Consider the following 136,241-nt stretch of genomic DNA (forward strand, 5'->3'; position numbering starts at 1 on the left):
TGCACGTTTAGTATGGTTGGATCGATGGATGGGTGCATGGATACTAGCAGCGTGGGCTTTCAAAGGAGGGGGGGTCGTAAATGGCGCCACCGACTTCAGTTTCTGATTTTTGCGTCTCATATACTTTACTTTTTTTCATGCGAAACTTTTTCTAAGCCAACCTTGCCAGGTTTCGTGACCGCGGCTGAAGCCTGGCTGTTCCCTTTCCCAATAGCCGGACCAATCACGACCCGTCGAAATAGTGCTAACATCTGCACATCCGCCCTGTGCACTGCAAAATTATGCGCAACTATCTGTGCTCCAAAATGCGTGGAGACAATAGAAAAAGAGGTTGAGAAAGTTGGCAACTTAGTAACGGGTAATCTAATGTCTAAACAGACAAGCGGTACTCATGACAAAGAAAGAGAAGCATTTGAAAAAATAATGCAGTCTTACGTGCCATAAGCACTAAATGATTACGAGGCATGCCGTAATGAGAAACTCTGAAAATTGACACCACCCGCGTTTCCTTAACGTGCACCTAAATCTAAATACATAGGTTTTGTCGCATTTCGCCTCCATCAAAATACAGCCGCCGTGGCCGAGATTAGATCCCGCTACCTGACGCCTAGCAGCTGAACACCGTAGCCACTCAAGAGAGAAAGACACCGAATTAGGTGTAAAGAATGAAAAAAAAAAGACCAGGGACATTTACAGGAACGGGAAGAAATAAAGTTGGAAGAAAAATCTGTTGGATAACACAAGTGGGAGTAGCTTGCTATATTTGAGGCTCGAGCTGGTTGCCTAGGAACAAAAACACACCGGAGCAAATATTCGCAACAAGATGAGGCATGTGAATGCTGAAGCATAATTTCAGAGACCACATGGCACCACCTAATGGCATCCGAAAGGATTTATCCCGTGAGACCCGGAGGTAACGTAAACCTTCCAAAAGCGCTTCTATTTAACATGGCAGGAAGCATCAACCGCTCAGCAACCACGATAACCAAGAGACGTTAAGAGTATAGGTGTAAGAAAAGCAGGAAAGAAATTAATACGACCTGATTCGTTGCAAGCCTACGTAGCGATAGAAGGCAGATAGAGAAGCTTTGACAGAAAAAAAAGATTATCGAGATTTATACAAAAACCCTGCAATGAAAGCATGTACAGTACACCTGATCAAACCAAGCATGCTAGGTGACTGTCTCCACACCGTTATGTAGGGCACGCCAGAATCACCATTTAAGTCCATTAATTAGCCGCAGCAATGTTTTATTTTAACATTAGTTACATGCATAAGCTAAGCCGACTAGAGTAGCAGTTCTTCCGCTATGAGAATCACGTTGTTCTGGGCACAGTCTTGAGCTTCCTCAAATGAACGAATGGGTATCATATTGACACGTGTACTTATCTTTATCGGGCGACCACGTTTGGCCGCCTAACAAATGTTATCGTGCAGCGCAGGACGCGCCTGCATGTAAAAGAAGTTTCTGGAAAGTTTTCGATGCTTCTATCCGCTGTCTGTTGTCGCCGAACTTTGTGTTATCTGATTTTATCGCGTGACGCGAATAGTGTAGAACTTTGTGGAAGACACGCGGGTCCCATCGGTTAATCTGGCACATTCGACGGCTGATCTATAAAAGCCGACGCGCTTTACCCGCTGAGCAGATTTTACGACGATCGCCGACTGTGTTCGCCGCTCTCGTTGTGCTTTAAGTGTAGCCTGTTTTGTGGGCACAGGTTCGCCCAATAAAAGCTAGTTTTTGCCTTTCACAGTTTTGCTACTGTGTTCTTTGACGTCACGACCACGTGACATCTGGTGGAGGTGCTTTGCGTTCATGTACCGGACGCCCCCACAAAGCCGTGACCCAAGCCCTCACTCGGAAGACACCAACGTCGCCAAGAACCAGCGAGGTAGCCGCAGGCTGCAAGGACTGCCCCCGGAGCACGGACTTTTGCCTGAGACGACTAGGAAGATGGCCACCACGTCCACCCCAATGGCAGCCCCAGCGTCACCCGTCGTGCTGCAGCAGCCCAGGGAGCCTCCGACGTTCCGCGGTTCAACTTTCGAGGACCCGGAAAGCTGGCTTGAGACGTACGAGAGAGTCGCTACCTTTAACAACTGGAACAGCGACGACAAACTGCGATATGTCTTCTTCGCTTTGGAAGACGCGGCCAGGACGTGGTTCGAGAACCGAGAAGCCACCTTAACGACCTGGGAACTTTTCCGAAGCGGCTTCCTGCAGACGTTCGCAAGCGTCGTACGCCGAGAACGAGCCCAAGCGCTATTAGAAACCCGGGTGCAGCAACCTAATGAGACGACCGCGATCTACACGGAAGAAATGAGCCGTCTCATCCGCCACGCCAACCCTGAAATGCCCGAGGAGAAGAAAGTCCGCCTGCTGATGCGTGGCGTGAAGGAGGAACTTTTTGCCGGAATGGTACGAAGCCCACCGAAGACCGTCGACGAGTTTCTTCGCGAGGCCACCAGCATCGAGAAGACACTCGAGATCCGAAACCGGCAATTCGACCGCCGCACAAACTCGACGAACTACGCTGGAGTTCAATCACTGGCCACCGACGACCTGCGCGAGGCTATCCGAGCGGTCGTGCGGGAGGAGCTACAAAAGCTGTTCCCACCATCACAGCCTCAAGTGGCTTCGATTGCCGACGCCGTGCGAGAGGAGCTCCAACAACAACTTGGAGTAGCCCCTGTATCGCCCCAGCCCGAGCCGCAAGCGATGACCCACGCCGCCGTCGCACGCCGTCAAGGTCCCCCTCCGCGACCGCGCCAGGGCCCTGTCACGCCGCAGTTCCGTCGTCCGCCGCCGCCAGCGCCAGCACGACCACCCGTCGCCCAGCGCACCTACGCGAGGAAGACGGACATTTGGCGCGCTCCTGACCACCGCCCGCTCTGCTACCACTGCGGAGAAGCGGGTCACGTCTACCGACGATGTCCATACCGGGAGATGGGACTGCGAGGTTTCGCCGTGAACGCTCCGCGCCCGCAGCAAGGTGAACGCCCCCGCGATATCGCCGATTACCTCGCCGCTACTCAGTGGAGCTCTCGACGACCGTCGCGTTCGCCATCACCAGGCCGCTACCTGTCGCCGCGGCGCCGACCATACACTGGCCCAGCCCGGGGCCGCTCTGCGAGCCCATACCCGGAAAACTAAAAGCAGCAACCGATGGAGGTGCGGTTGCTGTTCGTCGAACTGACGAAGATCCTCCGCCGCCGACGAAGACGACGAAGAGACCATCTCGACGACATAATAACGACACGCCGCCGTCCCGACGAAGTCGGGAAGCCAAGACTGCACCGACGAAAGACGACTTGACGACCCACCGTTCCAGCTTTAGTTCAACACGACGCAGCCGTGACCCGACGCCAAGACGTAACTGCAACGCCAGACAAAGAACCACCGACCTCGACGTGCTTCTCGACGGCCACGCAGTTACCGCCTTAGTGGACACAGGGGCCGATTACTCCGTAATGAGTGGACACATCGCCGCCCATTTGAAGAAAGTTAAAACTGCATGGGAAGGCCCTCAAATTCGAACCGCTGGAGGACACCTCATTACGCCGACTGGAGTCTGCACGGCAAGAATTACCGTTCATGACCGGACTTACCCTGCCACCTTCGTTATCCTCCAACAGTGTTCACGAGACGTCATTCTCGGCATGGACTTCCTGAACCAACACGGCGCAATCATCGACCTGAAGTCGAAGTCAATAACGCTGTCGGAAGATCAAGCGATACCGCCGGAGAGCCCTCGTAGTCACCACGCCTTGAGGGTGCTCGAAGATCAAGTGAGCATCCCGCCTCGCTCCAGCATTGTCATTTCAGTCGGCACCGAAACACCCGCTGACGTAGAAGGCGTCATCGAAGGCGACCAACGTCTACTGCTCGACCGTGATATTTGCGTCGCAAGAGGGATCGCTCGACTGCACGGAGGAAACACGAAGGTGTTGCTGACAAACTTCAGCCAGGAGTTCAAGCACATCAACAAGGGCACGACGATCGCATACATCGAGGAAATTCAGGAAACCAGCGATGCTTTTGTCCTCTCCGATTCTGTCGCATCTACCCCGACGACCGTAGTTCCCGAGCCAGACTTCGACATAAATCCAAGTCTCCCCGTGATTAAGAAGCAACAGCTCAGAAGTCTGCTTCGACGATACAAAGACTGCTTTTCGACGTCATCGAGGATTCGACAAACCCCAGTCGCAAAGCATCGCATAATAACCGAAGAGTGCGCTCGACCACTCCGCCAGAGCCCTTACAGAGTTTCGACGCGAGAACGCGAAGCTATAAGACACCAAGTCGACGAAATGCTGCGCGACGACATCATCCAGCCGTCGAAAAGCCCGTGGGCCTCTCCAGTAGTTTTAGTTAAGAAAAAGGACGGAACCCTACGTTTCTGCGTCGATTATCGTCGATTGAACAAAATCACGAAGAAAGACGTATACCCCCTCCCACGGATAGACGACGCATTGGATCGGCTCTGCAATGCTAAATACTTCTCATCGATGGACCTCAAGTCTGGCTACTGGCAAATAGAAGTCGACGAAAGAGATCGTGAAAAGACCGCCTTCATCACGCCAGACGGCCTCTACGAGTTCAAGGTTATGCCATTCGGACTGTGCTCGGCGCCTGCAACGTTCCAGCGCGTCATGGACACGGTATTAGCAGGATTAAAGTGGCAGACCTGTCTCGTTTACTTGGATGACGTCGTCGTCTTCGCCGGAAATTTCGACGATCACCTCAAGCGGCTTGCGACAGTACTAGAAGCCATCAAGTCGTCAGGGCTTACTCTGAAGCCGGAAAAATGCCGCTTCGCTTACGATGAGCTTCTGTTCCTAGGCCACGTAATCAGCGAATCTGGCGTCCGTCCAGACCCGCAAAAGACAGCTGCAATCGCACAGTTCCCGCAACCCATCGACAAGAAAGCAGTGCGTAGATTCCTTGGCATGTGTGCCTACTACAGGCGCTTTGTCAAGGACTTTTCACGCATCGCCGAGCCGTTGACACGTCTAACTAAATGTGATGTTGAGTTCAAGTGGGAAACGCCGCAGGCCGACGCATTTGAAGAACTCAAACGACGCATGCAGTCGCCGCCGGTACTTGCGCACTTCGACGAGTACGCCGATACAGAAATCCATACTGACGCCAGTAGCCTAGGCCTCGGTGCCGTTCTAGTCCAGAGGAGAAACGGAGTCGAACAGGTGATAGCTTACGCTAGCCGGTCGCTGTCAAAAGCGGAAGGCAACTATTCTACGACCGAAAAGGAATGCCTCGCCATCGTTTGGGCTACAGCTAAATTTCGCCCTTATCTTTATGGCAGGCCATTCAAAGTCGTCAGTGACCATCATGCGTTGTGTTGGCTAGCGAATATAAAGGATCCTTCAGGACGACTGGCGCGGTGGAGCCTCAGACTACAAGAATACGACATCACTGTAACCTACAAGTCCGGACGAAAACACTCCGATGCCGACTGCCTATCACGCGCCCCCATTGACACGCCGCCGCAAGACGACGAGAATGACGACGCCTTCCTTGGCATAACAAGCGCGGAAGACTTCGCTGCACAGCAACAGGCAGACGTGGAGCTAAAAGGCCTCGTCGAATATTTGGAAGGGCACACCGACGTTGTCCCCAGGGCATTTAAGCGCGGATTATCTTCCTTCACGCTTCAAAACAATCTACTCGTGAAGAAGAACTTTTCACCAGTCCGCGCCAACTACCTTCTTGTTGTCCCGTCAGGACTTCGTCCAGAAGTATTGCACGCCCTACATGACGATCCGACCTCTGGACATCTAGGATTTTCCCGGACACTATCGAGGATACAAGAAAAGTATTATTGGCCGCACCTGACCGCCGACGTCGCCCGTTATGTCAGAACATGCCGAGACTGTCAGCGACGCAAGACACCGCCCACAAGGCCAGCCGGATTACTACAGCCAATCGAGCCTCCTTGCCGACCATTCCAGCAGATCGGGATGGACTTGCTGGGACCCTTTCCGACGTCAACAACCGGAAATAAGTGGATCGTCGTGGCAACGGACTACCTCACCCGCTTCGCTGAAACTAAAGCACTGCCGAAAGGTAGCGCAGCCGAAGTGGCGAAATTCTTTGTCGAAAACATCCTGCTGCGACATGGCGCCCCAGAAGTCCTCATTACCGACAGAGGAAGGGCCTTTACAGCGGAGCTCACTCAAGCCATTCTGAACTACAGTCAGACAAGGCACAGGAGGACAACGGCCTACCATCCGCAGACGAATGGTCTTACGGAGCGGCTGAATAAGACCCTCGCCGACATGCTAGCGATGTACGTCGACGTCGAACACAAGACGTGGGATGCCGTCCTGCCGTACGTAACATTCGCTTACAACTCGGCGGTGCAAGAAACAACACAGATCACGCCGTTCAAGTTGGTTTACGGCAGGAACCCGACGACGACGCTCGACGCCATGTTGCCGCACGTCACTGACGAAGAGAATCTTGACGTCGCTACCTATCTCCAGCGCGCCGAAGAAGCCCGACAACTCGCCCGCCTACGGATCAAAAACCAGCAGCGTACCGACAGCCGACACTACAACCTCCGACGACGCTTCGTCGAGTACCAGCCCGGCGACCGTGTTTGGGTATGGACCCCGATACGCCGACGAGGACTGAGTGAGAAACTACTGCGACGCTATTTCGGACCCTACAAGGTCATCCGACGTATTGGCGCACTGGACTATGAGGTCGTGCCAGACGGCATTTCGCATTCACAGCGGCGCCGCGCACGACCTGAAGTGGTCACGTGGTGCGTCTTAAACCGTTTTACGGACGCTAACGAACTTCCCTTATTTTGTTGTTTTCTTTGCTACGAGTGCTTATTTATTACTTTCGTTTGTTTGCAGCATCGGGTCGATGCTTTTTAAGAGGGGGGTAATGACACGTGTACTTATCTTTATCGGGCGACCACGTTTGGCCGCCTAACAAATGTTATCGTGCAGCGCAGGACGCGCCTGCATGTAAAAGAAGTTTCTGGAAAGTTTTCGATGCTTCTATCCGCTGTCTGTTGTCGCCGAACTTTGTGTTATCTGATTTTATCGCGTGACGCGAATAGTGTAGAACTTTGTGGAAGACACGCGGGTCCCATCGGTTAATCTGGCACATTCGACGGCTGATCTATAAAAGCCGACGCGCTTTACCCGCTGAGCAGATTTTACGACGATCGCCGACTGTGTTCGCCGCTCTCGTTGTGCTTTAAGTGTAGCCTGTTTTGTGGGCACAGGTTCGCCCAATAAAAGCTAGTTTTTGCCTTTCACAGTTTTGCTACTGTGTTCTTTGACGTCACGACCACGTGACAATATTTAACAGTTTTGTTTGTGCAATGCAGGGTGCTAAATCTACTGATAACGTTACCAGCAAGGCTCGAGAATATGAGGCCTCAACTTCACTATTAAGTACTATACCTAGCAGCGCTCGTCCTATCCACTCCTTCATCGCGTGCAGTCTGAAGTCGTGGTTCCTTTACACTTTAAACCTCTACTATAAATCTCCTCACTACTATATCTCGCTATTTTGTTCAATCCGCGAGGCATAGAAATTTATATTAACCATGGCTGGTGGATTGCGAAAAACGGGTGCGTTCTTCGAAGAAAACCACAGAGCTGGGGCACAGTATTCCTCGAGATAACCACTGTAAGAAATTTATTCGCAGGCATTCTTCAGCCGTAGTCAGAAGGGATAAGATTAGCCCACTTCTGTTTGTCAAGAAGTTAGCGCAGAGCTGGAACAGTTGAGGCTCAGACCCACGACACATCTGGGTGTCGCGGTGACAACCAGACAAGTCAGTCCTCCCGGGAAAATATTCGGCTTCACCGAAGCCGATGCCAGCGTCAGGTGCAACGGTGCTTCACGACGTGCTCGACCAATTTCGTGGTGTGTGCTGCCGTCTTAAGGAGGCCCTTCGACGGCTTCTCAGTCCTCTACGCCTACGTGGCATGAAAGCATATGGTACTTGCGCGCATCTACGCTATAAAATTTTTGGCCGCACACGCTGCACTCAAAGGATGGTTCGCCGTGCGTACGTAAATGCCTCTTGACGTCCCAAGGCTTCATGAACAGTTTGCCGCACTCGTAGCAGTAGTTTTTCCCAAGCAAGTGGTCAGCGGCATGCTTTTGGAAGGCTTTCGTGTCGGTGAAAACGAACCGGCAAACGCTGCACTCTTGGATTCTGTTGGCCGCCTGGTTCTCTCGCTGCTGCCACGCTGCTTCTCTGGTTTCTTCGGGAAATCTGCGAGAGAAGAGAATGGGAGGGCACTTCGTTAAACTTTGCCGTAAAGAGCGCAAATTTGGGATCGTGCATTTGGTTGCAGAAAAAACTGCTGCTCTCGAGTGCTACCGCCTTTGCTACGCACACATTTATTTGATAGTGCCCGCTCTATCCGATGATGGATTCGTCGCCAAGGAGCAATCGCCTTGTTCACCGAAACTTGAGAATCGAGAAAGTTTGAAAACCGCGTTCTCGCTTGGAGCCATCGAGCCGTGTTGAACGATTCTAAAGAGCAACGAGGCGAAAGAAAGCCAGTGGTGTGTGCTGCACGAAAACAGAAATTGCAAAGCCCCGTTATTTACCTTATCGTCGTTTTGCCTTGACGGTCATGAAAGAGGCCCGTGCGCACATCGACCAGCCACAAATCTGACACTTGACGACGTGACCCTCTACCCACAATAATAGGTTTAGGTACGTGAACACACATAGATCGTTGAAATCTGGTGACATGCTCAAGCGCCTCGGCTATTTAAGCAGGTGCATGACTAATGAAAGGCTCCACCGAAATCGTTGGTGCTCGCGTGAGTTCCAGAATTCGCGTCATGCATGCAAGCAGAAGACACACACACCATACCTACCTACCTACCTACATACATACATACATGCATACCAGCATACATACATGCATACCAGCATACATACATGCATACCAGCATACATACATGCATACCAGCACACACACACACCCACACGCACACACACGCACACACACACACACACACACACACACACATGGAGTATATGTTGAGCAAGTTCATCAACCTTCCTTTTAAATCAGTATTTCAGCCTTGTACTCTCACCGAAAAGAGCGGCCACTAAAGCCAACAGGGAGAAAATGCAGACGCAGTGTTCTTTTTAACCCTGGCGAAAATTTCTGGGCATATAGCGTGTTCAAGATCATTCCATTTCTTTGGAAACAGATGAAGCAGCAATGCAGATGTCAGGAAACAGGTTATATGTTACTTTTGTTTCGCTAATTCCGTAAAAAAACATAATTGGTGTAATCAGTGCAGATATGGTGCTACTGACAGTTGAATTTGTAGCTATGGGCGGCGTGGTCTCTCCTCGGCTTAAAATCGCAACAAAAATCCTTCTCCTAGATCATGCCGCACGAGATACTGCCAGGTTTCTGCTCGGAAACAAACTTTGCTCCTGATGATCAAGAAAGGAAATGAGCATGAAACGTCAGCTCTTTCCTTGTTCTCGCATCTGGATGTAATAAATTCTGTGGTATTTACGTGCTGCGACGCCGATATGATTATAGGCCACGCCGTAGTGGGGTCTCCAGATTAATTTTAACAACCTAGAGTTATTGACCCTCTACACAGCGGACAAGCGTGTTTCCTTTACGGCTCCGGTTAAATGTGGCCGCCGCCGCCGATATTCGAACCCGAGTCCTCAGACTTAGCGCCGCTACGCTAGAGCCAACAATAGGAGACATCTGCATTTCCGATATTTCTGCACCCCTATACATAGGAGGTTCAAGAAAAAGTTGTTTTGAAGCGAAGCGTCAAGAACACCAGAGCTGTATCGTTTATACCTTTAAGGAAGTAGTGACAATATCTTTTCGACAATTCATTTTCTTGCTTTGAAGATGCTAGAGCTTGAAACCTTGGAAAACAGTTTTGTCAGAGCCCTAAAAAATAGCCTTCTCACATTTTTATTAGGATTTAGAGGTGCAGCATTTTCCTTCACCGCAACAAATACACACTCAAAAATGTGCTGTCAGTACCCCTCACAGGTAAGTATCATCGACGGGCATCATAAATTTAGCCTTTGTTTCTTTCATGAATGTAGCCAAACGAAAAACGTCAGTAATGCAGCAGATGTGCGGATGCTGCCCTTATAAGCATTCTGCAGCAATCGAACAAGCCACAGCCTATGACTTTACCTTTGACTTTGATGCTCAATAAAACTTTACGGACATTCTGCTAGCGAAGCTTAAAGAGACAAACATGCTTTGTACATATATGCAGGCGGAAATCCGTCGCCCGCAGCGTAGCCACTGACAGGCCAAGCTATTCTAGAAATTATCCGGAACACTTTTGCCGCACGCTCACAGGAAGACAGGCAAAAATTGTAACAATCAGAAACTGCTGTTCTAAAGATTCCTAAACCTGTGATGTACTGCCTGTCTTTTTGTTTGTTTATTTCTTTATTGACAAACCAGTGCTCAAGAGCGGTTTGTCTTGGTGCCAAGGCAAAAGACGGCACTAAAAGCAACCTGACTAGGCCTTTGACACCAGACAGCACGCGCAGTAGACAACAGGAGTTCAACATGCTTCAAAACACATTGCAAAATATGAAAAACACAGAAATTAAAATGCACGTACAGAGTATGAAATAGGAAGAAACACAAATAAGGAAGAATGACAGAATTAGTCGTCAACACATTCATCATCAACATGACACATAACTATTACCATCAATGGGCTACAATTGAACTGAAGAGAACTAAACAAATGTACATCAAAATTACAACTGTTGGAGGAAATACATTTTAGATAGTTTTCTGAAAACAAGCGAAGAGAGAACTCGCCATTGTATATAAAAAACCATGATTAAGATTTCATAATGTTCGGAATTGGCCATTTCAATAATTACATACGGTATCTAGTTCTGGCTTCGATTATCTAGTTTTGGGCTTGCTGGCTTGGAGTGGTGCCTGACGCCGGAGAAAGATGCCGAGAGCTAGTGGCGTTATACTAATCCAGGTACAACCAAATTAGGAAGGCCCACTAAGCTTGAAAAAAGACTCTTCCTCACCAGAACAGGAATGGGCCACCCTGGTGCAGTATTCGGCCGCAACCTCCCTAATGATCTCAATAAACCAGTGGCTCTCAGTCCCCAGCGGCTGCGGAGCACCTGACCAAGGCAGCGCGGTCAGACTTGAAACGCAGCGGAGGGTGCTACGAATGCCTGTGTCCGGACAGGCTGCCAATGGAAACTGACCATTGCAACGTTTACCACCCCCCTCTCGGGTGAGGCTAGCTTAGCAGGACTCTTCGAAGCACTATTAGACATTGTTTGGGATATTATTGGCCTTAGTGAGATTAGAACTGGTGAGGCTTACACATTGCTGAATAGCGGCCCTGTCCTCTGCTATAGAGGTCTCCTTGATAAGAAGCAGTACGGGGTATGATTCTAAATCCTTCAGGACATAGCGGGCAACATCCAGGAATTCTACAGCAATAACGGGAGGGCAGCAGTAGTCGTATTCAAACTCAATGAGAGGTATAGATTAAAGGTATTACAAACTTAGGCTCCAATGTCCAGTCACGACGATGAGGAAGTAGACAAGTTTTATGAAGATGTTGAATTAGCGATGAGAAAAGTGCAAACGCAGTATACAGTAGTATTGGGGACTTCAATCCAAAAGTGAAGAAAAAGCAAGCGCGTGGACAGGCAATTGGTAACTACGGTGTCGATTCTAGAAACACTAGAAGGGAGAGACTGGTAGAATACGCAGAAAGGAATAAGCTGAAAATAACGAACACCTTTTTCAGGAAATGTAGCATCACAAAATGCACCTGAAAAAGCCCTCATTGTGCAACAAGAAATGATATTGATTTCATTACTTCTGCCGATCCAAGCATAGTGCATGATGTAGAAGTAATAGGTAGGGTAAAGTGCAATGATCACAGGTTAGTGAGGGCCAGGATTCGCCTCAATTTGAACATAGAAAGAGTAAAATTGGTCAAGAAAAACAGGTCAACTTAGAGGCAGTAAAGGTAAAAGCATACAAACTTAGGCTAGTGCTTGCAAACAAATATGCAGCCTTATAACAGAGAGATGATGATGACATAGAGGTAATGAATGAAACCGGAATGAGGCTGGCTTCAGAAACCGCAGTTGAAGTGGGAGGCAAGGCACCAAGGCAACCAGTAGGCAAGCTCTTCCAAGTAACAAAGGACCTAATAAAGAGACGAGACGGAATGAAAGTGTTCAACTCAAGAGATAAGATAGAATTCGCGGAGCTGTCAAAACTGGTCAACAAAGCGAAAATAAGTGATATTAGAAATTATAACGTGAAAAAGACTGAAGAAGTCTTTAAAAATGGACACAGGTGGAAATCAGTGAGAAGGAAACTTGGCATAGGACAAACCAAGATATATGCACTGTAATATAGGCAGGGTAATATCAGTAATCTCGAAGGTATAATAAAAGCAGCGGAAGAATTCTATACTGACCTTTACAGTACCCAGAGGATTCAGGAGCACTCTATTCGAAACAATAATGAACAGTGTACAGCAACACTTCCTAGAATAGAGATGAGGTCAGAAAGGCCTTGCAAGTCATGAAACGGGGAAAAGCGGCAGGAGAGGATGGAATAACTGTCGATTTAATCAAAGGTGGAGGATACCTAATGCTAGGAAAACGGGCGGCTCTGTATACGTAATATGCGTACCAATGTACGCATATTAGTGCGTACATTGGTATTGGTATACATTAGTATTAGTGTATGTATATGTGTATGTATGCACATATGCTTATGTCGTCTATTGATATCGAGTTTGATACATCTGATGTATTCAATTTTTTTTCATTTTTTAGCTGTATTCACAGCTCATTTTCTGAAATTATTTCGTATGTAATTCTATTTTCTTCAATTTCTTTTGTTGTTGTTCTGCAAAAAAATGTTACTGCCTGTACGTCCATGTTACCATTTTTTTTCTCTTCACATTGCCTGTTAAGTGCCTTGACTTATGTTATGTACCTATACTACTACTGCACACTGTCAAATTGCACCATAGGGAGCCGGGCTTAGTCAAGCTGCAGTAATGCAGCTTTATCCCGCCACCCCCTTTCTCTCTTTGTTGAGAGATGAAATAAAACTTTGATTTGAAGTGTCTATCGACTGCAAGGCGAGAAAACTGGAAGAATGCAAAGATTATGTTAATCCACAAAAAGGGCGACGTTAAAGAACTAAAAAACTATAGGCCCATTAGCTTACTCCCAGTATTATATAAAATATTTGCCAAAATAATCTTCAATATAATAATGGCAGCACTGGACTTTAGTCAACCATGGGAGCAGGCTAGCTTCAGGAAAGGTTACTCTTCAATGGATCACATCCAAGTCATTACCCAGGTTATCGAGAAATCCACAGAGTACAACAAGCCTTTCTATATGGCCTTCATAGATTACGAAAAAGCATTTCATTCAGTAGAGATACTAGCAGTCATAGAGGCATTGCGCAATCAAGGAGTACAGACCACTTACGTAAATACCGTGGAAAATAGCTGCAGAGATTACACAACCACCTGATTTCTCCACAAGTAGGAAGATACGTATAAAGTAAGGGGTCACGTAAGGGGACAATCTCTCGAATGTTGTTCACTGCGTACTTAGAAGTATTCAAGCTATTAAACTGGCAAGGCTTAGGAGTAAAGATCGACGGCGAATATCTCAACAACCTTCGGTTTAGCGATGAAATTGTTCTATTCAGCAACAATGCCGACGAGTTACAACAAATGATTGAGGACCTTATCAGAGAGAGTGAAAGAGTGGGGCTGATGATTAATATGCAGAAGACAAAATGATAAATAACCTGGCAAGGGAACACGAGTTCAAGATCGCAAGTCAGCCTCTAAAGTCTGTGGAGGGGTACGTTTACCTAGGTCAACTAATCACAGGGAACCCTGACCATGAGAAGGAAATTCACAGACGAATAAAAATGGGTTGGATCGTATACGGCAGACATCGTGAGCTCCTGACGGGGAGCTTATCGTTATCACTGAAAGGGAAAGTATACAATAAGTGCATTTTTCCGGCGCTGACATACGGCGCAGAGGCTTGTAGGCTGACAATGAAGCTTGAGAACAAGTTAACGACCGCGCAAGGAGCGATTGAACGAAGAATGCTAGGCATAACTGTAAGATACAGAAACAAAGCAGTTTAGATCAGAGAGCAAACGAGTATAGACGATATTTTATTAGACATTAAGAAAAAGACATGGCGCTGGGCAGGACATGTAATGCGCAGATTACATAACTGTTGGACGATTAAGGTGACAGAATGGGTACCAAGCGAAGGGTAGTGCAGTAGTTGACGGCAGAAGACTAAGTGGTGCGGCGAAATTAGCAAATTTGCGGGTGCTAGTTGGAATCGGTTGGCGCACGACAGGGGTAATTGCAGATCATAGGGAGAGGCCTTAGCCCTGCAGTGGACAAGAATATGATGATGATAATGATGATGATGATCATCTTGTTTTAATCTTTAGGAAGTTTTTGTTTCTGAAATATTATGGTGTCTCCGTATTTGTATACGTATGAAAGAACAGCTGAAGGTTTGATTCTATTTCGAGAAAAATCAATTTCAACAAACGCTGATTATACAACATTATTATATGAAGTATGCATATTATGGGGAGGTAGGATCACGACCTGATATATGTTGAATGAATCGTATACAGTTCTTCTGCATTATGTATACTCGTTCCAAATTATACATTGATGTAACCCCCCAAACTATGCGACAATATTGTATACGGGAATGTAATCTAAAATAAAGCTGCCGTCTTAATCTTATTGGCTACAACGTCCGAAATTTATTTAGCATTCCAGTTGATTTTGCAGTGATACCTTTTATAAAATCCACGTTACTTGTCCATCGAAGATTTTCATGAAATTTTACCCCTAAAAACTGGTATTCTGAAGCCTGCTCTAATAGACATCATTTACACGTTGTAGAGCTATCAAGGTGAACTGCTTTATTAACGGATGAGAAGACGATGTATTTGGCTTTCCGAACGATCAATAAGAGTTTATTTTCATCTAACCAGTAAGGCACATTTTAAAGCCATAAATTAACAGCACGAGTGAGAGAGGAAAGGTTATTAGATGTGAAAAACCATCTGTATCACCAGCGTAGAAAACAATGTCTGTGGTCAGGGGGAAGTTCAATAACGTTTACATACAGCAAGAATATTGTTTGTCCGAAAACAGATGCTTGCGGAACTCCATTGTTTAGGTTTGAAGGTTTTGAAGGTTTGAAGGTTTATTTCCGCAACTGGTGTTGCGAGGACAGCCAGGGAAAAAGCTGTATAGACAGCTTGAGAGGTCCTGGCTTCCTCTTACAGTGCAGCATTGACGGCGGCGGAGTACAACAGACAAAACGTGAGGAGAAAAACAAAAAAAGCAAAAAAAACACGTACGTTCGGTACAGAGAATGAGACATACACTTTCAGTACGCAGTACATTGTACTTGTACAGTACAAAACTACACGAACATTTGGGGCAATTCTTTTAGAGAAATATTAGATAAATCAATATTCTCGTAGCAGTACAAATGGTTCAGAAGTGTCGGTAAGGTATGCTGCAACATTTGTTTGCCATAGTTTGTGCGGCATTTCTTAACATTCCAAGGTTCTGTTGTGTGGGTATCATACACAGTTCTGCTCTGCTCTAACCCAGCAAGTCTAAGCAAGGAGTCATCATTTTTCATCATGGCGAGTTTATATTTATAGCACAGTCTGTAGTTATACATGGACTTCATCTGTATAATGTTGTGTTGATGGAAAAGGCCAGCAGTGTGGAAGAAATACGGCACTTTACATGCAATGCGTATAATACGTTTTTGTAAGACAGTGAGTTTGTTAATGTTTCCAGCTGTTGTTGTTGCCCAGACCATACATCCGTAGTTGGCTATGGAAGAGAACAAAGAGTGGTAAAGTAACAAGTTAACTGATGTAGGAAAATTAAAGCAATTGCGGCGCATGATACCAACTGTTCTGGAAAGTTTCTGAACTACGTAATTAATATGATCATTCCACGACATATCTGCTGCAAAGTAAACGCCCAGAGTTTTCACAGACTGCACAAATTCTATTCTGGTATTGTTTAATTCAATTAGAGGAGGTTCAAAGTGTTTGTGACGTGGGTGAAACATGACTGCTGCAGTTTTGCTAACGTTAATTCTTAAGTGATTATCAGCCGCCCAAGTATTTATTTCCTTTAAGGTTTTATTAGCTCGATTTGCGAGATCAGCAGTTGAAGTACCCGAAAAAAACAAGCTGGTGTCATCTGCGTAAATTATGTACTTAGCAGTGCTGTCGATGTAGACAATATCATTGACATAAAGAACAAAAAGAAACGGACCCAAAATGCTCCCTTGCGGAACGCCGGAAGCTACCGCTTTCAACTGGGAGCATTCACCGGCAATACTAACAAACTGAGACCTATGTCGCAAGTATGAGGCAATCAGCATATGGGCTATGCCTCTAATACCGTAATGATCCAATTTTTTAAGCAGCAAAGAGTGATTAACAAGGTCGAACACCTTTGAAAAATCTAGAAATAATCCTAGTACCATGTTTTTTGATTCAAAATTTTTTAGTATGAATTCTTTTTGAGCAAGGAGAGCTAACTCAGTAGATCTGTTTTTACGAAAGCCATATTGAGCTGTAGTGATAATGTTGTATCTTTCACTAAAACAAGATAGCCGTTTAAGAACAACTTTTTCGAGGCCTTTAGAAAACACAGGTAAGATGGATATCGGGCGATAGTTTCCCACTACATTTTTGTTCCCTTTTTTATATATTATGTACTGAAGGCACTGGGCAGTGGGCATGGTGCTGGTGTGCTGGTGCAAGAGAAGACGACGAGAAGTGCTTGCTTCCCCGTTACGATATAGCGCCGACCTGTTTACGCCTAGCGCTACAACCTATATCTAGTTACCCTTCTGCTAGGCGAACACCCCCATTGCATTTGGTGGAGCTGCTAGGTTTCTCTTCGACATCCTGGAACTCCGCAGCCGAACGCTACCACCAGCTGTTGCAATGGATGAACCGGGACCGTCCCAGGCTGCTGCTCCCGTGCCCCCCGCCATCGTCTGTTCTGGTGTCATCCGGCAGCGCGATCCGGCTATATTTAGCGGCACCGACGACCACGACGTGGAAGACTGGCTCGCCGAATATGACCGTGTCAGCGCCTATAATAAGTGGGACGACCGCGCCAAGCTCACAAATGTCATCTTTTACTTGACTGACGTGGCAAACCTATGGTTCCGCAATCATGAAGCCGATTTTACCACCTGGTCGGCTTTCACGGCAACTTTGGCAGAGGTCTTCGGCCGTCCCGCCGTTCGCCGCCTTCGCGCTGAGCAGCGCTTGCGTGGTCGAGTTCAACGCCAGGAGGAGACCTTCACTAGTTATATTGAAGACGTGCTCTCGCTATGCAAGCGCGTCAACTCATCTATGGACGAAGCTGACAAGATTAAGCACGTCATGAAAGGCATTGATGACCAAGCCTTCCAGATGCTCGTCGCGAAGAGTCCGCGGACGATTGCCGAGGTCGTACAGCTCTGTCAGCACTACGACGAGCTGCGCAAGCAGCGTGCATCAACGCGCGCTGCTCAGCAGGACACCACGGATCTATCTCCGTTGGATTTCGGCCGCGACGCTGCCGATATCTCTGCTTTAATGCCGGAGATAAAGCAGTTCATCCGTCAGGAAGTGGCACGCCAACTCTCTCTGGCGAACAGCACACCAGAGCCGTCGACAACCTTGGCTCCCTCGCTTCGCCACGTCATTCAGACCCAAGTTGCCGCGGCGCTGCCATCTGCCCCTCCTCCGCAGCCTGCAGCTGGACCGCTCACTTACGCTGACGTTGTTGCCCGGCCTTACGCTCCTCCGGCTCCTGATGCCTACCGGGCCACTGGCACCTTCCATGTGCCTCCGCCACCTTCACGCCCGATGGTCGTCCCTTACTCGGCCGCTGGAGCCCCTGTCGTCAACCCGTGGCGTACATCAGACAACCGGCCAATATGCTATTTCTGCCATTTTCCGGGCCACGTAGCACGATTCTGCCGCCGTCGCAGCCCCCGTTTACCTGCCAGTGGGGCCGCCTCAAGCTACAGGCCTGCTCGACTTCCGCGTCAGGACCCATCTAGCCTTCCTCCGGACTCATCTTACAGTCGCCTCCCTTTCGATGCACGCCGGTCACCTTCCCCACGTCGCCGATCCATTTCCCCGATGGTTCGCCGACCCAGCCCAGCCCGTGAGGAAAACTAACAGTCGCAGTTCCAGAGGCAAGAACTGCGTTTACGTCGAACATTTCAAGGCCTCATTCTAACCCGGCGAACGAAATTGAACTGTCCGTAGACGGCGTCACCGTACACGCACTTATCGACACCGGAGCCGCCGTTTCTATTATTAGCGAGAAGCTTTGCCGCAATTTGAACAAAGTGACCATTCCCCTTACCTCTCTTTCTCTGCGTACGGCAACCTCGCATCGCATTCAGCCTTCAGCGTCGTGCACAGCCCGGGTTGTCATTCAAAGCGTTATGTATGTTATAGAATTTGTCGTCCTACCTCGTTCCTCACACGACGTTATTCTTGGATGGAATTTCTTATCTGTCAATCAAGCTCTTATCGACTGCGCTCGTGCCGAACTTACGTTATCAGTGCCGTGCTGCGACCATGACGACCATTCTTCTCCTAAAGTTGTTGCCGCCTCTGACATCGATATCGCACCTTTCTCCGCCGCTCTGGTTCCTGTGTCATGTAACTCTGCTGCGAACTCATCTGTTCTGTTTACACCGTCGGCCACTTGTGCGCGCCGCCGGAACTTTCTACTTCCGTTTGCTGTCGTCACTTTTTGCGACGGTTCTGCTGCGCTTTACGTGTGCAATCCGTCCGCCTGCCCATCATCCCTACTCCGCGGCGAGTGCCTGGGTACCGCTGAAGCTTTCGATAGCGTTCTCCCGGCCACCATGTTTGGCGACACGGCATCACTTCCGATTTGTTCCGTCACTAATCGTGCCGCGACTGATGCCCCTGTAGACGTCTTCGCTCGCGCCGTCGACGCAGAACTCACACCTGCGCAGCAAACAGAAACCATCAAACTCCTCCAACGTTTTCGTTCCTCATTTGACTTGACCAACCATCCTTGGGTCGAGCGTCCGCAGTCGTTCACCGTATCGACACCGGTCAGCAAACACCATTGCGCCAGCGTCCCTATCGTGTGTCGGCTGCTGAACGCCGTATCATCGACCAGCACGTTGACGACATGCTGGAGCGTGGCATCATCCAGCCCTCTAACAGTCCCTGGGCATCTCCGGTTGTCCTCGTTAAAAAAAAAGATGGCTCCATTCGGTTCTGCGTCGACTATCGCCGCCTTAACCGAATAACGCGCAAAGATGTCTATCCTCTGCCGCGCATCGACGATGCCTTGGACTGTCTGCAGGGAGCGGAATTCTTTTCGTCGCTCGATTTGCGCTCCGGGTACTGGCAAGTGCCAATGGCAGAGGCCGATCGTCAAAAGACAGCCTTCGTAACGCCTGATGGGCTATATGAGTTCACTGTCATGCCGTTCGGCCTCTGCAACGCGCCTGCCACTTTCGAGCGAATGATGGACACCATTCTTCGAGGGCTGAAGTGGAAAACGTGCCTCTGTTATTTAGATGATATTGTTGTTTTTTCCACCGACTTTGCGTCGCACCTCAACCGCCTCGAGCAGGTACTTGCGTGCCTCTCCACTGCAGGACTGCAACTAAATTTGAAGAAATGCCACTTCGGCGCTCGTACACTTACTATTCTCGGTCATGTAGTTTCAAAAGACGGTATCCTTCCGGACCCCACAAAACTTAGCGCCGTATCCGAGTTCCCTAAACCAACCACCATGAAAGAGCTTCGCAGCTTCATCGGCCTGTGCTCCTATTTCCGACGCTTTGTCCGTAACTTTGCCTCTGTCATTGCCCCCTTGACGCAGCTTCTCACCGGCCGTTCTGACCTATCAGCCTGGTCCTCGGCGTGCGACGACGCATTCCAAGAACTACGACGCGTTCTCACCTCGCCTCCAGTACTGCGACACTTCGATCCCTCTGCTCCAACTGAGATCCATACGGACGCTAGTGGTGTCGGGCTCGGCGCTGTTCTTGCACAACGCAAGGATGGCTTCGAAGAGTACGTCGTCGCGTATGCCAGCCGCACCCTTACCAAAGCCGAGGCGAACTACTCAGTTACTGAGAAGGAATGTCTGGCCATCATTTGGGCTATCGGCAAATTTCGTCCTTATGTGTACGGGCGTCCATTTGACATCGTGACCGATCATCATGCCCTATGCTGGTTATCTTCACTAAAAGATCCAACTGGTCGGCTTGCCTGTTGGGCATTGCGCCTACAAGAGTACGACATCCGCGTTGTTTATCGCTCAGGCCGAAAGCATTCAGACGCAGACGCTCTATCCCGGTCACCCCTGCCCTCTGGCCCTGTCCACTCGTCTATTTCTACCTGCGGTGCCTTCGCCCTCAACATTTCCGACATGCCATCAGAGCAGCGCAAAGACCCATGGATCTCTTCGCTTATTGACTTCCTGTCCAGCCAGTCGCCAGCACCGATCTCTCGGACGCTTCGTCGCCAAGCCACGCACTTCATCATTCGGGATAACCTGCTGTACCGCCGCAACTACAATTCCAGCGGCCGTAAATGGTTGCTTGTTATACCCCGACACCTCCGCTCCGACATCTGCGCCACGTTCCACGACGACCCACAATGCGGCCACGCTGGTGTATTAAAGACATACTCTCGCCTGCAGCTTCGGTACTACTGGCGCGGTATGTACCGTTTCGTTCGCCAGTATGTCCGGTCATGCCACATATGCCAACGACGCAAGACGCCACCTCAACATGCCACCGGCCCCTTGCAACCTTTACCATGCCCCGCGCGCGCGTTCGACCGCGTCGGCATTGACTTATACGGTCCGCTTCCCAACACTCCAAGCGGCAACCGCTGGGTTATTGTTGCTATCGACCACCTCACGCGGTACGCTGAAACATCAGCCCTAGCATCTGCCACAGCAAAAGACGTCGCCAGTTTTATCCTTCAAAACCTGATTTTACGCCATGGAGCACCTCGAGAATTACTGAGCGACCGCGGTCGCGTTTTCCTCTCTGACGTCCTTTCAGCATTGCTAAAGGAGTGTCGCATCATTCACCGCACTACCACAGCATATCATCCTCAAACTAATGGGATGACAGAACGTTTCAACCGCACCCTTGGTGACATGATGGCCATGTATGCTTCATCTGACCACTCGAATTGGGATCGCATTCTGCCTTTCGTCACCTACGCTTACAACACCGCCACGCAAAGCACCACTGGGTTCTCCCCTTTCTTTCTCCTTTACGGACACGAACCTTCATGCACTATGGACACGATTCTACCTTACCGGCCAGATGCTTCGGAGTGTACGACTGTTTCTAGAGCGGCTGCTTACGCCGAAGAATGTCGCCAGCTCGCTCGTTCGTTCACATCCCAGGACCAGTGGCGCCAAAAGCTTCGCCACGATTCATCCACTACGGCTCCGTGCTTTGCGCCTGGCTCGCTGGTCTGGTTGTGGGTGCCCTCTACTCCTCCAGGCCTTTCCTCCAAGCTGCTCTCCAAGTACCACGGTCCTTATCGGGTACTGAAACAAACATCCGCGGTCAACTACCTCATCGAGCCACTCGAAACGCCTTCCGACCAGCGTCGTCGGGGCCAGGAAATTGTCCACGTCTCCCGGCTCAAGCAGTGCCATGACCCCCCTGTGTTCTCCTGTCCTTAAGTCGCCAGGATGGCTACTCTTTCGGTGGGGAGTGATTGTACTGAAGGCACTGGGCAGTGGGCATGGTGCTGGTGTGCTGGTGCAAGAGAAGACGACGAGAAGTGCTTGCTTCCCCGTTACGATATAGCGCCGACCTGTTTACGCCTAGCGCTACAACCTATATCTAGTTACCCTTCTGCTAGGCGAACACCCCCATTGCAATTACTATAACTTTTGCCCTTTGCATAAGACGCGGGAAAACGCCGGAAACTAAAGATAAGTTGAAGATATGGGCAAGGCAAGGTGCAAGAATGTCGATAGTAAATTTTATGGGCTGTATCTGGAAACCTGACGCATCTGTAGCTTTACTATTATTGAGTGATAAAAATTCTGTAATTACTTCATTTACAGTAACCGGCATTAGAAATATTGTTTCGCTATTTCGGGCACTCATATTAGATTATGGATTATGGATTGAGTACCCGATTGTACATTATTAACAACGAACTGAGTACGGTTAGTCAGGTAACTACACAGTAACTTACGCGGATGTCCTCTTATTCCATAATACGGTAACTTTCCGAACACTGTAATATTGTAATTGAATCGAAGGCCTTGTGAAAATCTAAGAAAATACCTATTGTGTGCAGTTGATTTCAACATTTAGTTAGAATTCTTTCTGCGGTGTTTAATAATGCTGACTCAGTCAATTTGCCTAGCTGAAATCCGTGCTGATATTCGGATATTAGGTTGTGCTTACAGAAATGCTGAGAAATTCTAGAATTCATAAATTTCTCCGTTATTTGTGAAGTAGCGGAAGCACAGATATTGGTCTGTAGTTGGAAATACAGTCAATAGGCCCACCCTTATGCAGAACCGTAGCAACTTTCATTTTATCCGGAAATATTCCAGTCAACAAAATAGTATTCATTAAGTGGCAAACTACATCGGATAGCAAATGTGAGACCGCTTTAATTGGTGCTGCGTTAATGCCATCGAAACCGCACGAAACATTACTTTGAAGGCTGTTAATTATAACAGCAAATTCAACCTTGCTAACTGGTTAAAGAAATAATGTTTGGGGCGAATTGTTTTCTATACAAGAGTTTAAATCAAATATTTTTTTAAAGATTACTGATGTCGCATAGCACAGCTTTATTCATAAAACTTGGTTACTCCTAGAGGAAAATATCACTTCAACGAGATATCAACATGTATATATTACTTATTGAAAGAAAGTTCTAAATAATATTTATTTATTACTTGACGGCACACACTGCAATGCACGAATTCTATCCTGTGAATGGTCAAGGCGTATACACTTCGACCGAACTATTACAATGTCACCAGATCCAAGATAGTTATTTGCGAAATCGGCAATCAAATACACTTTCTTCCCCGTTACGTTTGTGCTTCATTGACTAACAATAATTTTCTTTGAAAAAGTAAACGGACCAAGAGAGCGCTTTTACCGCAAGTTTGACGCAGCATACTTCAAATGCAGTGCTATGTGTGATGGGGGATCACATATTTTAACAGCTATCTTGCCGCTTGATATAATCAAATAAGCTGGATCTAACAGCCATTTTACCAATACAGATAAATTTCTATCTGACGTCGCACTCAGAAAAGCGTAAGCAAATTTACGCTTGTGAGCGCGAACATTTTGTCGGCCCGCGTGGACGCGCATGTGTTAGGTGGACAAAAGAACTGTGCCTTTTTATATTTAAGGAAAAGTGCATAGAGCACCAGCTAGCTTTCTCAAGCCTATATGCAAGGCCTATATGAAGGTAAGCTTTCACGGCGGCGCTATAGGACATCTTCTGCAAGATTTTAGCAGCACAACAATTATGCATCTTGAGAAAATCAGCAGGACACGGACATCCCAACTACACAACACATGAATTACATTGTAACCGAAACTAACCAACTTTACAGCACGCATTTTCCACGATCCAACAAAATTAATATTGCTCGCCATGGCGCCTTCGTAAATTTGGTGCTCCGCTGCCCAGCCAGAGGTAGCGTGATCAAATGCCGGCAGCTGCGGCCGCATTTCGATGGGGGCCTGATAAACTTGTCTTCCATAGGGTGCACCTTAAGAAACCGTGTTGGTCAAAAGGGATCTTCGGGTCTCGCAGTGTGAGGTGTCTTATAATCACTTCATGGTTTTGGCACGTAAACCCCCAGAGTTTACCTTAAGTACAGGTTTAGTATTGCCCTACCTGCAGGACTGGCCCACAATACTTTGCAATAAATTGATTGGGAAAGCAGATGAGACTGGAAGGCGTAGAAAGCTTCGTTTTATTAAAGGAATAACTATGTAGAGTCTGCGTTTTATCCGTATTACGTAGTGCGTGTTGTTGACTGAGTACTTTCGTAGGCGCTAGCTGCGGTATATCGGCCCATGTGCTTTGTCTACGTGCAATGCAATTACCCATTGCAAATGTCTCGTGCGAGCCGTATTCGCCAAAACAGCAGCAGCAGCCACGGTGAGCAAAGCACATGGGAGCTCGCCCTGAATTGTTCAACAGAAAAGAGCCTGAATGTTTGACAATCTGCACGTAACGGCGTGTCTTGGTTTGACATTGTTCAAAGTAAATGTTGAATGGAAGCTCACCTGCTTTTGTCCAGATCAGAGGGTGCACTGCTTGTACCATGGGCCAAGTTGCAGTGGCCGCTCGAAATCGTAAAGTAGGGTCGAGCTGTTTCTTCCCCGGCCACAGTCGCCTCGTCCCGCACGGACCGCGGAGGCGGTGACTTCCTAGAGCAGGATAGTGCCAGGCGCGGTCAAATGTCACGCAATCTGGGAGGGGGTGCCATGACGCGTTCCTGCACCCTCTGCCCAAACTAGCTCTTAATATAGAGACATGGCACTGCGCATGCGTGTTCTTTCTAGCTCGTGTGCCTAACTACACAAGTCACTTACTTCATCAGAAGGCGATATAACGGAGGTTGGCATATGTTCGCTGATCCCGCGAAATTTTCATCACGACCTGTATACCCATATTTCATAGTGCTCCAGCGTAGCATACAGTGGAGGCTTGTCAGTTTCAGGAGAACCACAAACTACTGATGAAAGGCTAAAATATCTCATGTGCAAGGTATACCTTTTATCACGTAACAAATATACAAATCCAACGCGCATGTTCAAATAAAGTGAAACGAAGCATTATGAAAGCGGTTAATAAATGCTCCATAACTAACCGCGATCCGAACACGTTTGTTTCTTTCGTCCTCTGGAACGTGTTATTTATGCAATATTTATGCGTGTCCGCCAGAAAGGTTACCGGATTATTCTTTAGCAATTTCTTTGTGCACCGCACCGATCACAAGCTATGCCGAAATACAAACTCCGAATGGGGCCGATGCCGAGCGGGAGACGTAGCAGTGATGTCACGATGACGAAGGTAATGTAAAATACTTGTTGAGAGGAGAACGGTTATGACACGTGTATGCACCAAAAAATACCACGCGTATCATTCAACGTTTAAGTAATCTGCACCTCTTGTGTACCGTAGCAAATGGCCATTCTGCAAGATTTGCCATGAACAGGCTCACACCGAGTGGCTAAACCTACGGAAATAATGTATATCATAGCATCCGTTCACTCTTATCCACTTCTATATTAAGAGATCTGCGTCCAATGTAGATGCTTGTGAGCCGAAATATGCGCTAGTTTGAGTGGATATACAGAGGGAGGCGCCTTAAGTCACGCTACTTCTGCTACTTACGTTTGCACTGTTCAAATGTACTACACGGAAGCTCGGACAACAATGGTTAACGATCAAACACAAGCTCGCGAAAGAGAATTTCCCGGGTGTATTGTACACGATTCCTTGCGCTGGTTGTGAACACGTGCACATAGGTGAGACGGGCAAATCTTGAAAACAATTAAAACACCACAACTATGATGTCAGCATCAAGCATATGGCAATAAACATGTTACCTGAACACGCCATCTCCAGGCGTGTCCAGCGCAAAAATAATTTGAAAAGAAAAGAACAAGACGGCAAGTGTTTACCTCGAATCCCATCATTTCGAGGCGACGGCACAGACGCTCAATCGCAACTCAGGCAATATGCCCCCGATATACACTGTCTACTAACGTCACATTATCAGGTGTAAAACACCAACCTTCTCTTCATTTCCTTCATTGTGAAAGGGGCTCCTGAAGTGAGGCCGAAACGTCTTTTATGGCGATAGCAATTAAATGGACACAAGCGCATTTCTGCCCTCGGTGTCGCCGTCGCCGTAAGGTCCCGTATAATGTCCAAGGGAGATAACACCGTAGCCGCGCGTCCTGCGCCTTATCTGCGAAATAACGCGTGTGTGGGGAATCGACGATCGTGGCTGAACCTGGCTCGCGCGAAATAGACGGAAGAGGGCAGGAAGCTCGCCGTCTCCCGCCGTACACGAGGTACTGGGCAGCGTCGGCTTTGTAATTGCTAGTAAGTACTATCAGCGTCAAATGAAAGTTGAACAGTGGAGCGCGTGGCCCAAGCATAAGTGAAGATATGGTGCGCGCCGTCCAGTCATCACCATTGACAGGTGCGCACATCCGGTTTGGCCGCACTGCCCGATCCCCCTCTAGTGAGATAATTTCGCTTCTGTTCTGGTTCTTACATTTGAAAGGGAGAAAATAAAGATGAAGCTAAAATATTGCAGTTGACGGCGAATCTTGTCGCACAGATCGCCGAAACCACAAGTGCTGTCGGCGCGAACAGCGGTGCGCGTGGTGCACTTTGCACCAACATCGCCCGCGCCGCGCGGGCAAAGAATCTACCTTGCGATGATGGTGCAAACTGCACCACGCGCACCGCTGTTCGCGCCGACAGCACTTGTGGTTTCGGCGATCTGTGCGACAAAATTCGCCGTAAACTGCAATATTTTAGCTTCATCTTTATTTTCTCCCTTTCAAATGTAAGAACCAGAACAGAAGCGAAATTATCTCACTAGAGGGGGATCGGGCAGTGCGGCCAAACCGGATGTGCGCGCCTGTCAATGGTGATGACTGGACGGCGCGCACCATATCTTCACTTATGCTTGGGCCACGCGCTCCGCTGTTCAACTTTCATTTGACGCTGATAGTACAGCGGGGCGTCGCACTTGCGGAGGCGCCACACGTTTGCGTACATGCGAGAGAAAGAGCCAGTTGGAGCCCATGTGCTGCTCAAGGAGCGCTGCTTCTAAATGTACAGACAAAACAACATGTGAATTCCCTTCTCAGCTGCAAGTCAATCTCAGGGACTGCAATCTCAGCACGAGTGCCCAATTCGTTCCTGCAAAACATGTGCATTATTAGAGGAGTACCGAAGTGGTACACTGACGAGGAACTGTTGGTATACCAAAAGCCACAAGGTGTCTACCATGCAAGCAGAGTCACGCGACGCGTTCAAATTTCCGAATCCGATTGGGAGTCCAGGCGAACCAGCTCCGTGGTTCTTACGTTCGCTCCAAATCCAGACCGCCCAGAGAAGCTCAACTTGAGCTTCACAAGACGCGAGACCATTGACTACATTGAGACACCACCTCGGTGCTTCAAATGTCAGCGCTATGCACATGTGGCCAAGTACTGCCGTGGTGAGCAGCGGTGTAAGAGGTGTGGAGGACCACGTGATTTCAAGATATGCGCGTGCGGCGAGAACTTTCTATGTGCAAACTGTAGTAGTGGCCATCCAGCTAGTTATAACAAGTGTCTTACGCGGGAAGCGGCAATAAAGCAAAAGAAAACGTTTATCATGGGGCCAACAGGAAAGGATGAGAAAAATACAACGAAGAAAAAAAACGGAGAGTCGCAGAGAGTCAGACGAACACAAATGGAGCTCAAAGAGTGAAACTGATTTTCCAAGCCTGAAGCCTTCTCAAGGAATCCAAGACACAGTGGTGCCATCGCACAGCGGGCCGGCTAAAGCAGCCAAATCAATCAACAGAGGCCCTGTAGACGAGAAGACTGCTGAACAACCGGAACAGCAAATTTATGTGTCTGCACTGCAGCGACTCCAATCGCGTTGCGATGAAAAAACACCACAGGAGGACTGTCAGCAGGTGCTACGTGCTCTCTTCAAGGCCTTGCGATCAGACAGAGAAGATGCCGGCGAGCTCGATGAAGGACATGCTCGAATTAGTCCTGGCTCTCGAGTCAGTGATCCTAAGCTCTGCCTCTTCATAGAGCACCTAGCAATATGGATGCGGTCAGGACACCTGAACTGTCGCTTTTCTTACGCAACATGCCTGTGCCAATATTGGACCTGTCCGAGGCTGGTCTTCCAAGATGCAGATCAATTGCTGGTTATGTCGCACATGGAAACCAAGGTATTCCCACATTTCCGAATGGAAGCGCCATGCTATATGTCAGACGTGAAATACCACATTACGTTCTACCAGTTCAAGACCTTTGCAACAGTGCATTGGAAGTCACTGCTGTAGATGTGTGGCTGGGAAACCGAAGCCTCAGCGTGGCCTCTGTATACGTGAGCTCTCGCCTGAAGGTCTCGATGGGAGAAATTATCAGAGACCTCTGCAGCCGCTGCCCAGCTCCGAGGATTAGATGTGGGGACTTTAACGCGCACCATACTTTCCAGAGCGACAAGGCGATTGATGCACGTGGGAAACAAATTGTTAGTGCTTTAATCACCGAGGGACTCTACGTGGCAAATGAGAAACAGCCAATGTTTTTTCGAACACCGGCCTCTTACAGTGTCATTGACTTGACGTTACACTCAGTGGACATCCTCGTATCGTCACCGACGAGTAAAGATAGAATGGGCAGCGACCATTTTCCTGTCTTCGTTAACATTGCTGGATATAGAACCAACGGCCGAAGATCCTGTCCTGTGAGGCATTGCGATACGTACAGGGACAGCCTAAGCGAGTCATCTGGAGACCTGTTCACGGACATGCTACGTAGCAAGAGATTAGCTACCGCTGAGCTGAAGCTACCCGACCCCTTTCCCGCGCTGGATCTAAAGCTCAAAAATCTATGCGCTGCCCATAGAAGAGCGGAACGGAGGCTGATGAGGACGAAGGGCGACCCATCAATAAATAATATATTAACAGGATTAACGTAATGATTCGACATTACACAAGGAAACTAAGAAGAGATCAATGGGCAACATTTTTTGCAAGCCTATCGATCTTCACACCAGTTTCAAGCATATGGTGGTTCGTTAATAACTTTGCTGGAAACTTTCGATCAAGAAAGCCATTTCAAGCCCCAGCATTGCAGTTAGGCAAGACGCTCGTTTGTCTTGTGAATGCCTTTGCTGAAATATACTCTTACCGCAGGCCATCCGGCACAACCAACTCGCCTCCGCCGCTATCGTCGTCTCGAATGGATGCTCATTTCACACTGAGTGAGTGGGGATATACCACATTTATGTAAAGTAGCATGGGTGGTACCGGTTCTGAAGCATGGAAAGAATCCAGCAGCTCTGGAATCATACTGACCGATATCGCTGACCTCCTGTGCAGCGAAGCTAATGGAGAAGATGGCGTGCACGAGGCTCACTTGGTATGTCGAGCTGGGTCGAAAACTACCATCGTGCATGACTGGGTTTCGGCAGCGTCTAAGTGCTCAAGACAATGTACTGGACCTGCTAAGCCACATAGAACATTACAGTGCGGATGGCCTGTCGACACTTGTTTTCATGGATGTTTCCAAGGCTCACGACTATGTGTCTCAAAGAGCCATCATCAGCCAGTTACAAGTTATAGGCGTCACGGGTCATCTCTTGCACTTCATACATACGTTTCTCAATGATCGTCGCATCAGAGTTCGTCTTGGCAACACTTTGAGCGATGAAATACATTTATTTCGCGGCGTGCCACAGGGGAGTGTTTTATCTCCCGTATTATTTAACATTGCCGTGAGTAGCCTCCCAAGAGTACTAAACCATCGAACACCAGTGAAAATCTCGATATATGCCGATGATATCTGCATATTGGTCATACCACCAGCACCGCCGCCTCGCACGAATAGACCAGGGAGCAGTAAAAGCCATTCAGGGCCACTTGGCAACGATTGGCTTATCACTATCAGCAAAGAAACCATCATTCGTACTATTTCCTGGAGTGAAGAGAAAACCTACATGCTTGACGCTGAATTTGGACTGATACCAGATTCGACAAGACACCAACGTTCGATTTCTTGGCGTTACCTTAGACCACACGCTACTCTGGCGCCGCGGTGTTGACCACGTTGTGGCGTCATCGTCACCCAGGCTACGTGGGCTCAAGCGAGTCGCTGGCATACGCTGGGGCAACCGCCCGACGTCGACGCTACGGCTACATACAGCGTTGGTTACCAGTCGGATCCTGTATCACCTACCTCTGATATCACCCTCAGACAGTCAATACGAGCGCTTAGAAGCCACCCAACGAAAAGGTATCCGACTTTGCCTTGGAGTCCCTCAGCCAACGTGAAACAAGAAAGCGCTCGACGAAGCTGAGTCACGCCCTCTGCGACTTCAAGCTTCCCAGGCTCTCATGATCCATCTATTACGATTGAGTGAGTCTACGCCCTGCAAAGCCCTGTTACGATGTATAGGTAACAGGCCGAGCTCACATTTTTATGCAGCACTCAACACGCTTCGTGTATTAGGATTGCGCTGCTCAAGACAGTGGGAAAGAATAGAACCACCCTGGGCATTCGAGGACATCACATGCAACTTAAGTGTACCACGATTGCAGTCAAAGAGCTGTATTCCATCTGCAGAAGCCAAGTCATTAGTCCTGGAACATCTGAACACGACTTACCCGAATCACCTACACGTGTACATAGATGGCTCTGTCAAGGCAGACGAAAACCGCTGTGCAGCTGTATTCTATATTCCCTCTCTAAGATGTACGTGGTCTGGTCATCTGGACCTTATAGCCTCGTCGACAGTTGTCGAAGGCGTAGCAATAGCTTCTGATCGGCGCAAACTAAAGACTTTTGCCTCCGCAGAATGTGGTTGTCCTTACGGACTCAAAGGCCGCGTTACAACAAGTATACCGTGGTCTGCCATCCCTCAAGTTGCCACGCAAATCACTAGCCATCGTGAAAGAACTCAACAAAGGCTTCACAGCAAAGTTTCAGTGGATTCCCTCCCAGATTGGCATCTCTGGAAACGAAAAAGCTACGCAGCTTGCATACGCAGCGCTCTGTCATCCTCCCAAAGTCAAGGCTCCAAAAAGTATTCAAGTGCAAAAATCTGACATTCGAAATCACTTTGCGTCGCTCTGCGTTCCACCGCATATGTCCAGCGCAACGAAGACATTGCACAGAGAGGAAGCATCACTTCTATATAGAATAAGGACAGGATCTCCTAATACACCTGCCTGGTTATTTAAGACGGGGCGAATCAATTCTCCGAACTGTAGGGCATACAACAAGACAGGAGACATTGAGCACTTTTTGTGGTCCTGCCAGAAATTCCAAGATGAAAGGGACGCTCTCCGCATGCGTGCCTGCAACACCTTATATTTCCCGAGGGATCAGTTTTAGCCCGCAAAGAAACTTCACGTTTCCTTCCTTATCGAATTCCTATGAGAGATTGGTTTGATGGACATATGGTGAAACCCTTCAGCAGTATTGCGCGAGACGCTCGGGCGGAGCAATTGCCGGCCTTCATCGCCAGGCTCAACCCACCTGTTGCTAAAATTCACCACCACCACCACGCGCGAGAAAGAGCGGTTGTGAGAGACGTAATGTGAGGCCTACGCACTACGGAGGAGATTCTTAGCGCGTGTTCTATACGTTTGGCTTTAGACACGCCGGCCTTGCGAAGCAGGGTCGAGGTTGCCTACGCTCCTACGGTGGCTGCCGGATGTTACTGTGCGAACTCAAACAACGCATGCAGTCGCCAGCGGCACTTGCGCACTTGGACGCGTACGCCGATACAGAAATGCATACTGACGCCAGTAGCCTAGGCTTCGGTGCCTTTCTAGTGCAGAGGAAAGACGGACTTGAACCGTCGATAGATTACGGTAGCTGGTTGCTGTGAAAAGCGGAAGGCAATTATTATAATACACAAAAGGATTGCCTCACCATCGTTTGGGCTACAGCAAAATTTCGCCCTTCTCTATATGGCAGTCCACACAAAGTCGTCAGCGACCATCACACATTACGGTGGCTGGCGAACTTAAAGGATCCTTCAGGACGGCTGGCGTGGTGGAGCCTCAGATTACAAGAATATGACATCACTGTAACCTACACGTCCAGACAAAAACACTGATACCGATTGTCTATCACGCACCCCAATTGACGCGCCATCGCAAGATGAGGATGATGTCGCCTCCCCCGTGCGCAAAAAACGTCAGCTGTTTCTGTCTTTCCGTGTCTGCGTTTATTAAATGTCTGTGGTTTTCACGTGCCAAACGACGATATGATTGTGGTATCACGCCGTAGTGGGGGACTCCTGATTAATTTTGACAACCCGGAGTTCTTGACCTTGTACCCTGTGCACGAGCGTATTTTTTTTTTTCAAATCAAATCAAATCAAATCAAAATCGCTTTATTTCAGGGTATTTCCTGCGGAGACAGAGTCTAAAGGCTGAGATAGCCTGACTGGGCCCCTGCCCCCGTTCAGTTCATACAGCATTTACGCGTACAATAACATATACAGTAACGTGCACATTATATTAAAATTACAGTTGCACTCAATGTATTACGCCTCTGTCGAAGTGTGGCCAACGGCGCCGGTATTCGATCCCGCGTCCTCAGTTTTAGCGTTGCAACGCCAAAGCCAACTGTAGCACACATCTGTGTTTCCGATATTTGGAGACCCTTAGATATAAGGCCCAATAACAAGTGTTTTGAAGCAAAGTGTCTATAACACAAGCGCCGTACACGTTTTTGCCTTTAACGAAGTACTGACAAGATCCTTTTGACAATTCATTTTCTTGCTTTGATCGTCCTAGAGCTAGAAACGTTACCCTAAAAACCCTAGAAATTGGCTTGTCATCATTTTGATTAGGATTTCGAGGTCTAGCATCTTGATTTACAGCAAGAAATAAACGCTGAAAAATATCGTGTCAGTACCCCTTGCAAGCAAATATCATCAATGGGCATCTTACATTCGTCATCAATTTTTCGTCATCAAATTCATCATCAAATCAAGCCTTTGTTTGTTTCATGAATACAGCCAAACCAGAAACGTCACGTGGGGCAGCAGGTGTCCGGATGCTGCGCTTTTAAGCAGACTGTAGCAGTCGAACAAGCCACAACCTATGGCTTTACCTCTGATTTCGGTGCTCAATAAAACTGCACAAGCATTCTGCTTGCAAACCTTAAAGAGACAAAATTGATTTGCATTTATATACAGGCGGACAGGCCATACAGCCATAGACAGGCCAAGCTATGCTAGACATTATCGGGAACACTTTTGCCGCACGTATTGAGGAAGACCGCTAAAGAGTGGAATGATTCTAAAGATTTCTAAGCCTGCCATGTACCGAGTGCCGTTTGTTGCAATAGCAATTATATGATCACTCCAGGCACGCTTATGCTGTCGGCATCGCCGTCGCCATGAGGTCCCGTATGAGTGAAAACGTGTGAAGGGGAGCCGGCAAACGCGGTTCCATCTCGCGTGCTGCGAGCGAGGAACGCAGCCCGGATGCGTGCCTTCTCCTCCGGTGCGTGAGGAAGGCGTTGAGGCGAGGGAGGAGGGGCGTTCTTATCCGGCGGCTGCTACGGTGCCTCGATGTCCTCCCGCCCCTCCTACAGAGCGGAGACAACCTCGCAGTCTACTACGGCGTTGACCATACGCATCGCGGACGCCGTAGTAGACGCCCTTGACGGATGCCGTAAGGACGCGTTTCCTGCGCTCATGTGTCTTGAAAGCGGTCTGCTATGTGGCTGAAGTACGTGCCCGCGTGGGCCTCATTTTCAAAGCAATCTGCGAAGTTTGGAGGGGGCGCATTGTGCCGGTAGCTTCGTATGCGCTGTGCTTTCGATGTCTCATTCGCGCTGAAGCGAGACATGCATGAAAGTCAATTCACTTGCGGCTGCTGGGATTCCTCACTCCAGAATTTTCGCAGCAAATTTCTGCGCTCATCGAGGGAGTTGTGTTCATGTATACCTGGCGTGCGTGACACTGTGCTGGTTGATTTGGTAAAAATACATTGATGGGCTAGTTGGTTTGAATCCATGATGGAATGTGAGAGCGCGACTGAACAAAGACATACAAAGAAGCAGACACACAAAGACAGCGCTGTCTCTGTGTGTGTTTCTACGTCCTCGTTGAGTCACGCTTACGTATTCTGTGTTTGGTAATTCAGTTTGCAGGTCGGCGTTTAAAAGTTTATACGCCTGATAAAACTACTATCCTTACTTCGTAAAGAGATCTACTAATTTGCTATCGCAATCGCCTCTATGCCTTTCGGACGGAACAGTGAATTTTATTTTTAAATCACATAAGTCTTTTTAAAAAATCACATACGTCACACTGCATAGCTTTAGTAAATGAGCTGGGTTATCCCAGACGGAAACGTCAGTTGCACGAACAATCAAAAATATATATATGCCTCATTAACAAAAAGTTCAGAATATTTTTAAAAATAAAACTTGACGCCACACATTGCAAGGCATGAATTGTGTTCATTGAGTTATCAAGGCGTATCCTCTACAAACGAATTTTCAGGGTGGCACCAGATCCGACATATTGATTTGCGAAATTAAAAAAAAAAATTAAATTATGGGGTTGTACGTGCCAAAACCACTTTCTCATTATGAGGCACGCCGTAGTGGAGGACTCGGGAAATTTCGACCACCTGGGGTTCTTTAACGTGCACGGGTGTTTTCGCATTTCACCCCCACCGAAATGCGGCCGCCATGGCCGGGATTCGATCCCGCGACCTTGTGCTCAGCGATTTGCGAAATTGGCAATGAAATAAATTTTCGTCCTAGTGACGCTTGTGCTTCATTGACCAGCAACAATCTTCCTTAGAAAAGTAACCGGAACAACGGTGCGTTCTTACCGCAAGTTTCCGGGTGCATACCTAGAATGCAGTGCTATGTGTGGTGTGTAGTCACATTTTATAATGGCCATCTTGCTGCTTCATATAATCAAATAGCCTGGAACTGACAGCCATTTTGCCAATCCAGAAAGTATTTTATCTAACGTCGCAACCAGAAAAGCATAAGCAAATGGATTTATTAATGCGAACGCTTTGTCGGCCACCGTGGGCGGGCACTTATTGGGTGGCTAATAACTAGTGTGCCTTTCTCTAATTAAACAAAAATGCACACATCACCAGCGAGTTTTTTCAAGCACATATCAAGCTAAGCTTTCACGACGCGGCAATAAAACTTCATCTACAGCAATGCTTCTTGCAGCATAGCGTTTGTGCACCCGCTTGACAAAACCAGCAGGACACGGACTCCCCAACCACAAGACACCTAGATTACTTTGTAACCGAGATTGGCCAAATTTCTAGCACGCCTTTTCCGCTATCAGGCGAAGTTAATATCGCTCGCCATAGTGGCCTAGTGAATTTGGTGCTGCGTTGCAAAGCCAGAGTTAGGGTGATCAAGTACCGGCTGCTGCGGCCGTATTTCGATGCCGACCTGATAAAACCCGTCTTCCGTGGGGCACACGTTAACAACTTCCTGGAGGTCGAAATTCAACTGGAGTCCCCCACTATACGACCAGTCTGATAATCACATCGTGGTTTTGGCACTTGAACCTCCAGAATTTCAGTTAGCTTTCGTATTGCTGTACCTGCAGGACTCGACCCCGATACTGTGCGATAAGCTGACCGGGTAAGCGCATGAAGCCCTAAGGCGTAGAAAGGATAAGACAATGTGGAGCCTGCGTTTAAACCTGTGGGAGATATGGGGTTCTCCTCCGTACTCTTGGGACAAAGGAACGACAACACAGTAGTGCAAACAGTCACAAGGGCATTTATTGCACCTTTCATAGATCAATGCCTGCTAGCCGAGTTGCTATCCCCAAAACATGCCGATGGGCGCGCGACAAATCTAGAAGTCCGACTTACCGCGACCGCATTGCGAGCGAATATGTTCGCCCCATGCTGGATCCCAACGCCTGGTCGTTCGCGTGTACTGTCACGCGAATGGTGGCACGTTCAAAGGCGGCCACGCGAGATGGTCTCGCAGAAGCATGGTCGGCGCACGCGCGGGCGGCACGTCCGCTCCCGCTCGCTTCCCGAACCCCAAAGAGCAAGCGCCTTCCTTTCGGCGCCCAAGTAACCTCGCCTGTCGGCGGCGTTAGCAGCGCAACACTAGCGCCATCTCTCGCACTGCGCTTCAACCACTCCGAGCGCCAGGCCACGCGGCGGGCGAAGCCGCCCTGCAGGAGACGCGCTATGCGGGAAAAACATCAGGGGACGCGCGAGAGTCACGCATCCCCACAAACCACAGAGGATATTAGGTAGAGCGTGTTTGTTCACTGAATAATTTTTTTAGATGCTAGTGCTGGTATACCGGCGCATGTGCTGGGGCTACGTGCAAGCCAATTTAATATTGTAAATGCCTCTTGTGTGTCCCCTCTTCACAAAGACAGCAGCGGCAGCCACGGTGAGCAAAGCCCATCAGAGCTCGCCTATAAATGTTCATCGTAAAAGAGCCTAAATATTTGGCAATCAGCATGTGACGGCATGTCTAGGTTTGACATTATTCAAAGCAAATGTTCAACGGAAACTCACCTGCTTTCGTCCAGATCAGAGGCTGCACTGCTTGCACCCTGGCCGACGTTGCAGTTGCCGCCCGACATCGTAAAGTAGGGTCGAGCTGTTTCTTTCCCGGCCATAGTCACCCTTCCCGTACGTACAGTACAGCCGGTTATTTCCCAGGGCTCGGAAGTGCAGCAGCGGTCAAATTTCACGCAATCTTGGAGGGCGTGCTAAGGTGGATTCCTGCACCTTCTGCCCGAACTAGCACCTGGTGTCGCGACATGGCACTACACATGCGCGTCCCTTTCTGGCTTGCGCACCTAATAATGCAAGTCTCTCACTTTATCAGAAGTTGGTAAAACGCAGTTCGGCACGTGATAGCAGATCCCGTCATATCTATATCACGACCTGTATACCCACGTGTCATAGTGCTCGAGAGTAGCGCGCCGTGGAGGCTTGTCACGTTTACCAAAACCGCACGCAACTGATGAAAAATTAAGAGTCCTGCGGGGCCAGCTATACTTTTTGCGAAACAATAAATATACAAATTCAACACACATGTTCGAATTAAAGTGAAATGAAGCAATACGAAAACGGTTAATAAAGCTCTAACTAACCGCGATCAGTACATTTTTGCTTTCATTTGTCTTATGCAATATGTCGTTTATGCAATACTTATACACAAAAAATATGGGGTATTACGCGCCAAAGCACGTTCTTATTATGAGGCCTGCCGTGTTGAAAGACTCCGGAAATTTAGACCACCTGGGGTTCTTTTTACAGTCCACCTAAATCTAAGTACACGGGTGTTTTAGCACTTCGCCCCCAACGAAAAGCGGCCGCCGTCGCTGGGATTCGATACCGCGACCTCATGCTCAGTAGCCAAATACCATAGCCACTCAGCAACCACGGCGGGCAATATTTGTGCTTGCCCGCCATAAAGGTTACCGCTGTATTCTCTAGCAATTTCTTTGTTTATGCGCCACACCGCTCACAAGCTATGCCGAAATACAAACTCCGAATCAGGCCGATGCCGAGTGCGAGACGTCTCCGCAGTGATGTCGCGGTGACGAAGGTGTTGTATAATGCTCGTCCAGAGTAGAATGGTTATTACTCGTGTATGCACAGTAGGGTACCACGCGTATCATTCAATGTTTATTTAATCTGCACCTCTTGTGTCCCGAGAACAGGAGGTCACTCTGGATGATTTGCCAAGAACACGCACACACGGAGTGGCTAAAACTACGAAAATAATGTATATCATAGCATCGGTTAACTCTAATCAACTTCTACATTAACAGATTGGCACCCTTTATATTTGCTTTTGAGCCGCAATATATTGTGCGCAGACGTAGTGCGGAGGAGGAGGAGGAGGAGGAGGAGGAGGAAAAAACTTTATTCTTGTCCTGTACAAGGTGTTGCCACCCGCCTGGCTAGTCCCATGTTGGAACCGGGAGGTCAAGCCTCCTAGCCCTATCACGGGCGTACTGGACAGCCAGGACTTGAGGGATATGATCTGGAGATCTGATCATTCCTAAAAACCGATTCCGGGAAATGCCAGGGCCGAGCGACCCACACTCCCAGAGCATATGTTCAAGCGTGCATATCTCCTTTTTGCATGCTTTGCATATAATATTCATGTCTGCAATGTCATACCATTCCTTTATTTGTGCAGGGGAATAATAAGACTCTGTTTGTAATTGCCTAAGTGTAACTGCTTGTGCTCTGTTTAGTCTATAGTGAGGGGGTGGAAACTCCCTCCTTCCCATGTAGTAATGTTTTGTAATTTCATTGTATGTAATGAGGGTATCTCTCTGTAAGTTCTCCAATCCAGCAGAATCAAAACCATATGTAGAAGCTGCCCGGTCTGTAAGGTCGCGGGCTACGCTGTTGGCCGATTCATTTGGATTGACAGGAATACCATCAAATGAACCAAGGTGCGCCGGGAACCAATAAATGAAACGCGTAACATTTGTTTGCCTTTTGTTAATTATTTTCGCAGCCTGTGGGGCAATTTTTCCCCTATTGAAAGCTCTAATAGCTGTTTTCGAGTCGCTATAAATTTCTGTAAATCTATCGTCTGTTAGTGCCAATGCAATGGCAACTTGTTCAGCGACTTCAGGTTTGCTAGTGTAGACCGTGGCGCAGTTGGTGCAATTGCCCTGATGATCCACTACTGCCGCCGCGAACTTAGTTCGATCGTTGTAAGCAGCCGAATCAACAAAGCAGGCTCCTCTGCCCCGTTTATCCATTTTCTTGATTAACGCCCTTGCTCGCGCAACTCTCCTGTTGATGTTATGTTTTGGGTGCATATTCCTGGGTAGCGGTGCGACAATTATGTTGTCTGCGAATTCTTGATTAACTTTAGTGTACTGTGCTGGATCCGTAATCGGGTTGATCATAATCTTGTCCAGGATTGATCTTCCCGTGCTGGTTGTAGATAGTCTCGCTATTTGTGATGTTTCTTGAGCCTCCGCGATCTCCATGGTCGTGTTGTGTATTCCTAACTTGAGCAATTTTGCAGTGCTGGTTCGAATTGGGAGCCCCAATGCGCTTTTAACAACTTTCTTGATCGCTGAGTCAAGCTTCTTGAGTTGAACCTGCGTCCAGTTGTACATGGCAGCGGCGTATGAAATATGACAGAGCACGAAAGAGTTGATTAACCTGATGAGGTTATCTTCTTTCATGCCCTTGTGTCTTCCTGCCAGGCGTCTGATCATCCTGCACGCGTCGTTTTAAGGGTGATTTTCTTGACCTCCGTATGGTTTCCACCGTTTGCGTCAATGAAAAAGCCTAGTACCCTGATCACGTTGACTCTGGGTATATTGGCACCATTTTCTGTATGTAGGTGTATGTTGCTTTCCGATAGAGGTTTCCAGCCCTTAGGCCTGCCCCCTTTTTCACGTCTATAAAGTAGCAACTCCGATTTATGTGGGGAGCACCTGAGTCCAGTGGGTCTCAGGTATTCTTCCACCGTCTTGATCGCTTCAGTCAGTGCGTCCTGTATCTGCCCTTCACTGCCACCAGCACACCATACAGTCAGATCATCAGCATAAATGGTATGGTCAATGCCCTTAATGTTGCCCAGCTTTCTGGACAGACCAATCATGCACAGGTTGAAAAGGACGGGAGAGATCACCGATCCTTGGGGGGTTCCTCGATCTCCGAGCTGAACCACTTCCGAGTTTGTGTCTCCGACCTTTATCATCGCCGTGCGTGCTTCAAGAAAGGATTTGATGTATTTAAACACCCTCAACCCGAGTCCAATGTCTTCTAATGTTTTGAGGATGTACTCATGCTTGATGCTGTCAAACGCTTTTTCCAAGTCTAATCCCAGTATGGCCTTAGTATTTCTGGAATATCCGTCGAGTATGTGGTGTTTAATTTGCTTCATGGCATCCTGCGTGGAAAGTGCGGACCTAAAACCCAGCATGTTGTGGGTGTATATATTATTATCCTCTAAGTGGTCCTTTAGCCTGTTAAGGATTGCGTGTTCAGCGACCTTCCCCACGCATGATGTAAGTGATATTGGCCTTAAGTTGTCCAAGCTTGGAGGTTTACCCGGTTTCGGTATTAGTATAACTTGTGAAGTTTTCCATTCTTCTGGCACTTCGCCTGAGATCCATGCTTCATTGATGAAGTCTGTCAGCGATTCAATTGACGGCTCATCGAGATTGCAAAGTGATCTGTTTGTTACTCCATCAGGACCGGGGGCTGACTTTCGATTTAGTTCACTTAACACCCTCCGGATTTCGGATGTGCTGAAGGGTTGGTCGAGTTCAGGTTGAGCGGCTCCCCTGTATTCTGATTGAAGTGGCTGGTCCTGCTCATTTCTAACTGGTAGGTATTTGTAAATTAGTTGCTTGGTTACTGTTTCGATGGGCTGATCCTTAAGGGCTATGCGTATAGCTCGGGCAAGGCTGTGTCTCTGGTTGGATTTAGTGCCTTTTTCATCCAGCAGATGCTTGATCAAGTTCCACGCCTTGCCGTTCCTTATTTGCCCATCGATTGACTCACAAAACTCGTCCCACTGTTGCTGGCAGAGGGTGTTACAGTATTGTTCGATTTGTTTATTAAATTCTGCGATTCTTTTTCACAGTCTACGATTTAGTCTTTGGGCCCGCCACCTTCGGGTTATGGCTTCCTTGGCTTCTATTAAGTGGGCAAGTTTCGAGTCCATTGCCTCTACATTAGTGTCTGTAACAATTCTTTTGGACGCTGTTTTAATGTCCCTTCTGATGCCCTCACACCAGTCTCTGAGATTGAGTTTGGTGGTTTCTTTTCCGCTTTGGGCTCTTAACTTACGAAAAAGGTCCCAATCTACGACCTCGAATTCTCGAGTTCGGCCTTTCTCTACTTCCAGTTTGACTTCTATTACGTAATGATCGCTACCAAAATTCATGTTTGTGTTAGTCCATGAAACATGCTCTGTGTTCTTAATGAACGTAAGGTCAGGTGTGGTGTCTCTACAGGCAGAATTGCCAACCCTTGTAGGATGTGCCTTATCCGTGATTAAGACCAGGTCTAGCTCATCCGCGTGGTTCCACAGATTCCTGCCCTTGGCATTCGTCGTAACGTAGCCCCATAGCTCGTGGGCTGCATTGAAGTCTCCTAATATAATCAGAGGTCTACTTTCAGCTAGATTAGTAGCCTTTTCGAATAATCTCTTGAAGTGTTGTTTCTGGTGTTTCGGATTGCTGTAGATGTTGAGTACGAATAAGCTATTGTTCCTTTGATTTTTGTGTGAAGTTGGTACTACAACCGCAACCATGAGGTACTCTAGGTTTTTGTCTACGATGCCTAATTCATGTGGGATGTGTGTAAGCTGCTTATTTACAAGCACGTACAGGCCCCTACCGAAGGTTTGACACTCTATGGCTCTGTATCCAGTGAGTGTGACATATCCATATCCTGTCTCTTGAAGTGCGATAATATCCGGTTTAGACTGAAGTGACCTAAGGTATTGCTGGATGATGTTACGTTTGTTATTGTACCCCCCGCAATTCCACTGCCGTATTCGAAATTCCTTCTTATTATGAGCCATATTGTATATTCATCTCCCCCACCTGGGGAGTTAGTGTAGCTCTGAGGAATGACGACCCGCATTGTTCCCTTACGTCCATTGACATAGTCATCATTTCCAGGGTTTTGATTCTTTCGCCAAAAGCCTTCAGTCCCTCCTTAGGGTCATTCAGTGCCGTCTGTATTTGGCCTACATTCATTGTTAACTGTGAGACACTGTCCATAAGCATCTGCATGTTGTCTTTGAAAGACGCCAGCGCTTGTTTGACTTCCTCCATCTGTGTTTCAGTGTTCTTGAGCTTACTTTCAACAGCCCTACGCTTGGCTGACATGGGTCCCTCACCAGCAGGCGCGGGGACTGGGGCTTCCTTGCGTGTATTAGTGCTATCTTTGTTTTCTGCTTGTTTAGCCTCGCTTAAGAGTTTCCTTATTGCCGTCATCTCTCTAATCATGTTCTGATTCATTTCCTTTAGTTCTGCATTCTCTTTCTTGAGTCTTCCTATTTCACGATCCTTACTTTGCTCTGGGGTTGGGTCACAAAGCATGGCACTTACCGGATCAGTACGCGCGTCGTCGGCCCAGATAAGTCTTGTCTTATTGGTGTCTCGGTGAGGAGGCGTCTTGTCCGCTATGGCTGTTCCCTTGACTCTGTCGGCCCACGTGGATCCGTTGCTTCCTTCCCCGGGTTTCAATGCAGCCTGTTGACTCCGATCTCTTGATCCGGATGGCGCCCTGGAATGGGATCTGGATCTGGGTCGGGATCTGGACACGCTTCTTCCCCTGGAGCGCGGGCGACTGCGGGACCTGGACCTGCCACGGGACCTTGATCTTGGCTGCGGGTCGTTATTGTCCTTGTTGATGTTGGTTGCTAGTGCTCTTTCGTTTCTCCGTTTTCTGACCACGTATGGAGTTGTATAGCGCTGCTTACACATTTTGTCCGCCGTTGGGTGTGGGCCACCGCACAGTTCACACCTGGGTTGGCACTGATGTTTGTCAGACGGATTCACTGCACCACAGCCTCGGCATATTCTCTCTTGCGGAGACGGGCACACGTCAGCTCTGTGACCGAGCCGACCGCAAGCGTAGCATACGTCGACTTGTTTCCTGTATAGTGAGCACCTTACAAGGACCGGGCCGTATCTGACGAAATTCGGAACCTTGTGTCCATCAAAGGCGATGATCACCGTACCGGTATTCTTGATTCTTTTAACGGCGAGAGCCAAAGGGTTTCTTGAGTTTACTATGTTCTTCTCCAGCTCCGTCGGGCCATCTGCTAAGTCAACGTTCCTTATCACTCCCTTGCACGTGTTGTGAGGTGCAGCCTCATATGCATTGATCTCGAAGCTGCATCCATCCAGGTTAATTGACCTTATTCTCACATATTTCTCATCATTCTCTCGTTGAGGCGTACTGGCCACAATTATGTTTTGGTTGACGTTCGGGCATATGATGTCTGATGCAATGTGGTCCGAGCTTAGACCAGCTGCTTCAACGATGGTTTTACCTATCTTGGTGGAGCCAATCTTGCTTATATTGAGGCCGCCGCGTGGTCGGAGTATGCTTTTAAAGTGATCTTTCGGCAAGTATGGCATTCGGGACGCCCTGGCGACCCTATTCTTGACTCGACTGCCGTTCTCGTATGTTCTAGGCGACGTAGCCATATGAGGCCTAGCTCCAGTTGAATTGCCGCTAACAGCGGATCTGGTCGAAATTCGCCTAGAAACTGCTGCCTGCCATCCGTACTCTTCGGTGCACTCGTCGGGAGGTAGTTCCTCCCCTTCCATCATGACTTGCATGTCTGACTCGCCTCCAATTGCCACACTCAGGCAGCACCTGGCCTAGCGCGGCGGCGATGGTGCCGGCTCAAAAAGTCTCTTAAGATGCGAATAGTTGACCCACCGTAGAAATCCTGGTGTCGCCGTGATCCTCTCGATGCTAAGCGTCGATTGATGTAACCGAACCAGGGATACACTCTGATTAACGGGTCGAAATCGATGTTGAAAGCGGGAGTCGATCTTTTTCCATGTTCTTCGATGCTTCTTCTTCTTCTCCCCAGACGTAGTGCCTTAAGTTGCACTACGTATGCTACTTACATCTCCCTTGTTCAGTTGTACTACGAGCAAGCTCCGACACGCAATTGTTCACGGTCAAAGACAAGCTCGCGTAAAAGATGTTCGCGAGTGCATTGTAACGGATTCCTTGCGCTGGTTGTGAACACGTGTACATCTGCGAACCGGGCAATTTCGAAAAAGAATAAAACAGCACAACTATGATCTCAGAATCAAGCATATGGCAACAAACGTATTGGTTGAACACTCAGTGTCCCCGGGCCGTGGCACCGACTGGGATAGCGGTAAAATAATTTCAAAAGAAATGAACAAGACGGCAAGGCTTTGCCTGGAATCTCTTCATGACCAGACGAAGGCACAGACACTCAATCGCAACACAGGAAATCTGTCCCCGATATGCACTCGATGCATACGTCACATTATGAAGCGTACTTAACCGAATTTCGCATCATTCGCTTCATTGTGAACGAGGCTCCCGTAGTGGGACTGAAACGACTTTTATTGCGATAGCGACGATATGGGCACTTCAAGCCCATTTCTGCCGTCGGTGTCGCCGTCACGGAGAAGTTCCATAGAAAATCGAAACAGATAAACCCTTCGCCGCCCGCCCTATGTTGTATGTGCGAGCGAAACCATAGGAAAGGAGCAGACGATCACGGGTCAATCTCGCCCGCGAAAGAACAGACAAAGGAACAGACGCAAGCGGGCAGCTGCAGTCGTGAGCGAGGCACCCAGTGTTGCGAGGTACGGAGGGAGAGGGAGGTGGGTGACACGTGGGAGGCGTTCTACTCCGGCTGCAACTGCGCATGTGGCGGCTACACGTCGTGCGTCGGCAGCTTGTAGATTTGTGCGTGCTGTGTGTTCTTAGGAGCTCACTTTTCGTTGAAGCGATGGAAAGCAAAAATGTCACTTCGCTCACCGCTGCTGCCGGGTTTCCTCAAGGCAGCGTTTTGACAGCGAGTTTTCGCGGTCATCGAGTGAGATGCGTTCATATTTTCTCGTGGGTGCGTGACACTATGTTTGGTAATTTAGTTAGTGTGCCTATGCGTGCAAGTTTTCATGGCCGTTAAAACTAAAATGCTTACTTTCTATAGCCGTCCGCATATATGCTATCCTAAGGAATGCTTGGCCTTTTGGTCGAAACTGCTGCGTTTTTCTTTTTGGTTTCAAGGATTGGTTTCCGCTCAATATTTACAGCCATGAGTTTTCGCGACCAGAGGGTTGGCTTGCAGTCCAACCATAGATTTTATTCCACTACTTTCCTAATAGCGCACCGGGGTTCTATAAACCCGTTCACTGGTACTGCCGTTTGATGCAAATATAAACGTGGCCTTCGCGCATGCATATATATATATATATAATTTGATAGTGTAATGCCTGTTTTCCGTAAATCGTGCGAGTAAGTGGTGTAGAGATTGGGTCATTACTGAGATTCTACGGAGTTCGAGATAACAACTGTAAGAACTTTATTCGCAGGCATTCTTCGGCCGTAGTCAGAAGGGATAAGATTAGCCCAGTTTTGTTTGTCAAAAAGTTAGCGCACAGCTAGAACAGTTGTGACCCCGACAGCAAGTTCTTCTGCGAAGGCACACGACACGTCTTGGCGCCAGGGTGACATCCAGAGAAGTCACTCCTCCAGGGCGAATATCCGCTTTCACCGATGCCGATGCCACCGTGACGTGCGACGCTGCTTCCCGACGTGCTCGACCAATTTCCTGGCGCGTGCTGCCATGTTAAGGAGACCCTCCGACGGCTTCTCAGTCCTGCGCACCGACGTGCCATGCAAACATGTGGTTCTTGAGGCCACCTTTTGTATAAAATTTTTGGCCGCACAAGCCGCACTCAAAGGCTGGTTCGCCGTGCGAAAGTAAATGCCTAGTGAGGGGCCATGACGTCTTAAACAATTTACCGCACTCGGGACAGTTCTTGTTTTTCCCAAGCGAGTGGTCAGCGGCGTGCTTTCGGAAGGTCTCCGTGTTGGTGAAAACGAACCGGCAAACACGGCACTCTTGGATTCTGTTGGCAGCCTGGTTGTCTCGCTGGTGCCACGCTGCTTCCCGGAGTTCTTCGGGAACTCTGCGAGAGAACAGATCGGGAGGCACGTCAGTTGTAAAACTTTACAGTAAAGAGCCGAAGTTTCGGATCGTAGAATGGTTTGCAGGAAAAGCTACTGCTCTCGAGTGCTACCGTTTTTGCAACGGACACTTATTTGACAGTGCCGATGCATTCCGATGAGGGGTTTGGCTCCTAGGAACAATCGCCTTGTTTACCGAAATTTAAGAATAGAAAAAGTTTCAAAATCACGTTCTCGCTTAGAGCCATCGAGCCGTTCTGAAGGATGCTGAAAAGCAACGAGGCGAAAGAAAGCCAGGGATATGGCTCTAAGCCTTTCATTGCGTGTGCAAATCGACAGCAGAAATAGCAAAGCCCCGTAATTTACCTTATCGTTGTTTTGCCTTGACGGTGATGAAAGAGACCCCAGCGCACATCGACCAGCCACAAAACTGAGTCTTTACGATGTGAACCTGTGCCCACAATAACGGGTTAAAGACGTGAACACGCATAGATCGTCGAAGTCTGGTGTCGTGGTCAAGCACGTCGGCTATTTATGCAGGTGCATGAGTCACGGAAGGGTCCTTTGAAATGGTTGGTGCTCGTGTGCCTTCCAGAATTCGTGTCACGCATGAAATTAGAATACACATACACACACACACACACATATATATATATATATATATATATATATATATATATATATATATATACATACACACACACACGACTGCATCTACAGAAACCTTACACTACAGACAGAGTCAACGATAATATTCGACATAGATAGAGAGATAAACTTTATTAAAATAATAATAAAAAACAGCTAATGGTCGGGGCCCTTAGTCCAGGGCTCCGCTGGCTCTTGCCATCTTCTCAGCTCTTCATCAGCTTGAGCTGGTCGTCGAGGGCCGAGCTGGACAGCAGTGCCTCCCATTGCTCCCTCGTGGTGTTCGTGTCTGGGTGTTCTATGTTGTGTAGTGCGCACTCCCACGTAATGTGGTATAGGGTTAGTGTGGCCCCACACCATGGGCATTCGTCCCTGTAGGCTGTGGGGTGTATCCTATGTAATATGTGTAAGTTCGTGTAAGTGCCTGTCTGGAGCCTACGCCAGGCAGCGGCATCTTCTGTGTTTAGATTTCGATGGGGTGGTGGATATAGCAAACGACGCCCTCTGTGGTAGTTCACGATTGCTGAATACTCGAGGTCGACAGGGTCCAGGTCTTCTGCAGCCGGCGTGTTGAGCGCTCGGTTATGTACGACCCGCCGTGGTTGCTCAGTGGCTATGGTGTTAGGCTGCTGAGCACGAGGTCGCGGGATCGAATCCCGGCCACGGCGGCCGCATTTCGATGGGGGCGAAATGTGAAAACACTAGTGTACTTAGATTTAGGTGCACGTTAAAGAACCCCAGGTGGTCAAAATTTCCGCAGTCCCCCACTACGGCGTGCCTCATAATCAGGAAGTGGTTTTGGCACGTAAAACCCCATATATTATTATTATGTACGAATCCTCGAGCTGCTCTGTCGGCCTGCAGGTTGCCCGTAATATTCGAGAAAGTCGCCATGCATGAAGGCGCGCTTTGCGGTGAGCGATACCCTTAAGTTAATAGTGGGGCGAAAAGCGTCGCCCGAAAAAGGCATAAGCTAGCGATAAAGAGTATGATTTTGATACAGTGTCTTCCCATTTTTTGGTACCAGCGAAGGGGGAGTATACGTAAAGCCAGTTCTACAATTTTCCTTTTCCCGCAATACGTTAGCATTGTGCTCTCCCGGCAGAAGAGGAGCCATTAAGCTCAACACGGAGAAAATACATACACGGTGTTTTTCGGAAGCCTGGCAAAAATTTCTGGAAATATGGTGGGCTCAAGATCAGTGCAATTTTCAATAAGGAGATGTACCGGCAACGGTAGACGTCGGGAAACAGGTAATGTGTTTCTTTTTGCTTCGCTAATTCGGTAAAACATTAAATAATCGGTCGAATCAAAGCAGTTACGCCGCTACTGACAATGACATTTCTTGCCGCTGGCTCCCCGATCTCCTCAGCTGAAAATCGCAAGAACAATGCATCCACTGCATCAAGCCGCAAGAGATGGTCTCGAGTTATTGCTACGAAATTGGGACTTGGCTTCCGATAACCAAGAAACCACGTGCGTAAGAAACACCAGCTGTTTCAGTCTTCGCGCGTCTGCGTTTATTAAACCTCTGAGGGGTTTGCGAGCCAGAACGACGATGTGATTATGGGCCACGCCGAAGTGGGGGGCTTCGGATTAATTTTGACAACCTGGAGTTTTTTAACGTGTACTCATTGTAGGAGCGTGTTTCCATTGGGCCTCCATCGAAAAGTGGTCACCGCTGAAGGTACTCGATCCCACGTCCTCGAGCTTAGTGACCGAACGCCAAAGCCAACCGTAGTAGACATCTGTGCTTCCGATATTTTTAGTCTAATGTTTATATAAGGTTAAAAAAAAGATCGTTTTGAAGCAAAGCGTCTAAAACACAAGCGACATACACATTTATACCTTTAACAAGGTACAGAAAAGATCTTTTAGACGATTCATTTTCTTGCTTTTGAGGTACTAAAGATTGTTTTTGAACGTTTCATTCTTGAAAATATTAGAGAACAGGCTTGTAATCATTTTATTAGGATTTAGAGGAACAGAATTTTGATTTAGCGCATGAAGTAACCACTCAAAAATGTAATGTCAGTACTACTTTCAAGCAAGTATCATCGATGGGCGTCATACATTTGTCATCAAATCACACCTTTAGCTTTCGTTTCACGAGTGTAGCTAAACCATAAACATCCCGTAGCGCAACAAATGTGCGCAGGCTGCCCTTTTAAGCAAACTTTAACAATCGAACAAGCCACAGCCTGTAAACCTTTGCTTTGGTGCCCAAGAAAACTGCACAGGCATTGTTCTTGCAAAGCTTAAAGAGCTAGAATTTGATTTGTATTTATATACAAGAGGAATCTTTCACCCGCTGCGTATTCGTACACGAGCCAAGCTATGCTAGACATCAACGGGAACACGTTTCCCGCACGCTGAGAGGAAGACAGACAAAAAGTGCAACGATCACAAACTGCAGTTCTTAAGATTGCTAAGCGTGCCATTTACCGCGTCTTTCTTTTAATGACTCAGCTTTAAAACAATTACTTATGTCACATAGCACAGCTTTATTCATTGGGAGGGCCTACTGCCAGACGCAAGCGTCAATTTTACGAGCCGACATCGAGAGCCGACGCAGCGAAAAAACGTTCCACACTTGCGCGTGGATTAACATTAGCTCAATGCAATTCATTGGAAATCCCAAGGGCACGCCTTCGTACCCTGGACCCTAATTTTCGGCTCCGTATTCCGCCCGACCTTCCACGACGTAACTGCACCCTTCAAATCCGTCTATGGCCCGGAGTAGCATTTGGAAAGGCGTACTCCTTTCTTATGGCGATGACCAACAGCCCACTCTGGCTTCGGTGGGAACAATGGCACAATAGCACACCTTCTTTGGAACTGCCCCCGTTTCGACCCCCAAGATCAGTCCCCTAAGCCACCCTACACCAACTGGACAAGCGCCCACTAATGGAAGACATGCTTTGAAATTGGCCTAAGGCAAGATCATTGCGATCCGCCATAAAGGCGCTGCTAAGTTGCTTAAAATTCGCGGGAGTTTGCGACAAATTGTGACCGTACACTTTGTGACGTAGGATTGGACGGTCACACGGCGTAACATTAGGAACGCCTTCTCAAACTGCGTAACTGTGCCTAAAAAAAAACAATTCTGTGTCGTATGTATGTGTGCGTTTTTTATTGTTTTTCTCGCTCTCCCTTATGGCATCCTTATGCCGCTCCCCCGACACAGGGTAGACAACCGAATGTAATCTCTGATTAATCTCCCCGTCTTTCCTTGGTCTTTCTCTGCAGGAGCAATCAAAATGTATGTATGACAATTTAACAAAAGTTATAATTATTATTAATTAATACTTGACGGCACATATTGCAATGCAAAAATTGCATCCGGTGCGTTATCAAGGCGAATCCACTTCGAACGAACTTTTAGGATGTCACCAGATCCAATATATTGATCCGCGAGATTGTCGATGAAATACATTTTCGTCCCAGTTATGTTTGTGCTTCATCGACTAAAAATCTTCCTAAGAAAAGTAAATGGAACAGCAGTGCCTTTTTACCGCAAGTATGACGCTGCATACCTCGAATGCAGTGCAATTTGTGGTGTGTCATCGCATATTAGAACGGCCATCTTGCCGCTTTATGTAACCAAATAACCTGGAACTGAGAGCCATTTTTCCAATCCAGATGAATTTCTATCTAACGTCGCACCCAGATCAACGTAGGAAAATTGACGCTTATGGGCGCGAACATTTTGTCCGCTCGCGTGGGTGCGCATGTATGAGGTGGGAATTAACGACTGGACCTTTCTTCTACTTAAGCAAACATGCATAGAGAACGAGCGACCCTTTTAAGCTTATATGAAGGTAACCTTTCACGGTGGGGCTATAAGGCATCTGCAAAGCTTCTAGCAGCGCAACAGTTATGCACCTGCTTCACAAAATCAGAAAGACAGACACTGCAACCGCACAACACGTAGATTACTTTGTAACCGAGATTGGCCAAGTTCACTGCACGACTATTCCGCGATCAGAAAAATATGGCTCGTCGTGGCGGCTTCGTGAATTTGGCGCTGCGCTGCTAAGCCAATGGTGGCGTGATCAAAAAGCGGCTGCTGCGGCCGCATTTAGATTGGGGCCTGATAAAACCCGTGTTCCGTGGGGTTCACGTTAAGAACATCTCGTGGTCGAAACTGACCCAAAGTCTCCCACCACGATGAGCCTGATAATCATATCGTGCTTTCGGCGCGAAAACCCCCAAACTTTAACTGAAGGGCAGGTTTGGTATTGGCGGAAGTGCAGTACTGGCCCACCATACTTGTCAATAAATTAACCGGGTAAGTGCACGAAACCCTAAGGCGTAGAGAGCTTCGTTTCATCAAAAGAATAAGATAATCTAGAGCCTGCGCTTGATCCGTAGAGGATATTACGTAGGGCTTGTTTGTTGACTGAGTAATTTCTCAGGCTCTAGAGCCGGTATAACTGCCGACGTGCTGGGGCTACGTGCAAGCCAATTCCACATTGCAAATGTCTCTTTTGTGAGCCGTATTCACCAAGGCAGCTGCAGCAGCCACGTCGAGCAAAAACTCATGAGAGCCCGGCTACAAATGCTTACCGTAAAAGAAGCTAGATGTTTGGCCATCTGCATGCGTCAACTTCTTACGTTTGACATTATTCGAAGTAAATGTTCAGTGGAAGCTCACCTGCCATGGTTTAGATCAGTGGTTGCACTGCTTGTACCCAGGTCCACGCTGCAACTGCCACTCGACGTCGTAAAGTGGGGTCCAGCTGTGTCTTTCCCGGCCATTGTCACCCGTCCCGTACGGTCAGTGCAACCACTTATTTCCCAGGACAGTACAGCGCAGGGGCGGTCATACTTCACGCAATCTGCGAGGGCGTGCCATGGCGCATTACTAAACCCTCTTCCCAAACCATCACCTGCTGTCGAGACATGGCACTGCGCATGCTCGTCCTTCCTAGCTTGCGTGCCTAACAATAAAAAGTCTCTTGCTTTATCAGAACGTGATAAAGCGCAGTTTGGCACGTGTTCGCAGATCCCGACAAACTTTCATCACGACCTTTATACCCATTTTTAACAATGCTCGAGCCTAGCATGCAGCGGTGGATGATGAAAGGCCGAGATACCTCCTGTACAAGCTATACCTTTTGTCACATAATAAATATGTAAATCTAACACACATGATCGAATAAAAGTGAAAAGAAGCATTTTGAAAGTGGTTAATAATTACTCTATAACTAACCGCCATGCGTAAACCTTTGCTTTCCTTCGTCCTCTGCAACGTGTTATTTATGCAGTATTTACGCTTGTCGGCCACAGACGTTACCGCATTATTCTCTAGCAGTTTCTTTATTTATGTATCACACCGCTCCCAAGCAATGCCGAAATTCAAACAGTGAATAAGGCCTATGCAGAGAGCGAGACATCGCAATGACTTCGCGATGACGAAGGTGATGCATAATGCATGCCGAAAGGAGAATGGTTATGACGTTTAAGTAATCTGCACCTCTTGTGTCCCGATTGCACATAACCATTCTAGAGGATTCGCCATGAACACGCATACGCGCAGTGGTTAAACCTATCAAAATGATGTACATCATGGCATATGTTCACCCTAATCCGCTTCTATATTAACAGATTGGCGCGCTATAGAGATGTTTATGAGCCTGAATATTGACACGTGTACTTATCTTTTTCGGGCGACCACGTTTGGCCGCCTAACAAATGTTATCGTGCAGCGCAGGACGCGCCTGCATGTAAAAGAAGTTTCTGGAATGTTATCGATGGTTCCCTCCACTGTATTTCACCGCAACTTGTGTAATCTGATTGCATGTATGCGCGACGCGAATAGTGTAGAACTTTGTGGAAGGCACGCGGGTCCCATCGATTAATCTGGAACATTCCACGACTGATCTATAAAAGCCGACGCGCTTGACCCGCTGATCAGATTTTCGACGATCGCCGAGCGTGTCCGCCGCTATCGTTGTGCTATAAGTGTAGCCTGTTTTGTGGGCACAGGTTCGCCCAATAAAAGTTACTTTTGTCGTTCACAGTATTGCTACTGTGTTATTCAACGTCACCACCACGTGACAATATATACTAATTTGATTTGATATACAGAGGCAGGGGCGGCAAGTCTCACTACGTCTGCTACCTAAATTTGTACTGTCCAATTGAACCACACGCAAGCTCAGACACGTGTTGGAATCGTACCGCTGGCACGAGTTGTTGGGGACTCGGTGTTGACGCCCGTTATTGCCAATGGGTCGCAAGCCCCAAGGGTAGCGTTGGCCTGGCGGCCTGGGGCACTGGAAGCATCCGGAGGTCCCGGCAAAGCATGAGAAGACTGGTAACAGAACAACTTGTTTATTCTAACATAGCAAAAGAGCGGCCGGTCAGGTCGACCGGAGTGGAGAGACGGGAGAGCACGTAACTCAACAGTACAAATCGGAGCCTCTCCCCTGGCGTCCGGGGGCAGCTGCTCTTATACTCTCGGCGTCGCGGTCCAAAAGGGAAGGAGGGAAGGTCACGGGATGAAGGTCACGGGACGGCGCAGCAGGGGCCCACGACGGCGCGAGCGGTTGAGCCGAGAGACCTCCAGGCCCCTCATTCGGGGAACTCCGCTCCCCGGCTGCCGCGCTTTGACAAGCGAGGGCACACACACACACACGCACACACGAAGACACGTGGCACTGAAACACGCCTGGACACGCTTGGCGGGTAGGCGTTGCGGCGTCGTTGAACGGGCCAAAATGTCCGCCGCTTTGAACAAAGCCCCGGCGTCCGTTGCATCCGCGCCGGCATTACCGCGCGTTGTAGGCGAAACGTAACAGACCGCCCCGCCGGGGGAAGGAGATCCCGATGGTCAGGGGACTGCATCCGCTGTCCGGAGGGATGTCGCTCGATGATGCCCATAACCGAAGTTGGGCGTCCTTGGGCGTTTCTTGAGCGCAGCGCACAGAGAAGGCCTCGTTCTCACGTTCAGGTGCACACAGGACACTGCAAAGTGACTTCGGGAGAGTTGACATTTTTGTTCTCGTTTCCGGCAAGCGTTAGAACCACGCCAAAAGTCAACCGCTCAGTCAGCAAGCACGGCACAACCCTCACTAAGCCCTGCCAGGCTCTTTCCCCTTTTTTTTCTGCTGCCTAGTTCCTTACAGTAGTTTAGCAGCACTCAGAACGCGTCCACAAATCGAAAAATTGCACTAGAAAGCACATCATCACTTTGAAACACTACACAAAAGCAATAGGTTAAAAATCCTGCCTCAGGAAGAAAAACATCAGTAACAAGCAATTTTGAGGCTGATTCCCACGTTAGGGGCTTCGACTTAAGCCATCGGCGTTACCGTTGAGACTCCCCTTTTTGTAACGCACCTCAAAGGAATATTGTTGCAAAGCGAGGCTCCAGCGCAGGAGGCGGCCATTTTTGGGAGAGATGGTCTGCAGCCATTGGAGAGGCAGTGATCCGTTTCAATGATAAACCTCGAGCCAGCTAGGTAACATGACAATTTCTGAACGGCCCACACGATACACGCACACTCTTTCTCGGTGGCGCTATACGCCTGCTCACGACTCGTCAGCTTACGACTAGCATACAGGACGGGGTGTTCTACTTCTCCATTTTCCCGTTGGCACAGTACAACGCCCATGCCTCGCTCACTAGCATCACACTGAACAACGAACCCTTTTGTGTAGTCGGGCGATCGTAGCACAGGCTGGCTTGTTAGGGCGCTCTTTAGGGCGCTAAAAGCTCTTTCCTTCGTCTCATCCCAGACGACTGTTTGCGGCTCTGTCTTTCTTAGAGCATCCGTCAAGGGAGCCGCGATATCAGAGTACCTGGGGATGTACCTCTGATAGTAGCCGGCGACACCTAAGAACGACCGAATATCGGTCTTCGTGCGCGGTTGCGGGAAGTCTCGCACAGCGGCCACCTTTATTTCAGAGGGGCGGCGACGACCCCGACCAATCACGTGTCCGAGGTAGACAACCTCGGCCTGTGCTAACTGGCACTTGGGAGCCTTGACTGTCAAGCCCGCATCGCGCAGGCGGGTTAGCACTGCCCGCAAGTGCGCCATATGCTCAGGCCAGGATGCGGAGAATATCGCTACGTCGTCTAGATACGGTAAAGCGAATTCTTGCTGTCCCCGCAACACTTTATCCATGAGGCTTGAAAAGCAGTATGGCGCGTTCTTCAAACCAAAACTCAAAACTTTAGGACGGAATGTCCCCATTGGTGAAATGAACGCCGCATACCTACTAGCCTCTTCTGTAAGTGGAACCTGCCAATAACCCCTGACAAGATCTAGGGTGGAAATAAACTGAGCGCTACTCACTCTCTCAAGGCGCTCCTCGATGTTAGGGATCGGATAAATTTGATCCTTAGTGATGGAATTAAGCCTGCGGTAGTCGACGCAAGGACGAGGTTCCTTGCCCGGTACCTCAACTAAAATCAAAGGGGAGGTACAATCACTCTCACCCGCTTCAATAACACCGAGCTGTAGCATTTTCTTTACCTCAGCCTCCATAATATCGCTCTGGCGGGGTGACACCCGGTACGCCTTGGATCGTACTGGCTCTGGGGAGGTAAGTTCTATGTCATGAGTAAGGACAGAAGTCCTACCAGGCCTCTCAGAGAACAGACCTTGAAACTCTTGTACGAGCTGGTGTAGTTCGGTTTTCTGCTCAGGCGACAGCGATGCTTTACTTATTAAGTCACTAATGACTTGATCGGTGTCTTTCCTGTTCGTCACTGAGCCTAGTCCCGGAAGCTCGACCGGAAGCTCTTCTAACTTTCCCGCATCGGGAATTTCCTCTCCAGTATCTGGTGCCTTTAACGCTACAGGCTCAATTTTATCCCGTTCGGGCGTGCTCTGAATACTAGCTTGCTGCGCCTCTGACCCTTTTTCATCGTTCAACAACGTCGGCCCCGCAACTACCGCCTTTGCAGCGAGCTCCCGAACCTTCGATCTGGTTAAGGCCTGAACGCTAGCCTCACCAAACAAAAGCCCCTTCTCGCGCAGGAGGTGATCGGACCTGTTTGAAAATAAGTACGGGTACTGGGGGGGCAGCATAGATGACACTGCGGCCTCCGTCTCAAGTGCTCCGAAAGGTCCTTCAATAAGCACTTTTGCTACTGGCAGACACACGCTATGAGCTTCCACTGCTTGCTTGATCCATGCGCACTCGCCCGTGAACATATCGGGTTCTACGTAAGAGGGGTGAACTACATCCATCGTAGCTGCGGTATCGCGAAGCACTCGGCACTCTTTCCCGTTCACGAGGAGGTCTCGCATGTAAGGCTCGAGAAGCTTGATGTTCTCGTCAGTGCTGCCTAATGAAAAAAACACGACTTTTGGTTTTGTTTCTGGGCACTGCGCCGAAAAGTGACCCGGCTTCTGGCACGTATAACACAGGCGCGCTTGCCTCGCCTCGAACCGCTTTCTGCGTTCGGCTTCGGCTGCCGCCGTCTCCTTACGTTCGGTCGGACACTGCGCCGAAAAGTGGCCCGGCTTCTGGCACGTATAACAAACGCGCGCTTGCCTCGTCTCGAACCGCTTTCTGCGTTCGGCTTCGGTTGCCGCCGTCTCCTTACGTTCGGTCGGACTGCTTTCACTCGCATCCGCACTACGTGTGTCCCCCTTTGCTCTCATGGGCGTGAACTTTGGCCTCTCAAACTTGGAGCCAAATTCACCCTTTTGACCGTCCTTAGCTCCGCGAGCCCGACGCGTCACAAACTCCTCGGCTAACTCAGCGGCTCTAGCCACCGTACTAACGTCTGGCCTATCCAAGACCCAGTACCGCACGTTCTCAGGTAACCGACTATAAAACTGTTCTAGCCCGAAACACTGCAGAACTTTCTCGTGGTCACCAAACGCTTTCTCTTCTTTGAGCCACTCCTGCATGTTTGACATAAGCCTGTACGCAAACTCTGTATATGACTCACTCTTGCCTTTCTCATTTTCCCGAAACTTCCGACGGAACGCCTCCGCTGACAGCCGGTACTTTTTTAGCAGACTCGATTTCACTTTGTCGAAATCCTCTGCCTCCTCTCTCTCCAAGCGAGCGACTACGTCGGCCGCCTCGCCGGGTAGCAAAGTGAGCAAGCGCTGTGGCCACGTTTCCCGAGAGAACCCCTGCTTCTCGCACGTTCGCTCAAAGTTAACCAGGAACAAACCAATGTCCTCTCCAAGCTTAAACGGCCGCATCAGGTCAGTCATTTTGAACAATACTCGTTCTCCTGCACCGTGTGCCTGACTTCCATTACGAGCGCGTTCCATCTCTACCTCGAGACGCTTCATTTCCAAAGCGTGTTCGCGCTCTTCTTTTTCTTTCTGTTCTTTTCGTTCACGCTCATCTTTCTCTTTCTGTTCTTTAAGTTCACGCTCATCTTTCTCTTTCTGTTCTTTAAGTTCACGCTCCCTCTCCTCAATGGTCTCAAGGCATTCCGACAGCTCGTCATCCTCAGCTTCTAACTCAAGAATAGCCCTTAGCAGTTCTGGTTTTCTGAGTTTGTCTGAGACATCCAGACCCAACTCTCTTGCAAGCTCCAGCAATATCGGTTTGCGCAACGACTTCAAATCCATGGCTGCTCTGAATGCTGCTTTCTCTACTGCCTACTATTGTCTTGCCGCAAACTAACCCGGTAGCAACGACAACCACAATTACCAGCTCTGTTTCTGACACTAACAAAAGCCTGGCAAAACTCAGAAGAAGAAAGTCCCGCACTCACCAAACCTCGCAGCCAAGACTTCAGCGCAGTCGTTCCGCTGCAGGCAACCAGTCATCACACAGGGCTCGTTGCACTGCTCCCGGATGGTCGTTGAGCTGCTCAGCATACAGTCAACCGCATCTCTTTGCTGCTGGCCTCCGTTGTCGCGATCTCACCGCTGGCAACCAGATGTAGTAATCGCACCGCTGGCCCGAGTTGTTGGGGACTCGGTGTTGACGCCCGTTATTGCCAATGGGTCGCAAGCCCCAAGGGTAGCGTTGGCCTGGCGGCCTGGGGCACTGGAAGCATCCGGAGGTCCCGGCAAAGCATGAGAAGACTGGTAACAGAACAACTTGTTTATTCTAACATAGCAAAAGAGCGGCCGGTCAGGTCGACCGGAGTGGAGAGACGGGAGAGCACGTAACTCAACAGTACAAATCGGAGCCTCTCCCCTGGCGTCCGGGGGCAGCTGCTCTTATACTCTCGGCGTCGCGGTCCAAAAGGGAAGGAGGGAAAGTCACGGGATGAAGGTCACGGGACGGCGCAGCAGGGGCCCACGACGGCGCGAGCGGTTGAGCCGAGAGACCTCCAGGCCCCTCATTCGGGGAACTCCGCTCCCCGGCTGCCGCGCTTTGACAAGCGAGGGCACACACACACACACGCACACACGAAGACACGTGGCACTGAAACACGCCTGGACACGCTTGGCGGGTAGGCGTTGCGGCGTCGTTGAACGGGCCAAAATGTCCGCCGCTTTGAACAAAGCCCCGGCGTCCGTTGCATCCGCGCCGGCATTACCGCGCGTTGTAGGCGAAACGTAACACACGCAATGGTTAGCGGTCAAAGAGAAGCTCGCGAAAGAGAAGCTCCCGGGTGTGTTGTACAGGATTCCTTGCGCTGGCTGTGAACACGTGTACATAGGTGAAACGGGCACTTTCGAAAAATATTAATAATAGCACAACTATGATGTCGACATCAAGTATATGGCAACGAACGCGTTACTTGAGCACGTAGTGTCCACGCACCATGGCATCCACAGGGATAGCGGGAATTTCCAAAGAAAAGAACGAGACGGCAAGGTTTTACCTGGAATCCCTTCATTCCCAGACGACGCCAGAGACGCTGAATCGACGCTCAGGCAATCTGCCCCCGACATAGACCCGATGCTCACGTCACATAATGAAGCGTATATATTTGAACTTCATTTCTTTCTCTCCATTGTGATCGAGGCTCCCACAGTGGCGCCAAAACGTGTTTTATTGCGAAAGAAGTCATACGAACACTCAAAACGCATTTCCGCCGTCGGTGTCGCCGGGAGGTTCCGTAGCAAGACTAAGGGACATAGTACTGTCGCACCGCGCCCACCGCTGTATGTGCGAGTGAAAGCGTACGAGACAAGCAGACGATCGCGGGCGATCTCGCCCGCGAAATTACAGTCGAAAGCGGGCAGCTGCCGTCGTGCGCGAGGCGCCCAATGTTGCGAGGCTCTGGAGAAAGGGGAGAGAGAGGGAGGTGGGTGCAACGTGGGCGGTGTTCTACTCCTGCTGCAACTGCGCATGTGGTGGCTTCGCGCGGTCGCATGCCGCATCTAGAGTGGTATCTCTCTTGAGGGGAGAGTCTAGGTGCGTCGGCGCCTCGTAGCTTTGTGCGTGCTGTGTGTTCTCGGAGCTCACTTTTCGTTGACAGCGCAAATGTCTCTTCGCTCACCGCTGCTGCCGCGTTTCCTGAAGCCAGCGTTCTGACAGCGGGTTTCCGCAGTCATTCAGTAAAATGTGTTCATGTTGGCTTGTGCACCCGTGACACCATGTCTTGTATTTTAGGTAGTGTGCCTATGTTTACATATTTTTACGGCAGCTAAAACTAAAATTCCTATTTCGTAAAGCTGTCCTATAATTTGGTATCGCATTCGATGCTTGTCTTTGCGGTCTAAACTGCAACTTTCTTTTTCTGCTTGATTTCAACAAGTGGTCGGTACTCGATATCTCCAGCTATCAGTTATCCCTACCACACGGTTTTCCGTCGAACCATGGATTTCATTCCGCTATGTTAGGATTGGCGTCTGACACCACGTGGCGACAGGAATTTCGCCCGACCGTCTACCAGGGTACGTCGAAAAGAGGGTTGACTTCTCCTGCGGGGGTCAACGTCAGGTACCTTGCGCACAAAGGGCCTTCTACCAGGATTCGTCGAAAAGAGGGTGGACTTCTCCTGCGAAGGTCAACGTCAGGCACCTTGCGCACAAAGGGCCTTCCACCAGGATTTGTCGAAAAGAGGGTGGACTTCTCCTGCGAAGGTCAACGTCAGGCACCTTGCGCACAAAGGGCCTTCCACCAGGATTTGTCGAAAAGAGGGTGGACTTCTCCTGCGAGGGTCAACGTCAGGCACCTTGCGCACAAAGGGCCTTCCACCAGGATTTGTCGAAAAGAGGGTGGACTTCTCCTGCGAGGGTCAACGTCAGGCACCTTGCGCACAAAGGGCCTTCTACCAGGATTCGTCGAAAAGAGGGTTGACTTCTCCTGTGGGGGTCAACGTCAGGCACCTTGCGCACAAAGGGCCTTCTACCAGGATTCGTCGAAAAGAGGGTGGACTTCTCCTGCGAAGGTCAACGTCAGGCACCTTGCGCACAAAGGGCCTTCCACCAGGATTTGTCGAAAAGAGGGTGGACTTCTCCTGCGAAGGTCAACGTCAGGCACCTTGCGCACAAAGGGCCTTCCACCAGGATTTGTCGAAAAGAGGGTGGACTTCTCCTGCGAGGGTCAACGTCAGGCACCTTGCGCACAAAGGGCCTTCTACCAGGATTTGTCGAAAAGAGGGTGCACTTCTCCTGCGAGGGTCAACGTCAGGCACCTTGCGCACAAAGGGCCTTCTACCAGGATTTGTCGAAAAGAGGGTGGACTTCTCCTGCGAGGGTCAACGTCAGGCACCTTGCGCACAAAGGGCCTTCCACCAGGATTTGTCGAAGGGAGGGTGGACTTCTCCTGCGAAGGTCAACGTCAGGCACCTTGCGCATAAAGGGCCTTCCACCAGGATTTGTCGAAAAGAGGGTGGACTTCTCCTGCGAAGGTCAACGTCAGGCACCTTGCGCACAAAGGGCCTTCCACCAGGATTTGTCGAAAAGAGGGTGGACTTCTCCTGCGAAGGTCAACGTCAGGCACCTTGCGCACAAAGGGCCTTCCACCAGGATTTGTCGAAAAGAGGGTGGACTTCTCCTGCGAAGGTCAACGTCAGGCACCTTGCGCACAAAGGGCCCTCTACCAGGATTCGTCGAAATGAGAGTTCACTTCTCCTTTCCTTGCTCGGTAATGCAGGAGGAGGGGCCCTCTCTCTGTGCCTGTCAAGTGACATCGACGGAAGCAAGATCCCGCCCACACTTGTAGGGAGCCTATTTAAGGGGCTCCGAAATGTACTTTTATATACTTCATGCTTTTCTTATTTTCCTTCAACTACCTTTGAATAAACCGTGCAAGTTTCGCACTAGCAAATCGACGCGCCCTTGCTCCGTCGCCATGGTCTACCGTATGCCTGCAGCCCGTCGACAACGCCACGCTACCCAATAAGTAATGTCGGTCGAGCTTCGATAGGCAGGCGCCGCTACTTCTCGGCAGTAGTACGGTACGCTACCCTGGAGTACGCAACAAACTGACTGGCAGCGATTGGGATACGGAATCCTAGAGACCCCAACTTGGACGACAACTTCGATATCGTAGCCTCTTTGTCCTGGCGACAACGTTCGGAAGGAAGGTGTCTGGATCATGACCGCATATGGTGAGTGCACGGCTTTTCTTCACTGAGATATCACTTGGCTTTTACGTATTTTTTGGGAAGTACATAGCAGTGATTTTTCTTTAAACAGTTGACGGAAGTTTGAGTACGTAAAGGTTGTATAGAGTGAAGGTTTAGCAGCACTAAGGGCAGCCATGAACTTGAAGGCACTAAAGAAGCCGGAATTGTTGAGCTTGGCCAAAGAGTTTGGCCTCCAAATTGCCGAATCAAAGAGAAAGCCGGAGATCATTGAGGCGATCGAAGCGACCGCGGCAGACGACGAGGAACTGACGGAATGTCTCGAGAGCATTAAAGAGAAAGAGGAAGAGCGTAAGCGCCTTGAGGAAAAAGAAGAGCGTAAGCGCCTAGAGGAAAAAGGGGAGCGCGAGTGGGCTGCACGTGAGGCAAAAGAAGAGCGCGAGCGGGCTGCACGTGAGGCAAAAGAAGAGCGCGAGCGGGCAGCACGTGAGGCCAAAGAAGAGCGCGACCTCGAAATGAAGCGCCTACAGATTGAGCTCTTGAAAGCACAAAATTCTGAAAGACCTAGCACAGGGGCACGCGAAAATGAACGCAGAATGACAGACTTGATGGCACCTTACGAAGTAGGAGGGGACATAGGTCTTTTTCTGGTACAGTTTGAGCGCGCGTGTGAGAAGGCAAAATTCGTGAGAAACACGTGGCCGCAGCGCTTGCTTACGTTGCTGCCTCGTGAGGTAGCTGATATTATCGCCCGCATGCGGAAAGAAGAAGCAGAGGACTTCGCTGAAGTCAAAGCAAATCTGCTTAAAAGGTACAAACTATCAGCGGAAGCATTCAGGCGAAAGTTCAGGGAAGTCGAGAAGACCAAAAGTGAGTCATATTCAGATTTTGCTTACACCTTGGAGGTAAACCTGAAGGAATGGCTCAGAGGAGAGGGTGCACTCGGCGATGCCGAAAAAACAATGCAGTGCGTTGCCTTAGAGCAGTTCTACCGCCGGCTGCCAGTAAACATGAAGTATTGGGTTCAGGATAGGCCAGGCGTAGACACGGTTACGAGAGCGGCCGATCTCGCTGAGGAGTACGTAACTCGCCGTGCGGACGAAGGCAGCGAAGCTCCTAAGGAGGAGATGAATAAATGCAGACCCGACAAGCCAAAACGATGGTCAAAGTCGAGTCGGTATAAAACAAAGGAAAGATCAGATTCAGTGAAAAGTAGTGACGAGAAAAGCGAGGGAGAAAAGGAGTCACCCGAACAGAGGGCAGAAAGGCAAAAGAAAAAGGCTTTCGAGGCCAAGAAACCAATAGTTTGCTACAACTGCCAGCAAACGGGGCATATCTCCATGGGATGCAGAAATCCCAAACTAGTGTGGATGTCACTAGATTGTAACGCAGAAAATCTGAGCTTGCTAGAACCATACATTCGAGACCTCGTGGTAAACGGCAAACCGTGTAGAGTGCTTCGCGACTCGGCAGCCACAATGGACGTGGTGCATGCGTCGTACGTAAAGGACGGCCAGTTCACGGGAGAATGTGCTTCGATAAGGCAAGCCGTAGAGGCCTCCAGTGTTTGTCTCCCGGTGGCCAAAATTCGTATTGAAGGCCCTTTCGGAGTACTGGACACTGAAGCCGCCGTCTCGGCACATCTCCCGCCGCAGTATCCATATTTGTTTTCTAACAAATCAGAGGATTTGCTACGACTCAAGGGAATCGGGTTTAGTGAGGGAACAGTGCAAGCCCTAACTCGTTCCAAGGCAGTGTACGAATGTCCAGTGGTGGAGAAAACAGTTTTGACAGCTGATTCGTCAACCAGTACTGAACAGGACAGCCCTATAGGGGATGAGGTGGAAAGTACGACAGCTAATGAAAAAACCAGTAAAGCAGCGGAGCCTGAAATGTCGCGAGAGGCAGAATGTAGGAGAAAGTTGTTAAACGCAAGCCCTGCCACAATGATTGTTCAGCAAGAAATGCGTAAAGCACAAAACAATGCTGAGCATTACTATGACAGAACAGCTCGCACGCAACGCTTTGAAGTTGGGGAAAAGCGAATGATCGTGAAACCCTCTTTGAATAACCAATCTGAGGAAATGCCTGTCGACTTTCCAGAGTTAACAGCAGTGACGGAGACAAAAGACATTGACGAGACCATTGATAAATTAGTAGAACAGGCGGAGTTGAATCCCAATCAAAGGGCCGAACTGAGGGAACTTGTGTTTGAATTTAGAGACATATTTTGAGACACCGGGCAGGACAACTGCGATCGTTCACGATATCGAGTTAACCTCGTCGGACCCTGTTCATTCAAAAGCTTATCGCGTTTCGCCTCGTCAACGTGAAGTCATGACCGCTGAAATCGACAAGATGTTAGAGCTAGGTGTAATCGAGCCAGGAGAGATTGATTATACCTCGCCTCTTATCTTGGTTGAGGTCCCAGGAAAAGAGCCGCGGCCTTGTATCGACTACCGCAGGCTCAACTTAATCACGAAGGATCAGACTTATCCAATACCGCATATCGAGGAAAGGCTTGACAAGGTGAGCAGTGCTAAGTTCATCTCTACGCTCGATTTAGTCAGAGGATATTGGCGGCTTCCGTTGACCGAGAGGGCAAGCAGGCTTGCAGCGTTTATTTCCCCGATGGGAACCTTTCGTCCGAAAGTCCTGGGTTTTGGATTGAAGAATGCGCCATATTGTTACTCTAGCCTTATGGACCAGGTGCTACGAGGAATGGAGGACTTTGCACTTCCCTATCTCGATGATACAGCAATCTTTTCTTCATCATGGGCGGACCATATGCAACCCCTGCGAACCGTGCTGTGTCGTCTACGAGAGGCCAACTTAACTGTTAAGGCTCCCAAATGCCAATTAGGACGCACGGAGGTAGCTTATCTAGGTCATGTAATAGGGCAAGGCCATCGTCGGCCTTCCGAGGTTAAACTGACCGCAATAGACAAGTTCCCGCAACCACGCACCAAGCGCGACATCAGATCATTCCTTGGCTTGGCGGGTTGTTACCAAAGATATATTCCGCGGTATTCCGAGATTGCGAGTCCTTTAACGGATGCCCTCAGAAAAACAGAACCACAAACGGTAAAGTGAGATGACGCAAAAGAAAAAGCTTTTAGTATGCTGAAGAACGCACTAACGAGTCAGCCAGTGTTGAACGCGCCCGACTACTCCAAGCCATTCATTCTTCAGTGTGATGCCAGTGACAGGGGTATGGGGGGGGTGCTCTGTCAAAAGGGAGATGATGAGAACGAACATCCTGTACTGTACGCCAGTAGAAAGCTTTCAGTTCGTGAGGAAGCATACAGTGCATCAGAAAAGGAATGCGCATGCGTAGTTTGGGCGGTACGGAAGCTAGCTTGCTATATCGCTGGCTCAAGATTCATCATAGAGACTGATCACTGTCCCCTCACATGGCTGCAGTCCATGTCTACGAAAAACGGTCGTCTTTTGCGCTGGAGCATGCCTCTTCAACAGTACACCTTCGATATTCGCTACAAGAAGGGTAAGCTTAACGGCAATGCCGATGGTTTAAGTCGTTGCCACTAGAGTATCGAAAGCCTCATGCTCATCCGGGTTTCCGTGGCATTTTTTTAAGTTCGTCCATACGTTTTGAGAATTCATATGTTTTTTTCGAAGTGACACCGATTGTTAGCTGATTTTAATAACCATGTCTTAACGCTTTCAAGAAATGGCTGTTTTAGTGTTGAGGGGGGAGGACGCGCGTAGGGAATGGGAAAGGTGTAGCGGTTTTTTTTTTTCTTAAACCGGGTGTGTCTCGGGGGAGGGTGGCATTGTGCTAGCTGCTTTGCGGTTGTGGGTCCGGCACTGTTCTGGGGTGATTGCTTGCCCACGCAGGAGACGAAAAGTTGCAAGACCTGCTTACAAGACCAATTTCACCGCACCGGACCAGGGAGAAAAGTCACCAGAGTGCCACGAGGACGGATGACCACTCCCAGGAATCTACCTACTACGAAATAAGGGTTCGTGACCTCTACGGGGATGGTTGCTTGCGCTAGTTGGTAATTCATGATCATCTCTACGGGGAATTCAGTTACCGAAACGCCGATCCCTCGTACAGCGGCTGCTGGCCCCTACACGTCGGGATCTTCCTCCCCCGCCGGAGATGCTGTTAGGATTGGCGTCTGACACAACGTGGCGACAGGAATTTTGCCCGACCGTCTACCAGGGTTCGTCGAAAAGAGGGTTGACTTCTCCTGCGGGGGTCAACGTCAGGCACCTTGCGCACAAAGGGCCTTCTACCAGGATTCGTCGAAAAGAGGGTTGACTTCTCCTGCGGGGGTCAACGTCAGGCACCTTGCGCACAAAGGGCCTTCTACCAAGATTCGTCGAAAAGAGGGTTGACTTCTCCTGCGGGGGTCAACGTCAGGCACCATGCGCACAAAGGGCCTTCTACCAGGATTCGTCGAAAAGAGGGTTGACTTCTCCTGCGGGGGTCAACGTCAGGCACCTTGCGCACAAAGGGTCTTCTACCAGGATTCGTCGAAAAGAGGGTTGACTTCTCCTGCGGGGGTCAACGTCAGGCACCTTGCGCACAAAGGGCCTTCTACCAGGATTCGTCGAAAAGAGGGTTGACTTCTCCTGCGGGGGTCAACGTCAGGCACCTTGCGCACAAAGGGCCTTCTACCAGGGTTCGTCGAAAAGAGGGTTGACTTCTCCTGCGGGGGTCAACGTCAGACACCTTGCGCACAAAGGGCCTTCTACCAGGATTCGTCGAAAAGAGGGTTGACTTCTCCTGCGGGGGTCAACGTCAGGCACCTTGCGCACAAAGGGCCTTCTACCAGGATTCGTCGAAAAGAGGGTTGACTTCTCCTGCGAGGGTCAACGTCAGGCACCTTGCGCACAAAGGGCCTTCTACCAGGATTCGTCGAAAAGAGGGTTGACTTCTCCTGCGAGGGTCAACGTCAGGCACCTTGCGCAGAAAGGGCCTTCTACCAGGATTCGTCGAAAAGAGGGTTGACTTTTCCTGCGGGGGTCAACGTCAGGCACCTTGCGCACAAAGGGCCTTCTACTAGGATTCGTCGAAAAGAGGGTTGACTTCTCCTGCGGGGGTCAACGTCAGGCACCTTGCGCACAAAGGGCCTTCTACCAGGATTCGTCGAAAAGAGGGTTGACTTCTCCTGCGAGGGTCAACATCAGGCACCTTGCGCACAAAGGGCCTTCTACCTGGATTCGTCGAAAAGAGGGTTGACTTTTCCTGCGAGGGTCAACGTCAGGCACCTTGCGCACAAAGGGCCTTCTGCCAGGATTCGTCGAAAAGAGGGTTGACTTCTCCTGCGAGGGTCAACGTCAGGCACCTTGCGCACAAAGGGCCTTCTACCAGGATTCGTCGAAAAGAGGGTTGACTTTTCCTGCGGGGGTCAACGTCAGGCACCTTGCGCACAAAGGCCCTTCTACCAGGATTCGTCGAAAAGAGGGTTGACTTCTCCTGCGGGGGTCAACGTCAGGCACCTTGCGCACAAAGGGCCTTCTACCAGGATTCGTCGAAAAGAGGGTTGACTTCTCCTGCGGGGGTCAACGTCAGGCACCTTGCGCAGAAAGGGTCTTCTACCAGGATTCGTCGAAAAGAGGGTTGACTTCTCCTGCGGGGGTCAACGTCAGGCACCTTGCGCACAAAGGGCCTTCTACCAGGATTCGTCGAAAAGAGGGTTGACTTCTCCTGCGGGGGTCAACGTCAGGCACCTTGCGCACAAAGGGCCTTCTACCAGGATTCGTCGAAAAGAGGGTTGACTTCTCCTGCGGGGGTCAACGTCAGGCACCTTGCGCACAAAGGGCCTTCTACCAGGATTCGTCGAAAAGAGGGTTGACTTCTCCTGCGGGGGTCAACGTCAGGCACCTTGCGCACAAAGGGCCTTCTACCAGGATTCGTCGAAATGAGGGTTGACTTCTCCTGCGAGGGTCAACGTCAGGCACCTTGCGCACAAAGGGCCTTCTACCAGGATTCGTCGAAATGAGGGTTGACTTCTCCTGCGAGGGTCAACGTCAGGCACCTTGCGCACAAAGGGCCTTCTACCTGGATTCGTCGAAAAGAGGGTTGACTTCTCCTGCGAGGGTCAACGTCAGGCACCTTGCGCACAAAGGGCCTTCTACCAGGATTCGTCGAAAAGAGGGTTGACTTCTCCTGCGAGGGTCAACGTCAGGCACCTTGCGCACAAAGGGCCTTCTACCAGGATTCGTCGAAAAGAGGGTTGACTTTTCCTGCGGGGGTCAACGTCAGGCACCTTGCGCACAAAGGGCCTTCTACCAGGATTCGTCGAAAAGAGGGTTGACTTCTCCTGCGGGGGTCAACGTCAGGCACCTTGCGCACAAAGGGCCTTCTACCAGGATTGGTCGAAAAGAGGGTTGACTTCTCCTGCGAGGGTCAACATCAGGCACCTTGCGCACAAAGGGCCTTCTACCTGGATTCGTCGAAAAGAGGGTTGACTTCTCCTGCGGGGGTCAACGTCAGGCACCATGCGCACAAAGGGCCTTCTACCAGGATTCGTCGAAAAGAGGGTTGACTTCTCCTGCGAGGGTCAACATCAGGCACCTTGCGCACAAAGGGCCTTCTACTTGGATTCGTCGAAAAGAGGGTTGACTTTTCCTGCGGGGGTCAACGTCAGGCACCTTGCGCACAAAGGGCCTTCTACCAGGATTCGTCGAAAAGAGGGTTGACTTCTCCTGCGAGGGTCAACGTCAGGCACCTTGCGCACAAAGGGCCTTCTACCAGGATTCGTCGAAAAGAGGGTTGACTTTTCCTGCGGGGGTCAACGTCAGGCACCTTGCGCACAAAGGCCCTTCTACTAGGATTCGTCGAAAAGAGGGTTGACTTCTCCTGCGGGGGTCAACGTCAGGCACCTTGCGCACAAAGGGCCTTCTACCAGGATTCGTCGAAAAGAGGGTTGACTTCTCCTGCGGGGGTCAACGTCAGGCACCTTGCGCAGAAAGGGTCTTCTACCAGGATTCGTCGAAAAGAGGGTTGACTTCTCCTGCGGGGGTCAACGTCAGGCACCTTGCGCACAAAGGGCCTTCTACCAGGATTCGTCGAAAAGAGGGTTGACTTCTCCTGCGAGGGTCAACGTCAGGCACCTTGCGCACAAAGGGCCTTCTACCAGGATTCGTCGAAAAGAGGGTTGACTTTTCCTGCGGGGGTCAACGTCAGGCACCTTGCGCACAAAGGGCCTTCTACCAGGATTCGTCGAAAAGAGGGTTGACTTCTCCTGCGGGGGTCAACGTCAGGCACCTTGCGCACAAAGGGCCTTCTACCAGGATTGGTCGAAAAGAGGGTTGACTTCTCCTGCGAGGGTCAACATCAGGCACCTTGCGCACAAAGGGCCTTCTACCTGGATTCGTCGAAAAGAGGGTTGACTTCTCCTGCGGGGGTCAACGTCAGGCACCATGCGCACAAAGGGCCTTCTACCAGGATTCGTCGAAAAGAGGGTTGACTTCTCCTGCGAGGGTCAACATCAGGCACCTTGCGCACAAAGGGCCTTCTACTTGGATTCGTCGAAAAGAGGGTTGACTTTTCCGGCGGGGGTCAACGTCAGGCACCTTGCGCACAAAGGGCCTTCTACCAGGATTCGTCGAAAAGAGGGTTGACTTCTCCTGCGGGGGTCAACGTCAGGCACCATGCGCACAAAGGGCCTTCTACCAGGATTCGTCGAAAAGAGGGTTGACTTCTCCTGCGGGGGTCAACGTCAGGCACCTTGCGCACAAAGGGCCTTCTACCAGGATTCGTCGAAAAGAGGGTTGACTTCTCCTGCGGGGGTCAACGTCAGGCACCTTGCGCACAAAGGGCCTTCTACCAGGATTCGTCGAAAAGAGGGTTGACTTCTCCTGCGGGGGTCAACGTCAGGCACCTTGCGCACAAAGGGCCTTCTACCAGGATTCGTCGAAATGAGGGTTGACTTCTCCTGCGAGGGTCAACGTCAGGCACCTTGCGCACAAAGGGCCTTCTACCAGGATTCGTCGAAAAGAGGGTTGACTTTTCCTGCGGGGGTCAACGTCAGGCACCTTGCGCACAAAGGGCCTTCTACCAGGATTCGTCGAAAAGAGGGTTGACTTCTCCTGCGGGGATCAACGTCAGGCACCTTGCGCACAAAGGGCCTTCTACCAGGATTGGTCGAAAAGAGGGTTGACTTCTCCTGCGAGGGTCAACATCAGGCACCTTGCGCACAAAGGGCCTTCTACCTGGATTCGTCGAAAAGAGGGTTGACTTCTCCTGCGGGGGTCAACGTCAGGCACCATGCGCACAAAGGGCCTTCTACCAGGATTCGTCGAAAAGAGGGTTGACTTCTCCTGCGGGGGTCAACGTCAGGCACCTTGCGCACAAAGGGCCTTCTACCAGGATTCGTCGAAAAGAGGGTTGACTTCTCCTGCGGGGGTCAACGTCAGCACCTTGCGCACAAAGGGCCTTCTACCAGGGTTCGTCGAAAAGAGGGTTGACTTCTCCTGCGGGGGTCAACGTCAGGCACCTTGCGCACAAAGGGCCTTCTACCAGGATTCGTCGAAAAGAGGGTTGACTTCTCCTGCGAGGGTCAACGTCAGGCACCTTGCGCACAAAGGGCCTTCTACCAGGATTCGTCGAAAAGAGGGTTGACTTTTCCTGCGGGGGTCAACGTCAGGCACCTTGCGCACAAAGGGCCTTCTACTAGGATTCGTCGAAAAGAGGGTTGACTTCTCCTGCGGGGGTCAACGTCAGGCACCTTGCGCACAAAGGGCCTTCTACCAGGATTCGTCGAAAAGAGGGTTGACTTCTCCTGCGAGGGTCAACATCAGGCACCTTGCGCACAAAGGGCCTTCTACCTGGATTCGTCGAAAAGAGGGTTGACTTTTCCTGCGAGGGTCAACGTCAGGCACCTTGCGCACAAAGGGCCTTCTGCCAGGATTCGTCGAAAAGAGGGTTGACTTCTCCTGCGAGGGTCAACGTCAGGCACCTTGCGCACAAAGGGCCTTCTACCAGGATTCGTCGAAAAGAGGGTTGACTTTTCCTGCGGGGGTCAACGTCAGGCACCTTGCGCACAAAGGCCCTTCTACCAGGATTCGTCGAAAAGAGGGTTGACTTCTCCTGCGGGGGTCAACGTCAGGCACCTTGCGCACAAAGGGCCTTCTACCAGGATTCGTCGAAAAGAGGGTTGACTTCTCCTGCGGGGGTCAACGTCAGGCACCTTGCGCAGAAAGGGTCTTCTACCAGGATTCGTCGAAAAGAGGGTTGACTTCTCCTGCGGGGGTCAACGTCAGGCACCTTGCGCACAAAGGGCCTTCTACCAGGATTCGTCGAAAAGAGGGTTGACTTCTCCTGCGGGGGTCAACGTCAGGCACCTTGCGCACAAAGGGCCTTCTACCAGGATTCGTCGAAAAGAGGGTTGACTTCTCCTGCGGGGGTCAACGTCAGGCACCTTGCGCACAAAGGGCCTTCTACCAGGATTCGTCGAAAAGAGGGTTGACTTCTCCTGCGGGGGTCAACGTCAGGCACCTTGCGCACAAAGGGCCTTCTACCAGGATTCGTCGAAATGAGGGTTGACTTCTCCTGCGAGGGTCAACGTCAGGCACCTTGCGCACAAAGGGCCTTCTACCAGGATTCGTCGAAATGAGGGTTGACTTCTCCTGCGAGGGTCAACGTCAGGCACCTTGCGCACAAAGGGCCTTCTACCTGGATTCGTCGAAAAGAGGGTTGACTTCTCCTGCGAGGGTCAACCTCAGGCACCTTGCGCACAAAGGGCCTTCTACCAGGATTCGTCGAAAAGAGGGTTGACTTCTACTGCGAGGGTCAACGTCAGGCACCTTGCGCACAAAGGGCCTTCTACCAGGATTCGTCGAAAAGAGGGTTGACTTTTCCTGCGGGGGTCAACGTCAGGCACCTTGCGCACAAAGGGCCTTCTACCAGGATTCGTCGAAAAGAGGGTTGACTTCTCCTGCGGGGGTCAACGTCAGGCACCTTGCGCACAAAGGGCCTTCTACCAGGATTGGTCGAAAAGAGGGTTGACTTCTCGTGCGAGGGTCAACATCAGGCACCTTGCGCACAAAGGGCCTTCTACGTGGATTCGTCGAAAAGAGGGTTGACTTCTCCTGCGGGGGTCAACGTCAGGCACCATGCGCACAAAGGGCCTTCTACCAGGATTCGTCGAAAAGAGGGTTGACTTCTCCTGCGGGGGTCAACGTCAGGCACCTTGCGCACAAAGGGCCTTCTACCAGGATTCGTCGAAAAGAGGGTTGACTTCTCCTGCGGGGGTCAACGTCAGCACCTTGCGCACAAAGGGCCTTCTACCAGGGTTCGTCGAAAAGAGGGTTGACTTCTCCTGCGGGGGTCAACGTCAGGCACCTTGCCCACAAAGGGCCTTCTACCAGGATTCGTCGAAAAGAGGGTTGACTTCTCCTGCGGGGGTCAAAGTCAGGCACCTTGCGCACAAAGGGCCTTCTACCAGGATTCGTCGAAAAGAGGGTTGACTTCTCCTGCGGGGGTCAACGTCAGGCACCTTGCGCACAAAGGGCCTTCTACCAGGATTCGTCGAAAAGAGGGTTGACTTCTCCTGCGAGGGTCAACGTCAGGCACCTTGCGCACAAAGGGCCTTCTACCTGGATTCGTCGAAAAGAGGGTTGACTTCTCCTGCGGGGGTCAACGTCAGGCACCATGCGCACAAAGGGCCTTCTACCAGGATTCGTCGAAAAGAGGGTTGACTTCTCCTGCGGGGGTCAACTTCAGGCACCTTGCGCACAAAGGGCCTTCTACCAGGATTCGTCGAAAAGAGGGTTGACTTCTCCTGCGGGGGTCAACGTCAGGCACCTTGCGCACAAAGGGCCTTCTACCAGGATTGGTCGAAAAGAGGGTTGACTTCTCCTGCGAGGGTCAACATCAGGCACCTTGCGCACAAAGGGCCTTCTACCAGGATTCGTCGAAAAGAGGGTTGACTTTTCCTGCGGGGGTCAACGTCAGGCACCTTGCGCACAAAGGGCCTTCTACCAGGATTCGTCGAAAAGAGGGTTGACTTCTCCTGCGGGGGTCAACGTCAGGCACCTTGCGCACAAAGGGCCTTCTACCAGGATTGGTCGAAAAGAGGGTTGACTTCTGCGAGGGTCAACATCAGGCACCTTGCGCACAAAGGGCCTTCTACCTGGATTCGTCGAAAAGAGGGTTGACTTCTCCTGCGGGGGTCAACGTCAGGCACCATGCGCACAAAGGGCCTTCTACCAGGATTCGTCGAAAAGAGGGTTGACTTCTCCTGCGGGGGTCAACGTCAGGCACCTTGCGCACAAAGGGCCTTCTACCAGGATTCGTCGAAAAGAGGGTTGACTTCTCCTGCGGGGGTCAACGTCAGCACCTTGCGCACAAAGGGCCTTCTACCAGGGTTCGTCGAAAAGAGGGTTGACTTCTCCTGCGGGGGTCAACGTCAGGCACCTTGCCCACAAAGGGCCTTCTACCAGGATTCGTCGAAAAGAGGGTTGACTTCTCCTGCGGGGGTCAACGTCAGGCACCTTGCGCACAAAGGGCCTTCTACCAGGATTCGTCGAAAAGAGGGTTGACTTCTCCTGCGGGGGTCAACGTCAGGCACCTTGCGCACAAAGGGCCTTCTACCAGGATTCGTCGAAAAGAGGGTTGACTTCTCCTGCGAGGGTCAACGTCAGGCACCTTGCGCACAAAGGGCCTTCTACCTGGATTCGTCGAAAAGAGGGTTGACTTCTCCTGCGAGGGTCAACGTCAGGCACCTTGCGCACAAAGGGCCTTCTACCAGGATTCGTCGAAAAGAGGGTTGACTTCTCCTGCGAGGGTCAACGTCAGGCACCTTGCGCACAAAGGGCCTTCTACCAGGATTCGACGAAAAGAGGGTTGACTTCTCCTGCGGGGGTCAACGTCAGCACCTTGCGCACAAAGGGCCTTCTACCAGGGTTCGTCGAAAAGAGGGTTGACTTCTCCTGCGGGGGTCAACGTCAGGCACCTTGCGCACAAAGGGCCTTCTACCAGGATTCGTCGAAAAGAGGGTTGACTACTCCTGCGGGGGTCAACGTCAGGCACCTTGCGCACAAAGGGCCTTCTACCAGGATTCGTCGAAAAGAGGGTTGACTTCTCCTGCGGGGGTCAACGTCAGGCACCTTGCGCACAAAGGGCCTTCTACCAGGATTCGTCGAAAAGAGGGTTGACTTCTCCTGCGAGGGTCAACGTCAGGCACCTTGCGCACAAAGGGCCTTCTACCTGGATTCGTCGAAAAGAGGGTTGACTTCTCCTGCGAGGGTCAACGTCAGGCACCTTGCGCACAAAGGGCCTTCTACCAGGATTCGTCGAAAAGAGGGTTGACTTCTCCTGCGAGGGTCAACGTCAGGCACCTTGCGCACAAAGGGCCTTCTACCAGGATTCGACGAAAAGAGGGTTGACTTTTCCTGCGGGGGTCAACGTCAGGCACCTTGCGCACAAAGGGCCTTCTACCAGGATTCGTCGAAAAGAGGGTTGACTTCTCCTGCGGGGGTCAACGTCAGGCACCTTGCGCACAAAGGGCCTTCTACCAGGATTCGTCGAAAAGAGGGTTGACTTCTCCTGCGAGGGTCAACATCAGGCACCTTGCGCACAAAGGGCCTTCTACTTGGATTCGTCGAAAAGAGGGTTGACTTTTCCTGCGGGGGTCAACGTCAGGCACCTTGCGCACAAAGGGCCTTCTACCAGGATTCGTCGAAAAGAGGGTTGACTTCTCCTGCGGGGGTCAACGTCAGGCACCTTGCGCACAAAGGGCCTTCTACCAGGATTGGTCGAAAAGAGGGTTGACTTCTCCTGCGAGAGTCAACATCAGGCACCTTGCGCACAAAGGGCCTTCTACCAGGATTCGTCGAAAAGAGGGTTGACTTTTCCTGCGGGGGTCAACGTCAGGCACCTTGCGCACAAAGGGCCTTCTACCAGGATTCGTCGAAAAGAGGGTTGACTTCTCCTGCGGGGGTCAACGTCAGGCACCTTGCGCACAAAGGGCCTTCTACCAGGATTGGTCGAAAAGAGGGTTGACTTCTCCTGCGAGGGTCAACATCAGGCACCTTGCGCACAAAGGGCCTTCTACCTGGATTCGTCGAAAAGAGGGTTGACTTCTCCTGCGGGGGTCAACGTCAGGCACCATGCGCACAAAGGGCCTTCTACAAGGATTCGTCGAAAAGAGGGTTGACTTCTCCTGCGGGGGTCAACGTCAGGCACCTTGCGCACAAAGGGCCTTCTACCAGGATTCGTCGAAAAGAGGGTTGACTTCTCCTGCGGGGGTCAACGTCAGCACCTTGCGCACAAAGGGCCTTCTACCAGGGTTCGTCGAAAAGAGGGTTGACTTCTCCTGCGGGGGTCAACGTCAGGCACCTTGCCCACAAAGGGCCTTCTACCAGGATTCGTCGAAAAGAGGGTTGACTTCTCCTGCGGGGGTCAACGTCAGGCACCTTGCGCACAAAGGGCCTTCTTCCAGGATTCGTCGAAAAGAGGGTTGACTTCTCCTGCGGGGGTCAACGTCAGGCACCTTGCGCACAAAGGGCCTTCTACCAGGATTCGTCGAAAAGAGGGTTGACTTCTCCTGCGAGGGTCAACGTCAGGCACCTTGCGCACAAAGGGCCTTCTACCTGGATTCGTCGAAAAGAGGGTTGACTTCTCCTGCGAGGGTCAACGTCAGGCACCTTGCGCACAAAGGGCCTTCTACCAGGATTCGTCGAAAAGAGGGTTGACTTCTCCTGCGAGGGTCAACGTCAGGCACCTTGCGCACAAAGGGCCTTCTACCAGGATTCGACGAAAAGAGGGTTGACTTTTCCTGCGGGGGTCAACGTCAGGCACCTTGCGCACAAAGGGCCTTCTACCAGGATTCGTCGAAAAGAGGGTTGACTTCTCCTGTGGGGGTCAACGTCAGGCACCTTGCGCACAAAGGGCCTTCTACCAGGATTCGTCGAAAAGAGGGTTGACTTCTCCTGCGAGGGTCAACATCAGGCACCTTGCGCACAAAGGGCCTTCTACTTGGATTCGTCGAAAAGAGGGTTGACTTTTCCTGCGGGGGTCAACGTCAGGCACCTTGCGCACAAAGGGCCTTCTACCAGGATTCGTCGAAAAGAGGGTTGACTTCTCCTGCGGGGGTCAACATCAGGCACCTTGCGCACAAAGGGCCTTCTACCTGGATTCGTCGAAAAGAGGGTTGACTTCTCCTGCGGGGGTCAACGTCAGGCACCATGCGCACAAAGGGCCTTCTACCAGGATTCGTCGAAAAGAGGGTTGACTTCTCCTGCGGGGGTCAACGTCAGGCACCTTGCGCACAAAGGGCCTTCTACCAGGATTCGTCGAAAAGAGGGTTGACTTCTCCTGCGGGGGTCAACGTCAGGCACCTTGCGCACAAAGGGCCTTCTACCAGGATTCGTCGAAAAGAGGGTTGACTTCTCCTGCGGGGGTCAACGTCAGGCACCTTGCGCACAAAGGGCCTTCTACCAGGATTCGTCGAAATGAGGGTTGACTTCTCCTGCGAGGGTCAACGTCAGGCACCTTGCGCACAAAGGGCCTTCTACCAGGATTCGTCGAAATGAGGGTTGACTTCTCCTGCGAGGGTCAACGTCAGGCACCTTGCGCACAAAGGGCCTTCTACCTGGATTCGTCGAAAAGAGGGTTGACCTTTCCTGCGGGGGTCAACGTCAGGCACCTTGCGCACAAAGGGCCTTCTACCAGGATTCGTCGAAAAGAGGGTTGACTTCTCCTGCGGGGGTCAACGTCAGGCACCTTCCGCACAAAGGGCCTTCTACCAGGATTGGTCGAAAAGAGGGTTGACTTCTCCTGCGAGGGTCAACATCAGGCACCTTGCGCACAAAGGGCCTTCTACCTGGATTCGTCGAAAAGAGGGTTGACTTCTCCTGCGGGGGTCAACGTCAGGCACCATGCGCACAAAGGGCCTTCTACCAGGATTCGTCGAAAAGAGGGTTGACTTCTCCTGCGGGGGTCAACGTCAGGCACCTTGCGCACAAAGGGCCTTCTACCAGGATTCGTCGAAAAGAGGGTTGACTTCTCCTGCGGGGGTCAACGTCAGCACCTTGCGCACAAAGGGCCTTCTACCAGGGTTCGTCGAAAAGAGGGTTGACTTCTCCTGCGGGGGTCAACGTCAGGCACCTTGCGCACAAAGGGCCTTCTACCAGGATTCGTCGAAAAGAGGGTTGACTTCTCCTGCGGGGGTCAACATCAGGCACCTTGCGCACAAAGGGCCTTCTACCAGGATTCGTCGAAAAGAGGGTTGAGTTCTCCTGCGGGGGTCAACGTCAGGCACCTTGCGCACAAAGGGCCTTCTACCAGGATTCGTCGAAAAGAGGGTTGACTTCTCCTGCGAGGGTCAACGTCAGGCACCTTGCGCACAAAGGGCCTTCTACCTGGATTCGTCGAAAAGAGGGTTGACTTCTCCTGCGAGGGTCAACGTCAGGCACCTTGCGCACAAAGGGCCTTCTACCAGGATTCGTCGAAAAGAGGGTTGACTTCTCCTGCGAGGGTCAACGTCAGGCACCTTGCGCACAAAGGGCCTTCTACCAGGATTCGACGAAAAGAGGGTTGACTTTTCCTGCGGGGGTCAACGTCAGGCACCTTGCGCGCAAAGGGCCTTCTACTTGGATTCGTCGAAAAGAGGGTTGACTTTTCCTGCGGGGGTCAACGTCAGGCACCTTGCGCACAAAGGGCTTTCTACCAGGATTCGTCGAAAAGAGGGTTGACTTCTCCTGCGGGGGTCAACGTCAGGCACCTTGCGCACAAAGGGCCTTCTACCAGAATTCGTTGAAAAGAGGGTTGACTTCTCCTGCGGGGGTCAACGTCAGGCACCTTGCGCACAAAGGGCCTTCTACCAGGATTCGTCGAAAAGAGGGTTGACTTCTCCTGCGGGGGTCAACGTCAGGCACCTTGCGCACAAAGGGCCTTCTACCAGGATTCGTCGAAATGAGGGTTGACTTCTCCTGCGAGGGTCAACGTCAGGCACCTTGCGCACAAAGGGCCTTCTACCAGGATTCGTCGAAATGAGGGTTGACTTCTCCTGCGAGGGTCAACGTCAGGCACCTTGCGCACAAAGGGCCTTCTACCTGGATTCGTCGAAAAGAGGGTTGACTTCTCCTGCGGGGGTCAACGTCAGGCACCTTGCGCACAAAGGGCCTTCTACCAGGATTCGTCGAAAAGAGGGTTGACTTCTCCTGCGGGGGTCAACGTCAGGCACCTTGCGCACAAAGGGCCTTCTACCAGGATTGGTCGAAAAGAGGGTTGACTTCTGCGAGGGTCAACGTCAGGCACCTTGCGCACAAAGGGCCTTCTACCAGGATTCGTCGAAATGAGGGTTGACTTCTCCTGTGAGGGTCAACGTCAGGCACCTTGCGCACAAAGGGCCTTCTACCAGGATTTGTCGAAAAGAGGGTTGACTTCTCCTGCGAGGGTCAACGTCAGGCACCTTGCGCACAAAGGGCCTTCTACCTGGATTCGTCGAAAAGAGGGTTGACTTCTCCTGCGAGGGTCAACGTCAGGCACCTTGCGCACAAAGGGCCTTCTACCAGGATTCGTCGAAAAGAGGGTTGACTTCTCCTGCGGGGGTCAACGTCAGGCACCTTGCGCACAAAGGGCCTTTTACCAGGATTCGTCGAAAAGAGGGTTGACTTCTCCTGCGGGGGTCAACGTCAGGCACCTTGCGCAGAAAGGGTCTTCTACCAGGATTCGACGAAAAGAGGGTTGACTTCTCCTGCGAGGGTCAACATCAGGCACCTTGCGCACAAAGGGCCTTCTACTTGGATTCGTCGAAAAGAGGGTTGACTTTTCCTGCGGGGGTCAACGTCAGGCACCTTGCGCACAAAGGGCCTTCTACCAGGATTCGTCGAAAAGAGGGTTGACTTCTCCTGCGGGGGTCAACGTCAGGCACCTTGCGCACAAAGGGCCTTCTACCAGGATTCGTCGAAAAGAGGGTTGACTTCTCCTGCGGGGGTCAACGTCAGGCACCTTGCGCACAAAGGGCCTTCTACCAGGATTCGTCGAAATGAGGGTTGACTTCTCCTGCGAGGGTCAACGTCAGGCACCTTGCACACAAAGCGCCTTATACCAGGATTCGTCGAAATGAGGGTTGACTTCTCCTGTGAGGGTCAACGTCAGGCACCTTGCGCACAAAGGGCCTTCTACCAGGATTTGTCGAAAAGAGGGTTGACCTCCTGCGATGGTCAACGTCAGGCACCTTGCGCACAAAGGGCCTTCTACTTGGATTCGTCGAAAAGAGGGTTGACTTTTCGTGCGGGGGTCAACGTCAGGCACCTTGCGCACAAAGGGCCTTCTACCAGGATTCGTCGAAAAGAGGGTTGACTTCTCCTGCGGGGGTCAACGTCAGGCACCTTGCGCACAAAGGGCCTTTTACCAGGATTCGTCGAAAAGAGGGTTGACTTCTCCTGCGGGGGTCAACGTCAGGCACCTTGCGCAGAAAGGGTCTTCTACCAGGATTCGACGAAAAGAGGGTTGACTTCTCCTGTGGGGGTCAACGTCAGGCACCTTGCGCACAAAGGGCCTTCTACCAGGATTCGTCGAAAAGAGGGTTGACTTCTCCTGCGGGGGTCAACGTCAGGCACCTTGCGCACAAAGGGCCTTCTACCAGAATTCGTTGAAAAGAGGGTTGACTTCTCCTGCGGGGGTCAACGTCAGGCACCTTGCGCACAAAGGGCCTTCTACCAGGGTTCGTCGAAAAGAGGGTTGACTTCTCCTGCGGGGGTCAACGTCAGGCACCTTGCGCACAAAGGGCCTTCTACCAGGATTCGTCGAAATGAGGGTTGACTTCTCCTGCGAGGGTCAACGTCAGGCACCTTGCGCACAAAGGGCCTTCTACCAGGATTCGTCGAAATGAGGGTTGACTTCTCCTGCGAGGGTCAACGTCAGGCACCTTGCGCACAAAGGGCCTTCTACCAGGATTCGTCGAAAAGAGGGTTGACTTCTCCTGCGGGGGTCAACGTCAGGCACCTTGCGCACAAAGGGCCTTCTACCAGGATTCGTCGAAAAGAGGGTTGACTTCTCCTGCGGGGGTCAACGTCAGGCACCTTGCGCACAAAGGGCCTTCTACCAGGATTCGTCGAAAAGAGGGTTGACTTCTCCTGCGGGGGTCAACGTCAGGCACCTTGCGCACAAAGGGCCTTCTACCAGGATTCGTCGAAAAGAGGGTTGACTTCTCCTGCTAGGGTCAACGTCAGGCACCTTGCGCACAAAGGGGCTTCTACCAGGATTCGTCGAAAAGGGGGTTGACTTCTCCTATGAGGGTCAACGTCAGGCACCTTGCGCACAAAGGGCCTTCAACCAGGATTCGTCGAAAAGAGGGTTGACTTCTCCTGTGAGGGTCAACGTCAGGCACCTTGCGCACAAAGGGCCTTCTACCAGGATTCGTCGAAAAGAGGGTTGACTTCTCCTGCGGGGGTCAACGTCAGGCACCTTGCGCACAAAGAGCCTTCTACCAGGATTCGTCGAAAAGAGGGTTGACTTCTCCTGCGGGGGTCAACGTCAGGCACCTTGCGCACAAAGGGCCTTCTACCAGGATTCGTCGAAAAGAGGGTTGACTTCTCCTGCGGGGGTCAACGTCAGGCACCTTGCGCACAAAGGGCCTTCTACCAGGATTCGTCGAAATGAGGGTTGACTTCTCCTGCGAGGGTCAACGTCAGGCACCTTGCGCACAAAGGGCCTTCTACCAGGATTCGTCGAAATGAGGGTTGACTTCTCCTGCGAGGGTCAACGTCAGGCACCTTGCGCACAAAGGGCCTTCTACCAGGATTTGTCGAAAAGAGGGTTGACTTCTCCTGCGAGGGTCAACGTCAGGCACCTTGCGCACAAAGGGCCTTCTACCTGGATTCGTCGAAAAGAGGGTTGACTTCTCCTGCGAGGGTCAACGTCAGGCACCTTGCGCACAAAGGGCCTTCTACCAGGATTTGTCGAAAAGAGGGTTGACTTCTCCTGCGAGGGTCAACGTCAGGCACCTTGCGCACAAAGGGCCTTCTACCTGGATTCGTCGAAAAGAGGGTTGACTTCTCCTGCGAGGGTCAACGTCAGGCACCTTGCGCACAAAGGGCCTTCTACCAGGATTCGTCGAAAAGAGGGTTGACTTTTCCTGCGGGGGTCAACGTCAGGCACCTTGCGCACAAAGGGCCTTCTACCAGGATTCGTCGAAAAGAGGGTTGACTTATGCGGGGGTCAACGTCAGGCACCTTGCGCACAAAGGGCCTTCTACCAGGATTCGTCGAAAAGAGGGTTGACTTCTCCTGTGAGGGTCAACGTCAGGCACCTTGCGCACAAAGGGCCTTCTACCAGGATTCGTCGAAAAGAGGGTTGACTTCTCCTGTGAGGGTCAACGTCAGGCACCTTGCGCACAAAGGGCCTTCTACCAGGATTCGTCGAAAAGAGGGTTGACTTCTCCTGCGGGGGTCAACGTCAGGCACCTTGCGCACAAAGGGCCTTCTACCAGGATTCGTCGAAAAGAGGGTTGACTTCTCCTGCGAGGGTCAACGTCAGGCACCTTGCGCACAAAGGGCCTTCTACCTGGATTCGTCGAAAAGAGGGTTGACTTTTCCTGCGAGGGTCAACGTCAGGCACCTTGCGCACAAAGGGCCTTCTACCAGGATTCGTCGAAATGAGGGTTGACTTCTCCTTTCCTTGCTCGGTAATGCAGGAGGAGGGGCCGTCTCTCTGTGCCTGTCACGTGACATCGACAGAAGCAAGATCCCGCCCACACTTGTAGAGAGCCTACTTAAGGGGCTCCGAAATGTACTTTTATATACTTCATGCTTTTCTTATTTTATTTCAACTACCTTTGAATAAACCGTGCAAGTTTCGCACTAGCAAATCGTCGCGCCCTTGCTCGGTCGCCATGGTCTATCAGATGCCTGCAGCCCGCCGACAACGCCACGCTACCCAATAAGTAATGTCGGTCGAGCTTCGATAGGCAGGCGCCGCTACTTCTCGGGAGGAGTACGGTACGCTACCCTGGAGTACGCAACACCTACTTTGCTGATCAGCGCTCCGGGGTTATAAAAACCCGTTCATCACTGGTACTGTTATTCGGTGAACATATAAACATACCTTCCCATGTATAAATATATAGATATATATATATATATATATATGTATATATATAGGAAGTAACGACGGAACTTTACAGGGGCTATGGTCAAGCGACAATATAAAATGTAGCTGACTGTCGAAGCTGATCAATGAGAAGAAAGCCAACGGTATTCGACATTTTACCGTGGCAATAAATGCGGAAGCATTAAAAAACTAGCTGCAACATGAGATAATTGAGAAGAAAAATCGGCATAGTGGAGGGACAGATTCATGCAGTGAAGGATGAGCAGGGTAGTGTCATCAACAATTTCGATGACATAGTAAGAGCAGCAGAAGAATGATATACTAACATACACAGTACCCAGAGCAGCAAGCAACTCTCATTGTAGGTAATGATGCAAACCATACAGAGGCTCCTCCAATACCTTTCGATGAAGATAGAAAAATTTTGCAGGACATGGTCCCCTAGTGGAAGGTGAAGAATGAATAACAGTCGATTTATTCAAGAATGGTGGAAATAAAATGCTTGTAAAGCTTGCGGCCCTTTATACGCAATGCCTCACAATTTCTAGTATATACACCAGACAGCTCGAAGAAGGCTGATATCATACTAAATCGGAAGGCTTTACATAATTGATGTATTATCGGCCCATTAGCTAGCCTTCTGTTTTGCGTAAAATACTTACAAATGTAATATTTAATCGAATCTTGGCAACACTTTACTTCTATCAACGAAGAGAACTGGCTTGCATCCGGAAGGGATACTCTACGATGGATCACGTCTCTGTCATTATTCAGGTCATTGAAAAATCTGCGCAGCACAATTAGTCTTTCTATATGGTTGTCATAGATTAGCAGACGGCATTAGGTATAGCAGAGATACCAGCAGTCATGGAGGCATTGCAGCTTGTTTAGAATATTAACGCATCTTCACAGCCTACACGTCGGTTCAACATGGTTAGTTTCTATGGTTTTGTGACGTCGTGTGACACGAAGGATAACTAGGCGTGCTCCGAAAAACTAGCGTTTCTGCATGCACTCATTGGCCATATGTTGCCATTGTGCCATCCAAACATCTTCATCATCCCCAGAAGGTACTTGCAATGTTTGCTGCTAAAGCGGTGCGAGTGAAACGGAAATACTCTTCAATCGACATACGCAGGAGATTTCGCTTGAGCTTCCTTTTCTGCTTGATTGAGGTGTGATGTCTGCAACCATGGTGGCGGCGTTCCTCAGCAAGCCAGCATGCAGTGCAAAATAATTTGCACGTATCAAAAAGAGGATGCAGTCTTAATTGTGAATAAAGTGTAGCTCGCTCCCTTGCACTCAGAAAACGTGTGAGTTAAACTAACTTGCACTTTTACTCAATTTTGAGGGTGTAATTTATTTTACGATAGACACAAAGCTCCACTTTCGAGTCACCTCAGGCCAGCGAAGTGGGATGGCTAATAGCTTCCAGGGTGGTGTTTACTCGGCTCAGCAGCATTTTCAAGTGTCAAGTCGCTCTATAATGATGCCCCCGTATATTTATTGAATGCTGTCTGAGGAGACGAAGACGAAATGTCTCCGAGCCAGGACCCTATTTCTCTAGCTCAGCAGTTTTCTCCTTATTTCTGCGTACATACTTGGAGAGCCGGCATGGTTCGTGGCGCGGATGTAAGTTGACGTCCCCGTGCCTCTGCCGGGAATGGCGACTTCAGCGGTGGCTGCTTCTAAGAAGCGGACAGGCCACCAAAGCGACACCGACGGCGATGACACTAGCTTCTACTCGCTCAACATTGAGGACTTATCAGATGTCGCCTTCAAACTTGTGCGGAGCCGCAAGGTGAAATGAAGGCACACCACCAGGGCATCCATGTCTTCGAGGACGCCAATGGTAGACCGACTCAGAATACCACAGTCAGTACGATTCTGTTCGCACCAGAGCTCGCTACCAACAAGCTGAGGTGTCTCAAGAGACAATCGGTATCGCTGCAACTTGAAGCGGTGGCGCAGAATCAGGTGACAGACGTTAGAGACAACAGACGAAAAAATGTGTTGGCTTTCGACGTAACACATGAGACTGCGCTGACAAATTTGGCTAAAGTTACAAACCTAGGTGGCGCTAAGCTCCGCTCGTACATCCCCCATAACAGTGCTTCCACTACTGGTGTCATCTACGACGTGGACGTCTCCATCTCCAGCGCTGAATGGCCTATTCTAGTGCAGCCTGCAGTTGATGGCGTCGCTATAATACATGTGTATCGCCTCGACACATCCCGCTGCGTGAAAGTTGTTCTCAACGGTGAGACTCTCCCTTCGCTTGTCAAGGTTGGCCACAATAGACACCCTGTGCGACCATTCATCCCAAGGCCACTGCAATGCTGAAATTGTATGAGGCTGGGACACGTGAGCGCCGTGTGCGAGAACACGAGAATTTGCTGACGTTGCAGCGAGCAACGATCCTCAAATGCCCAAATTGCATTGGGTCCCATGATATTTTCTCGAAGGACTGCCTCAAAATGAAGAAGGAAAAGGCGATCTTGAAGCAGATAGTGAGAGACCATTCGTCTCGTCATGAAGCTGTTGCAGCTGTTAGAAAGCGACGCTCGCGACGCAGTCGGACTTCAAAGCACGGTGATGCTGTGAAGAGCAAGCCCCATCCGAAAACACCTCGTCCTCTGACCCCTAGGCTTGGCGCAATTGAACCTAAATCTGACAAGGTCATGGCGGAGAACAATACACCTTGGTCCGCACTACTAAAGCAGCAGCGAAAGCCAGAACAACAGCGGAAGTCACAACTCAAGCCACGGCCAAAGCCACAGTTTGTAGCAAAGCCGATGACACAGCCGGAGGCGTTGCCACAGCCGATTCCATAGCCGGAACCGGAGCTACGTCAAGTGATACAGCTGCGCACGGCTGTGTAGCACCCAGAGTGGGTTCCTGTTAAATTGCCCGAAGAAGACCGGCAAGTGGTTATGCTGCTCCGGTCTCCTGATGAATACTTTTCGAATACTCTTAACTAACCTGCACACTCCATCAGCGCGAAGTGTAATGCACGTGCTTGATGCTCTCAATTCAGTACTTGCAACTCTTGAGTAAGCATCATAGCTCGTCCGCATCATTCTATTCACACTGAAGTCAGAACGGCTGAGGCTTAGCTTAACAATATACTGCCACGCACTGCAACGTTCTGCGGAGACCCAACGGCTTCTTGGTCTTCTCTGGTGCCTTCAACGTGGATCACCAGCTATGAAGCACCAAGATTAGCTTCAGAGACCAGAACGACGGCAGCCTAACGTATCGGCGGAGCACTTGGTTTGCTGCGTGCACAGACAGTATTCCCTATGTCCCGCTTTCCACTTCCTGTTCCCCCTTTCCCTTCCCCAGTGTAGGGTAGCGATCCGGACGCTCGTCTGGTTGACCTCCCGGCCTTTCGACCCTTTGCTATCTCTCGCTTCTCTCTCTCTCTCTCTCTCTCTTTCTCTCTCTCTCTCTATCTCTCTCTCTGAGGAGATTCATGGCACCGCTAGAATCATTCATACCCTTTCTATGCTTCACCTTTCGGAATAAACTGCAACAAAGTATTTGGACAACTGTCTTGTCTAGCGCAGCTTTGGCTTAATCATTCTTGTAAAAAACAATTTCCAATTGTCTCCAAATATAAGACTGAATTTTCTTTATATGGAATGGAAAGAGCTTGTGCCTTAGTTAAGCTTGCCATCTGATCACAGCGCCCTGCAAAATAGAATATTATTCGGATTGCACATATAGTGCAAGGGCCGATTTGCTAGATATAAAAACGCCGGAAGCTGCGCACAAAGGTTGAGCTTTGTGCTTTTACGTTCCTTTAACGATCCTTCTTGTTGAAACGTTCGCTCATTTGGCATTCCTCGTTCGACTACTCTTCACTTGTTCATTTTCTTATTTTTTTTTCGAGTGTCCTACGTACTTAATTTTTCTTTATGCAAAGCTTTTTTCTTTGCCAAACAATCGCGGTTTCGTGACCGCGGCAGCAGCCTGGCTGTTCCCTTTACAAATAGGTGGACCAATCACAACGCCTCCAGATGGCGCTCGCTTCTGCGCATCCGCGGAGTGCACTGTAAAGGTATGCACAACTATCTGTACCCAAAAATGCGTGGATACAGAATGGAGAAAGAGGTTGAGAAAGTTGGCAACGAAGTAACGGGTAGTTTAAAGCGTAAACAGACGAGCGGGAGTCATGAGAAAGACAGACAGAAACATTTAAAAATATAATAACGAGGATTTACGTGCCAAAACCACTTTCGGATTAATAGGCACTCCGTAATTAGGGACTCTGGAAATTGAGGCCACCTGTATTTCCTGAACGTGCACCAAAATCTAAATACACGGGTGTTGTTGCATTTCGGCACGATCAAAATACGGCAGTCATGGCCGGGATTCGATCCCGCGACCTGACGCCTAGCAGCTCAACACCATAGCCACTAATCAACCCTGCGGCTAAAGAGAGAAGCAGAGACACCGAATTTGCTGTAAAGAATGAAAAAAAAACACCAGGGACATTTACCAGAACTGCAAGAAGGAAATTTGGAAGAGCGGTTGGACAACACAAAGGGGAGTGGCTTGCTATATTTGAGGCTCGAGCTGGTTGCCTAGGAACAAAAACATACCGGAACAAATATTCGCAACAATATGAGGCATGGTAATGCTGCAGCCTAATTTCAGAAACCACTCGACACCTCCTAATAATATGCGAAACGATTCAGTGAGACCCGGAGATAACATAAACCTTCCAGAAGCGCTTGAATTTAAAGTGGCTGGAAGCTTCAACCACTCATAAATCAAAATACGCAAGGGACGTTGGTGGAAGAAAAGCAGAAAAAAAATGATACGATCTGATTCGTTAAACGTCTACGTAGCCATGCAAGGCAGAGAGAGAAGCGTTAAAAAGAAATTTTTTTTTTTTTTGAGATTTATACAGAAACACTGGAATTAAAGCACGTACAGTACACCTGTTTAGAGGAAGCAGGCTAGGTGGCTGTCTCCAAGCCGTATTATAGCGGATGCCAATACCACATCATAATTGAAGTCCGTTATATAGACGAGGCAAAGTTATAATACATCATTAATAACATGTACCAGCCAAGCTGACTGGTAAAGCTAGTGTGACTGGTACAACGAAGAACGGGTGCATTCTTCAAATAATCAAACCACAGAGCTCAAGATAACCACTGCAAGAATTTTATTCGCATGCATTTTTCAGGGCATTGCAGTAAACCATCACCATTAAAGTCCGTCAATTAGCGGCAGCAATGTTTGATGTGATAATTAGTTACATACAACAGTTAAGCCGACTCGTGCAGCTGTTATTCCACTATGACCATCGCGTTTTTCCGGGCACAGTCTTGAGCGGCCTCAATTGAGCCAATGTGCACCAATTTTAACAGTTTCGTTTGTGCAGTGAAGCGCACTAAAGCTATTGCGAACGTTGCCAGCTATGCTAGAGAATATTAAGGTGACACTTCCCTCAACTTCACTATTAAGAACTACTATAAATATCCTTACTACTATTTCTTCAAAGAAGGATATCTCGCTATCTTATTCAATGCCGGACGCATGCAAATTTATTTTAACCATGGCTAGAGGATTGCGACGAATGCGTTCTTCGAATAAAACCGCACAGCTGGCGGACAGCATTCCTCGAGATAACCACTGTAAGAACTTTATTCGCAGGCATTTGTCGACCGTAGTCAGAATAAGATTAGCCCAATTTGTTTGTCAAGAAGTTCGCACCCCGCTAGAGCAGCTGAGGCCCAGACCGCACGTTCTTCTGCGAAGGCACACGACACGTCTTGGCGCCAGGGTGACATCCAGAGAGGTCGCTCCTCCCGGGTGAACATCCGGCTACACCGATGCCGATGCCACCGTCACGTGTGACGGTGCTTCATGACGTGCTCGACCAATTTCGTGGCGCACGCTGCCGTGTTAAGGAGACCCTTCGACGGCTTCTCAGGGCTGTGAACCGACGTGGTATGCATACATGTGCTGCCTTCGGCTATCTTTGGTACGAAATTTTTCGCCGCACAAGCTGCACTCAACGGACGGTTCGCGGTGGATACCTAAATGCCTCGTGAGCTTCGAAGCCGACACAAACAGTTTGCCACACTCCGAGCAGCTGTGGTTTTTCCCGAGCGAGTGGTTAGCGGCGTGCTTTTGAAAGGCCTCCGTGTCCGTGAAACCAAACCGACACACGTGGCACTCTTGGATTCCGTTGCTAGCCTGGTTCTCTCGCTGCTGCCCCGATGCTTCTCTGGTTTCGCCGGGAACTCTGCGAGAGAAGAGGTTGGGAGAGCACTTCGTTAGTTAAACTTTTCTGTAAAGAGCCCTAATTTGGTATGGTGGAGTTGGTTGCAGGAGAAACCTACTCAGACGGTAGGTTTCTCCTGCAACCAACTCCTCTCGAGTGCTACCACCTTTGCAACGGACATTTTCATTTTACAATGCCGACGCTTTCCGATGATGGATTTGGCGCCTAGAACAATCGCCCTGTTCGCCGAAACTGAAGAATCTAGAATGTTTCCACACCGCGTTTTCGCTTGGAGCCAACGAGCCGTGTTAAATGATGCTAAAAATCAATGAGGTGAAAGAAACCCTGTAAGCTGTTCACTGTGTGTGCAGCACGACAGCAGAAATTGCGAAGCCCCGTAATTTACCCTATTCTCTGTTGCTTTGACGGTGATGAAAGAGGGCCGTGCGCACATCGGCCAGCCACAATACTGACTCTTTATGATGTGAACCTGTGCGCACAATAATTGGTTAGGGACGTGAAAACGCATTGATCGTCGAATTGTGTGTCATGGTAAAGCGCGTCGGCTATTTATGCAGGTGCATGACTCATGGAAGGGTGCACTCAAATCGTAGGTGCTGGCGTGCCTTCCAGAATTTGTGTCACGCATGTGGTCAGCGCGCACACACACACGCACACACACACACAAACACACACGCACACAGACACACAGACACACACACTATATATATATATATATATATATATGGTTATGGGGCTGATGGGGTGGAAAACGTCACCCGGAAAAGGCATGAACTAGCAATACACAGTGTGTGCGCTTCAATACAGTGCTATCTCATCTTTTTGTACTTGCGATTTGAGAGTATACCTTGAGCGAGTTCTGCAACTTTCCTTTGCCACCAATAACTCGGCCTCGCGCTCTCCCCGCGAAAGAGCGGCCACTAAAGCCAGCTTGGAGGAAATGCATAGGCAGTGTTTTTCGGAAGTCTGGCGAAAATTGCGGGCACGTAGCGTCCTCAACATCAACAAAATTTTTGAGAAACAGATGTAGCGGCAACGCGGACGCGGGGAAACAGGTTATGTGTTCCCTTCGTTTCGCTAATTCGGTAAAACAATAAATGATCGGTTTAATGAGAGCAGTTATGCTGCTACTGACAGTGAAAGTTCTAGCTATTGGCGTCGTGATCTCTACGCAACCTAAAATCACAAAAAAAAATCCTTCTCATAAATCATGCCACACTAGATACTGTCACGTTTTTGGTAGGAAACAAACGTTGCTCCTGATGAGCAAGAAACTGCATCCGCATGAAACGTCAGCTGTTTCCATCTTCTCGCGTCTGCGTTTAATAATTACTGTGGTGTTTACGTGCCAAAACGGCGATGTGATTATGGGCCACGCTGAAGTAGGGGAATCCAGATTAATTTTGACAACCTGGAGTTCCTGGCCCTGTACACAGCGCACGGGCGTTTTTCTATTACGCCTCCCTCTAAGTGTGGCTGCCCACACCGGTAGTCGAACCCGAGACCTCGCGCTTAGCGGGGGATACCAAAGCCGGCAGTAGAAGATATCTGCATTACCGAAATTTCCGAAAAAGACCACCTGTCTTTTTTAAATCACATAATTAAAACGATCACTTACGTCACATAGCATAGCTTTATTTATTAAGCTCGGTCACCCCTAAAGGCAAAGATTTGCACGAGAAATCAAAATGTAGTTATGGCTTATTAAGCAAAACCTTCTAATTAACTTGTTAATTATTTGACGGCACTTATTTCTGTGCACGAATTTTATCCGGTGAGTTATCAAGGCGAATCCACGTCAAGCGAATTTTCAGACAGTCACCATATCCGAGATAACGATTTGCGAAATAGGCGATGAAATACATTTTCGTCCCAGTTACGTTTGTGCTTTATTGACTAACAATCTTCCTTAGAAAAGTAAACGGAACAGGAGTGCGTTTTTACTGCAAGTTTGACGCTCCATACCTTGAATGCAGTGCTATATGTCATGTGTCATCACGTATTATAACGATCATCTTGCCGTTTTATGTAAAAAAATAACCTGAAAGTGAGAGCCCTTTCTTAAATACAGATAAATTTCTATCTGTTATCGCACCCAGAACAGCGTAGGCAAATTGGTGCTTATGAGCGCGAACATCTTGTCGACCCGCGTAGATGCGCGTGTGTGAGGTGGAAAAGAAAGTCTGGGCCTTCTATTTAAGCAAATATGCATAAAACACCAGCGACCTTTTCTAAACCTATATGAAAGTAAGCTTTCACGATGGTGCTATGAGAAATCTTCTGCAAAGCTTCTAGCAGCACAACAATTACGCAACTGCTTGACAAAATCAGCAGGACACGAACACCCCGACCACACGACACGCAGATGACATTGTAACCGAAATTGGCCAATTTTACTACACGCCTTTCCCGCGATCAGACAAATGTAATATCGCTCGCCGTGGAGGCCTAGTTTATTTGGGGCTCCGTTGCTAACCCAGAGATGGCGTGATCAAATACTGGCTGCTGCGTGCGCATTTCCATGGGGCCTGATTAAAACGCGTGTTCCGTGGGGTTCACGTTAAGAAACTCTGCTGGTCAAAGGTGATCCGGAATCCGCCATGACGACGTGCGTGATAATCACACCGTGCCTTTGGAAAGTAAACGCGCCGAATGTACCTGAACTTTACGTTTAGCATTGCCCTACCCGCAGGACTGACCCACCATAATTTGCTATAGATTTACCGGGTAAAGGCATAAAACCCTAAGGTGTAGAATGCTTCGTTTTATTAAAGGAACACATTCTAGAGCCGGTGCTTCATTTGTAGAGGATATTCGGTAGGGCGTGTTCGTTGACCGAGTAATTTAGTAGGCGCTAGAGCCGGTATACCGGCCCATGTGCTTTGGATATGTGCAACCCAACTCCCCACTGTAAATATACGCCAAGACAGCAGCAGGAGCAGCAGCCACTATAAGCAAAGTGCAAAAGAGCTCGTCTAGAAATTTTCACCGGAAAAGAACGTAAATGTTTGTCAAGCTGCACGTAACAGCGTGTCCAGGTTTGACATTATTCAAAGTAAATGTTCAATGGAAGCTCACCCGCTTTGGTCCAGATCAGTGGCTGCACTACTTGTACCCTCGGCGATGTTGCAGCTGCCGCCCGACATCGTCAAGTAGGGTCGAGCTGTTTCTTTCCCGGCCGTCGTCGCCCGTCCTGTACGGACAGTGGAGCGGGTGACTTCCTAGGGCACGGTAATGCAGGTGCAGTCCAATTTCACGCTATCTACGACGGCGTGCCAAGGCGAATTCCTCCACTTTCTGCCCAGACTAGCACCTGATGTCGAGACATGGCATTGCGCATGCGCGTCCTTTCTAACTCTCATTCCTAACTATACAAGTCTCTTGCTTTATCAGAACGTGATAAAAGGCAGTTTGGCACGTGTTCACAGATCCCGTCATATCGATATCACGACTTGTACACCCACATTCCATAGTGCCCGAGCGTAGCATGCAGTGGAGTCTTGTAACTTCTACCAAACCACACGCAACTGATGAAAGAATAAGAGTCCTCCTGGGCCAGTTTTTGTCACATAATAAACATATAAATTCAACGCACAGGTTCGAATGAAAGTGAAACGAAGCACTACGAAAGTGGTTAATATAACTATATAACTAACCGCGATCCAGCAAGCCGTAGTGGAGGACTCTACAAATTTCGACCACCTGGGGTTCTTTTTAACGTCCACCTAAATCTAAGTAGATGTGTGATTTTGCCCCCAACGAACAGCGAACGCCGTGGTCGGAATTCGATCCCGCGACCTCGTGCAGCAACCACGGCGCGTAACATTTATGCTTGTCCACCACAAAGGTTACAGCATTATTTTTTAGCAAATTGTTTGTTTATTCACCGCACCACTCACAAGCTATGCCGAAATACAAACTCCGAATCAGGCTGATACCAAGTGAGAGACGTCGCAGTCACCTCATGATGACGAAGGTGCTGTAAAATACTTGTCGAGAGGAGAATGGCTGTTACACGTGTATGCACAGAACGGCACCACGCGTATCATTCAATGTTTAAGTTATCTGCACCTCTTGTGTCCCGAGAACAGAAGGTCATTCTGCAGGATTTGCCATGAACAGGCAGACAACCAGTGGTTAAACCCATGAAAATAATGTATATCATAGCATCTGTTCACTGCAATCTACTTCTATATTAACAGATCAGCGCCCCCTATAGGTACTTGTGAGCCTAAATACATATTAATTTGATTTGATATACAAAGGGAGCTGCGTTCAATTGGACTGCGACTGCTACTCAAATTTGCACTGTACAGTCGCCCTACACGCAAGCTGAGGCACGCAATGGTTAGCGTTCAAAGACTAGCTCGCAAAAGAGAAGTTCCCGGGTGCGTTGTGCAGGATTCCTTGCGCTGATTTTGAACACGTGTATATAGGTGAAACGGGCAGTATAAAAAAAAACAGAACAGCACATCTATGGTGGCAGCATCAAGCATATGGCAACAAACGCGTTGGTTGAACACTCAGTGTGCACGGGCCGTGGTATCGACTGGGATAGCACAACAATAATTTCAAAAGAAAAGAACTAGGCGGCAAGGCTTTAACTGAATCCATTCATATACGGACTACGGCACAAACGCTCAATAGCAACTCAGGCAATCTGCCCCCGATATGCACAATATGCTCACGTCACATTATGAAGCGTACATAAGCAAACTTCACATCAATCCCTTCATGCTGAAGGAGGCTTCCTTATTGGGCTGAAATGCCTGTTATCGCGATAGCAAATACATGGATACTCCAAGCGCATTTCCGGCGTCGGTGTCGCCGTCGCCGTGAGGTCCCATATAAAGTCCGAGGGAGATAATACCGTCGGCGTGCCCCCTACGCTGTATGCGCGAGTGAAAGCGTACGAGGGGAGCAGACGATTGCGGCTCAACATCGCCCGCCAAAGAACAGACGAAAGCGGGCAGCCGCCGTCGTGCGCGAGGCACCCAGTGTTGCGACACACTGGAGAAAGGGGAGGGAGAGGGAGGTGGGCTGCGTTATACTCCGGCTGCAATGGCGCATCTCTCGGCTTCACGTGGTCGCAGGCCGTATCTAGAGCCTTATCGCCCTTGGGGGCAGCGTCTAGGTGTGTCTGTGGCTCGTAGCCTTGTGCTTGCTCTGTGTTCTCGGAGCTCACTTTTCGTCACTTCGCCCGCCGCTGCTGCCACGTTTCCTGCAGCCAGCGTTTTACAGTGAGTTTCAGCGTTCATCGATTGTAGCATTTCGGCGTGCCTAGTCGGGCCATAAAGATGCCACCATCTCTTTATTGAATACTCCCTCAGGAGCTTCGTGGCACCGCTATCAAATCGTTCATATCCTTTCTGTGCTTCATTTTTCGCAATAAACTGCCCAAAGTATTTTGGGAACTGTGTCGTCTCGCGGAGCATTAGCTTAATGTTTATTTCAATGAACAGTTTCCAATTCTCTCAAACGTATCAGACTGAATTTTCTCTTAATGGAATGGATAGAATTTGTGTCTTGGTTCAGCTAACCATCTGATGATACTGTCCTCCGAAATTGAAAATTAGTTGGATTGCTCAAATCGTGCAAGCGCCCATTTGCTGGATAAAAAAAAATTATGGAAGTGCTGCCAGAAGGATGAGCTTTGTTTTTTAATGCCCCTCAAAAGCCGTTCCCAAATTCGAGGGGTCTACGTGCCAGAACCAAGATCTGATTACCAGCCACGGCATACTTCCAGCACAATTTTCACCACCAAGGATTTTTAGAGTGCAGCTCAGTCTACATACTACACAAGCCTTTTTGCGTTCCGCCTTCTTCTCAAAGCTGTAGCCTTGATCGACATAGCACCAGCGTAATCCAGCTCCGAAACGCTGCAGTTGCTGGACTGGTGCAGTGCCTGAAGACGGCGTGGCAATAACAGGTGGGTGTGACATGTTGTAGTGACGCTGCACGTGAGGCAGCTGCTGCTGCACAGCAGAACGAATGCGTTGACCGCCTGGGATTCATTAATGTAAACCTGATGCACGGGACAAGGGTGTTTTTACAATGAAGCTGTATACCTCTAGCCTCCAAGGAAATTTTCCTGTAGTAAGCAAAAAACTCTCCATACATGCGCTGATCCTGGAGACAGCGCAATACTGGTCCAACCCGGGGTGGCGGTGAAGCAGGTGTTAAGCCCTCCCCATACGTGGGCCTAATCGAAATATTGTGCAATATCAGCCCGACCCGCGTCGGAGGTGAAGCAGGCGTTAAGCACTCCCGATACATGGCCCGATTTCGAATATAGTGCATGCCATGCCGGGCCGACCAGCAACGAAGGTTAAGTAGGAATGTCGCACTCCCCATACGTGGGCTGGCCCCGAAGACAGTGCAATACCGGCCCGACCCGTGGCGGACGTGAAACAGGTGGTAAGCCCTCCCCGTACGTTGGCCGATACCAAATATAGTGCAATGCTGGTCCAACCCGCAGTGGAGGGGAAGCAGGCGTTAAGCACTCCCCCTACGAGGTCCCATCCCGAAGACAGTGCAACTCTAAGCCGACAAGCGGCGGAGAGAAAGAGAGAGGAGAGGAGAAACGCAGGGAGAATAAACAAAGGCGAAGATCTGGTTTACCACCCTAGGCTGGGTAAACAGGGGAGGTACAGTGATAACAAAGTAGAGATAAAGAAAGAAGGGAGCATAGACTTACATTCAAAGTCTGTCACTGTCGCCGCATAGTGTCGCCGCATATCACAGTGGCACTTGCAGCACTATGAACACCTCTTCGTCTACAGCCGCTTGTCCAATTCTGTTGCCGTTAAATACTGCAAAAGTGCCCTCGTCGCGCTCCGCTGCGGTGGCTTGTGATGGCGGCATATTAAAATAAGTTCCTCATTTAGAGGTCTTTGGTCGAAGCGTGCTATTGCGATTGCGAGCGATCGTCTCCGAAAATTGTAGTGAGGGCAGTCACAGAGATGGTGTTGAAGTGTCCCCTTGTTACCACAGTTATCAAACGAGGCGTCGTCGACCCATCCGATTCGGAAAGCGAAAGACTTGGTAAAGGCCACCCCTAGCCATATTCGACAAAGCAGGGTAGCTTGGCGACAGCAGAGTCCAGCTGGAATGCAAAGACGTACGTAGAGGGGAGTGTAGGTTCTGCACCCGGTTGTTTTGAAAACTTCCTGCGCTCCACAAGAAAAACGTGATACCACAGCTGAGCAGCTTTTAGCGGTATCTGTCCTTAATAATAGTATCGGCTCCTCTTCGTCGTCCTGAAGAGCCTACCAAGCAGCGTTATCGGCGTGTTCGTTCCCTATGACGCAGCAGTGACTTGGAAGCCACTGAAATGTCGCGTGATGTCCTTTAGTGAAGGTATGGATTAGTTCTCTAATCTCGAATACCAGCTGTTAGTGTGGTCCACGCCGCAGGGATGATAGCAACGGCTGCAGTGCTGCATTCGAGTCACTGAATATTGAACATCTTCGAGGTTGTTCGTTTCTGACAGGACGAATTGCAGTGCGAACAGCTGCAAGATCGGCAGCCATCGGTGTCGTTGGGTGACATGTCTTGAAACTGATGGCGGTGACTTTCGCTGGGAAAACTACGGCTCCAGAGGAACGCTGGAGAGCTGCCGATCCGTCAGTATAAATATGTACGTTGTCGGCGTACCTCTCGTGCAAAAGGAGCAGAGTTAGTTGTTTAAGAGCAGGTGATGACAGCTCAGATTTTTTCCTCATTCCTTGTACGGTGAGGTGCACAGCAGGTTGAGCCAAACACCATGGACGAATTCATAGCTTAGTTGCGGGGGTAAAGCCTGATGGAAGCCAGGTGTGATAATCTGAAATCGTAGTACAAAATGATGTCTGTGGCCTTTCTGACGCTATTGTTGCCAGATGGTGGGAACGGGCATAGGCAAAGTGCCTAATGTGCACGATCAACACTTCCACCCCAATGTGTTTGTATGGGTTGGTGCCGGGTGATCACAACAGTCGCTACTGTCGATGTGCATTTAGAGAAACCCTGAGAGCCGGAGCTTTAATAGCCTTTAGAGTACGAAGACTTGTCTGGCAAGTGTTGGTCAGTACGGGCAAATTGTATCTCAAGAAGCCCAGAAAAAGTACCCTATACAATTCCAACATTGCATGCACTGACATTGCCCAACTCTTTCCGCCCAGAAACTTGAAAAGCTGGGAGATTGCTGTCAGACGCTGTTTCAAGTAGGTCACGTGCGGGCTGCATGCGAGATCTCTATCAATGATTATGCCAAGAACTCTGTGCATCTTCTCATGAGAAATTATGTGGCCATTTATTGAGATGGCGTTGGGTGTCAATGGTTGGCGAGTGAATGCCATCAGTGCAGAGTTGTCTGACAAGATTTCAAGACCTGGGTTGCGGAGTTATATAGCTGTCAGAGTATCAGCTTTTTGAAGTCTTGCACCTATCTGAGGACGTGTGACACCTGATGTCCATATACATATGTCGTCCGCGTACATTGATATCTTGATCGCTGCTGGCAGATGATCAACGAGACCAAGGAGTGTGAGGTTGAATATGGTAGGGCTTATTACACCGCCTTGAGGAACACTTCGGTAGGTGTCGTGTCGTACGGTTTGACCATCGCCGGTACAGGCAAATGATCTCATAAAAAGGTAATCGGAAATCCATTGGAAAACTCGACCACCCAGGCCAACCATCTCAAAAGCACCGAGGATAGCCTCGTGAGATATGTTATCACATGCCCCCTTGACAGGGACTGCCAATACCACATAATCATTAAAGTCTATTACATATACGAAGCTCAGTTGTAATTCATCATTAATACCATGCACCAGCCAAGCCGACTGGGAAAGCTGGTGCGGCTGGTAAAGCGAAGAACGGGTGCGTTCTTCAAAGAAACCAACCACAGAGCTGCCATACAGTGTTGCTCGAGATAACCACTGTAAGAATTTTATTCGCAGGCATTCTTCACGGGATGCCAATTAGGCATCATCACCATTAAAGTCAATAATTTGCCGAAGCAATGTTTTATTTGATCATTTGTTACATTAACCAGCTAAGCCGACGTGTGGAGCTGGTGTTCCGCTATCACCATGACGTTTTTCCAGGCAGAGTCTTGAGCTTCCGCTATTGAACAAATGTGTACCATTTTTTAACAACTTTTTTACAATGGAGGGCACTAAAACTATTGATAACGTTACAGGCAGGGCTCAAGAATATCAAGGCGGCAGATATCTCGCTACCTTGTTCAATCCAGGAGGCATATAAACCTATTTTAACCATGGCTACAGGATTGCGAAGAACAGGTGCGTGCTTCGAAAAAATCCACAGAGCTGGCGTACAGCTGGCGTACAGCCGTAGTCAGAAAGAATAAGATCAGCCCCCTTTGGTTTGTCAAGAAGTCAGCGCACAGCTAGAACAGTTGAGGCCCAGATCGCAAGTTTTTCTGCGAAGGCACACGACACGTCTTGGCGCCAGGGTGACATCCAGAGAAGTCGCTCCTCGCGGCCGAACATCCGGCTACACCGATGCAGATGCGAGACCTGCGACTTTGCTTCCCGACGTGCTGGACCAATTTCGAGGTGTGTGCTACCGTGTTAAGCAGACCCTTCGACGGCTTCTCAATCTTGTGCGCCTACGTGGAATAGAAGCATGTGGGTCTCGTGGCCATCTTTGGTATAAAATGTTTTGTTGCACACGCCGCACTCAAAGGATTGTTCGCCGTGCGTACGTAAATGCCTCGCAAGGTCCCAAGGCGTCTTAAACAGTTTGCCACAATCGGAGCATTTGTGGGTTTTCTCAAGGGAGTGGCCACAGGCATGCTTTTTGAAGGCCTCCATGTCGGTGAAAGCGAACCGGCAACCATGGCACTGTAGGATTCTGTTGGCAGCCTGGTTCTATCGCTGTTTCGACGCTGCTTCTCTGGTTTCTTCGGGAACTCTGCAAAAAAACAGACATGGAGGGCACTTTATAAGTAAAATTTTGCTGTAGAGAGCCCAAATTCGGGATCGTGAAGTTGGTTGCAGGAAAAACCTCCTCCTCTCGAGTGCTACCGCCTTTGCAACGGACACTTGCATTTGACAGTGCCGACGCTTTCCGATCATGGATTTGGCACCAAGGTACAATCGGCTTGTTCTTCAAAAATTAGGAATCGTGAAAGTTTCATAACCGTGTTCTAGCTTGGAGCCATCGAGCCGTGTTGAAGGATGCTAAAAAGCATAGAGGCGAAAGAAACCCAATGGTAAGGCTGCAAGACGTTGTCTGCGCTGCACGATACCAGAAATTGAAAAGCCCCGTAATTTACCTTATTGTCATCTGTTTTTTTGGCGGTGATAAACTGTACCTGTACCCACAATAAAAGTTAGGGACGTGAACACGCATAGATCGTCGAAAGCTAGCGTCATGGTCAAGCGCGTCGGCTATTTATGCCGGTGCTTGACCCATGGAAGGGTGCACCAAAATCGAAAGTGCTCGCGAGCCTTCTATAATTCGCGGAAGGCGCGCGCCCTCACCCACACACCCATACACCCACACACTGTTAGATATGGAGCTGTTTCCTGCGCCTACTTCGAGTTCCCCCGGACCACATCGAATCGCAGCACATTCCAGAGGATCGCTCGAGCCAACAAGTTCACGTGCCAACAAGTTCGTACGCCGCCGGTAGCTTTTCTCTGCTTGAGTTTTCCAGAAAACGAAGGGATCGCCCGGCATTGTTGCAAGGAAAGTGGGTCCCGAAACAAGACGGCTACGATGTACCGGGAAGGCCTGGCAGCGTCGCCCCCACCTGGCTTTTGTGACGGCGAGTTGCTAGTCAGCAAGGCAAGGGGGATCAAGCGATCAAGCAAGGCGGACCACGGCGACTCTCTTCGCCGGTGTGACACCACTGCCCGGGCGCCTTCCATTGGCCGAAGGTGGCGTCATCGGAGCGGGCCCTCCCATTGGCCGAACATGACGACTTCCAGTCCTCGAAGGGTGTAAAAAGAAGCATTCCAGAGAGACCAGAGCATTCCCTGATTCCCTGATTCACCTCTCTCGAACTTCTTGCCGCGGGCCGCAGCGTCCGAGTTGCCGCCGGCCCGTAATGACTGTACTACTGTTACTTGACTCTCATCTCACTGTATATAATGTAAAATAAAACCTCCCAAGTTTTTTGTTTCATCCCGAAGTCCGTCCCCCAACCCCTACATCTGGTTGGCAGCGGTGAGATCGCCTCCGAATGCATCAGCTGGTGGCAGCGCTACGGATCAACCTTCGTCGAGAGAGATCCTAAGAAACCGGGAAGAGCGAAGAGAAAGCCTTCGTCGAAAGAGGTCCGAAGAAACTGGGAGTAGCGAAAAAGAGCGAGCCTTCGACCCAGGGAGTCCGGAGGAACCGGGAACAGCGGACAAATGAACCCGATGGCAGGGCGCTGCAACCGTAAGTGATCGCGTGGTTTTTTTCCTTTTGATTCGCCAGACTCAAATGTTGTGTGTTCATTTTTATAGTTCTGGGAATTTGGAGTTTGTTGCATTGTGTATTCGCACAAATTAATTAAGTGAAACAGTTCTAACCACCTGTCGGGGCAGCTGCCATGGATCTTAGAAGGTTGACGAGGTTAGACTTATTGTTGGTGTGTGACGATTTGGGAGTCGAGGCGGACGAACGGATGAAAACACCAGCTATCATAAAGGCGATTAACGATAGTGGCAATGATGATAAAAGCATTGAGCTTGCTTGGGAAGTGATACAGGAACCACGGGAGCGTGAGCGTCGTGAACGTAAGAGTGAGCGTAAGCGTGAAGAACGCGAGAATGAACGGAAGCGTGAGCTTCAAGAACTTACTCTTAGGCGTGAGCGTCACGAACGTGTGAATGAACGCGAACGTGAGTATCAGGAACGTAAGCGTGAGCGTGAGCAAAAGTATGAGAGAGAGAAGGCAGCACTTATCAAAGAGATACAGTATTGTGATCAGTTCATGGCACAGAGACAACGGCTGTCTGAGAATTCTGTAGGTAGTACCGAGCGAAAGAATGAGGCAGCATCGAGCGGATTTTCGCCAAAAGCCGACGAAAAGAGTAGTGCCTGTGAGATTGGCTGCAGATTCATAAGTGAAGGGAAAAGGCTAGCTGCTAACGATGCCTTAGTGGCAACAGAGGCCGCTAAAGGCCGCAAGGAGAGCGACGAGGTGCTGTGCCAGCAGATGACTGTAGAGACAGCTAGGCCAGCTGCGAACAAATTGGCACAGTTACCGCGCGTGTGCGTCGCTGGTTATGTTAGCGAGGTTCCTAGCGAAGAAAAGGGTACTGCTGACCCGACAGACGCGAGCACCCATGTAGAGCCAGATCTGCGTGCAGAAGTGAAGTGCGAGCTGGACGGTGCAGTTGAGAATAGTTCTCGGGGTGGCGAGCTTCGTAGCTCACGAGAGAACAACTGCATTGTTCAGGGATCGGTGCGGCTCTCCGCCAGTCTAGATAGCCTAGATAGGGATGGTTCAGTTATTAATCATTCGGACTGTGCGCGTGAGACAGCGATCGATACCGACGGACTGTGTGTCGATGCACAGCGTGAGCTGGGCAATGTAGTAGAGGGCAGTTCGCAAGAGTGCGAGTTGTCTAACTCGAGTAAAGCCTGCTGCATTGTTCCAGAGTCGGTTGGGCTGTCCGCCAGTCGAGGCAAAGTGAGAGTAGATTTAAATGTAAATCACTCAGACTGTGTGGGTAAGAGACCGATCCGGGCCGACGAAATGTGTACCGGCCAGCACGAGGCACGAGAAGGCGACAGGAAAGTGAGTGCGAAGAGAAAGCGCCGTAAAAAGAAGCGCGGTAAAGACCGAAAGACGGTAACTAATGTAGCGCCGCCAAAGATGGCGAGAGACCCAAGAGGGCAGGGCGCGAGGAAAAAGGTGCGGTCGTCACTGACGATGTTGACGCATCGAAAACGTTCGAGCCACCGGTCAGAAGGAGACCGAGAAGCATGTTCTGCACGGACGCGGACAAAGGGCACGGGGCTGTTAAACTCCTCGTCGTTCCGTAGTTCTTTTTATAGCTCAGCGTGCAGTACGAAGAAGCGCAAGGTGGCAAGACGAGACCAGCTGGGGAGTAGCGACGCGGTCAATCGAGTTTGTGAGGAAACCGGGGCGCCAGGACGCAAATTGGCAGGAGACCGTAACGTCTTGGGGGAGCTGATAGTGAGTCAGCCCTTTTGTTGTTCCTCGGCAGCCAGAGCAGCTTTCAAACCGCGACCACCTCGAGTTCGGCTCAAAGTATGAGTCAGACATAAGCGTTTGGAAAGGGAGGCCAAGAGCCCTTCCGTAGAAATGAAGTGTGTTGTTTTTTATTTTGAGCATCGGAAAGTTTTCGCGATTTGAGACTAGGATTTCTTTCAATATGTAAGGTTTGAGCTTTGTTTGTGTTTTCGTTTGAGAAGCTCGGCGATTTGAAAGATGAGGTTTGTGTAAACATGTAGTCTCGCGAGTGTTAGTTAATGAGTAAACAGGCTTTCTTTTTGTGTGTGTGAGTAACCTGAGGGTCAAGGTTATTGTTGAAAGGCCTATCGTAACGGGCGTGTGTGTTATTTAACCTTCTTTCCTTTTGAGTGTTTTCGGATTTTCTAAGGTTAAGCGCGTAGGTTTTCAGTGAGTGCATGATTTGCACGGAGAAGCGTTCTTAGTTCCATTAGCGCGTGTCCTGTGTGGACGGAAGGAAGCAGATTTATGACTGGGTTGCTCGTGTGTGTTGAGGGCAGCCGTATTCTGACTTCTCTGATAAGTATGCGTGGAACGAGTTATTAAAAGACGTATTATTTTAAGGGTTCTGCGGAGTGTGCAAGTCCCGCAAGTTCAATTGTTCGTTTAAGTCACGTGTCCTGTAGGACTTTCAGGGAAGAAACGTGAGTAAGCGCAAATGAAAAGTTTGCCTACAACGCAAGTACGCGCTCTGTTTAGTGACCACAAGGCTAGTGCGCTTGTGATTTCGTACTTGTGAGGTTGACCAGATTGTTCAGTGGCACCAATACGTGCGATAAGTACGCCACTGCGATAGATTGGAAACATGCTGTTCGTGTAGTTAGGCCACTTAAGTTATGTTCGGCTGTTTTCATTTGTTGTTTGCATCGTCAACGACCCTTTGTTTTGCAACAACAATGGTACCCTGGTCTTGTCGGCATTCGGGGAGAAATAATAGCGGTTTGGAAGGGTGGTTGGAACTGTTTTGTCAAAATTGGGGAAATAAAAGATCAGGGTTCATTTTGACTCAGTAATAGCCTGGCGAGTCAGGGGTGAAGAGCCTGCGCTTACACGTGGTGCAGCGCTGTGTTGTCTTGTTTGTTTGACGTATGTTCTCCAGGGCCCAGGATCCCGAAGTTCGCCAAACGAGGCTCGACACCATACCCTGCAGGTTCTTTCAGCGTTCCTCATGGCCAGCGAATTGAGTTCACCGGCCATTCAGAACAACCGGGGCGAGGACGAGCTGTTAGATATGGAGCTGTTTCCTGCGCCTACTTCGAGTTCCCCCGGACCACATCGAATCGCAGCACATTCCAGAGGATCGCTCGAGCCAACAAGTTCACGTGCCAAGAAGTTCATACGCCGCCGGTAGCTTTTCTCTGCTTGAGTTTTCCAGAAAACGAAGGGATCGCCCGGCATTGTTGCAAGGAAAGTGGGTCCCGAAACAAGACGGCTACGATGTACCGGGCAGGCCTGGCAGCGTCGCTACCACCTGGCTTTTGTGACGGCGAGTGGCTAGTCAGCAAGGCAAGGGGGATCAAGCGATCAAGCAAGGGGGACCACGGCGACTCTCTTCGCCGGTGTGACACCACTGCCCGGGCGCCTTCCATTGGCCGAAGGGGGCGTCATCGGAGCGGGCCCTCCCATTGGCCGAACATGACGACTTCCAGTCCTCGAAGGGTTTAAAAAGAAGCATTCCAGAGAGACCAGAGCATTCCCTGATTCACCTCTCTCAAACTTCTTGCCGCGGGCCGCAGCGTCCGAGTTGCTGCCGGCCCGTAATGACTGTACTACTGTTACTTGACTCTCATCTCACTGTATATAATGTAAAATAAACCTCCCAAGTTTGTTTTTCATCCCGAAGTCCGTCCTCCAACCCCTACAACACACACACACACACACACTACTCTCGTTGGGACCCGCGTGCCTTCCACAAAGTTCTACACCATTCGCGGCAGGCGATGAAATCAGATAACGTAAGGTTCGCGAGAACAGACAGCGAATAAAAGCATCCATAACTTTCCAGAAACTTCGGATACATGCAGGCGCGTCCCGCGCTGTGCGATACATGTGTTAGGCGGCGAAACGTGGTCGCCCGATAAAGATAAGTACACGTGTCAATACCTCCCTCTTAAAAAGCATCGACCCGATGCTGCATACAAATGAAAGTAATAAAGAAAAAACACCCGTAGCAACTTAAACAAAAATAAGGAAGTTCGTCAGCGTCCGTAAAGGGGTTTCAGACGCACCACGTAGACCACTTCAGATCGTGCGCGGCGCCACTGTGAATGCGAAATTCCGTCTGGCACGACCTCATAGTCCAGTGCGCCAATACGTCGAATGACCTTGTAGGGTCCGAAATAGCGGCACAATAGTTTCTCACTCAGTCCTGGTCGGCGTATCGGTGTCCAAACCCAAACGCGGTCGCCGGGCTGGTACTCGACGAAGCGTCGTCGGAGGTTGTAGTGTCGGCTGTCGGTCCTCTGTTGGCTCTTGATCCGTAGGCGGGCGAGCTGTCGGGCTTCTTCTGCGCGCTGTAGATAGCTAGCGACGTCAACATTCTCTTCGTCAGTGACGTGGGGCAGCATGGCGTCGAGCGTCGTCGTCGGGTTCCTGCCGTAAACCAGCTTAAACGGCGTGATCCGTGTTGTTTCTTGCACCGCCGTGTTGTAAGCGAAGGTTACATAGGGCAGGACTGCGTCCCACGCCTTGTGCTCGACGTCGACCGACATTGCTAGCATGTCGGCGAGGGTCTTGTTCAGGTGTTCCGTGAGACCATTCGTCTGCGGATGGTAGGCAGTTATCCTCCTGTGGTTTGTCTGGCTGTACTGCAGAATGGCTTGGACGAGCTCTGCTGTAAAAGCCGTTCCTCTGTCGGTGATGAGGACTTCTGGGGCACTATATCGCAGCAGGATGTTCTCGACGAAAAATTTCGCCACTTCGGCTGCGCTGCCTTTTGGTAGAGCTTTAGTTTCAGCAAAGCGGGTGACATAGTCCATCGCCACGACGATCCACTTATTCCCGGATGTTGACATCGGAAACGGCCCCAACAAATCTATCCCAATCTGCTCCAATGGTCGGCGAGGAGGTTCGATCGGCTGTAGTAATCCTGCTGGCCTTGTCGGTGGTGTCTTGCGTCGCTGACAGTCTCGGCATGTCTTGACGTAATGGGCGACGTCGGCGGTCAGACGCGGCCAGTAATACCTTTCCTGTATTCTCGACAGCGTCCGGGAGAATCCGAGGTGCCCAGCGCTTGGATCGTCAGGTAGGGCGTGCAGTATTTCTGGACGCAGCGCTGGCGGTGCAACAAGAAGGTAGCGGGCGCGGACTGGTGAGAAGTTCTTCACGAGCAGGTGTTATTGTAGCGTGAACGAAGACAATCCACGCCTAAATGCCCTAGGCACAACGTCTGTGTGCCCTTCCATATACTCGACTAGGGCTTGTAGCTCCGGGTCTCCTCGTTGCTGTTCGGCGAAGTCTTCCGCGCTTATTATTCCAAGGAAGGCGTCGTCATCTTCGTCATATTGCGGCGGCGGGTCAATGGGGGCGCGTGATAGGCAATCAGCATCTTAGTGTTTTCGTCCAGACTTGTATGTTACAGTGATGTATTCTTGTAGTCTGAGGCTCCACCGTGCCAGCCGTCCTGAAGGGTCCTTTAAGTTAGCTAGCCAACACAACGCGTGATGGTCGCTGACCACTTTGAATGGCCTGCCACATAGGTAAGGGCGAAATTTCGCTGTAGCCGAAACGATGGTGAGGCATTCCTTTTCGGTCGTTGAATAATTGCCTTCCGCTTTTGACAACGACCGGCTAGCGTAAGCTATCACGTGTTCATGTCCATCTTTTCTCTGGACTAGGACGGCACCGAGGCCTAGGCTACTGGCGTCAGTGTGGATTCCGGTATCGGCGTGCACGTCGAAGTGCGCAAGTACGGGCGGCAACTGCATACGTCGTTTTAGTTCTTGAAATGCGTCGGCCTGCGGCGTTCCTCATTTGAACTCGACGTCACATTTAGTTAGCTGTGTCAGCGGCTCAGCGATGCGCGAAAAGTCCTTGACAAATCGCCCGTAGTAGGCACACATGCCAAGAAATTTACGTACTGCCTTCTTGTCGGTGGGCTGCGGGAACTTTGCGATGGCAGCTGTCTTCTGTGGGTCGGGGCGTACTCCAGACTTGCTGATGACGTGGCCTAGGAACAGAAGCTCATCGTAAGCGAAGCGGCACTTTTCTGGCTTCAGAGTGAGCCCTGATGACTTGATGGCCTCTAGTACTGTGGCAAGCCGCCTAAGGTGATCGTCGAAATTTCCGGCGAATACAACGACGTCATCCAAGTAAACGAGACAGGTCTGCCAGTTCAATCCTGCTGAAACCGTGTCCATCACGCGCTGGAACGTTGCAGGCGCCGAGCACAGTCCAAATGGCATAACTTTGAACTCGTAGAGGCCATCTGGGGTGATGAAGGCGGTCTTTTCGCGATCTCTTTCGTCGACTTCTATTTGCCAATAGCCTGAATTGAGGTCCATCGAGGAGAAGTATTTAGCGTTGCAGAGCCGATCCAATGCATCGTCTATCCGTGGGAGGGGGTACACGTCCTTCATCGCGATCTTGTTCAGACGACGATAATCGACGCAGAAACGTAGGGCTCCATCCTTTTTCTTCACCAGGACAACAGGGGATGCCCACGGGCTTTTCGACGGCTGGATGATGTCGCGCAGCATTTCGTCGACTTGTTGTCTTATAGCTTCGCGTTCTCGCGGCGAAACTCGCTAAGGGCTCTGGAGGCATGGTCGAGTGTACTCCTCGGTGATTATGCGATGCTTGGCGACTGGTGTTTGTCGAATCCTCGATGACGTCGAAAAGCAGCCTTTGTATCGTCGGAGCAGACTTCTCAGCTGCTGTTGCTTAATAAACGGGGAGACTTGGAATAATGTCGTAGTGTGGTTCGGGAACCATGATCGTCGGGGTAGATGCGGCGGAATCCGAGAGGACAAACGCATTACTGGTTTCCAGAATTTCCTCGATGTACGCGATCGTCAAGCCCTTGTTGATGTGCTTGAACTCCTGGCGGAAGTTTGTTAGCAACACTTCAGTTTTCCCTCCATGCAGTCGAGCAATCTCTCTTGCGACGCAAATTTCACGGTCTAGCACTAGACCTTGGTCGCCTTCGATGACACCTTCTACGTCAGCGGGTATTTCGGTGCCGACCGAAATAGCAGTGCTGGAGCGAGGCGGGATGCTTACTTGATCTTCGAGCACACTCAAGGCGTGGTGACTACGAAGGCTTTCCGGCGGTATCGCTTTATCTTCCGACAGCGTTATCGACTTCGACTTCAGGTCGATGATTGCGCCGTGTTGGTTCAGGAAGTCCATACCGAGAATGACGTCTCGCGAACACTGTTGGAGGATAACGAAGGTGACAGGGTAAGTCCATTCATGAATGGTTATTCTTGCCGTGCAGATTCCAGTCGGCGTAATCAGGTGTCCTCCAGCGGTCCGAATTTGGGGGCCCTCCCATGCAGTCTTAACCTTCTTCAACTCACCGGCGATGTGTCCACTCATTACGGAGTAATCAGCACCTGTGTCCACTAAGGCGGTAACGGCGTGGCCGTCGAGAAGCACGTCGAGATCGGTGGTTCTTTGTCTGGCGTTGCAGTTAGGTCTTGGCGTCGTATCACGGCTGCGTCGTGTTGAACTGAAGCTGGAACGTCGCGTCGTCAAGTCGTCTTTCGTCGGTGTAGCCTTGGCTTCCTGACTTCGTTGGGACTGTGGTGTGTCGTCGTTGTTATGTCGTCGACATTGTCTCTTCGGCGTCTTCGTCGGCGGTGGAGGATCTTCGTCAGTTCGACGAACAGCAACCGCACCTCCATCGGTTGCTGCTTTTAGTTTTCCGGATATGGGCTCATAGAGCGGCCCCGGGCTGGGCCGGTGTATGGTCGGCGCTGCGGCGACAGGTAGCGGCCTGGTGACGGCGAACGGGATGGCCGTCGAGGGCTCCACTGAGTAGCGGCGAGGTAATCGGCGATGTCACGTGGGCGCTCGCCAAGCTGTGGACGCAGCGCGTTGACGGCGAACCCTCTCAGTCGCAAGTCGCGGTATGGGCATCGCCGGTACACATGGCCGGCTTCTCTGTAGTGATAGCAGAGCGGGCGGTGGTCGGGGGCTCGCCAAATGTCCGTCTTCCTCGCGTAGATGCGGTGGGTGACGGGTGGGCGTGCTGGTGGCGGCGGCGGCGGCGGACGGCGGAGTTGCGGCGTTACAGGGCCCTGGCGCGGTCGCGGAGGGGTGCCTTGACGGCGTGCGACGGCGGCGTATGTCATCGCTTCCGGCTAAGGCTGTGGTGATTCTGGTTGCACCTCAGGAACTCCAAGCGATCGGTGCACCTCTTCTTTCACGATGTCGGCGATCGAGGCCACTTGAGGCTGCGACGAAGGCAAGACCTTGCGCAGTTTTTCGCGCACAATGGCCCGGATGGTCTCGCGCAGATCGTCCTTGACCAGTGATTGAATTTCTGCGTAGTGGGTAGAGCTTGTACGGCGGTTGAATTGCCGGTTCTGCATTTCGAGTGTCTTCTCGATGCTAGTGGACTCGCGAAGGAACTCTTCTACGCTCTTCGGTGGGCTTCGTATCATTGCGCCGAAGAGTTCTTCCTTCACACCACGCATGAGAAAGCGGACTTTCTTCTCCTCGGGTATATCCGGGTCCGCGTGACGGAAAAGACGGTTCATTTCTTCCGTGAAGATGGCAACGTTCTCGTTAGGTAGCTGCACTCGGGCGTCCAGCATGGCTTCGGCCCTTTCCTTGCGCACGACGCTCGTTAAGGTGCGCAGGAAGCCGCTACGGAAGAGGTCCCATGTCGTCAAGGTCGACTCCCGGTTCTCAAACCACGCTCTGGCGGCATCTTCTAAGGCAAAGTATACGTGCCGCAGCTTGTCGTTAGAGTCCCAGTTGTTAAAAGTCGTGATTCGCTCGTAGGTCTCCAGCCAGGATTCTGGGTCTTCCGTCGCGCCTCCATGGAAGGTCGGTGGGTCTCGAAGTTGTTGTAGGATAACGGGAGACGCTGGGGCAGCCAATGCGGTTGCTTTGACCAAGATCTTCTTCGTCGACTCAGGTAGAAGTCCGTGCTCTGGGGGCAGTCCTTGCAGTCTGCGGCTAGGCCGCTGGTCTTGGACGTTGTCGCTTTTGTCCTCTGGCTTCGGGCTTGGATCGCGGCTTTGCGGGGGCGTTCGGTACATGAACGCACAAGCACCTCCACCAGATGTCACGTGGTGGTGACGTTGAATAACACAGTAGCAATACTGTGAACGACAAAACTAACTTTTATGGGGTGAACTTGTGCCCACAGAACAGGCTACACTTATAGCACAACGATAGCGGCGAACACGGTCGGCGATCGTCGAAAATCTGATCAGTGGCTTAAGCGCATCGGCTTTTATACAGCAGTCATCGAATGTTCCAGACAAATCGTTGGGACCCGCGTGCCTTCCACAAAGTTCTACACCATTCGCGGCCGGCGATATAAGCAGATAACCTAAGGTTCGGCGAGAACAGACAGCAAATAGAAGCATCGATAACTTTCCAGAAACTTCGGACACATGCAGGCGCGTCCCGCGCTGTGCGATACATTTGTTAGGCGGTGAAACGTGGTCGCCCGATAAAGATAAGTACACGTGTCAATATATATATATATATATATATATATATATATATATATATATATATATAGATATATATATATATACTGGGTGAAACATAGTCTACGGTGAGTCAACGATAAGGGCGCATCGAAGGATGAGCAACACCCTTAGGTGGTTAGTGGGGCGGAAAGCATCGCCCGGAAAAGGCATAAACTAGCAATAAACAGTATGTGCGCTTCAATACAGTGCTATCTCTTCTTTTTGTACCTGCGATTTGAGAGTATACGTTGAGCGAGTTCTACAACTTTCCTTTGCCATCACCAAGTCAGCCTCGCACCCTCCCCGCAAGAGAGCGGCCACTGAAGCCCACACGGAGGAAATTCATACGCAGTGTTTTTTCGAAGTCTGGCGAAAACTGCCGGGCATATATCGTGCTCAGGATCAGTACAAATGTTTAGGAACAGATGTACTGGAAACGCAGATGTCGGAAAACAGGTTATATGTTCCTTCTGGTTCGCTAATTTGGTAAAACAATAGGTAGTCCGTTTAATCAGATCAGTTATGCTGCTACTGACTGGAATTTCTAGCTACTGGCGGCGTGATCTGATGATGATGATGTATAGGGTTTTGTGGCGCAAGGGCCAGTCATGGCCAAAGAGCGCCAAGCAATGGTGTTATGTACTCTGTGAGAAAAATAACAACAAAGGGTATGGTGGCTGTCTATGACGAGATAGTGTGGCTGTATAGAGGCATAGGACAAGAAGCAGGATATGAACATGTTAACGAAATGACTATGCCTTGTGAGGTGTGCTGTTAACCTAAATGTTATACCATGAAGGTGTGAGGTACTAAAAACGTATATATGTCAGTAGCACTACTCCCTAAACGAGGTCCTTAAGTGAAAGGGCCCGGAGGCAAGTGCTATACAAAGCGCTGCTTTCGCAGCAGGAGCCTCTGATTAGAGGCCGTGCTACGAAACATGCGGGCCTAGTATTTGTAATGCGTCAACATCCTGTAAAGAGTTCAAAACGGTTTTTGGGTTAAAAAGCAGGTCAGCACCAAGGAACATACATGGGTGTAAAAGGATCTGCTGTCGGTACGCTAGAGGGAAGTGCTTTTTCCTTTGAGATTCTGCTTTGCGACACTCCAGCAGGACATGGAGGACGGTCAGTGTCTCGCCACATTTACGACAGGTTGGAGCTTCGCTACCGGTCAGTAGATAAGAGTGTGTTTCATAGGTGTGGCCTATCCTAAGGCGGCAGAAAATGACTTCAGTTCGCCGTGTTTTTGTTATTGGTGCGCAATTTCCTAAGTGTGGCTTAATTAAATGGAGTTTATTGGAAGTTTCAGCATCCCACATCTGTTGCCAATTCCTTCTAAGTTTCTTGCGCAAAAATACCTTTAAGTCTGAAGGTGCGATACCTATGGAAGAGTTGCCAGCTTTTTTTGTAATGGATTTGGCAATTTCATCAGCGAGCGTGTTGCCCTCGATGCCCCTGTGCCCAGGCACCGAACATACTATGACGTGTTTATTACACGAATATAATTTGCACAGGAGTGAACATAGATTGGTGAGTATGGGATTCTTGAGGTTCTTGAGTGATATCAGAGATTTTACGACAGATAGGGAGTCTGTATATACAATGGCTTTCTGTAGCTTTGTTTTCTTGATTTGTTGAACAGCAGACAGTATTGCGTAAGCCTCTGCGGTGAAGATACTAGTTTCCGGGTGCATAACGCTGGGTTCAGAGAACGATGGGCCAACAGCTGCATAGGCAACGCCAGCGTGCGACTTCGAAGCATCAGTGTAAAATTCTGTGTACGGGTACTTGTGCTGGAGTTCTAAGAAATGCATTCTTATGTGTGCCTCTTGAGCGTGTTTTGTAACGTCTACGAAGGATGTGTCGCATTCTATATGCTGCCACTGCCACGGCGGCAGTGGCTTTGCTGGGACCATAAGGCTTTGCTCAAGAGACGGAACTTCCATTTCCTCAGAAAGTTTTCTAACGCGCAGAGAAAATGGCTGTCTAGCTGCAGGTCGATTATCAAACAGCTTTGCAGATGCGAGGTGGTGTATGGTTTCGTAACACGGATGGTCGCGGTTCGCGTTAACTTTCAGAAAGTAAAGGAAACTGCAGTAGGACCTCTGAAGATGAAGCGACCACTCGTTGGCTTCAACGTAGAGACTTTCTACAGGACTCGTCCTGAAGGCACCGGTAGCCAGGCGGATACCTAAGTGATGAATAGGATCAAGAATCTTTAAGGCGCTTGGAGTGGCAGACTGGTAAACCACGGCCCCGTAGTCTAGGCGTGTACGTATCAGGCTTTTGTAGACATTCATCAAGCATTTCCTGTCACTGCCCCATGTTGCATGCGACAAGAATTTCAGAATGTTCATTGTTTTTAGGCATTTGTGCTTAAGATATCTTAGGTGCGGAATGAAAGTTAATTTTTTATCCAGAATAATGCCCAGAAATTTTTGTTCTGTGTTTACATGTATGCGCTGTCCATTTAAGTCTATATTGGGATCTGCGGTCAGTCCTCTCTTTCGTGTGAATAACACACATGAGCTTTTATTGGGATTGATTTTAAAGCCATTTTCTCTTGCCCATTTAGACACTTCGTTCAGTCCAATTTGGATGTGTCGTTCACAGATTGCGAGGTTACATGACTTGAAACCGATCTGTATATCATCTACATATAGGGAGTAGAACATGCAGTGCGGTATTGCTGAACGCAAGGAGTTCATTTTTACGATGAAAAGCGTACAGCTGAGTACGCCTCCCTGCGGCACCCCAGTTTCCTGTGTATATGGTCTGGACAGAGCATTCCCAACTCTAACGTGGAACGTGCGATTTGATAAGCACCTTTCAATTATGTTAAGCATATTCCCGCGGATACCAATTTCTGAAAGATCTCGTAATATTCCAAACCGCCACGTTGTATCATATGCTTTTTCCATGTTGAGGAAGACTGTTTGTGTATAAAAACTGTTTGTGTATAAAAGCGTCGCGGATATTTGCTTCTATGCAAACAAGATTGTCTGTTGTAGAACGGCCTTCTCTAAAGCCGCATTGATAAGGATCGAGCAGTTTGTTTTCTTCAAGGAAATGTAAGAGCCTGCGGTTTATCATTTTTTCATAAAGTTTCCAAAGACAACTTGTTAAAGCAATGGGACGGTAACTTTCCACTGAGGATGCATCTTTACCTTGTTTTAGAATGGGTACTACAATGGCTTCTGTCCATGCCAGTGGAAGGAACCCAGTTGCCCAAATATTGTTAAAGAGCGACAGCAGAACCATTTGAGCGTTAGAGTCCAGATGCTTGATCATCTCATACATGAATCGGTCGGCTCCGGGAGCATAGCTTTAACAAGTGTTTAATGATGCTCTGAATTCCGTAACACTGAAGGGACGGTTGTAAGGTTCGTTTTCACCACACTTTCTGTTGAGCGGCTTGCTTTCTGCAGATTGTTTCAGTTTATGGGAAGACTCCGAATAATGTTCGGTGCTGGACACATGCTCGAAATGCTGTCCAAGGGCGTTAGCCTGGTCTTCAAGGTTATTGCCTTGGACATCGACCAAAGGTAGGAGGTAAGGTTGGTGGCCTACTAATTTTTTCAACCGGCTCCATACTTTTTCTTCTTCTTTGTAGGAGTTAATGCCAGAGACGTATTTTTCCCAGCTTTCCCTTTTAGCAGTGCGCCGTGTTCGTCTTCCTTGGGACTTTATATGTTTGAAGTTAATAAGGTTCTCAGTTGTTGGTGAGTGGCGCAGCATGTCCCAAGCCTTATTCTGTTTTCTCCGTGCATTCCTGCAATTCTCGTTCCACCAGGGCACTCGCCTTGTCTTCGGGGCCCCGTTCGTTTGTGGAATGCACTCCAATGCGGCGTCAATCATAAAAGCGGTAAAATAAGCAACAGCGTCATTTATATCAAAATCGTTAAGAGCGTTTCGAGGCATATATGTCAGCGTCTTAAATTTTTCCCAGTCTGCAGATACAATCTTCCATCGAGGGTCATGTGGGATAGGATCATGTTCTTTTGTAGATTGCAGAATCACAGGAAAATGTTCACTGCCATAAGGGTTCTGGATAACTTTCCAATCTCAACGGGGCACTAAGATCGGGGATGCTATGCTTAAGTCTATGGAACTGTATGTGTTATGTGAAAGGCTGTAAAATGTTGGTTGTTTCTTATTTAGCACACAGGCGCCTGAAGAGAACAGGATTTGTTCTATTATTCGACCTCTTGCATCGCATCGGGAATCCCCCCAAAGAGTATTGTGTGCATTAAAATCCCCAACCAATATGTATGGGTCTGGCAGGGCATCTATAATTCCCTCGAGTTCTGTTCGATGGAGCCGAAAGTTAGGTGGTATGTAGATAGAACAAATGCTAATTAGTTTTCCAAACAATAGGGCCCGAACCGCAACTGCCTCGAGAGGTGTTTGAAGTTCCAGAGCACGGCATGGAACGGACTTATCAGCTATTATTGCTACACCACCGGAAGAGGTGTTGGCAACGTCACGGTCCTTGCGAAAAATGGCGAATTGCGTCAGAAAGCCTGACTGTGTTGGTTTTAGATGTTTCTTGTACACACAGCACCTTGGGATTATATTTATGTAACAGTTCTTTGACGTCGTCGAGGTTGTGGAGGAGACCTCTAACGTTCCAATGTAATATTGATGTATCCATGTTGTTATTAATATGTGCTGTGTGTTTAGGAAAGAGAAGCTACTTTAGGACCACAGGGCTCTTTCCAGGCCCCGTGATGCGGGTTTTGTCGTTTTTGGTGCGCTCCTGAGAACTGCGCCGAGCCTTCGGCGTCTGGGACGCCAACGCACTTTGTGATTATCCATCGCCTCTGACGAGGCGCAGGATGTCCGCTCGCGGTGTCCGCTCGCGGTGTCCGCTCGCGGGTGTTTCGGGCTTCTCTAGGCGTGCAGAGGCCCTTGAAGCACTAGAGATCGCAGTCCCTGAGGGCTGCTGGCTCTTGCTGGGTAGCGGATCAGCACTAGCTGGTCCCGCAGTGGGGGCGAGTGGCGATGCCGCCCGTCCACTCTGGGTGGTCCTAGCAGCCGCCGAGTACTGTTGTGGCCGTGCCCCCAGCCCTGCCACTTCGGAAAATGTAGGTCCCTGTGCAATAGAAAGACGCTTGCGCGCTTCTTTGAATGAGATATTTTCTTTTACTTTAAGTGTTATGATTTCTTTTTCCTTCTTCCATGAAGGGCAGGAGCGAGAATAAGCGGCGTGTTCGCCGTCACAGTTTGCACAGTGAAGTGGGTCGTCGCAGTTGTCAGCAGGGTGGTCATGAGACGCGCACTTTGCACAGGTGGTACGGCCTCGGCAGCTCTGAGAGCCGTGGCCGAATCTTTGGCATTTGAAACATCGTCGTGGATTTGGTATGTACGGTCTGACATTTATTTTTATATAGCCTGTTTCGATGCTTCCGGGGAGTGTGCTGGTACAAAAGGTAAGGATCAGGTGTTTTGTGGGTATTTCCTTGTCATCTCGGTGGATCTTGATTCGTTGTACATTCGTGACATGCTGCTCCTTCCAGCCCTCTAGCAGCTCTGCCTCAGTCAGCTCTAGAAGGTCCTGCTCTCAAACTACACCTCTTGTGCTGTTGAGGGAACTGTGAGGGGTTACTGAAATTGGGGTTTCACCAAATGAAACAAGATTTGTCAATTTCTCGTGTTGTGGTTTGTCACGAACTTCAAGGAGAAGGTCGCCACTGGCCATTTTAGTAATTTTGTATCCAGGGCCTAGTGTGTCAGTGAGGCACTTCGCAACAAATGGAGAAAGCGTTCTTAACGTCCTTTGGTTCGTTTCGGTATGGATGACGTGAAAATGTGGGAAAATATCTTTGCTCTTGGCGAAAAAGTTAAAGGGTTCATCGGTGCGGCCTCTTTTCAAAAGAGGTCGATCAGGTAGCTTTGGGAATGAGCTAGAAGCCAAAGAAATTACTGAAATTTCGGCAGCTGTGCCAGCCACCCACCATGGAGCCCAACACGGGGACGTGACAAGATTCTGTAAAAATGCAGCCTGCCAGCGCCAGTAGTACACAGCCACTATAACCTAATGTATATACCCAAGTTTGGATACATTACACACGGTTAACCCTGGCCGCCAGGAAATATGGAAGTGAGAAGGGAAAAGAAGACAGGAAAGATGAAAAGGATAGAGAGAAAGGCGAACATTTTAGAGGACAGGAAAAGGCGACTGCCGATTTCCCCCAGGTGGGTCAGTCTGGAGGTGCCGTCTATGTGAAGCCGAGGCCGAAGAGGTGTGTTGCCTCCGTCGGGGGGCCTTAAAGGTCCAAACACCCAGCATCAGCTCAACCCCCATCAGCTCAACCCCCAGGATCCCCCTTTCCCCAGACACGGCTAAGCCGCACACGGCTACACGTGGGAGGGTCCGACCCTCGTGTGCTTGGGTACGTGGTGTCGCAACACACCAAACGCCTGCTGACGCAGACACCCCTGCGGGGGGCAGCGTGATCTCTTCTCAGCCTTAAATCACTAGAAAAATCCTTCTCCTGGATAATGCCGCACGAGATACTGTCGCGTTTTTACCAGGTAACTGAAACTTGGCTGATGAGCAAGAAACTACGTGCGCATGAAACCGTCAGCTGTTTCCGTCTTCGCGCGTCTGCGTGTATTAAAATTCTGTGGTGTTTTGGTGACAAAATGGCGATATAATTATGGGCCACGCCGTAGAGGAAAATTTTTGACAACCTGGAGTTCTTTATCGTACACTCAGAGCACGGTATGGTATGGTATGGTATGATGAACTTTATTTAATGTCCTGAAGATCAACCCTTAGGTTGACGCAGGCGGCTCCCACGTCGGGACAGTAAGGTTTAACCTTACCGCCGTATCATGGACGGGAGTTTTTTCCATTACGCCTCCGGCGAAGTGCCGCCCACACCGATTTTCGAACCCGAGTCCTCGCGCTTAGTGGCGCAACGCCAAAGCTAGCAGTACAAGACATCTACGTTTCCGACATTTCCACACCCCTGTAGTTACAAGGTTCAAGAAAGTTGTTTTGAAGCAAAGCCTCCAGAACACCAGCGTGGTACACGTCTAGACCTTTAAAGAGGTACTGAAAAGATCTTTTCCACAATTCGTTTTCTTGCTTTCAAGGTCCTAGCGCTTGAAACCTTTGAAAACAGTCTTCCCAGCGCTCTATAAGATAGCCTTGTCATCATTTTTATTAGGATTTAGCGGTCTAGCATTTTCATTCAGCGCAATAAATACAAACTCAAAATGTCATGTCAGAACCCCTTTAGCAAATATTATCGACAGGCATCATACATTCGTCATCAAATCATAAATTTAGCCTGTGTTTCTTTCATGAATTTAGCGGATGCTGCCCTTATAAGCATTCTGCAGCAATCGAACAAGCCACAGCCTAGGATTTTACCTTTGACTTTGGTGCTCATTAAAACTGCACAGGCATTCTGCTTGCAGAGCTTAAAGAGACAAACTTGGCGTGTGTTTATATACAGGCGGAAATCTTTCGCTCGCTGCGTAGTCATTGACAGACCAATCTATGCTACAAATAATCCAGATCACTTTTGCCGCACGCTTAGAGGAAGACCGGTAAAAAGTGCAACGATCACAAACTGCTGTTCGGAAGATTTCTAAGCCTGCCATGTCCCGCGTGTCTTTTTCTAAATCACATAAATAAAGAAATCACTTATGTCAGATAGCATACCTTTATTCATTAAGCTCGGTTACTCCTAGAGGTAACCATCACTTGCAGGAGAAATCAAAATGTATGTACGACTTATTAAGGAAAACCTAATTATCTTGTTAATTATTTGACGGCACATATTGAAATGCACGAATTCTATCCTGTGAGTTCTCAAGGCGTATCAACTTCGAGCGAATTTTCAGGCTGTCACTAGATCCGAGACGATGATTTGCCAAATTGGCGATCAAATACATATTCGTCCCAGTTACGCGTGTGCTTTACTGACTAACATTGACGAACATTGACGAACATTGACGAACATTGACTGACAATCTTCCTTAGAAAAGTAAACGGAGCAGCAATGCGTTTTTACGGCAAGTTTGACGCTGCATACCTCGAATGCAGTGCAATGTGTGATGTCTCATCACATATTAGAACGCCCTTCTTGCTGCTTTATTTATCTAAAACACCTGGAACTGAGACCCATTTTTCCAATCCAGATAAATTTCTATCTAACGCCGCACTTGACGCCGCACGTAAGCAACTTGACGATTATGAACGCGAGCGTTTTGTCGGCCCGCGAGGATGCACATGTATGAGGTGGGAAATAACGACGGGGCACAAATGCAAAAATGCATAGAGTACCAGCGAGTTTTTCTAAGCCTATATGAAGGAAAGCTTTCACGGCGGGCTATAAGACACCTTCGGCAAAGCTTCTAGCAGGACAACAATTATGCACCTCCTTGACAAAATCAGGACACGAATACACCACCCACACGACACGTAATTACATTGTAACCGAAATTCGCCAACTTTACAGCACGTCGTTCCCGCGATCAGACAAATGTAATATCGCTCGCAGTGGACACCAAGGGTGCGATCTTGTACGCGTTCCAAAGTCGAACGGAGGCGGTCCGTTCTTTATGTCACGAAATAGGCGGTCCGTTCCGTAGCGTTCGTCCGATAGCAGACGACACGGACTGATTGACAGCAGATATCACGTCACAATTGACGTCATGGCGTTCGTCACGGTTCAAATTGACCAATGGTGTGCGGCTCGGTGGAACGGACCGCCTCCGTTCTATTTTGGAACGCGTACAAGATCGCACCCCTAGGGACTTTGGTCCTGCGCTGCTAAGCCAGAGGGGGTGTGATCAAATAACGGCTGCTGCGGCCGCGTTTCGGTGGGGACCTGATTTAAACCCGTGTTCCGTGGAGTTCACGTTAGTAACCCCTTGTGGTCGAAATTGATCCTTAGTCTCCCACTATGACATGCCTGATAATCACTTTGGTGTTTTGACACGTAAACCTCCTCAGTTAAACTTGAGTGTAGGTTTAGTATTGCCGTACCTGCTGGGCTGGCCCACCTTACTTGTCAATAAAGTGACCGGAAGCGCATGAAAGCATAACGCGAAGAAAGCTTCGTTTCATTAAAGGAATAGGACACCCTAGAGCCTAGAGATCCGTATGGGATATTAGGTAGGGCGCGTTCGTTGACTGAGTAATTTCGTAGGCGCTAAACCCGGTATAAAGACCAGTGTGCTGGGGCTACGTGCAAGCCAATTGAACATTGCAAATCTCTGTATTGTGAGCCGTATTCAATAAGACTCCAGCAGCATCCACGGCCAGTAAAGCACATAAGAGCTCGCCTAGGAAGGTTTACCGTAAAATAAGCTAAATCTTTGGCAGTCAGAATGTAACAGATTCTCTAGGTTTGACATAATTCGAAGTAAATGTTCAATGAACGCCCACCTGCCAAAGTCCAAATCAGGCGCTGCACTGCTTGCACCCTGGTTCACGTTACAGCTGCCGCCCGACATCGTAAAGTAGGGTCGATCTGTTTTTTTGCCGGCCATAATCGAGCGTCCCGTGGGGAGCGTGCAGCGGATGCCTTGCTAGGGCACGGATGGGCAGGCGTGGTGAAATTTGACGCAATCTACGAGCGCGTTCGAACGCAAATTCCTGCACCTTCTGCCCAAACTTCCGCCTCGTGTTGAGACATGTACTGCGCATGCGCGTCCTTTATAGCTTGCGCGCCTAACAAGACAAGTGTCTTGCCGTATCAGAAGGTGATCAAACGCAGCCTGGCACGTGTTCGCAGATCCCGGCAAATCTTCATCATGACCTGTGTAGCCATGTTTCATAGTGTTCGAGCGTAGCATGCAGTGTTGTCTGATGAAAGGCTAATCCAGGTATTCACAAACGCACCTCGACTTGACCCTCCACTCGAAATGCTCCTTGAGGCCGGTTTTTCATTTCACAAATCGCCCTCCACTTGAAACGCGCCTTGAGTGAAGGAAAGCTCGAGCGCTTTACTCTGGAATCTCAAGGTAGCCTCGCAGATACCTTGAATCGCTCCTCGAGTGAAGCTAGTGCGTAAACATGGCTGTTTTGTGATCTGTCGCTCGCCTCGTCAGCTTTTTCCGATAGCTTTTCTTGGGTTAACCGTGCTGCGCATTTTCAAGGGCTTCGTTTTAGGGACCGGTGCAGTCCTCTAGAGCGCTTCGGCACCGGAATTATTCCACTGCGGCGCCGAGACAGATCGGCCGTCCTGTCAAGAAGACTGCGAGCTAGTGCACTGACTGTCGTCTTACTTCGTGCATGAGCCAGTTGATGACCTGCATACGGGTATTCTTCGCGCCAGTGCTCCAAACTGCTATCGGCGTCAGTGCATTCACGTGTTTCTCGCGGCTGATCGTACAAAGCCACATCAGTTCAAACACGGCGCGATGCATACGTGCGGCGGGCTTCGATCTTATAAAAAGAAAACAATTACGAAGATTCCGGTCATTAGTGCGTGTATTGCTTGCGCGAGCGCCGGCAGTCACCCCGTAGGCGCTGCTTGGACTCGGGTGGATCGTCACCGGCTACGCTAATCCAAGGATGTCGAGGCTCACCGCAACAAAGCGAGCCTCTCTATAAACGAGCAGGTGCGTCCACTTTTATTTTTACAATTTTCTTTAATTTTATGCAGCTAGTTGCGCTAAGGAAAATATTAAATGTACTGTAATTTCGCGCGGACAGTGTGTAGTTGGTGCAATTTAAAGTCATAAGCAGTAATTACGTAATGCGTGCTTCAAACCATTCCATTTAATTAGCTTATCATCCCTATGAAGATCCGAGCTCAACGAGGAAGTCACCAACCATGAAATGGAATTCAGAATTATACTTGCACGTATATACAGGTTAATGTAATGTTTTGTTCGAATAAAATAAGGCACAATGACAGTACAACAGAGTAGAGTTCTCGTGCATCATAGTAACTTTTATTCCGATAAATAAAGCTGTAGCAGTGTAGTGATAGCTCCTAGTACAGACAGTGCTAGCAAGTGGTAGCAGATATACCTCGCACACCTTCATTGCGAACATCCCAGCTCTCTATAGGGTTGATTATGTAAGTGTCAGATCGCTGTTGGCGGTATTGCTGCGCAAGCGGTAGACCAGCTGAAAAATGTTTCCTTGCAAATAAAAATAAATAAAAACAGTATGTGCTAATTAATGTAAAAAAATCGCGCTCTAGGACGCAAACTTCTTAAACGAATGTGTTATTAAGAAATGTAAACTAAAGAAAACAAATGCAGCATCTAAGCTAGTTTTCATGGACGTTTTTTAACAACGCTGTATGTTTATTATCAACCCCTTCTCTTATGCAGGAACCAGGTTACCAACACAAGCACGAAGAACAACTGTCTTTCCAACTGTGATGTGTGTGCCTGTGTGTGCTGCGCTTGCATTGGTATGCAAGTGGAGGAGAGGTCCAGTTAATGTCCTGCTGCACTATAATAGCCGTGGAAATATCCTGCTTAAGACATCTATCCCTTTTCTGACATCCTACCAGCTCTAACATCATCACTAAAAGCAGTTTGACTGCATGGAATTGCCTTCACAGACACGTTGAAGCTGAAGTCGTATGTTTCATGCAGATGTCCTTTCTTCAGTCATATTTATTAAGACAGTATGTACCCCTTAATAATTTCTGGTAAATTCAACGCCAATTTCTTTCTAAAACAATAAATTACCATTATTCTCGCCTTTTTCGACTTTGATAGTATGCAATGCAGCGTGAACTCTTATCCTACAAACAAAAGCAGTAATGAAGGAGAAGAAAGGGGGTTAACGAGGGGCGCAGTTTTTAATATTGATATCATGAGAAGCCAACAAGCAAAGTCACCAAAGACAACATAGGGAAAATTACTTGTACTTACTTATTGAATTAAAGAAATTGTAAATTAATAGCAATGAAAGTGGATGAAGAAACAACTTGCCGCAGGTGGGGGATGATCATGTTCTAGTAGTGGTAGTAGTTAGTTCTAGTAGTAAAATATAAATACACAAGAAAGTGGATGGCAAAGCGGCGCCATGGTAGCTCAATTGGTTAGAGCATCGCACGCCTATGACAAGTTTTCTCAACCACTTTCATTTCCATTAATTTGTCACATCTTTAATTCAATTAGTAAGTACAAGTAATTTCTCCTATGTTGTCTTTGGTGTCTTCGCTTGTTTGTTTCCAAGGATATAAACAGAAGGAGTAGTACTGCTGACAAATATATTCTAGAATAAAACATCATATCTGTTCAAGACAGTAGCCTGTCGGGTGTAGCCACCCAATGGCATGCAGTGGTAAATCCTTGTAGAATATATGCTGTTTCTACCCTGCTTCTAGCTTCAGCTTAAGATAAATTATGACGGCCGGAACAATGAGTTTCTTCCATTGGATGCGGATGACAGTTGGCTTCAATGGGGCTTGCAGAACTTCAGCAAATGAACGAGGTACAAATGCCAGGGTAGCAGCGTGTCCTGTGGGACTTCAAAATAGGCCAAATGGTGATGCAGACTGTCACAATGACAATCCTGAAAAATACTGTATAGAGTACAGTATACACTACAGTATACAGTATACACTTGCTCATGCTAAAGTAGCTTCAACATGGCACTAAATACTGAAGTGCTGGCTACAAATGCTACGAAAGTGTTGCATCATATATTGTGGGCAGCAAAAAGCTCCCGTCGCAGCTGCAACGCACCACGGGCAACTGATGACTTCGCCCATCCCATTCATGCTATTTAAAACAAAAATTATATGACAGCTGAAGAGGAACAAAATATTAATTTGATTTCTCTATGGCATGGCTGCTTCATGTTTGTGGTTCGAAATAACACGGTGTCAATTTCACCATTTTGTGAATGTGGTGACACGTAACAAGAATATTTTTACAAAGTTTATGAAAATAAGCCCAGACTAATTACCGGGTTGGTTAGTCAAGTACTTCTTCAGTACCTAGGTTCTTTCAGGGAAGCGATCTGGTGCAATTCCAACAGGCAGGCACCATATCTATCGAAGCTTTCAGGTCTGCCAGAAGCCTTACTGTGCAGCACAGGCGTTGATTTTTTCATCAGCTGGTGTTTCAAAGGCCCACATCCTGCACCAGAATGAATGAATCAATGTGTGGTTTTTATTGGCGCAAGGGCCAGGTACGGCCAAAGAGCGCCATGCAAGCGTTAGTGATTTCACAGTGGAGTTATGAATTGTGTGAAGTTGATGTGACGTGGCTGTAAAGGGGCCTGAGATACAGTCACTGTGAAGTGCGTAAAATGTACGTGTAATAAAATTATGGCGATGACAAATGACGTGTACTATGAGCATTAAGGTGCATTGCAAAATAATGATACGATATCAAAAAGTGCATAGGTTTCTAAAATTAAATAGAGCACCATGGCCTCGTTAGAGCCCCTGAGACAGCAGGGCGTGGAGGCATGTGCTATATAAGACAACTATCACAGTGGCATCCTCTGGCAAGAGGATGCGCAACGAATTTATTGGGCTCATAACAATAAGAACAGCCTCATTTAAAAAATTGAGGACTGCTTTGGTGTTGAAAAGTGGTTCTTTACCAAGAAACATAGCTGGGTGATGAGGTATGCAATAACGATATGCAAGAGGAAAATGCTTCTTTCTTTCAGGTTCGGCTTTGCGACACTCCAAAAGGACGTGGAAGACGGTCAGCCTCTCACCACATCGACCACCGGTTGGCGGTTCATTTCCAATAAGCTGAAAATTGTGTGTACCAAATGTGTGCCCTATCCTGAGGCGGCAGAATAGGACATCTGTTCGCCGTGATTTTGTTGGGGAGGGCCAAACACCTAATTGTGGCTTTATAGCGTGTAGTTTATTGTTTATTTCTGCGTTCCACATGCGTTGCCAGTGTTGTCGCAGTTTCTTGCGCAAGAAAGGCTTCAGATCTGTGACAGGAACAGTAGCTGTAGGAAAAGTGTTTAGTGATGTGAGTTATGTGGCCATTTTATCAGCCAGTACATTACCCTCGATACCTGTATGGCCAGGTACCCAGCATATTACTACATGTATATGTGATGTATAAATACTGCATAAGAGGAAGTAAAGTTCAATGAAAACAGGATTTTTAAGCTTTTGTAATGAAATTAACGCTTTTACGAGATTTAGCTAGTCTGTGTATACAATTGCTCTGTTGAGTTTTAATTTACGTATATGTCCTACTGCAGACAGTACTGCATAAGCTTCTGCAGTGAAGATACTTCTTTGTGGGTTCAATAAGTCAGATATAGAAAGAGAGGGACCAACAGCAGCATAAGATACACCAGCATGTGATTTTGACGCGTCTGTGTAGAATTCGGAGCAGCTGTACTTCGATTGAAGTTCACGGAAATGCATAGCCATTTCGATGTCAGGTGCGCGTTTTGTGACCTCTACAAAGGATACGTCACAGTCTATCACCTGCCACTCCCAGGGCGGTAATAGCTTAGTTGGAGGCATTAGTCGATGTTCGAGAACAGGGACATCCATTTCCGTGCTAAGTTCTCTTGCACGCAGTGAGAAAGGAAGCCTCATGGAGGGTTTATTATGAAAATGTGTTTGACACGTTAAGTCGTTAACAGTTTTGAAACACGGATGTTCTGTATTGTAGCGCACATTGAGAAAATAGGTAAAGCTGATGTACGTTCTCTGAACATGTAGTGACCACTGGTCTGACTCTGCATATAGACTTTCCACCGGGCTTGTTCTAAATGCGCCAGAGGCCAGGCGGATACCCAGATGATGAACGGGGTCTAACATTTTTAGCGCACTTGGTGCAGCAGAGTGATATACTACGGCACCATAATCTAACCGTGATCTAACTAGGCTCCTGTAAAGATTCAACAGGCACCTCCTGTCGCCACCCCATGTAGTGTGGAATATAACTTTAATAAGTTCATGGTTTTTAGACATTTTGCTTTAAGAGATTTTATGTGTGTAATGAAGGTAAGCCTGGAGTCAAGGATAACACCTAGAAATTTGTGTTCTTTGTTAACAGGAATTTGTTGTCCACCCAGTTCTACACGGGGATCAGGTACCAAGCCTCTCTTTCTTGTGAAGAGAACACAAGAACTTTTGTGCGGGTTGATTTTAAATCAATTTTGGTCTGCCCACTTGGACACCTTATTTAAGCCCTGCTGTACCTGTCTTTTACACACTGTAAGGATGCAGGATTTGAAACTTATCTGGATATCGTCTACGTAGACGTAATAAAAATTGGCTGATGGCAGTGAAGAAAGCAAATGTATTCATCGTAACGATGAAAAGAGCGCAGCTGAGCACGCCTCCCTGGGGTACACCAGTTTCCTGCGTAAAAGGACGTGACAGTGCATTACCGACTTTTACTCGGAAGGTACGATTTGACAAATAGCTTTCAATTGTGTTCAGCATATTTCCACGGATGCCCATTTCCGACAGGTGTCGCAAGATCCCGTAACGCCATGCCGTGTCACACGCTTTCTCCATGTCAAAAAATATCGATAGGAAAAACTGTTTATGTATAAATGCATCGCGAATATTTCCTTCTATGCGCACAAGATGATCGGTTGTCGACCGTCCTTCTCGGAAGCCACACTGATAAGGATCGAGCATATTGTGGAGCTCAAGGAAATGTATAAGTCTGCGATTTATAATTTTTTTTCAAAAAGCTTACAAAGACAATTTCTTAGAGCAATCGGACGGTAACTTGCCGCCAAGGAAGGGTATTTTCCCAGCTTCAGAACGGAAACTACGATCGCTTCTTTCCATGTGGATGGGAGGTATCCCGCAGCCCAAACTGTGTTAAAAAGTGTGAGTAGTGTAACTTGTGTGTCAGTATGTAGGTTTCTGATCATGCCATACATGACTCTGTCAGGTCCCGGCGCAGAGCTTTTGCATGTGTTCAAGGCAGCTCTCAACTCGGCAATACTAAAAGGTCGGTTATACGGTTCATTCTGTCTGCATTTTCTTATCATTGGCTTACGTTCCTCTATTTCTCTATGGGTAAGGAAGGATTGGGAATAGTGGATTGAGCTCGACACACGCTCAAAGTGCTCCCCTAGGGTGTCTGCCTGCTCTTCTAAAGTATTTACTTGATCGTTCACCAAAGGCAACGGATTTATTTGCTGCCCTTTTAGCTTCCTTACGCCATTCCAAACTTTCACCTCCTGTGTGTAAGAACTGATACCTGAGAGGAATCTCACCCACCTTTCTCTCTTCGCCTGACACCGTATGCGCCTTCCCTGTGACTTTATGAGTTCAAATTCGATAAGTTTTTCTGCATTCGGCGACCTACGCAATATTCCCCATGCCTTATTCTGCCTCTTTCGGGCATTTCTACATTCATCATTCCACCAGGGAACACGCCTTTTAGGTGAACCACCATTTGTTTGCGGAAAAAACTTTTCTGCAGCATCAATAATAAAAGCGGTAAAATATGCGACAACTTCATCTATACTGAAATTGTTTATAAAACCCAGTGGTAAATGAGTAGATTCTTTAAAATGCTCCCAGTCAGCCGATGCTGATTTCCAAATGGGAAAACGGGGAGTGTTGTCATGCTGCGTTAGTGATGTTAAAGTTATAGGGAAGTGGTCCCTTCCAAAAGGATTCTTTATCACATTCCATTCAAGATGAGGCAGAAGGGAAGCAGAGCTATTGCTAGGTCTATGGATGAATATGAATTGTGTTGAAGGCTGTAATATGTTGGTTCCTTCTTAATAAATAGGCAGGCACTAGAGTTAAGAATAAGATTTTCAATAAGGCGGCCCCTTGCGTCGCATCGCGCGTCTCCCCACAACGTGTTGTGGGCGTTAAAATCACCCACAAGTACGTAGGGTTCCAGGAGCTGATTTATCAGGTTATAGAGATCGGTTTTTTGGAGGCGATAGCTTGGAGGTATATAAATGGAACAGACGGTTACCAACTTAGTGAAAATAATACCTCTAATTGACACTGCCTCGAGGGGCATCTGTAAGGCTACCTGGCGACAAGCTACGGACTTGCCTGCCAGGATTGCTACACCGCCAGACGAGGTGTTACCCTCATCACGGTCCTTGCCGAAAATGGTGCATTGTCGGAGGAAGTTTGCGTGTTTTGATTTTTAATGTGTTTCCTGTAAACACAGCACTATTGGATTGTGTTTGTGGGTGAGTTCTTGTACGTCATCAATGTTTTTCAGAAGACCTCTGACGTTCGATTGAATAATTTGTGTGTCCATACTTAAAGTAAATTGGTCCTTTGTGCACGGAAACGGAAGTGATGCCTTAGTTTACAGAGCTCTTTCCAGGCCCTGTAACGGGGATGTGACCCTTTTTGGAGCGTTCGAGTGAACCTCGCCGCCCCTTAGGCGCTTTGTGCGCCTTGTGGATAGGTGTAGTGTCCATTGCCTCTTGTGAGGCGTCGGACACGTGCTCTTGCAAGCGAGAAGTTCCCATAGAGGGTCCCGCCTTGGAGGGCAAGACCACTGCGCCCACCAGCCCGGAGGACGATGGGGCTCCCTGAGGGATTTGGCTGCGCCGGCTGTTGCCAGCGCTGAAAAGGACCGGGGTGGTTGGGGCAGCCTCGGCTGCGCCCACCTTCGGGGTGGATGGTCCCTTCTCCTCGGTTGACGGAGCAACGCTAGCTGCAACCCCCGCGGGGGCAGATGGCGTAGCTGCCGACTCACTGCTTCTGGGTCGGACAGCCGCCGGAGGCCGTTGTGACGCTGCCCCCTGACGCGCAACTTCGGCAAAGCTTTTCTTTGGCAGGTATGCTGCCCGCCTGCGTGCCTCTTTGAACGACATATTCCTTTTTACTTTAATCGTTACAATTTCTTTTTCCTTCTTTCAAGGGGGGCACGACCGCGAGTATGCGGCGTGATCCCCGTCCCAGTTTACACAGTGGAGAGCGTTCTCACAAGTTTCAGAGGTGTGTTCTCGGGCACTACATTTAGCACAAGCTTGGCGGCCTCGGCAGCTCTGCGAGCTGTGACCGAAGCGCTGTCATTTGAAACAACGGAGTGGGTTTGGCACGTACGGCCTAACACGGAGCTTGATGTACCCGGCCTCGATTGACTCGGGCAGGACACCTGAACCAAAGGTGATTATTAAGGGCTTCGTCTGAATCTCTTTACCATCTCGCCTCATCTTAATTCTTCTGACATTGATCACATTTTGTTCGCTGAAGCCCTCCAGGAGTTCCGCTTCAGTCAGCTCAAACAGATCATCATCCGACACATCACCGCGGGTGGTGTTCATTGTACGGTGCGGGGTTACTGTTATGTGGGTCTCCCTAAATGACACTAGTTTCGGCAGTTTGCCATATTGCTTCTGGTCGCGGAGCTCCTAGAGGAGGTCACCGCTTGCCATCCTCGACAACTTGTAACCTGGTCCAAAAACATCAGTCAAGGACTTTGAGACAAGGAATGGGGAAATGTTTCGCAGTGCTCTGTTTGGCTTTTCAGAATGAATAACGTGGAAGCACGGAAAATTCTGGGTTTGGTGTCCTAAAAACTTGAAAACACCCTCAGTGCGTCCTCTTTTCTGAGGGCGATCAACAAGGGAGGGGAAAGGAGTTTCCATGAAAAAAATGTGTACATTCGGCAACAGCGCCGACCGCCCACCACGGAGCTCAACGAGGGGACGCGGCAGAGCTTGCATACAAGTCTGCACGACGCCAGTCGTACGCAGTGACTATAACCGAATATGGTGTACCCTAGGTGGGATAGCCACACAGGGTGAACCCTTGCCGCCAGGAGAAAGGAAGTAAAAAGAAGAGAGAAGGAGACAGGAAAGGTCAAAAAGTGGGAGATAAAGACGAAGATTCGAGGAGGGAGAGACAGGAAGAGCTGACTACCGATGTGAAGCAGAGACCAAAGGGGTGTGTTGCCTCCGCCGGGGGGCTTCAAAGGTCCAAACACCCAGCATCAGCTCAACACACGGCTAAGCCGCGCACGGCTACTCGCGGAAGGGTCCAACCCTCGTGTGCTCGGGTACGTGGTGTCGCAACACACCAAACGCCTACTGATGCAGACGCCCCTGCGGGGCTGCACCAGAATGCCAAAACTTTTATGTAGACAGGGCGCTCGCGCGTTAAGCAAATTCAGTATACCTAAGCAATGTAAATCTTGAAAAGACGTAGCACAACTAAAAAAATTTGGACACTGCATGAACTTGAAAGCAGCTTATGGAACGTGCATCACTTGCTACCACACAGCACACTGCAAAAGTTAAGACGAAAAAAAACAAATGATGGTGATGAACTATTGACAAGTGAATTTTCAGAAAATTAACACATTGTGTAGCGTATATGTGAAATGAGGAAGCACTGGAAATGCAAGCACCAGTGCTGGTTCGTTGATCATATGCGGTACAAGTTGGGCAAGCCAACTGACCACCACGGCTTCTAAAACAAAGTACAGGACTCAAAAAACGCTTCCTTTTTTTTTCAACCTGCCGGAGCTACGCACTCAACCATATACACATTCTGCCACATGTAGACTATAACTGCTTCGCCTCTACCGAAAGATTTCATACACGACACTGGAATGATCGTTGGATGGAGGCGCCATTCCATATCTTCTACATTTTAGTTTTAAAAAAGCGAAAGTAATAACAGATTGCCGTGCCGAATCTGCCACAAGTTCCCATTAGCAAAAAATATATATATATATATAAAATATGTTTTGCACAAGCTTATGCTTCCTCGAATATGTTTCAGGTACGAATTAATGCCCGCAGCATGAGCAACTGTAGTCAATCATGCTTGTGCACATCGGAAACTGCTTATCGAAAGCGCAGCGACAACCTCACGAAAACCGCATTGACATACTGCGCTTCCATGAGAATATGGTTCACTCACCCATATTTTCTGTCCTGCTGTTGCTTTCAGCAAACTCACAGCATCACTTGGCCTTGAAGGTAAACAAAGCTGCCGATCGGCCGTTCCATCCGTGGCCTCAGAAGTCATTTAGGCTCGGTCACCATACGCACAAGGACAAAATCACCCATCATAACCGCGCTTGACAACCGCAACGTCAGTCACCAATGAAACACTAGGAAACAAAGAACAGCGGACAAATGCCGGCGCAAATAATCTTCGTTCTCAGCCATGCGCCATGCTCTCAGCTGTTGGGATGCGATTGTTGCCAGACCTCAAACACAGCTCCCGCTTGCTCTATCAGTCTAACGCTCACAGTGGCAGCGTTGCCGAGCTAAAGTTGTGCATCGCGCCATGTAGTCGTTTGATTAGAAAGATCAATTAACGGAAACAAATACTTCTCTTAAATAATGGAACATTTGATCAGCACATTCAAGAATAGTCTCGATATCAGACGCTTTTCTCGGTCGGTACACTTCAATTGGGTCGAGGGCGCATTTTCAAGGCGTTCCTTGGTGGAGGAAAGGTGGAGTAGTGTTCATGAAGCGCAACGGCGCCTTGACTGAAGGAAGCCGCGTCGCCTCGACTTGGCTGAGTCAAGGAGAAGCTTCAAGGGAAGGCGTGCTTAAGAATACGGGGATAAGAGACCTCGTGTACAAGCTGCACCTTTTTGTCACATAATAAATATTCATATCCAAAGCAAATGTTTGAATTAAAGGGAAAAAAAGCATATTCGAAGCGGTTAATGAATGTTCTATAACTAACCGCGATGCCTACACTTTTGCTTTCTTTCGGGCTCTGCAACGTGTTATTTACGCAGTATTTGTGCTTGTCGGCCGCAGTGGTTACTACTTCATTCTATAGCATTTTTTTTTGTGGACTACACCGCTCCCAAGCTATGCCGAAATACAAACTCCGAATCGAGCCGATGCCGAGTTCGTTACGTCGCAGTGATGTCACGATGGCGAAAGTAATGTATAATACTTGTCGAGTATGACACGGGTATGCACGGGTTATACCGTTATACACCCAGTGGATAAACCTACGAACATAATGTATATCATAGCATCTGTTCACTTTAATGAACTTTTTATTAACAGATGGCTGCCTTATATATATGCTTGTGAGTCGACATATACAGGGTTTCCCACATACGTTGAGCCAGGAATATAAAAATGAAAGGCTCGTCGTAAGTGAATTAAACCGAACGCATACTATTAGCAATAGCCTATAGTAACTCAGATAATTTTCCCCATAACTCGTTAATTAGGTTGTATCACCCAACTTTTTATCCCTATTCGCTGAAAACACCAATTATCATAAGGATATATGTAGAACATCTTCAGAAACCACCGATGGAGTTGGTTCCTGTGTGTGTGTGTGTGAAAAAATTTATTGTAATGAGGTCCGGAGGCTCGGCTTTTTAAGCAAAGGCGGGCCGCTCCCACGTTGGCACTGTCAGGCCAAGCCTTTCAGCGACATCATGGGCCCTATGGACGGCTTTTAGTTGGTCCTGAAAAAATGGGCTTTGAATCCTTTTCTCCCACTGTGTCCATTCTTCAACGAGGTTGGGGAGGGTCGCGGGACACCCCGCCAGCATATGTCTGATTCCAATGATGCCATTACAGTCGTTGCAGTCCAGCTTGATCTCCCTCTCCGGATATATTTTATTAATGGTGTACGGTGTGAGATATGTACCTGTTTGCAAGAAGCGCAGCGAAACTGCCTGAGTCCTATTCGGTTTTGAATTTGGCAATGGGAATTGCCTGCGTCCTAAATAGTAGTGTTTCATAATGTCATTGTATGTTATTGAATGATCTCTAGATTCCCTGGCTTGATGGTGAACGGCTGGGTTGTCACTGTCACGGTTGGCAAGTCCTCGTGCCAAGTCATGAGCAACCTCATTGAGGTTTATCCGCCAAGTCATGAGCAACCTCATTGAGGTTTATCCGAGTCTCGTTCACTTTTCCCATATGCCTAGGACACCATCGGATTTCAGTTCTCATAATCCCATAGTTTTCAAAAAGTTTAGCTGCAACACCAGCTACGTAGCCTTTATCAAAACACTTTATAGCGGATTTCGAATCCCTGTACATGCAGGCCCACTTATTACTGCTGATGGCTAGAGCAATTGCCACTTGTGCCGCCACCATGGGGTCCTTCGTAAAAATAGTGATAGCATCTTGCACCTTCCCTTGATAATTTGAGACAATGGCCGTATACACTTCTTTACTTTACACCCAGGCTGCATCAACTATAGCTGTCAATTCGTTCTGCTGTTCTATTTCCTGCAAGAGTGATTTAGCTCTTGCCTTTCTCCTTTCGACATTATATTCTGGATGCATGTTTCTGGGGAGAGGGTTGGTTCTGATCTTCTTCCTAACGTCAGTCCTTTATCAGCCTCTATTGAGCTCCTTGCTGTATTCAGTTCTGCACCTATTGCCTGTAATATGTTCCTGCCAGCTCGTGATTTTGTCAATCTTTCGTGTTGCGCTAGCTGTTGGGCCTCCGCGATTTCTTCCATTGTGTTGTGCACCCCTAGACTTATGAATTTTCAGTTGCAGCGTTACAGGGTATCCGTAGGGCTACTTTAACGAGCTTCCTGAGCATCACATTAAGTTTGTTAAGTTCTGTCTGCTTCCATTTGAATGATCCAGCCACATAAGTGAAGTGACAGAGAGCAAAGGCGTGTATTAGACTCGAAGCGCTGTCTTCTCCTAAGCCTCTGTGTCTATTGGTAATTCTCCTTCGTAACCTAATGACTTCATCTGTTTTATTCGAGATATGTTGTATTGTTCTATAGTTAGCATTGTTTCCGTCTATGTGATACCCAAGAACCTTGATTGTTCCAACTAGCCTGACTGCGGATCCTTCATGAGTGTATAAGCACACTCTTGCCTCATCTTCCGGAATGTAACCTGTTGGTTTGCAAACTTTTCTACAATGTTTAATGACCAAGAGTTCTAATTTGGCTGCCGAGCATTTCAACCCCATGCCTTTCAGTGTGTTCTCTACAACATATGAACTTTCCTGTAATCCGGTCTCTGTCATTCCTACATTACCCTTGGCACTCCGTATGGTTATGTCGTCGGCATATACCACATAATGTATACCCTCAATTTTCTCCAGATTTCTTGCAACCTTGAACATCGCTCAATTAAATAGCATGGGTGAGAGCACAGCCCCTTGTGGAGTGCCCCTATTTCCCAAACTCTGAGCTTCTCATTTAAGCTCACCCAGCATGAGTTGCACAGTTCGATTTCTAAGAAAGTCCTTAATCATGTTAAAAAGTCTCTTACCTAACCCTATCTCCGAGAGCACGCCTAGTATTGCCTTATGCTTTATACGATCACAAGCTTTTTCCACATCCAATCCCAAAAGAACTTTCGTATGCGCTGGGCTGGCCTGTATAAGTTGGTGTTTGATCAGCAGCATAGCATCCTGAGTTGACAGCCCGGGACGAAAGCCGATCAAGTTGTATGGGAGGATGTCGTTCTGCTCAACGTATTTAGTGAGTCGATTTAGTATGACATGTTCCATAGCTTTGCCTAGACATGACGTTAAGGAAATAGGACGGAGGTTGTCCAGAGTGAGTTGTTTTCCTGGCTTTGGTATGAGGATGGTATTGGCCACCCTCCATTCCTCTGAGTATACCCCTTTTCTCCAACATTCCATGAAATGTTCAGTTAGATAAGAAATTGATTCATCATCCGGATTTCTTAATATCTTGTTAGTTATTCCATCAGGTCCAGCCGCCGATCTTCTATTAAGACTGAAGAGCCGCCCTCACTTCACTCTCAGTGAAGTCCCGGTCAAGTTCTTCACATATGCCTCCCGTATATTCGGGGCTCTCATCTTCTTCGTTTGGTTGTTTAAGTGGGAGATATTTGGCTGCGAGACTATCCATGATATCCTTCTGTGTTTTATCTTGGCTTTCCTGATGAACCAACTTAGATGTAGCTGCTCTCTTGCTTGTCCTTGTTTCCTTCTCGTTGAGCAAGTGCTTGAGGAGGTTCCAGGTACCTCCATGTTTGATTCTAGCATCAGCCGAATTACAGATCTCATCCCACTGTTGCTTCACGGGGGTCTTCAAGTGATCATCAATTTCTCTGTTTAATTGCGCTATTTTTTCCCTTAGCTTTCTGTTAAGTCTCTGCGTTTTCAATCTCTGTAATATAGACTGTTTGGCCTCAATCAGATGTGCCAGCCTGCTGTCCATAGCCTCAATATTTTCCTCTGTCCTGATTTCTTTAGTGGCCTCTTTGACGTCCTCTCTCAGCTGGATGACCCACGTCTGTAAGGGATCCTGCTCGGCATCTAGAGGCCCCACTTTCCTTCTGTTCGCCCTGATTTTTCTGAACTGATCCAAATCAGTGAATTTGAAGATTCTAGTTTATTGTCTCGGTATGCGTAGGGTTATGTGTATGATATAATGATGGCTCCCGAGATCCATGTTTCAATTTTTCCAATTGGCTCCTCTTGAGTTGTTTACAAAAATAAGATCTGGCGTGGAGTCCCTGCTTGTGGACGTGCCACAACGGGTGGGATACGCCGGATCAGTAATGAGAGCATAACCCCAGATCCATGGCAAGACTACATAGCTCCTCTCCCTTTGTGTTCCAAGTGTATCCCCATGTGTGATGGGGAGCATTAAACTCCCCTCCAATAATGAGCGGGGAGTTTTTGGAAACCGAAAACACCTTGTTGAAGAGTGCTTTAAACCTCTGACTCACGTCGTTGGTTCCTGTGCGATGCGTCTCACGTAGTCCTTTTAATAGGGTTGCAAGGAAAGCGCGTGAAATATGAAAAAAGCCATGGGACGCAGAGTTGAGAGAATTGAGCATACAATTTATTGATAGGAAAGGCCGAGAGGTCGACCTGAAGTAGTGCGCTCTAGTAGGCTACTTTGCACTGGAGAAGAGGGGAGTGAAAGTACTGCCATGGATGATGATAAGAGAAGCCGTGAGTGTTTATGTACAAGAGACAGTTGCCTTGCTAGAGCCGCTCGTCAAGCTTGGCGTCCTGCAGAAACTTCAACAACACTTTAGTTGCATGCATTTAAGTTGCAGTGTCAGGCCATGGGCCGAAGGTAGCTTCCTCCGACAGTGGTTGCCTGCCAACGCTGGCTAGGAAACTGTCTAACGTCCTTCACTCCAGCATATATGCTGGGCAATCACAAAGTATGTGTTCCAGTGTTTCAGGCATCTCGCATTGTTCACAATCAGGGCTGTTCGATTGGCCGATGAGGTGCGCGTAGTGATGGGTGAAAGCAACACCGAGCCAAATCCTGTGTAGCAATGACGTTTTGCTTCTCGAAATCTTCGGGGGCAAACAGAATTTACCGTCTTGGTCGCTCATATGTAGACGTCTGTGAATGTTGTCATCGTGGGCTCTGTATGCCTTTGTAAAGTCCTGCATGAGGGCCTTGATCATGGCGTTGGTGTCAGGTCGCGAGTAGGCAATCTGTACTTCTTCAGAGGAAGAGAAAGCCAATCTTGCCTCACTGTCTGCGAGTTCATTGCCAATCACACCACAATGAGTAGGCACCCATTGAAAGGCGATCACTTACTTGGCCGCTTAACTCGGCCCTGTGATGAAGTTCGGTGATTTCCAGCACGATCAGATAGTATGATCCTTTGTTTAAAAAGCATTTTAGCGCCGGTAGCGCTAATTTAACATCCTACAATATCATCAATTTATGAGGTGTCTGCGTTCGCATAAAACGGACAGCCTCCCGTATTCCCGCAAGTTCCGCAGCCGTAGATGTTTTGTGGTCTCATCGAAATCGTCGAGTAATTCCAAGTTATGTAATGACGAATGCGGCCGTTGTGGCAGACTGCGTAACCGAACCATCGGAAAGATTCCTTTCAACCGACTTTCTTGTGCTGTTCAGAACTTTTTGACCTGATTGGAGTATGTGGGTGCTACAGTGGAAGGGCCCCGTCTCCTTTCGTGTCTCTGCCTTTTTTGGGGAGGTTCGGTGACGCCGACGCCTCATGGTTTCAGCAGCCTCCCTGTGTGTCGAATTTTCCCAAACGATTTGCTTGAGAACAGCGACCTCTTTCTTGATGCGAGGGATGTCTCTAGACGAGGCAGCATTGCAACCATTAAAGTTACCGCACTTGAGGACAGTAGCTTGGCAAGTAGCCAGGCAAGTGCCTTCCGCGTGAGGTTCAGCCCACCGGGGACCCAGTGAAGTGGAGGCCAAGCAGGCGTTAAGCACTCCTCATACGTGGGCCGATCCCGAAGATGGTGCAATGCTGGGCCGATCCGCGGCGGAGGTGAAGCAGGCGTAAGTCCTCCCTTTACGTAGTCCAATCCCGAAGACAGTGCAATATCGGCCCGACCCGCAGCGAAGGTGAAGCAGGTGTCAAGCCCTCCCCATACGTGGGCCAATCCCAAATACAGTGAAATATCAGCCTGACCCGCGGCGGAGGTGAAGCAAGCGTTAAGCACTCCCCATACGTGGGGTGATATCGAAGATAGTGCCACGACGGGACCGACCAGCGGTGGAGGTGAAGTAGGCGTTAAGCATTCCCTATACGTGGGCCGATCCCGAACACAGTGCAATATTGGCCCGACGCGCGGTGGAGGTGAAGCAGGTGTTAAGACATCCCCATACGTGGGCCGATCCAACGTATAGTTCAAAAAATTAAATTATGGTGTTTTACGTGCAAAAACTACTTTGATTATGAAGCACGCCGTAGTTTAGGACTCCGGAAATTTACATTACCGTGCACCTAAAACTAAGAACATAGGTGATTTCCGATTTCGCCACCATCGAAATGCGGCCGCCATGGCCGGGAAACATATAGTGCAATATCAGCCCGACCCGCGGCGGAAGTGAAGCAGGCGTTAAGCCCTCCCCATGCGTTGGCCGGCGCCAAAGATTGTGCAATGCTGGACCGACCCTTCGTGGTGAAGCAGGCGTAAGCTCTTCCTATACGTGGTCCGATCCCGAAGACAGTGCGATACCGTCCCGACCCACGGCGGAGGTGAAGCAGGTGCTAAGTCCTCCCCTTGCGTGGGCCGATCCAAATATAGGGCAATATCAGCCGGACCCGCGTCGGTGAAGTAGGGGTTAAGCGCCCCGCATACGTCGGCCTATCCCGAAGACAGTGCAATACCGGCCTGACCCACGGCGGAGGTGAAGCAGGTGTTAAGCCCTCCCCATACGTGGGCAAATCCAAGATATAGTGCAATACCGGCCCAACCTGTAGCAGACAGGAAGCAGGCTTTAAGCCCTCCCCATACTTGGGACGCTGCCGAAGATAGTGCCATGTCGAGCCGACCACCGGCGGAGGTGAAGCAGGCGTAAGCACTCCCCATATGAGGGCCGATCCCGAAGATAGTGAAATGCTGGGCCAATCCGTGGCGGAGGTGCAGTTAGTCATTAATGGGCCAACATACACAGCTTTGCTGGTCATCCTTCTTTACAGAGTGAAGGGCACTGAGTTATTTTTTTCGCATTTCTCCGGGGGCAGGGATTTATCCAACGACCGCATGCTTAGCAGCACGACGACCTAGCCCCTAAGCAACCACGCCGGGGAAACGTTTCCTGCTGAACTGCTATGTGTATGCTTCGGACTGAGCAGAATGGAGAGTAAGTATCAAGCTAAAACATTTCAAACAAGAGAAATGTTCCCTAGAATTCAGACGCACGAGGCGATGTAAAGTAGTCGACCAAGTAGTGTGGTTTGAAGAAACCTTTCGGCAAGCAGATTTGCTTTAGATCTGGCAGTAACTTACAAAGACAATCCCTCTTGTTGAAACGTTCGCTCAATGGGTATTCCTCGTTCGAATACTCGTCACTCGGACGTATCGTTATGCACTATTTACAGTGGCGCTTACCAGATACAAATCTTTCCCGTCGAATCGCTGTCGAGATTGCTACGTCTCAAGATGGCAAAGTATTTTTTTTGTCTTTCCCATGAGGCACCTCCAACCGACCACCATACCTCTTTCATCGGCGTCCGTCCTGACCTGGACGCAGCCTCACGCCGACCATTGACGGGACAACAACGAAGCTCTCCCCAAGGTGACAACAACCACCGGATCCTGTAGAACAGTTAACAACCAGGAAGGGTAGATGTAACCTGACCGTCGCTGAAAGTTCACTAAATGATGAAAGGGCCCAACCTCGATGCGGAGGACCCAATGTACATGCGGAGGCGGTGTTGCACCATTGGAGTCGAAGTCTGGCAGAAGGGTGCAAAAAGATGGGAGAGATATTTCGAACAATTCGACGATTGTGATTGGCCGCCATAAAGTAATTGGTCGACATAAAGTGAGTACAGTGTCCTAGGGAAGGCGACTATTTTATTAGGGGAATAGTTTGGTGCAGTGACTTGGCCTGACGTGTCCTGATGTGAGCACAGATATTTAATGTGCTCCTACATGAAGTACGTTGGCTTCTACACCTGGAGCAGGTGTAATAATGCAAAATAAGGTAAAATAGACCTTTTCGTTCCCTCCTACTCCCGACTGTACTCATCCCTGTGGCTGTCTGGAGCGGCTACAAGGTCCAACGCCTGCTGCAACGAGACACGAGACGGCCATTTCTGGAATCACCA

General features: G+C 49.3%; 1 protein-coding gene across 4 annotated transcripts; it reads right to left on the minus strand.

The window, feature by feature from the left end:
• Positions 1-7,345: 7,345 nt before the first annotated feature.
• Positions 7,346-117,494, minus strand: LOC129381705 (uncharacterized). 4 transcript variants are annotated; one of them, XM_055064762.1, is made up of 5 exons: positions 117,255-117,494; positions 90,063-90,177; positions 50,917-51,100; positions 24,451-24,594; positions 7,346-8,268 (listed from the first exon to the last, which is right to left on the minus strand). In XM_055064762.1, exons 3-5 carry the CDS (start codon positions 51,018-51,020, stop codon positions 7,953-7,955), a joined length of 564 nt encoding a protein of 187 aa, XP_054920737.1. In that variant the 5' UTR covers positions 51,021-51,100; positions 90,063-90,177; positions 117,255-117,494; the 3' UTR covers positions 7,346-7,952. The 4 variants fall into 4 exon arrangements, with proteins under 4 accessions (XP_054920737.1, XP_054920738.1, XP_072141368.1 ...); XM_072285267.1 differs by lacking the exons at positions 7,346-8,268; positions 24,451-24,594 and adding exons at positions 44,991-45,300; positions 45,447-45,613; XM_055064763.1 differs by lacking the exon at positions 90,063-90,177.
• Between the last annotated feature and the right edge of the window lie 18,747 nt (positions 117,495-136,241).

The sequence above is a fragment of the Dermacentor andersoni genome, chromosome 11, assembly GCF_023375885.2.
Source record: "Dermacentor andersoni chromosome 11, qqDerAnde1_hic_scaffold, whole genome shotgun sequence".
NCBI lineage: Eukaryota > Metazoa > Arthropoda > Arachnida > Ixodida > Ixodidae > Dermacentor > Dermacentor andersoni.

Bases quoted from the DNA above. Each gene is read 5' to 3' on its own strand.
- LOC129381705 (XM_055064763.1), bottom strand. From the start codon at position 51,020: ATGGCCGGGAAAGACACAGCTGGACCCCACTTTACGACGTCGAGTGGC. The intron at 24,595-50,916 runs GTGAGCTTCCAC...ATCCTGCTCTAG, and splicing joins ACTGATCTAAACCATGGCAG to GAAGTCACCGCCTCCGCGGT. The intron at 8,269-24,450 runs GTGAGCTTCCAT...CTTCTCTCGCAG, and splicing joins TCTGATCTGGACAAAAGCAG to ATTTCCCGAAGAAACCAGAG.